This window comes from Suncus etruscus, chromosome 15, assembly GCF_024139225.1.
Source record: "Suncus etruscus isolate mSunEtr1 chromosome 15, mSunEtr1.pri.cur, whole genome shotgun sequence".
Lineage (NCBI taxonomy): Eukaryota > Metazoa > Chordata > Mammalia > Eulipotyphla > Soricidae > Suncus > Suncus etruscus.
The window spans coordinates 86,259,852-86,387,021 of NC_064862.1; the positions used below are offsets into that span (position 1 = coordinate 86,259,852).

General features: G+C 44.5%; 1 protein-coding gene, 1 non-coding gene and 1 pseudogene across 2 annotated transcripts; 2 read left to right on the top strand and 1 right to left on the bottom strand.

The window, feature by feature from the left end:
* The first annotated feature begins 29,452 nt into the window (after positions 1-29,452).
* Positions 29,453-35,128, top strand: LOC126030087 (ceramide synthase 4-like). The gene is made up of 10 exons (XM_049788285.1): positions 29,453-29,625; positions 30,567-30,684; positions 31,416-31,534; positions 31,637-31,694; positions 32,509-32,559; positions 32,944-33,036; positions 33,248-33,376; positions 33,824-33,930; positions 34,487-34,652; positions 34,961-35,128. Exons 1-10 carry the CDS (start codon positions 29,453-29,455, stop codon positions 35,126-35,128), a joined length of 1,182 nt encoding a protein of 393 aa, XP_049644242.1.
* An 804-nt stretch (positions 35,129-35,932) lies between these two features.
* LOC126031586 (U6 spliceosomal RNA) lies at positions 35,933-36,039 on the bottom strand. Its single transcript, XR_007503418.1, has one exon. It is a non-coding gene; the product is annotated as a U6 spliceosomal RNA (small nuclear RNA).
* A 21,518-nt stretch (positions 36,040-57,557) lies between these two features.
* LOC126030089 (ceramide synthase 4-like) lies at positions 57,558-116,146 on the top strand (annotated as a pseudogene).
* Positions 116,147-127,170: the final 11,024 nt, after the last annotated feature.

Genomic DNA, 127,170 nt, shown 5'->3' on the forward strand with positions numbered 1-127,170 from the left:
CACTGTGGTCCCCCAGACTAGACCTTCCCCTTTCTGCTCTTTGTGTTGGAGTATCTGGTGAGTCCAAACTGGGCTCTGGTGCTTAAATGTTGGGTTAGGGGTGTTTGCACACAGGTTCTTGTGGCATTCACAGTGATCTAGCATGTTTGGAGTTCTGGTGCTTTAGGGAGGTCATACATCTGACTGGGAAAGAAAAATAGAAGGAGGAAAGGAAGGAAGGAATGAGGAAAGAAAGAAAGGAAGAAAAAAATAGAGGAAAGAAAGAAGAAATGTAGGAAGGAAGGTAGGAAAGAAGAAAGGGAGAAAGAAAGGTATGAAGGAAGGATAGAATAAAGGAAGGGAGGAAAAGAGGAAAAGGAAAGAAGGAATAAGAACGAAAATAGGGCCCGGAGAGATAGCACAGTGGCGTTTGCTTTGCAAGCAGCCGATCTAGGACCAAAGGTCATTGGTTCGAATCCCGGTGTCCTATATGGTCCCCCGTGCCTGCCAGGAGCTATTTCTGAGCAGACAGCCAGGTGTAACCCCTGAGCACCACCGGGTGTGGCCCAAAAACAAACAAACAAAAAAGAATGAAAATAGGGAATTAAGAGAAGTAGGATGGAAGAAAGAAATAAAAATAGGAAGAAGGAAGGAATGAAGTACAGAAGTAAGAGGGGAAAAGGAAGAAAACAAAAATAAAAAAGAAGAAAGGAATACATTAATAAAGTAAAGGAGGGAGAAAATAAAAGTAGAAAGGAAGGCAAGAAGGAAGAAAGGAGAGAAAATAAAGAAAGAAATGAGGGAGAGAGGAATGCAAGGAAGGAAGAAGAAATAAAAATGGAAGGAAGGAAATAGGGACATAATGGAGAAAGGAAGAATAGAGGAAAAATAAAAAGGAGGAACGAATGAAAGAAGAAAGTGATAAAAAAGAAATAGGAAATTAAGGAATGGAGGAAGGAAGAAATGAAAGTAGAAGGAAGGAAGGAAATAGGGAGGTAAGAAAGAAAGGAAGAAATACATGTAGGAAAGAAGGAAGAAGAAAGGAAGAATATAGGAAAGAAAGAAAAGCCAGAAGGAAGGAAATAGCAAGGGCATAAAGGAAGGTACAAATGAAAAAAGAGAGGAAGAAAACGAGGATGGAAAGAAGAAAGTTTGCTTTATATTTTTGGTCTATACCCAGCAGTGCTCAGAGCTTCCTTCTGATACTATGCTCAAGGATTACTCCTGACAGGGAATTGAATCTAGGTTACCCACATGCAAAGCAAATACCATTTCTGCTGTTTTGTCACTGCACTACACCCACTTTGCTCACACCCATATTCTTCACTCTTTCCACCCATATTTCCCCATCAGGGGAAACAAAACTCTTAGAAGTACAGGTGGGAGCAGAGCTAATGGTCTGTGAGTGCAGAAAGAGGTGGTGCCTGCAGCTTTATTGGAAACAGGTTTGGAGAAGCAAGATATGAGGGCTGGTTGCCCAAGCACTGGGTTGCAAACTGCAAGATAAAAGCCAAAGTCTGGGTTTTGTCATAAATCTGTCTTACATTGTCCATGTCTGAAAAATTTTATAGTGAAACACTGACACAAGACTCTACAGTGCCCATTGCCCAGATCTCAGCACAACTTTCTTCCCCCCCATCTCCCCCACTGCTCCCATGGTCTCCCATAAGCTCCTTGGACACCCTGTTCTCAGTCTTGCCTCTTTGGGGAGCCTGGGAAGGAATACTTCCACTTCTCTTTGCTGTGAATACCCACATTTTCTCAGCATTTTTGATGAGAGGAAAAACAGAAATGCCCTGGACTGACTCCAGGATCTGAGCTCAATGAGTACCTCTGGTGGAGCTTGAGAAAACCTATGGGGTGCCAGGGATCAAACTCAGGTTGGCTAAGTGCAAGACAAGCACTCTGCCTGTTGAAGATGGTGCTTTCTAAGTTTTAGAGGACCTCAACATGTGTTCCCTAAAAAAGACCCTCCCTGACTTTAATTTCAGTACCCCTCTTTATTTGCTATCCCAGCTCCACCCACCTGGGGTTAGCTCATTTGGTTGAGTCCCTGTGCTTGCTGGGTCAGCTTTAGTGTTCCAGAGGGAAATGAAATGTTTTCTATGTCCCCATACCCAGTGCATATTGATAAGTGGAAGAGTGGGTAAAGTGGAATGATGGATGGATGGATAGATAGATGCACAGATAAATGGTGGAAGATGTATGTATGTATAAATGGATGAACAAGTGGGTGGAGAGGTGATGGTTGAATGGATGATGCATCCATGGATAGAATAAAGCAGGGCAAGTTGTTTGATGGATGGTTGTGTGATATGAAGTTGATGGATTGGAGAGCAGGGAGATGGATATGTGAATGTGGGGATGAAAGGGCAGGTGAATTAACAAATGGATAAATGGACAAAGACAAGTAGATTCAGGGGATAAACAGATTCAGAAGATAGACAGATGGGCAAGTAGATAGGTGAATGAGTGGATAGATAGATGGATAAGTAGGTGAATAGATGGGTAGGTGGAAGCATGAATGTGTCGGTGAAAGGATTGATGGACTGATGTATCAGTCAAGGGATATAAAGGTGTGTGTGTGGATGGAAAAACTCCCAGTGGGGAGTGATGTGAGGATCTGAGGATGTGACTTGAGGGGTCAGGAAAGAAGGCAAGGAATGTGGCTCAGTGGTGAAACACTTTTCTCCCATGCATGAGATATGCTTGACCCCTCATGTAAAATAAAAATATAAAAATCCATGAGTTAGGTGAGACCACCCTGGCATGGTGTTTTTAAACCTTCAGATGAACAGGTCTGATCAAGCAGGGTAGTGGAGAAGAAATAATACCAAGCAATCAGAAAAGATATTCACTGGAGTCAGCTCTCTCTGCCAGGGACTGCCTATGAGCCATGTGCTTTCTTTGCTGAGCCCAAATCCAGACTCCTTTCTTTATTTAAACCAACTCCCAATCCCAGGTGGGGGAAGGCAAATTAGATACAAAAGCACCTATCCAGTGGGTTTTTATATCTCAAAGGAAGAGGTCAGGGAAAAAAGGAATTTGGTGAAAACAGTTTTGTTTATGGCTGGGCATTATCTTATACCCTAACATGCCACTCCATGCAGCATAGACACCTCCATTTTAAGGGAACGTTGGCCAGTCAGATGTGTCTATTGACTTTCCTGGAGCAGTGAGCTGATTTTCCCCAAGGAATATTTTAGCCAGGAGGCCCCTTGGTGGATATTAGTTACACCCCCTATGTGGATTACTGGCAGTATTTCTGAAATTCATGACATGATAATGACATTACAATTTCTTATTATTTGGCACATTCTCTCCCTTGTAAAAATTACAGGCTGAAATAGGACCTCTATCGAATTCCTTTTCCCAGAGAAACTTAGGCACCAAGTAAGACAGGCTTGGTCTCTTTCTGTCAGTCTATTTACTTCTAAAGGCCAAGTCAAAACATGGCATCTTCAAGACAATGTCTTCTCTCCTTGTCTTTGAACACCACAGCAGGATGACTTTGCCTCAGAGACTTTCCCTGTCACTTTGAATACCTGCTAACAAATGGGTTTGGCCAGTGTAGAATTAGGCTATTGAATTGACTAGGTATAATTCTGTACCCCTGTTCATATAAGTTTTATCTCTTTCTATAACCAGACCATAGGAACTTGGTCTTAGCCCCTAGCAAGAAAACTATTCCCTTAGGACTTAGGTTAAGAATATTTGGGGCCGGGCGGTGGCGCTAAAGGTAAGGTGCCTGCCTTACCGGCGCTAGCCTAGGACGGACCGCAGTTCGATCCCCCGGCGTCCCATATGGTCCCCCAAGCCAGGAGCGACTTCTGAACGCATAGCCAGGAGTAACCCCTGAGCGTCACCGGGTGTGGCCCAAAAACCAAAAAAAAAAAAAAAAAAAAAGAATATTTGTTATTAGGAAGGAAACCAGGATTCTTGCAATTTCTTAATTTACATCAGTAATGACACCTAGGACCAGGAACTATTTTGATATGTAAGAAATTAGCCTTCCTTTTATCCTCTGGCTCCTAACTGAACTCTATTCTATTCTAAGATTACAAACCACCTAAAGCCATGTTCATTTGTTTTAAAAATCAAACAATGTACATTGATAGTTTCTGTACTTTGGAAATAAACAAATGTGGGCATTCCCTTCATGATATGACTGTCCCTTTACCCTTTATATACTTCCAGCCTGGAGATTTAAGTTGTCTCACATCTATTGAAGACATGGGTCTCATGAAAGATTTTGTCCCCACCAGAGATGCTGAGACGCAAGACTCCTACAGCACTAACACACACTTTCCTCAGAAGAAAGTTGTTTGGGTTCAGCTAGAAAGCAACCCCTCTTTAATCATGTCACCTGGGGATGCTCCCCTATAGCTGCTGCTGAAAAGCACTACCTTCCCTGACAGCTAACTACTGCATTATCTAATCAGATCAGAATGACCAGGGCAGGAACAGTGTCCCCAAATCCTTCTCTAAGCTTGGGTAGAAATAACTTCCTGCCACATATGAACTTAATTATGGTGGGTTGGAGAGATAATGGAAGGGTTAAGGGACTCACCTTAATCTGCATGTAGCCAACCTCAGTCCAGCCCCCAGCATCCCTGAATACTTCCAGACCTGATCTCTGAGCACAGAGCCAGGAGTCAGCCCTGAACACCACCGGGTGTGATCCAAACACCAAAAGTCAAAAAAAAAAAAATGGAATCCATCCCTTGCCTTCAGAACCCTGAGATTTCGGGTCCCAAGAGGATTCTTTGGTTGAGCTCCCCACTCAATGGACCGTTTCCCAGGAAGTGGTCCAGCCTGAATGAATGGTTCTGTTGGGAGAAACTCTGGCTTCTATCTGACATCACATGGGCCGATCTGGAGGACCATGACGGCCAAGTATACCCCCATCCCTGGAAAATGCTGGCAACCTTGTCCATAGCACTTGCCCTGCTGGCCCTTTGCTTTGCTTTAGAGAGATCGGTGTTCGCATTGTGTGGCCCTACGGTTGGTCGCCACACATGTGTGTATGTGTATTTATGTGCATACTTGGTGCGTTAATCATCAACGTGGCTACTTGTGTATGTGTACGTTGTTTATCTGTGTCTGCATGTATGTGTGTGCATGTATGTGCACAGATGCATGCATTTGTGTGTTTATATCTTATAAACTTTGAGCTCTGCTCCATGCCAAGAGTCATCCCTGAGCACAGACAGAGTCAGGAGTAAGCCCATCAAAAAATCTGTCCCTTCTGCTGATCCCAACACCACTGAGTCTGAAATGGGGTTTCATGGAGCACAGTTCTCAAAGAAAGGTGAGGGCCTGGAACCTAGAGGTTCAACTCCCAGGCTGGGGCACCCCCTGGTGTTTATTGTGCTGACTGACCAGGGTCTGGCTGATGTGAGTCTCTGCTCTGGAATGGGGTGAATGTGAGGGGAGCCCCACTCTGCCCCACATTTGTTTCTTTTTAAAGTAAAGAAACTATCAATGGACATTGTTTGATTTTAAAACATATATACATAAGACAGGCAGTGGGGAACCTCTCACTCCAAGGATTGTGCTAAAAGGTACCCCAAGCATTGTATTGGTCTTTTTTTGTTTCTTTGTTTTGGGTCACACAGGTGGTGCTCAGGGGTTACTCCTTGCTCTGCACTCAGAAATCACTCCTGGTATGCTCTGGAGACCATATGGGATGCCGAGATTCAAATCACCATCTTTCCTGGATAGGTTGCTTGCAAGGCAAACGCCCTACTGCTGTGCTATCTCTCCAGCTCCAGGTCTTTTGTTTCTTTGAGGTCACAATGGGTATTACTCAGACTTAGCTCTGCCTCTTTACTCAAAAATTGCTCCAGGTTGAGTTATGTGGGACCCTATGAAATGCCAGGATGGAAATCAAATTGACCAAGGTCAGCACCCACCCCACTGTGCTCTGAATCTTCCCCTGAATAATTTCAATTACATCATTGTCCCCAAACATGAAGCAGCTACTATTCTTCTCAGCTTAGAGCAACCACCAAGTGACTCTCCCAAGATGTAGTTTCTATGGCCCCCCTGTCTGTAGCCTCCTCTCACATACTCCATCTTCGTTGCACCCCCAGATTCATTGCTCTGCCCTTCAGTCCTTGGCTGGGGGTGCAAGATCAACTTTGGCATCCAGTCAAGCCCATCCTCCAACTGAAGTGTTACTTCATCACAGCTGGACCAAAACCCAAGAAGGTATGAGCCAGAGCCTCCCACCCTCCCTGCCTGAGGTCCATCACCCACCCTCAGGAACACCATCATGACCCCAGCATCCAGATGCATATTTAAGGACATGTATGTACATGAAGTGGTACAACCTGTTTCACTCTCTCATTCCCTTCCATACTGTGGATACCCAGTGAGCAATCTAGCACTCCTAGGTTGATACCCAGCAGTGTTTGGGGGGACTAAAATTGGCCAAGTTTGAATCCCCAAACTCTGGATCCCAGAAAATCATCTAGTTTCCTTTTTACCCATCTTAATCTTAGCAAAACAGACCTAAGTCCTTCATAGAACCAGGGTGAGGCCTAATTGTTCTGGGGAGAATACATCCCAAAGCCCCCATCCAATCTCATTTACCTAGGATTGGGGGGTCAGAATGATATTCAAATGGGCAGTGAGCTTGTCTTATATGTGGCCAACCTGGGTTTGAACCTATGCATCCCATAGAGACCATTGAGCATCATCAGGAGAGCAATTCTTAAGTGTAGGCTCAGAGATAGCACAAAATATCACTGGGTTTAAGCAATTCTTCCCACCATTAGAAGCAGACAAACGGAACAAAACAAAAACATGAAAATGGCCAATTTTTTAACCTCTGGACAACCCCATCATAACAAGGAGATCTGGTCACACTACAGGCAGGGTGTGAGTACCTACAGAGCAAAGCAGGGACAGAAGCTTGAGTGTCCTGATCACCCTGGTCTGCCCCTGCATTAATTTCTGGTCCACATGGTACTCCTAGCTGCCCAATGTGGGCTCACAGTGCAGCAAACTCAGCTCTGGTTCTGCAGACGCTGAAACCAGGACCAACCACCAATGAGCAAGAAGTTCTGTGAGGCCAGGTTAGCCTCAGAAGTAGTGGGGAGCTGGGAAATGGTCCTCTGGAGAGACAGCTCAGGGAGCTATTTCTGCATGTGTCCCCTCACGTGCACCTCACTCCTATGTGTGCAGCTGGAGTTTTACCTACTTCCTTTCCTGCTCCCTTGGTAGTTCTTACATCCTCTATCATGTGAGTGTTCTGGTGTTCCTTTGATGGGTGGGAGGTGTCAGGGAAGCAGAAAGTGGCAGGGCAGGTGCAGAGATGCAGGTGTAAAGGCAGGGAGAGAAGTGACAATGAGTGCTGGAGGTACAGCAGGGGGCGCTGGCTTTCTACATACACAGGAACTGTGTTTTCCTCCCAGCTGTGTGCATGGGCTCCCCAGAGCCCTATCAAGAGTGATCCCTGAATATAGAGCCTGAAGTAATTAACTTATGAGCTCCACTAGGGGCGATTCCTGAGCACAAAGCCAGAAGTAACCCCTGACAGCTTCCAGGAATGATCCCTGATGACAGTCATGAGGTGACTGTCATAAGGTGGAAGTAAACCCTGAGCATAACTGACAAAAAAGAAAGAAATGCAACCAGGATCTGACACATTTATAGGAATGGCTGGGCCCAAACTGGAGACCTGAGGTGTGCCTAGAGTCTTCATTGCTGTGCCTTCTTCTCTTTCCCAGGAGTCCTGGTTGTGGAGACCAGTTATGTGCTCAGTTACCCAAAATAGGTGAGCAGGGAAGGTTCTGGAGGTTGGAAGTCAGGGATGGGATCCCATAACAGCCAGTGGAGACATCTCTGGCCTGAGATGTCCAGAGCTGTCATGGGTCCTCATCTCCTTTCTGAGATTCTATTTGGGTCTCCCCTTGCTCCCAGAGCAGACACAGACATCAGCAGACTCGTAGTGGGATCTGCCCTTGGTTTCTGGTGCTCTTGATTTCCTCCAGCGACAGGGGAAGGAGGGGCTCATGACTTCAGGTCTTACTGGGATTCCAGAGTCCTGAGCTCAACACACACACACACACACACACACACACACACACACACACACACACACACACACACACACACAGAAATACATGTGGGTGGGTCCCAGTCCTGGAGCTAACTGGGCCTGCCCCACTGCAGCCCCTGAAGCCTGCCCTGTACTACTGGTACTTCCTGGATCTGAGTTTCTACATGCCATAGCTCATCACATTGTCTTCGGACATCAAGCGGAAGGGGAGGAAAAGTGGAGAGCTCAGCTGGACAGGCACCACTTTGCAATCATCAATGTATAAGTGACCTCCTGTTCCAAGAGAAAATTGTGGCCTCACATCAAAGCTGTAGCGAGTCTGCAAGGTCAGAATGGGCCTCTCCCTCCTGCCACCCATGCATGATCTGGCCGTGACACACCATCTCCTGCAGGACTTCAAGAAGCAGGTGGTGCATTGCTCTGATCATCTTCTCCTACAGCTGCAACCTGCTGTGTATGGGCTCTCTGGTGCTGTTCCTGCATGACTCTTCTGACACCCTGCTGGAGGTAGGCGTGGAGCTGCCAGCCAGCCTCCCTGCTTCTGCCAATGCCTCAAGATGAAGCTCTGACACTCCTGGTTTAATGACTGGAGTTTCCTCCCTTATCATTCTTGAGTGATGAGCCTCCACCCCTCATGATCTAGTAGTTAATTCATCTCCACCCTTGAATTGACTCGTTGATAAGGTCCCACCCCTTTCAAACTATTTGTTGAAACCCTGCCCCTCAGAGGAACTAACGAATAATCCACCACCCATGTCAGTCTAATGACATGAGGCTCCTCCCCTTAGCTTTCCTGGGAGATGAGGCTCCACCCCTCTCAAGCTAACCTGCACATACTAAATTTTATACAATCCTTTTTCTTTTTGTTTGTTTGTTTGTTTTGGGGGGGCTACATCCGGTGGTGCTCAGGGTTACTCCTGGATGTCTGCTCAGAAATAGCTCCTGGCAGGCACAGGGGACCATATGGGACACCAGGATTCAAACCAACCACCTTTGGTCCTGGATCAGCTGCTTGCAAGGCAAACACCTCTGTGCTATCTCTCCAGGCCCTTTATACAATTCTTAGCAGTTCCCAAGGATTAGTTCCTCTTCCCAGCATTCCCCTGGTCCACCCCATGATGCATTTACCTTGGACCAAACCCCACCCATCTCCTCATGGGTTGCCCTGTCCTTCCCCTCTGAGGACATATTTCCTTACTGCCCTCCTCAGGCCTCTAAGATGTTCAACTACACGCAGTATCAGAAACGTGTCCAATGTTCTCTTCATCATCTTCACTTTCCTCTTCTTCTACATGCTCCTGTGGTCTTCCCCACCTAGTGAGTCAGTCCTTTTGGGCAGGTTGAAGGGGTGGTCTTCAGTGCTGCTTCTTTCTCTCTTGGGTCCCTGCCCTAGGGGGTGGAGTATGGCCCCTGGCTGGGAAAGTAGGGTTGGACACTAGCCCAGTTGGTTGTTGAAGCTCCTCACAGCAGAACATTCAGCCCAGACACCTACTATCTTGGTCTCAGTTGGCTAGAAACAAGTCAGGGAGGGCACTTGTTTGCCACTCCTCGGCATTCCCTTGTTCCCTCCACCGAGCCCCATTGGAAATGATTCATGGAGACAGTGTCACAAATGAGCCATGAGCATTGCCAGGTATGACCCCCCCCAAAGAAAGAAACAAGCAGGGAGACCATTTCACAATAGGGGACAGTAGAGAGCCATGAAAATTGGTGTCATGAAGATGACAGCTAGCACTGTAGAAATGCCCAGAAAGAGACCCGAGAGAGGTGGATGGCGATAGGTGAAGCTCGTCTCCCCCACTGACTTAGGATCCTGTACAACACCTACGACAACTCCATGGAGGGCAGAAGCCCCCTTTTTTGGCTACTACTTCTTCAAGGGGCTCCTGATGATGCTTCAGGTCCTGCATGTCTTCTGGTTCTACCTCATTCTGTGCATGCCCTACAGATTCTTATGGCAGGGGAAGATAGGCGAGTATATGGCAGGAGGTGGGGTCCTACCTCCTCAACAGTAAGGGAAAGTGGGAGGAGCCAGGTCAGGAGGCTGAGTTCTACAGGTCCTACAGGAAGGGCCAGGTGGGCAAGGTCATGGCAGGAGGCAGGGCTCTATAGCATCACCAGTATGGGCAGAGTGGGTGGGGCCAGTGCCAAGGAGGAATTTATAGCTTCTCCAGGAGGGCCAGATAGGCGGGGCAAGGGCTCTATAGTTCTACCGGATAGGGCAGATGGGAAGGACCAGGGTATGAGGTGGGTCTGTACAGTTCAAACAGGAAGGGCAAAGTGGGTGAGGCAGACCAGGGGGTGGGATAGATTGCTCTTCCTATGAGTTTTTCATGGTTCCCACAACCTGAATTTAGACCTTCCTGTGTCCCAGAGCATAGATGTTCTCAGGGATATGGAGGAGTCAGATATGAGTGATGGCAAAGTGGTCAATAAAACCCCCTCTATTGCAAAATGGGGTAGCCCAACGGCCAAGGGTGACCACCCCTGATGATCTCAGAGCCAGGCAGCAACACATCAGGAGCCATGAGGTGCACATAACAGCTGAGCAAGGCCTGCACCCTAGACGGAGGCCAGCCCTCCACAAACTGATCTTCTGCACTGGTGACCCCAGGAACCAACTTGGGGCAGATGAGAATCTCCCCTGTGGTGTATGCTGATGATCCTTTGGGATGAAATGAGTGAGGCAGGCCTTGTGGGGTTCTTCTTAGCTATAAAGGTGGGGGGGGAAATAAAACTTGAATAGAGTCAAATTCTCTGCCTGAGACTTGAGTTTCTGTCACACAGTCTCTTATTCCTCCACAGAGACCTCAGGGCTCAGTTTGCAAATCCCTCTCCTTCTGCAGACTGGACAAAATAGCCACTTCTAGGCACAACCTTCATTACCTTCATTTCCAGATTCTGGGCCCATACTGATAAGAACCAAATCCCCCAGTGAAGTAGTTCTTATTGAGACAGGAAATGTTAATTAAGAAATAAAACCAAACTAGGTACCCTCCAGGAATAAGAAAGTAGGGGTTGAGTGATCGTGGAATGTTCTCTCTGATAAGGCTCCCTTGACAGCCAGGGCTTGCATCAGGGCATCCGTAGACAACCAAAGTTGAGCCAGAAAAAGCAGTGATTAAGACATTTATACAATGAAATGATGGCGCTGTTACTGTTTGTGATTCTTATGTAACTGCTTGAAGATTTAACTCAGGGTCCTTGTCAAGACTCCCTAAATTGAATGAGATTTGGACCTCGGCTACCAAATAAACTCCCTTATGCATCTTGCATTATTGGAGGTGGTCTTTGACTCTCAGGGACGACATGGGTGTCAATTAGGACCCTAATTAAAAAAAAAAAAACCAAAAACCTAGCACCCTAACACCCAAAGTTGCATTTTTTTTTCCACCACCAGCTGCACTGAGCCCTCCAGGCCAAAACTCAGAGGGAGAGTTTCATATTGGGTGATGGTGGTGTGGGAGGGGTGAGGTACTTTTTTTTTTTTGGTTTTGGGGCCACACCCAGTGTTGCTCAGGGGTTACTCCTGGCTGTCTGCTCAGAAATAGCTCCTGGCAGGCACGGGGGACCATATGGGACACCGGGATTCGAACCAACCACCTTTGGTCCAGGATTGGCTGCTTGCAAGGCAAACACTGCTGTGCTATCTCTCCGGGCCCAAGGGTGAGGTACTTTTAATGGGAGCTCCCAGCATCCCTTATGGTCCCCTGAGCCTTCCAAGAGTGACTTCTGAGTGCAGAGCCAGGAGTAACCCCTGAGCACTGTCAGGTGTACCCAAAAACAAAAACAAAAACAAAATGAAGGAAAAAAAAGATCAGAAACAAGGAACATAAATTTTCCAAGAGAACCCAAGAGACAGTAAACACTTGGGGTGTGGTGAGACGATCATTTTCTATCAGACTTAAGTTCCACTAGAACAGTGGTCGGCAACCTTTTTTTTCAACTGAGCCAAATCTTGCCAAAACCACAATTGAAATTTATTTTGAGAGAGCCACATGTTTTGTTTTTGGGGGGGGGGTTTGGCAGTGCTCAGGGGTTACTCCTTGCTCCATGCTCAAAAATCGCTCCTGGCAGGCTCAGGGGACCATATGGGATGCATGGATTCAAACCACCGACCTTCTGCATGAGAGGCAAACACGTTACCTCCATGCTATCTCTCTGGCCCCGAGAGCCACATTTTTTAAAACCAAAAATACATAGGATGATACACTGTTTTTAGTCTCAATACGTTTTTATTGAGAATATTCTGTATGCAAGTATCCACATAAGTCGGGAGGATACAAATAACACAACTAATAAAACAAAAACTTTAGAATGATATTATTTATTGATAACGTTAAATTCCATAAAATTTGCCTGACAATGTAGAGAAAATTACATCCTGACAATGACTGACAAAGCCACAAACACTAATGTGAACATTGGCCTTGCATTTCCTTGGATAGTTTGAGTAAGTCAGGTTTGTATGTTGTTGTTTTTAATTTTAGACATGATTCCAGGTTCTCATCGATGAGACAATTTCTCAATTTACTCTTGATAAGATTCATGCTTGAAAATGATTGTTCACATAAATATGTAGACCCAAACAAGGAAAGAACAGCAAATGCTAGCTTTTTTAGTTGATTATATGATTCAGGAATACTATTCCAGGTGTTAAAAATCAACATATCTTCCTTCTCCAGGTTTTTCAAAGCAGACCACTTGTGCTGTGAACTAAGTTCACATTTGTGTTTCTTTAATCTTTCTAAATTAGCACAAAGACATTCAAATTTCGAGCTCCACAGTTCTTTGTTTTTTTTTTTTAAATCCAGAAATTGCACTTCAAAGTTGCCAATGTCAATATTAAAGGAAGAAAATATAATTCCGTTACATTGGCATCCAGAAGTTTTATTTTAACAAAAGCCAATGTCGTTTTGCTGTTTCTGAAATTCTGAAACCTCTTGAGAAAAGCTTCCCTCATATTTAAAAGTGCTGTTTTAAAATAGGTAATGTCAATATCAGAATTATTTTCTTGGCAATGTTTCGACAGGCTTGAAAGGTGAATCAAGATTTTTTGTCAAAATCTTGAGCAAAAACAAATAATTTGTTTTAAATGAAATAACTTCTAACATTGAAAAAAGTGTGTTTTCTTTCTCCTGTAGTTTATGATTAAGCTGATTTAGATGTGAAGTAACATCCACCATGAAATACAGTTTTTGAATCAATCCACTGATCGCTTGTTAATTCTGGGTAGCGAACACCCTTCTCGAGGAAAAATGCTTTGATTTCTGATAATAAGGAAGCAAAATGTTTGAAAACGTTTCCTCTTGATAACCAAAATGTGCTTAAAATTTGAAACCCTACAATATGGAGATGAAACAGATAAAAGAGAAAAAACCTTTTAACAATCTTTAAAAGCAAGGACAGTGTTCCAGAGAAAAGTAGTGATTTTACTGAAAGAAAAAAAATCTATTGACACTTTAGTGTGTGCTGCAAGTAACCAAACTAAAATACACACAAAAACAAAAACAAAAGTGGCACTTTGTTAAAGGCATATGATATCATATCATAAAGGAATTATGATAGAGTTCCTGAAACAGTTTAAAAATAATTTTTATTTAAGCATATTTGTTACAAAATTATTCATACTTGAGTTTCAATCATTGAATGTACACCACCCTTCAGCAGTGCATTTTCCCCACCACCAATGTCCCTGGTTTCCTTCCCCTTTACACTCCTCTGCCTATGGGACAGGCATTTTGCTTTTTTCTATCTATCTCTCTTTACCTTTATGACACTGAGGTTTGCAAATTTTTCTTTATGACACCATGGTTTGCAATATTGTTAATTAAAGGGTACCATGCATGTCACTTATCCATTTTCAGCATCCAGTTCTTGTCCAGAGTGATATGTTCCAACTATCCATGTCATAATGTACCTTTCTCTATTCTAACTGAACTCACCACTTTTTATGGCAAGCTTTCTATCATGGACTAGTCCTCCTGTCCCTCATCCCTATTTTCTCTAGATATTATTACCATATTGCCATTTATTATTCTTATATGTCATAAATGATTATTCTGTGTCTACACCTCTCCTCACTCATTTTACTCAAAATAATAATCTGATGTGTTGATGTATGTACAGATGATGCACTGTGCATGGCTCAGTGTTTTTGTGTAGTCACAAGAAACAGAAGTTGCACACCTGTACATTGTATCCACTCATTGTATGATATACTGGATTCAAAAAAACTCCCTGCTGAACTAAACTTTGCGACAGATGACACAGTAAAGATAATTTGTGAAATTTATAATTGTGATCAAATCCAGGCTATTCACCATCCTGGGTGAGAGTATGGATGTCCACTACTAGCATCTTCTCCATGAAGAAGTGAAGTGGCTATTCAGGGGAAGGGTGCTCTCTCACCTTGTTGGCAAGAGGGAAGAAGTAGTGCAATTCTTGTGAGAGCAGAACTCTGACTTTGTACTGCCCCAGTTGGACAAGGAATGGGTTGCTAAGCTTGTGTATTTGGCAGACATTGTTAATTTTCTCTATGAATCTAATATTTCTCTGCACAGGAGTTTCACAAGTAGTTTTTACAGTGAGACATAAGATGGATTTGTTCAAAAAAGAATATAATTCTGGGATAGCTGTGTCTGAGAAGGAGATATTGAAATGTTTCCACTCTTGCAAAAAGTTTCTGATTGGCACTTATATTATGAAGAAAGTCATAATCAATATGAAAAACAGTATTTAAGGGCATTAGCTCACAACTTTAATCATGAGTACTCTGAATATGAGAATCCACGGAAAAGAAAACTCTGGGTTGAGAATCCCTTCATGGAAGATGCCCACTCTTGTGCAAAATAAAATATGTGTTTTAAGATCACTCCAGGCACTGTATTTCTAAACCCCACCCAACCTGGTCTAAAGAAGCAGGGTAGCAGGAAAGAAATAATAAACCAAGCAAGCCAGGAAAGGATGATCATGGAGTCCATGGCCTTTTACCTTGTACTCTCTGCCTTGAGCCTAAAAAGCTAGAACACCTCTTTCTTTATTAAAACCAATTCCCAATACCAGGAGGTTTCAGGTCAAGAGAGAAAGAGACGAAAGTACATATTCAGTGGACTTTTACATATCAAAGGAAGAGGTTTAAGAAAGGATGACGTTGGGGGAACACCTTTGTTTAGGGTTGATATTGGGTATCATCTTACACTCTTGGAGCTGGCCGCTGGGGCTGCACACAGGGCACACCCTGACAGAGGCTAGGAGCAGAGTCCTGACTTCTGGAGCGGCCGCCCAGCACACAGAAGAGCCAAATTAAAAGTGTAAAGAACCACATGTGGCTCTCGAGCCACAGGTTGCCGTCTACTGCCCTAGAAAGAGGAAGGAGTGATAAATTCAGTTTCATTAAAATTAAAACGTTCTACTTACAAGATGCTATCAGTGGCAGGCAGAAGATAGACACAGCAGGAAAGCAAATATTTGTGAGAGCTGATAATAGAGACATTCGAATACAAGAGGGCTGGTTTTTAGAGAGCCATTCACAGTTGGACAAGACAGATTGCTACTTGACATACTTCACATTTAGCTGTGTTTACCAGGTTTGGCCCTAGAACACAAAAAAAGGAGAAGCTGAGATCAGAGTGGTTAAGATGTATTTCTTTTGGGGAGAATAGGCCACACTGTGTTATTTTTAGGGATTACTCCTAGCTTACCACTCAGGAGTTACCCCTGGCAATGCTTGAGTCATCCTCTGGGGTGCTGGGATTTGAATCCTGGTCTGTGGTGTGCAAGGTAAGCCCTCCCTGATGTCCTATCGCTCTAGCTCCTAATATGTGTTTCAATGCATGCTTCTTGTGGTATGTGTGTTTGATCTGAAAGGTTCGGTAGTCTAGATGATGCTCTAACGCAGAGAAATGAAGAGACAGTCACTCAGGCAAAAACTTAAGTGGGTTCATTATTCTGGCCAGCCAGGGTCCAGTGCCCGTCCAGAACCAAACAGAGGCAAAGGACCACGTGGCTTTCTTTGTTCATCCTTATATACCATAAGAAGGGGAGGGGGAAGAGGGAGTAGAGATGATTTCCTTATAAGGTCATATCATTTGCTAAGACAATCTAAGGTAGCACAAGTTCCTTATAAAGGCATAACATCCGCTGATGTAGTATAAGTTCCCTATAAGGGCAAAAAGGGTTAGATACAACCTGACCTTTAAGTTCCATGAGGTACAGCAGTGGGGGCTGATGTAACTAGTTGTTGACTTCCCTTTTCAATCCCTGCTTCTTGTAGTAAGGCTTCTTCTAATCCTAGAAGCCATTGTGGTATGGGGCCTCTATCTCCTGATATTCCTGGTCAGAATTGCCTTCGTGAGCTAATTCTTGGTACTGTTGGCATAATACCATGAGCTTGACTTCCCCAATCTGAGCCCGAATGAATGTAATGAGGTGATTGATTATGCATGGCCCGATGGCTACCAGGAGTAGGAGGCCCAAAAGGGGCCCCAGAAGGGGTATTAAATAGGGGAGAATCCCACCCCATAAAGACCATAAGGGGCTGTCTAATAGCTCCTTTTTTCTTTTGCCCAGCCCCTCTTGATGGTGTCTGATTCTGTCTCACACTACTCCTAATTTGTTAGTATAGAAACAACATTCTTCTTGCAAGGCCACGCAAAGCCCTCCTTTCTCTGCCAAGATTAAATCTAACCATCGCCTGTTTTGTAATACCACTTCAGCCAAGGGGTCGAGCTGGTCCTGCAGATCACTAATAGATTTAAATACCATCTCCACACCTGAAATTAACTGTTGCGAGAGCCTGTTATACCTGTCTATTGATATTTCTAGCCCTGCTCCCCCAGTGGCCAGGCCCACAACCCCCTTTATCTATAGTCTGGTATGAGGGTGTCATTCTTGCCAGTTGATGTGCAGTCATGGTCACTGCTGTAGAAACACCAGGACTGTCTGCCTTCTGTTCTGGTCCTATGAGCTGACTCAGCTGGATCTTCAGGGCTTTCTTCTTATTCAGACTGTGAATTTCACCACGAAGATAATGAGGTTTCTGCTTTCCTTTCTTCAATCCTGCAACTTAAGGGGCTGTTGGGGTAGAGAGAACAATAGAGCCCTAAACTTCAGTTTCCTTTCCTGCACTGGGTCAGACAGAGATGAAGAAATTATATATCTAGTAATAATTTTCTTACTCTTAACATTACCAAGGGAAGCATAATTTTTGCTCCTTTTCTTATACTACCCATCTTTGTTAAATGTTAGGGTTGGTTTATTCTTGCTACCTGCTCCAACCTTTGGGATAGATAGGCATAATGTTATTTTTAATTGTCAACTTGGCTTATTAATTTCTGTGGCCTTTCTTTTCCCCTTATTTCCCTGGTAGCTTTTTCTGATGATCATTCTGCTTCATATTTTTCCTAGAGATTTCATCACCCTAGAAGTCATTAAAGGAAATGTGGTCAAAGATCAATTTTTGTAGCTACTTCAGGCTGGCAAAGGACTGTAGTTTCAATTTCTAGATAGGGTGAAATCTCATATTTCCCTAAAGGAGCAGTTAACTGGTTTACTTCTGCAGTTTTAACACCTGAAAAGGATTACATTAATTAGATAGGGGAATATTACTTAACCAGTCAGGCCCTGGAGCAGTAATTGGAACAACTTGAATGGCACAGCTGTCCTTATTTTCTGTAATGATAGCACAAATTAAACACCAGTAATTAAAGCATTATAGTATTATTAATAAACACAGCTTTGAGTTACTTTAGTCTGACTAATGCTTGCATTTGCAATTTATGATCTGGTCTAGTACAACTAGTAGAACATTTTCACATAAGTTACTTCAAAGAAGTGAGTTTTAAGTTAGGCCCACTAGAATTTTAATTAGCTACAAAAATAGTTTTTCTCTTTACCTTTACCTTTACCTTATACCTTGACAGATATTTGAATAACTTTTGGCTTTTTCCTTTTGCACAATATACAGCATTGTTGGAGAAATCTCCATCTGGGGCACCTCCACTACTTACAGAGCTTTTCTGAGGATAGGTTGTAGACACAGCAGGTTTATCATGTCACAGTCACTCAGGTTTGGCTGATGAGTTGGTCAGTTCAGCGTGATGATCTTGAGGATGGCTGTGGGCATCTCACCCTCTTGCAGGTACTTCCAGAGGTGGCCTGTCTGTTCCACTTCTCTTCAGATTTGGAAGATACTGGCCTTGAATCCTCTTCTCTTGTGACTGAGGGTGAAGGGTGAGAACAGGGACCACAGGCTGTGGCCAGTTAGTGATGCTTCAAAATCTCCTAGGAAATCTCCAATTTCCTTATTCAGGCCATTCATCTCGGTATCTTTCCGGTCTTTACAGAAAAATGCTTAAGGGTGCCTGCTTGTCATACCACCTCAACTCCAATTATTCCTCTGAAAGAGGGCTTTGGGGTCCCCTCACTAATTTTAAGATTTCCTGTCTGCATGGGGATCACTCCTCATGCAGAGAGGAAAGCTATCTGCTTGTATCTTATGCAAAGCAACATGATGCTGTGACATAAAATGGTACTGAAAGATTCTAGGAAAAGAGAAAAGGCAAATATTACTTAACCATATAGAAAATAGTTTACTTTGTCTTCTGGCCTCGGCTTATAGGCAGAAGGCACCAGCAATTTACGTTACACAAATTAATTCTGAATACCAGGAAGAATGATCACTACTTCTGGCAGATTTAGACTTTTAAAGAATTTAAAATATAACAATCACCAATTTTCAAAAACTTTTAAACTGAACCTTAATAATTATTTTAAATTTTTGACTATTTTTCTCTAAAATAGCCTTTATTGTTGTTATTATTTTTAGTGTTCATAAGATTTCTTATTACCCCATTCTTCACTCAATAGCATGAAAACACTATAACATGCTTAAAAACATTTACACTTTTTTTATGTTAACTTAAAGGCATATCAATAATAATCATTTAGTTTGATTAAACAGATTTTTCCTAGTACAGATTTTTAATTTCTTTTACACATCCTTAAACTTTCTGCATTCAGCCACTTTCCTTTCTGCATGCAAGGCAAACGCCCTACCTTCATGCTATTTTTCCGGCTCCTTCTGTTCTTTTTTTAACTTCTTCTCCACTCATCCTTTGGGAGTGGTTTTGCTACTAAAAACTGCCATGTGCACCCAACTCATAGCAAGCCTTTCCTTAAGGACCAGCTTTTCAAATTTACAGCCTAGAACTCAGCATTAGGGCCCTAGAAACAGAGCTTTAAATTGTCTGCTGCCAATTTGAATTACTTTGCTGAATATTTTTGCACCTAGCGGGACCAGATTTTATTGATTCCTTTTTCTTTAGATATTCACAACCTAGTACAATCAAGATTTTCACATTAAAGCTACCTTAAAACCCACCATTAAGTTTGGTGAGATAAATTCGACATGGAATTGAGATACTGTAACAATAACATGCATTCACAAAATTAACAATATTGTTTAAAAAGGCCAACCACAATAATTTGCAACATTTTTCACCCAATTGTTCATTTTAAGAAACTTCTAAGTCAGAAATTTAAACGCTCAAAATTTTTTTTTCTTTCTGACTTCCAAACCATTAACTAAGTTCTTCTTTGATATGTAAAGGACCCACTGGAATTACTTTGTCTACATCCACATTTCCCAGCCAAGTGAGTCTGGGAGGACAATAGCCATTGCCCTGGGGGCTGGGTGAATTCCTTTTTTCAGATAAACTCTAGGCTGGGGAGTTAAAAAAGCACTTTTTTTTTCCAGCCAAAAAGTGGCCAGTTAGCCTTTTCTCCTTTCTCTAGTCACATGTTCATCTTTTCCTGGCCTTAACTAATACATGGCAGAAAAGTTGGGTGATTGCAAAGTCCAGAAATTCTCCAGGAAAAATTTATCCCCGATGGCCATTGAGAAATCTGGGGTTTACAATCCCCAGCACCCTCTGCCATGTCCCTAGAATGACAAAGCTGGCTTAACACACAATTTTTGGCCTAAGGAGAGGTAGCATTTTTCTAGAGTTTCCCTACATTTTTAAATCAGACAAAGAAAACACGGAACACAGAACCACAGACAAAACAAAACAAAACAAAACAAAAAAAACCAGACAGACTGACGACAGACTGACAATGGCACCACACTGAAACATTCCCAACGAATGCATTTCTTAACACTTTTAACCTTTAGAATCAAGTCATGATGGAATGACCCCCTAGCTGGCCATCTAGCCTTAAAAGTGGGCTACTCTGCTGGACAGGTAGTTTGCCACTTTCCTTTCTTGATGACCAGGGAACAATTTCGTGCGCGAGTCCTTACTTCTGACCAGTGATCCAGAGTAAGGGACAAAGGGGTGGTTTGCTGCTGACCCATAATGGGAGAAATAGAAAATCAAAGGAATAGATGAGGGAAATATGGGAGGAGACAAAGGAAGTGAAGAAAGAAGAGTTCAAGGAAATAAAGCCAACACACATGTACACACTTACACAAAAGGAAAAACAAAAATCTCAAAACAAAGAACTCCAATTAAAGGAAATAGTATTCACCACGGCAGCCCAGGAACATCTTTCTGCTGCGGCAAAATTGAACTCCTGGAGCACCTCCAGGGTCGTGACCTATAGTTTTTGAACCTGTCAGTTCACTACCACCCAGAATCCACGTCGAGTGGGAACTCTCAATACCACCCAGGATCCATGTTGAGTGGGGACTCTCAAGTCCTCAGTCACACTACCATTCCCCTATTTCTATTTCCAACACACATCAAATCATGACCAACAACACAAGACACACTGCTTAGAACCCACTGAGTCATCGGTTCACCACTCTGCTCCAGACAGATCAAGGACTCCTGGCTGTCTCGCCAAATGAAAGGTTCAGTAGTCCAGATGCTGCTCTGATGCAGAGAAATGAAGAGACAGCCACTCAGGCAAAAACTTAAGTGGGTTCTTTATTCTGGCCAGCCAGGGTTCAGTGCCCGTCCAGAACCAAACAGAGGCAAAGGACCACGTGACTTTCTTTGTTCATCCTTATATACCATCAGAAGGTGAGGGGGAAGAGGGAGTAGAGATGATTTTCTTATAAGGTCATATCATTTGCTAAGATATTCTAAGGTAGCACAAGTTCCTTATAAGGGCATAACATCTACTGAGGTAGTATAAGTTCCTTATAAGGGCATAATATCTGCTGAGGTAGTATAAATTCCTTATAAGGGCAAAAAAAGGTTAGATACAACCTGACCTTTAAGTTCCATGAGCTACAGCAGTGGTGGCTGGTGTAACTAGTTGTTGACTTCCCTTTTCAGATCCACCCCTGGCAGTGCTCAGAAATTGTTCCTGGCTGGCATGAGGTACCATATATAAATGCCAGGGATCAAACCTGGGTTGGCTGTATGCAAGCAAAAACCCCTACAATGTGCTATGGCTCTGACCCATATGCATGCATTTTGCATGTGGCCCGTCTCTGGCCTCACATGGTTCATCCATCCTTGGTGGTTGTATTTGTAGGTATGCTGACCATCCTCAGGAGTGACTAAGATAGAAAGAGCCCTGACCATCTCCTAGAGTGATCCCAAAGTTCTAAATAAAGGTTAAAGTAGTTGTATTGTCTTAGATATATGAGAGAAAGAAAAAGAAGTAAAGGCCACTTGATGAAAAGCTAAATGCATAAATACGGGCTATCCCCATTGGACTCTTGCTCCAGTTTCATATACAAAAGGAAATTAAAACTCCAGGAGAGGGGTCAGAGAGTCCAGTGGGAGTTTGATGGCCTTGAACACAGCTGACCTGGGTTCAATTCTCTACCTCCACTAGGGTTCTCTGATCACCACCAGGAATAATTGCTGAGTGCAGAGCTAGGAGTAAGCCATGAGCATTGCTGAGCGTGGCCCAAAAATAAAACATAAAACATAAAACAAAAAAGCTATCAAACCCCAAAGGCCCCAAACCAGGGGTCACCTGGAAATATTAGTGGGATTGGCACTGCCTCAGTGAGAAGGTGACACCTACGGTTCTCTTGCTGCTGCCCCTAGGAGATCCTCCTGCCAGGAGTCATTTCTGAGCTCAGAGTCCAGACAAAACCATGGGAACTGAATGGGATCACTTCTTCCTGTTATCCAGGATTGAAATCCTGGACCACGCACTTGAGCATCAACCTCCCTGCCTCCCTACAGGTCGCTCCTCTGCTTCTGTGTGTTTCCTGGAAGATGAGGTTCCTGGAAGATGCAGTCACTAAGGAGGCCACCCACTCACATAGCCCTGGGCGAGGTGTCTGCCTCTGTTCTGTTTATTCTCACAAGGTCCTCGGTTCCTTGGTTCAAAGGAAGAGCAGGGTACTGAGACAAAGCTGCTGTTGAAAAGATGTTTGTGTTCCCAACCCCCACACACCTCATCATCACCTTTCCCTCTCTCTAAGGACCACATCCCACAGTCCCACCCTGCCCCAAGCTTGCTAGGAATAATTTCTAAGCACAGAGCCAGTAGTAAACCTTTATCATTTCCTGGTATGATCCCCCCCCCCAAGCAAAAAAGTTTTGGGCTGGAGAGGTGACTCCGTGGGTTGGAACCATTCACTTGATTTCTCAGCAGGAGATTTAGGGTTAATCCGAGCACTACTGTGTCCCCTGAACATTATCAGTAATGTCTCCTAAGATATAAGTTATCTCTGAGTATCACCAAGTATAGTCCCCTTTAAAATAGAGGGAGGCCAAAGAGATAGTACTGAAGGTAAGACACTTGCCTTGCACATAGCTGACCCAGATTGGATCTCTGGCTCCCCATAGGGTCCTGTGAGTTTTCAAGGAGCGATTCCTATGTGCAGAGCCAGGCGTATCTTCTGAGTACAACTGTTTTGATTTTTTTTTAATATTTGATGTTTTGGTCCACACTCTGCTATGCTCAGAGGTTACTCCTAGCTCTACATTCAACAATTACTCCTGGCCTTGCTCAAGGACCATAATGGGATTCCGGAAATCAAGCCCAGGTCTGCCAAGTGCAAGGCAAATGCCTCCATATGTACCATCACTCAGACTTCTTCTGTCAAAACCCAGGGGCCTGAGAGATGGCATAGAGGTAGAGTGTTTGCCTTGCATGCAGAAGAATGATGGTTTGAGTCCCAGCATCCTCTATGGTCCCCCAAGCCTGCCAGGAGTAATTTCTGAGTGTAGAGCCAGGAGTAGCCCCTGAGCGCTGCAGGGTAAATCAAAACCCAAAGGCTCCAACCTAGGGAGTCCTGGAAATCCTGGCTGGACTGGCACTGCTATAGTGAGTCGGTGCCACCTAATAGCTATCCACTGCCTCTGCGGAGTGCTGCAAAGCACAGAGGTCACCAGCCTCTTTCTTAAGTGGCTCTTTATGTCCACAGAGGCTTTTGCTTTTTTGTGTAACATCAGCAGCGTCACTGGAGACATTGAAAGCTACACGACAGAAGTCTCCAGTCTGCTTCTGGGCTCCTGCCAGGGAAGAATCCAAGCCACCCTGGCATCTGTAGCAGCATGTTTGAGAAATATATAGAGTGATCATTAAAGTCCCTGTCACCACAGTGGGTGTTTACATGACATCAGCAACTCCCAAGGAGCCTGCCCCAATCACAGCTGCCTCTCGCCCCTGCAAACTCAGCCTATATTCTTTCTTTCCCCTCAACAAGAATCCCTAGCCCCCTTTTGGTTTATTTTTTCAGGCCACATCAGGTTAGAATCCTAAACCACCCAGTCTAGCCTCAACCTCCCCTCTTCCCTACAGTTTGCTCCTATGCTTGTTTGTGTTTCCTGGAAGATGCAGTCACTAAGATGGCCGCTTACTCACAAAACCCCAGGTGAGGTGTTTGTCTTTGTCCTGTTAAGTCTCACAAGATCCTTGATTCTTCGGTTCCAAGGCAGAGCAGGGTGCTGAAGCAGACTTGGGGTTGAAAAGATGGTATTGTTTTCCAACCTCTGTCCTCCCCCAACTTAATCAACCTTTTCCCTCTCTCAGAGCATCCTTCTCCTAGAGCTGCACCTCAGATTTTTGATGACTACAACAGCAGATCTCAGAGCTTGCTCCTGGTTCTGCACTCAGAAGTTACTCCTGGCAGGTTTTGATTCTGGGGGATCGAACCTAGATTGGCCACACGTAATAAAAGCATCTTCCCAGCTGTGCTGTTGCTCTGGCCATAGAAATTTTACCTTTGAAAACATCCAAGGTCCTGCTCCCAGTTTCCTCCTTCAACCAGACCTCTGCTCCCAATCCCCTCTTACTCCCAGCCTTAAGACAGGGCTGATGCTAATCTCTCCCCAAATAAAGATGGATCTAGCATGGGGTGCAAGATAAGCCCATGTGTGGTTTCTGTTGGAACTGAATGTCCTGTCCTTTAGTTTTCATTGCTTTGCTTTGACTGATCCTTCTCTGCACATGATGCTGAGGCTGGCTCTCTTGAAGAAACTATATTTTCAATAAATAAACTTCAGTGGGGTTGGTGAAAAGCAAAATTATATATATGTATATATAATAAAAATATGAAGGTCTTTGGGGGTCACAGAGCTGGCTCAAAGGGTCAGCGCTCAAATTGGCCTGGGTGGATTTCAGTTGATCTCACCAGTCCTGTGTGAACCCCGTTTCCCAAATTTGCCTTTTAAAAAGATTCTTGGTGGGGCCAGAGCAATAGCACAGCAGGAAGGCCTTTCCCCTGATACAAGGTTGACCCAGGTTTGATTCCTGGCATGGCATCCTATATAGTCTTCCAAGCTTGCCAGGATCGATTTCTGAGCACAGAGCCAGGAATAACCCCTGAGCACTGCCTGGAGTGACTCCCTAAATAAAACACATTATTGGGAAGTGTCAAAAGAGACAGAGAGAGACTAAGAGAGAGAGAAAAAGAGAGAGGAGAGGAAAGATCTGAATAAAAGCTGATTTGGAGGGCATTTGCTTTGAACATGGCTGACCTGATTTGATTATGTCCCCAACATTGCCAGGAGTGATTTCTGAATGCAGTCAGTAGTAACACCTGAGCACTTCTGGGTGTGGCCCCAAAACAACAACAACAACAAAAAAAAAAAAAAAAAAAAAAGAAAACAGAAAAGAGAGAGAGGCAGGTTCAATCCCCACAACAAACACTTGACGGGACATAGGTTCAGAGGATACAGGAGCATGAAGGGTGCAGCTGAAGAGACCAAACAGGGGTAATGCATCCAGCACGGTTCAGGCCTGACTCCTGGCTCTGTTCTCAGGGATCACTCCTGTTGAAGCTCAGTTCTGGCCAGAAGCAGCACCCTGCCCCATCTCTGTGGCCTTGGTGTCATTTGGGTCCAAAGGGCAAGAAGGCAAAATGTAGGTCAGAGCAATAGCACAGTAGGGAGGACATTAGCCTTGTGGGCAGCCAACCTATGTTCAATTCCTGACCTCCCATAGTGTCCCTCGAGCACCACTGAATAATAATGGTCGGACTTAAACATGTCTCTTGGATACACCCACTGTAATGATTGTTGAACTTGGACTGGTCCCCTAGACATGCATCTTGGATACACCTCCTGTCATGCTGGGTATAAAAGGAAAAACTTAGACCTTTTCAGGAGGTGGCACAGGATAGGTGACCAGACCAGGGCCTGCTAGTCTGAGGAGGGTGGCAGAGATAAAAACATTGGAGAGATGCTACCTGCTTTGTATCTATTCTCTTTTCTTTTTCTTTTTATTAGGTCACACCCGACAGTGCTCAGGGGTTACTTCTGGCTCTACTCTCAGAAATCACTCCTGGCAGGCTCGGGGGATCATATGGGATGCTGGGATTTGAACCAATGACCTTCTGCATGAAAGGTAAATGCCTTACCTCCATGCTATCTCTCTGGCCCCTTTTCTTTCTTTCTTTCTTTCTTTCTTTCTTTCTTTCTTTCTTTCTTTCTTTCTTTCTTTCTTTCTTTCTTTCTTTCTTTCTTTCTTTCTTTCTTTCTTTCTTTCTTTCTTTCTTTATTTCTTTCTTTCTTTCTTTCTTTCTTCTTTCTTTCTTTCTTTCTTTCTTTCTTTCTTTCTTTCTTTCTTTTCTTTCTTCTTTTCTTTCTTTTTTCTTTCTTTCTTTCTTTCTTTCTTTCTTTCTTTCTTTCAACCAGAGCCCTCTAGGACCACCTCTATCCATCAAAATATATTTGATTTCAATTTCTCTCTTTTTTTCTCTGCCTCTCTCTTTCACCCCCTCTCTCCCTTCCTCTTTCTCTCTCTCCTCCCTTTCTGTCCCTCCCTTTCTCTCTCTCTCTCTCTCTCTCTCTCTCTCTCTCTCTCTCCCCCCCAAGTGGGTGGTCACTACATATTAGCATCCCTGCATGAGCAAGAGGCCCCCACAGGCCTCTCTGAGTCTTGCAACACTGGGCCCTGGCAACCTTGTGCCGCTGCACACTGCCAGAATGGCCCAGCATTCAGGAATTGAACTCTCCCCCCCCCCCCCAAAGAATGCAAAGTCTAGGAAGTTCACTTCTGTTTGATTATGTTGGCACAGCTGGGGGCTCAGAATCTCTCTTCTTACCATGGCTAACGTGCGACCTAGTTTCTCAAGGCACAGGGTGTTGCCAGCACCTTCCTATAAACAGGCAAGCATCATGGGCCACACCTCACCCACTGTATTATTGAGCAATACCTGTTGTCCCTGAAAAGCTAGCAATAGTACCAAGGTGCCCGAACTAGCTGCCCAATACATGCCTGGAGCTGCGGAGAGGTAAAGTTTGGGGAAAGGGGGGTGGGAGCACAATTCGGGGACCCTCAATGTTCCATCCACCTGAGAAAGGTCTGACTATTTTTTGTGTTTTAGTTTGGGGGTACATCCAGTGATGCCCAATGCTGACTCTTGGCTCTGTGCTCAGGGATCACTACTGGCAGGTTTCATGGGATTTTCTGGATCCCAATAATGAAGTCTGGGTCAGTCCTGTGCAAGGCCAGTGCCCTCCCCTCTGTCCTATCATTCCAGTCCCCTCAACTTTGTTAGTCCTTTGCTGTTTTTATTGTTCAGGGTATAGCATATCCCCATGGAGGTGCTGGGAGCCACTCCTAGCACCTTGTTCAAAGACCATCTGTAGAGCTTAGAATTAAACCAAGAGCAATCATAGCAGGGCAAAAGCCTTAACGTGTGTGTGTGTGTGTGTGTGCACGTGTGTGCCTGGCTCTGCACTCAGAAATTGCTCCTGGCTTGGGGGACCATATGGGACGCCGGGGGATCGAACCTTGGTCCATACTAGGCTAGGGTCCACAAGGCAGATGCCTTACTGTTCCGAGCCACCACTTGGGCCCCATCTTAACCTCTTTTTGTCTCTGCAACTCCATAGACATATCTTTTGTGTAATTTTTATTTAGGGGATGCAGAGGACCCCCTAATCAGTACTCAGGGAGCCCACAGGCCACTTCTGGGAATCCTTAGCCCACCTGATCATTTCAATATTTGGGACCAGCTGTGGTGGGTGGAGGGATACAGCAGCAGTATTGGAGGTTCTCAGGGGACACTTGAGAGCGAATTAGAACCCAGACCCTGGCATGTGCCAGACTGTTTGATCCACAATAGTGACCACCCCAGCCTAGTCCCTCCCTTTCTGCTCTTCATGATGGTGTAGCTGGTGAGTTCACACTGGGCTCTGATGCTTAAATGCTGGGTTTGAGATGTTCACACACAGGCTTACGTGGCGTTCATAGTGATCTTGCGTTTTTGGAGTTGTGGTGCTTTATGCGGAGGTCACAAATTCGGCTGGGAAGGAAGGAAGGGAAGAAGGAAAGAAGGGAGGAAGAGAAGGAAGGAAAGGAAGGGAGGAAAGGAGGGAAGAAATAAGGGAGGGAAGGTAGGAAGAAAGGAAGGGAGGGAGGGATGGGGAGAAAGATTAAATTACACTTTTGGTCTACACCCAGTGCTCAGGGCTTCCTCCTGACACTATGTTCAGGGATCCTTTCTGACAGAGGATCAAACCTGAGTCACCGCTTGTAAAGGAAACACCATCCCTGATATCCTACACCCTCTTTGCTCGCACCCATATCTTTCACTCTTTCAACCCGTGTTGAATCAAAACTCCCAGAAGTGCAGACAGGAGTGCAGTTTAATAGTTTCTGTGTGGAAAGGAGGTAGTACCTGTAGATGTACTGGAAACAGGATTGGAGAAGCAAAATATGAGGACAGGTTGCTCAAGCTCTGGGCTGAAAACTGCCAAATGAAATCCAGAGTGTCTGGTTTTCAATATAAATTTGTTCTGCATTGCTCATCTCTGATTTTATTGTAAAATGATGACACAAGACTCCACGGTGCACATTGCCCAGATCCCAGCATAACCTTCTTTTCTACACCTCTTTCGCTGGATGCCTCCACCCCTTTTTCCCACAGAAACCTAATATTTTCTCAGCTTTTTTGGGTGGCAGACACTCCCAGAGATGCCGGGAGCCAGGTATTAAACCCAGGTTGGTAACATGCAAAACAAGCAACTTGCCTGCTGGAGATGGGTAGGGCTTTCTGAGTTTGAGGGGTGACCCTCAAAAGAGTGTCCTCTGGAAGAGACCCTCCCTGCCCTTAATTTCACCGCCCCTTCTTATTTGCTACCCCACCTGCACCCACACAGGGTTAGCTCATTTGGTGAGGAGTCCCTGTGTTTGCTGGTAGGTAGTCATTTTCAGGGGGAAATAAAATGTCTGCTGTGTCCCCAATACCCAGCCAGACGGTTGTATGGGAGGTTGAATAAGTGGATGGACTGATAAATATGGATAGATAAATGGGTGGGTGGGTGGGTAGAAGGATGATGGACTGATGAATCAATAAGTGGATGGGTGGGTTGGTGAGTGGATAGACAAGCATAAACATTCCCAGTGTAGACTGATGTTGGACCAGAGCAAATGACTTGAGGGCTCAACAAAGAAGGTAAGGGATGTGGCTTAGTGGGGAAGCACTTTCCTCCCTTGCTTGAGATGTGCTTGATACCCCCACTACACATATACACACATCTCAGAAGAGAGAATGTTGTTTAGGTTCGGGATAAAGCAACCCCTTCTCTCGTCCCTCATGATTCTGGGGCTATTCCCATATAGCTGCTCCTGAAACACTGCCTCCCCCTGCCAGTTCACTGCTGCATTATCTAACCAGATTGGAATAACTAGGGCTGGAACTGTGTGTCCTAAAATCCTTTCCCTCTAAGCTTGAGTAGAAATAATCTCCTGCCACATTGTAACCTAATAATGGTGGCCTGAGAGATAGTGGAATGGTTAAGAGATTCATGTTTATCTGCATGAGGCCAACCTCAGTCCAGTCCCCAGCATCCCTAAGTACTTCCAGACATGCTCTCTGAGCACAGAGTCAGGAGTCAGTCATGAGCACTGCTGGGTATGACTCAAACATCAAAAACCAAAAATATATTCCAATCCTTGCTTCCAGATCCTTGAGATTTTGGGCCCCAAGATTATCCTTTATGTGAGCTCCCTACTTACTGGTTCCTGTTGCCCAAGATGTGGTCCAGAATGAATGAATGGTTCTGGTCAGAGAAACTCTGGCTTCCAGCCAATGTCACATGGGCCGACCTGGAGGACCGTGATGGTCAGGTATATCCCCATCCCCGAGACCTGCTGGTCGCCTTGCCTATGTCGCTTGCCCTGCTGGCCCTTCGCTTCATCTTTGAAAGGTGAGTGTCCACATTGAGTGTACCTGCAGTTGGTTGCCACACATGTATGTATGTGTATATATGGCGCATTAATTATTAATGGAGTTACTTGTATACATATGTTTTGTATCCGTGTGCATTGTCTTTGCATGCATGTGCACAGATCCACATGTGTGTTTATATTTCATACGTCACATCTGACTTTGAGTTTTGAGCTCTGATCCCTTCCAAGAGTGATGCCTGATCACAGAGTCAGTAGTAAGCCCGGAGCATCGCTGGTGTGGCACCACACCACCCTCCAAAATAATCAGTTCTTTCTCCTGACCCCATAGCCACTGAGTCTAAAATGCGATTTCATGGGGCTCTATACTCAAAGGCTGATGAGGTGCTCGGACCACTGGCCTCAACTTCCAGGCTGGGGCTCACCCTGGTGGATATTGTGTTGATTGACCTGGGTCTCCCTGTTGTGGGTCTCTGCCCTAGAATGGGTGAATGTGACAGGGAGCCCCAGTGAGTGAAAGTGATGCCTAGAACCCCTGAAATAGGTGGTGGGGAAACTCAACCCCTGGATTGTTCTGAAAGGGCACCAAGTATTGTACCAATCTTTGGTTTGTTTGGGGTTACACCGGGCATTGCTCAGGCTTACTTCTGACTTTGTACTCAAAAGTTACTCCAGGTTGAGCTAGGAGGGACTTTATGAGATTCTGGGGATCAAACTTGGGTCAGCAATGTGCAAGGTTAGCATCCTCCCCACTGTGTTCTGAATTTGTCCCTGAATAATGTCAACTGCACCATTGTCTCAAAACAAGAAATACCTACCTTTCTGTTGAGCTTAAGGCAGCCACAAAACAATCTTCCCAGGATGTCACGTGTATATATGTGTGTATATATGGTGCATTAATTATTAATGTGGTCCTGTCTGTAGTCCCTTCTAATCTGTCCCATTTGCCTTGAACCCCCAGATTCATTGCTCTGCCTCTCAGTTGGTGGCTGGGGGTGCGGGATCAGCCTCGGCTGCCAGTCAAGCCCATTCCTGCGCTGGAGAGACACTTTATGACAGCTGGACCAAAATTCAAGGAGGTACAAATTCAGAGCCTTTCACCCGTACTATCTGAAGCTCATAACCTTCCATCTAGGAACCCCATTATTGTTCTTTAGTAGCTCAGGCATTTATTTAAGGACATGTATGGGGGTGAGGAGGATACAGCCCTATTTCATCTCTTCATTCCCATTCATGCCATGGCTGCCTAGAGAACCCCTAGAACCCTCAGATTCATACCCAGCAGTATTTAGGGCCATCAATGGATTTGAACCCCCAAACCTTAGGTCCCAGAACGTCTTTCAGTCTTCCTTTCTTTCCAAACCCTCTCTTCACCAAAACAGCGACAGAGCCTAACTTCTTCTTAGAACTAGGGTGAGACTTAATTGTTCTGGGGAGTCCCTAAGCCCCCATACATCCTCTGATTCCCAGAATTGAGAGGCCAGAAAGATATTCCAATGGGCAATGAGCTTGCTTTCACTTTGCCAACCTGGGCTCCAATCTAGTCATTTCATAGCATCCCTTGAATACCATCAAGAGAGTAATTCTGAGTGCAGAGCCAGGAATCAGCACTGAGTATCTCTGGATATAAGCAACTATCCCCTCCAAAAAACTCACATAAATGGCTATGTTTTTTCCTCATGATGCTCCATCTCCATAAGTAGATCTGGTTGCACCACAGGCATGATGTGAGTGGGGACTGACAGAGCAAAGCATGAACATGGGGCCTGAGTAGTCCCAATACTCTGGTCCACTTCCTGCATTTTCCTAGGCCCAGATGGTGCTCCTAGCCTCCCAATGTGGGCTCACACTGCAGCAGATTCGGTGCTGGTTCTGGAGACGCCGAAACCAGGACCAGCCCTCCCTGAGCAAGAAGTTTTGTGAGGCCAGGTTAGCCCTGGAAGGGGTGGGAAGCTTGGAAGGGTCTTCTGGGGAGACAACTGGGGACGATTTCTCAATGTCCCCTCACATGTACCCACCCCTATTGTGCAGCTGGAGGTTCACCCACTTCTTTTGCTCTTCCCTTGGTGGTTTTTCCATCCTCTACCACGTGAGTGTTCTGGTATTCTGAGATGGAGGAGGGACAGTAAGGTGTGAAGTGGGGGGGTGGTCGCAGAGAAGTTGGTGTAAGGACACAGTGAGATGTGAGGGGTGGAAGACAGAACAGCAGTGGGGGTGCTGGCTTTCTACAGAGCTGACCTGGGTATGCTTCCAAGCACTGCATAGAGTCCCCCTAGCACTAACAAGAATCATCTCTGAGTACAGAACTGGAATAACTAAGTACTGAGCTTCACTAGGAGTGATCCCCGAGCATAGAGCCAGAAGTAACCCCTGAGAACTTCCAGGAGTCATCTCAGGAGTGATCACTGAATGCAGAGCCAGGAATAACCCCTGAGGACTATTGACAAAAAAAAGAAAGAAAGACAGAAAGAAAGACAGAAAGAAAGAAAGAAGAAAGAAAAAAGAAAGAAAAAAGAAAGAAAGAAAGAAGAAAAAAGAAAGAAAAAAAAAAGAAGAAAGAAAGAAAGAAAGAAAGAAAGAAAGAAAAGAAAGAAAGAAAGAAAGAAAGAAGAAAGAAAGAAAGAAAAGAAAGAAAGAAAGAAAGAAGAAAGAAAGAAAAAGAAAGAAAGAAAGAAAGAAAGAAAGAAAGAAAAAGGAACTGCAGTGACTATTCCCTGGTGTGGCATTTTGAAGAGCCTCCTGCAGGTCAGAAACTGGGAATGCTATAGCTGGGAACCAGTAAGAACCCAAGAAACGGGATGCCGTAGGCTGATTAGGAGTCAAACTTACAGAAATGGATGGGTCCAGACTGGATACACAAGGTGGGTCCTGGCTCCATTCTTGTGCCTTATCCCCTTTCCCAGGAATCCTGGCTGTGGAGACCAGTTATGTGCTGGGACAGTTATCCAAACCAGGTGAGCGGTAAAGGTTCCAGAGGCTGGGGGTCGGGGATGGGGCCCATAACAGCCAGTGGAGACATCTCTGGTCTATCCAGTGGTGACATTGGACCTCAGTGGCTCTATTTGAGTCTCTTCTCATTCAAGAGCGAGGCTAGGTGTCAGCAGACTCAGAGCAGAAACTGCCACTCAAGTGCTCTTGATTCCTTCCAGAGATGGTGGCTCACAACTTTATCTCTCACTGGGATTCCAGGGTGCTGAGTCCAACACACACACACACACACACACACACACACACACACACACACACACACACACACACGCACACATGGGAGAAGCCCAGTCCTGGGCTAGCCAGAACTGAGAGGTTAGGCAGGAGCTAACCTGGCTGCCTGACTACAGCCCCTGAAGCCCACCCTCTACTACTGGTATCTCCTGGATCTGAGTTTCTTCATCTCGCTGCTCATCATGATGCCTTTGGACAACAAGCGCAAGGTGAGGCCATATGGAGAACGCAGTTGTGAAGGTGCCACTTCACAGCCAGCTACAAGCCTGGGACATCCCCCCCCCATCCTAAGATAGAAGAGTGGCTGCACCCTGCATTCTCAAAGCTGCTTTGTTAGTCACAGAGAGTCAGCAGGTTTGGAGTGAGCTTCTTCCTCCCACCAGCCATCTAAGGCCTGCTGTGACTCGACATCTCCTGCAGGACTTCAAGGAGCAGGTGCTGCACCACATCGTGACCATTGCCCTGATCGTCTTCTCCTACAGCTCCAACCTGCTGCGTATTGGCTCGGTGGTGCTGCTTCTGCTCAACTGCTCCGACTATCTTTTGCAGGTAGGCGAGAAGGTCTTAGCCTCCATTCCTGCACCTGCCAGTGCTCCAGATAAGGATCCTCCCTTCTCACATTAGTGACATGAGGCTCCTCCCTTTACCTTTCCTGGGAGATGAAGTTCCCCCTTTCCAGGTTAATGACATGAGGCTGCTCCCCTTAGGTTTCCTGGGAGATGAGGTTCTACCCATCTCACGCTAACTAGCTGTTGAGGCCCAGCCTTCTCAAGCAAACTAATTTGTGAGACCCCGACCCTCTCAGATAAATAGTTGACTAACACACATATAATTTTTAAACAATTCTTGGAAGTTCCCAAAGATTAGTTTCTCTCCCTAGCACTCCCCTGATCCAGTCTCATATTGCATTTGCCTTGGACCCTGCCCATTTCCTCATGGGCTTCTCTGCCCTCCCTCTCCTGAACACATATCTCCTTACTTTCCTTTCCTCCTCAGGCTGGTAAGATGTTCAACTACACGCAATATCAGAATGTGTCCAAAGTTCTCTTCTTCATCTTCGCCTTAGTCTTCTTCTGCACGCGAATGGTGATCTTCCCCACCCAGTGAGTCAGTTCTCCTGTGCAGAGTGGGATTTGGGCAGGTCAGTGGGGCGAGCTCCAGTGCTTATTTTTTCTCTCTTGGGTCCCTGGCCCACGGTGTGCAACATGGCACGTGGCCTGAAAGGCAAACCTGGGTACTAGTCTGGTTGATTGGTGAAGCTCCTCACAGCCATGCCACCATTCAGCCAAGTCACCTACTATCTTTGTCTTGGTCAGCTAGAAACAAGGCGGGGAGGGGGGCTGGAGCCATAGCACATCGGGGAGGGTGGTTGCTTTGCTGCTGCTTGGCATCCTTCACTGGTCTCCCCAAGACCCACTGAGAATAATTTCTGAGCATAATGCCAAAAGTAAGGCCTGAGCACTGCCAGGTATGTTCCAACAAAAATGAAAAAAAATGGAGCAGGAAGATCCCTGCAATGCCTGGCTTCAAACTAGGCACAGTAGTGAATCATGGAAATAGGTGGCATCGAGGTGACACTTAGCAAGGTAGAAATACCCAGAAGGAGGCAACAGGAAGAAGGGCTGCACTAGGTGAAGCTCATCCCCCTTCTGACTGTAGGATCCTGTACACCACCTATTATGAGTCCATCAATGGCAGAAGCCCCTTCTTTGGCTATTACTTCTTCAATGGGCTCCTGATGATAATTCAGGTGCTGCACGTCTACTGGTCCTACCTCATTCTGCGCATGCTCTACAACTTCACCTGGAAGGGGAAGGTAAGCCGGGCCATGGCAGGAAGTGGGGCTCTACAGCGTCACCAGTAAGGGCAAAGTAGGCATGGTCAGAGCATTGGTAGGGCTCTACAGATTTTCCAAGAGGTCAGATAGGCGGGCAATGTTGCTACAGTTACACCCAGGGGGTTCAGGTGAGTGGGGTCAGGACAGGGGGCGGGGCTATACAACCAGGAAGGGCCAGGTGGATGGAGCAGGCCAGGGGGCAATTCTGGCCACTCTTTCAAGAGCCCCTCTAATGGTTTTTTCCTAGTCTCATTACCTGATTTCTGTCCTTTTTCATTCCTGTGCTCCAGTTGAAGGACATTTGCAGTAATGTGGAGGAGTCAGAAACAAGTGATGGTGAGGTGGCCAAGAAAAACCCTCAAATGCAAAATGGGATGTCCCACCGGCGAGGGGTGATCACCTCTGATGGGCCTCGAACCCTGGCAGCAATGCATCAGGCTAAAGAACACAATCAGCCCAAATAGCAGCTGAGCAAGGCCTGGCCTGGAGAAGGTGGCCAGCTCCCCACAAACTGGCCAGCTGGATTGGTGGCCCCGGGGACCAACTCGAGGCAGACTGGAAGCCCCCATGTGGCTTGAGGGCTCATGATTCTGCCCTGATGATCCTTCCCACCCTCTCTCCTTTGGAATAAAATGGAGGGATGGCAGAGGGAATAAAACTTGAATACATGACAATGTTAAAGAATGAGAGAAGTAGAATGCCTGTCTTGAATACAGGCAGAGGTGGGGGAGGAAAGAGGCATTGACAGTGGGAATGTTGCATTGGTGAAGGGGTGTATTCTGTTTATGACTGAAATCCAACTACAATCATGCTTGTCATCATGGGGCTTAAATAAAGATTTTATATAGCAAAAATAAAAAATCTTGAATAAAGAAAAATCTTGAATAAATTCTCTTTTTGAGACGTCAGTCCCTGACACATATCCTCTTATTCCTCTGTGGAGACCTCAGAGCTCATTTGCAAAGCCCACTTCCCCAGAATCTGAGTCCTTAAGGAAAGTAATTCCTACAACCTCTAGCCACCACCTATGTTCCCTCCAGTCCCAGACTCAGGGCTTACCAGATTGCAGTTCTTCATTCCACCACCAGGGGCGCAGCTTCTTGGAGCTCTTCAGGACAAAACCCAGAGAGGTTCAGATTGAGGGGTGCCAGGGAAGATTGAGGTAGTCTCAACAGAATCCATTGAAGCATCTCCCATTCCTGTTCAAGACTGGACTGATTCCCACACCAGCCCCCAAAATGTCTGCTTTTTCTTTTTTTTCTTTCTTTAAAAATATGGAATGCTTCATGAATTTGCGTGCCATCCTTGTGCAGGGGCCATGCTAATCATCTCTGTATCGTTCCAATTATAGTATATGTGCTGCCGAAGCGAGCACAAATGTCTGCTTTTCAAGGTTAACATGGGTGAGTGCTGATCCCCTGGATACAGGAGACAACTTGCAGTGTCATGGGTGATGCAGGGTACAGGGTGTTACTGGAAACAGCTTTTAGGGAGAAGAGAAAGACAAAGAGGAAAAATGAAAAGGAAAAGTGGGGCAAAGGAGAGACAGAATGGTGAAAAAAGATGAGAAGGGTCTTAGCCCTCCCCCCCCCCAAGAAACAAACTGAAGGACCAGAAAGATAGGAGAGGGTGCTTCTCTTGCATGTAGCCAACTTGGTTTCTATCTCTGGCATTCCCCAAGCACTGACAAAAGTGATTCCTGAGTGCAGAGCCAGGAGTAAGCCCTGAACATTGCTGGATTTGAGCTCCTCTCAAAAAAAGAAATAAAAGAAAAAGAAAGATAAAAACGATGAATAATGCTCAGGTTTTCATTTTTATATTGTAGTTTCTGAACCATATACAGTGGTGCTCAGGACATACTCTTGGGTGGCTCAGGGGACCCTCTGAGATGCTGGTGATTGAACCCAATTTGACAGTGTGTAAGGCAAACATCCTCCCCCGCTATGCTATCCTCCCAGGCCTTGAGATTCAACTTTTTAAAGTATCAATTCAGGCACCTGACCGGGGGAGGGGGGTTTATCCCCAGCACCCATAGGGTCTCCCAAACCCTGCTAGAAGTAATAACTGAACACATAGGATTTCTAATTGAAATATCAAACTAGGAACTCAGATGTCAGCACCCCTATCTACCTGTCTTCTGTGCTGTGCTCCATTTTCTGCCTGATTTCATCCTGTGTGTGGCTCATCTGCAGACGGCTCACCTTCCCTGGAGCTGAGCTTACATGCCCAGAAAGGGGAAGTCGCTGAACTCTGCTGGAACTCAGATGCCAGCACCCCTATCTGCCTGCTTTCTGTACTGTGCTTCATTTTCTGTCTGATTTCATCTGTGTGTGGCTCATCTGTGGACGGCTCGCTTTCCCTAGAGCCTTCCTGGAGCTGACCTTACAAGCCCAGAAAGGGTGGAGCCAGAGGAGCACGGCTGCTCCGCTTTGCACCATGCACATCATTTAGTCAATGAATACAACCACAACACGTAGAAAAACCCACAATACAAGTGTGACAATGGGGAAACAACGCAGGCCAGCGCCAGACATAGAGAATGATGATGGCAACTCTGATGACTTGAACATGACCAACCAACTAGTCAGTCTCTCAGATAAGGAGTTTAGAGTCACAATATGGAAGATGTTCGAAGAACTCAAAGAAAGTATAAAAACTACCAGAGCTAAAAAATACAAATCCTACATGCCCGAAGAATACCAACAAAAAGAGACTCCAGAAAAAAACACCCCAAGACACATCCTAGTCACAATGACGAATCCCACAGATAGAGACAGAATTCTGAAAGCAGCAAGATCGAAAAGAGAAATTACCATCAAGGGAACATCCTTGAGATTTACTGCAGACCTGTCACCAGAAACACTCAAGGTCAGAAGGCAGTGGTGGGACATAGTGACAAAACTCAATAAAACAAATGCTTTGCCTAGAATACTGCACCCAGCAAAACTCACTTTCAGGTTTGAAGGAACAATACATGGTTTCACAGACAACAACAGCTCAGAAACTTTACAGACTCAAAACCATTCTTAAAAGAAAAACTGTACGGCCTACTTTAAGACAAGACTGACCAACAGATACACCAAACTTCAATATAAAGATGGCACTAACTCCCAGGACAATTCTTTCTCTCAATGTCAATAGACTAAATGCACCAGTTAAGAGACACAGAGTGGCTAAATGGATCAAAAAACTCAATCCAACCTTCTGCTGCCTACAAGAAACGCACCTGAATAGTCAGAACAAACATAGACTCAAAATAAAAGACTGGAGGAAAATCATCCAAGCAAACAACACTAAAAAAAAAAAGCTGGAGTGGCCATACTAATATCAGATGATGCAAACTTTATACTTAGGAAAGTTGTAAGGGACATTTTGTATTAATCAAGGGAGATGTAGAGCAGAAAGGAATCACTCTCCTAAACATATATGCACCGAATGAGGGGCCATCAAAATATTTAATACAATTGTTGACAAATCTGAAAAATAATATCAATAACAACACAATAATCATGGGAGACTTCAACATGGCATTGTCTACACTTGACAGGTGAACCAGACTGAAACCCAACAAGAATATGCTAGACATGACAAGAGAAATGGAAGAAAGAGGCCTAGTAGATATATACAGGACACTCCACCCCCAGAAGCCTGGATACACATTCTTCTCTAATGTACATGGGACATTCTCCAGGATAAACTACATGCTAGCACATAAAACATACCTCCATAATATCAAGAGGATAGAAATTTTGCAGGCTACCTTTGCTGACCACAAGGCCTTGAAATTATATGTGAACTACAAAGGAACACAGAAGAAAAACTTTAATACCTGGAAGTTAAACAGCCTAATACTGAATAACCAGTAGGTCCAAGATGAAATCAAAGAGGAAATCAAAACCTTCCTAGAAACAAATGACAAAGGAGACACAAACTATCAGAACCTGTGGAACACAGCAAAAGCGGTACTGAGGGGAAAATTTATAGCTTTGCAAGCACACATCAGGAAAGAAGAAGGGGCATACCTGAATAGCTTAATGACGCAGCTCATAGAATTAGAAAGTACTCAACAAAAAGACCCAAAAATATGGAGACAGAAAGAAATAACAAAGCTGAGAGCAGAAATCAATGAAGTGGAAACCCGAAAAACAATCCAAAAGATCAATGAAAGCAGAAGTTGGTTCTTTGAAAAAATAAACAAGATTGATAGACCACTGGAAAACCTAACAAAGAAAGAGAGAGAGAAACTTGATAACTCATATTAGGAATAAAAAAGGAGAAATCACTACTGATATGGTAGAGATCCAAAGGGTAATCAGAAACTACTTTGAGAAACTCTATGCCACTAAAAATGAAAACCTGAAAGAAATGGATAAATGTTTGGACTCTTATAATCTTCCACGGCTGAATGAAGAGGATGTAGCATATCTAAACAAACTCATCACTATTGAGGAAATTAAGACAGTAATCAAATATCTTCCCTAAAATAAAAATCCAGGCCCAGATGGATTTACTAATGAATTCTTTCAAACCTTTCAAGAGGAACTTCTACCAATCCTGGCAAGACTCTTTCATGAAATCGAAAAAACAGGAACATTTCCAAATAGCTTTTATGAAGCCAACATCACCTTAATACCTAAACCAGACAGAGATGCTACCAAAAAAAGAGAATTACAGACCAATATCACTGATGAATACAGATGCAAAGATCCTCAACAAAATCCTGGCAAATAGGATTCAATGCCTCATTAAGAAGATCACCCACTACGATCAAGTAGGTTTCATTCCAGAAATTCAAGTCTGGTTTAACATCCGTAAATCTATCAACATAATACACAACATCAACAAGAAAAATAGAAATCACATGATCATATCAATGGATGCAGAGAAAGCATTTGATAAGGTCCAACACCCATTCTTGATCAAAACTCTCAGCAAGATGGAAATGGAAGGAACCTTTCTTAATATAGTTAAGGCCATCTACCACAAGCCAAAGGCAAATTTGTCCTCAATGGAGAAAAACTGAAAGCCTTTTCTCTAAATTCTGATGCAAAACAAGGCTGTCCTCTCTCACCACTCCTATTCAACATAGCACTGGAAGTACTTGCTATAGTGATTAGGCAAGAAAAAGATATCAAGGGAATCCAAATAGGAAAGGAAGAAGTCAAGCTCTCGCTGTTTGCAGATGACACGATACTCTACCTAGAAAACCCTAAAGTCTCTACAAAAAGGCTTCTAGAAACAAAAGACTTACATAGCAAGGTGGCAGGTAACAAAATTGACACACAAAAATCAATGGCCTTTCTATACACCAATAGTAATAAGGAAGAAATGGACATTAAGAAAACAACCCCATTCACAATAGTGCCACACAAACTCAAATATCTTGGAATCAACTTGACTAAAAATGTGAAGGACCTATACAAAGAAAACTATAAAACTCTGCTCCAAGAAATAAGAGAGGACACATGGAAATGGAAGCACATACCCTGCTCATGGATTGGCAGGATTAACATCATTAAAATGGCAATACTCCCCAAAGCATTGTACAGATTTAATGCAATCCCTCTAAAGATACCCATGACATTCTTCAAAGAAGTGGATCAGGCACTTTTGAAATTCGTTTGGAACAATAAACACCCTCGAATAGCTAAAGCAATCATTGGGAAAAAGAATATGGGAGGAATTACTTTCCCCAACTTTAAACTGTACTACAAAGCAATAGTTATCAAAACAGCATGGTATTGGAATAAAGACAGGCCCTCAGATCAGTGGAATAGGCTTGAATACTCAGAGAATGTTCCCCAGACATACAATCACCTAATTTTTGATAAATGAGCAAGAAATCCTAAATGGAGCAAAGAAAGCCTTTTCAACAAGTGGTGTTGGCACAACTGGCTAGCCACTTGCAAAAAATTGAACTTAGACCCCTAGCAAACATCATGTATGAAGGTTAAATCCAAATGAATTAAAGACCTTGATATCAGACCCAAAACCATAAGATATATAGAACAACATGTAGGTAAAACACTCCAGGACATTGAGACTAAAGGCATCTTCAAGGAGGAAACTGCACTCTCCAAGCAAGTGAAAGCAGAGATTAACAGATGGGAATATATTAAACTGAGAAGCTTCTGCATCTCAAAAGAAATAGCGCCCAGGATACAAGAGCCCCCACTGAGTGGGAAAAACTATTCACCCAATACCCATCAGATAAGGGGCTAATCTCCAAAATATACAAGGCACTGACAGAACTTAACAAGAAAAATACATCTCCCCATCAAAAAATGGGAAGAAGAAATGGACAGACACTTTGACAAAGAAGAAATACAAATGGTCAAAAGACACATGAAAAAATGCCCCACATCACTAATCATCAGGGAGATGCAAATCAAAACAACTATGAGGTACCACCTCACACCCCAGAGCTTGGCACACATCACAAAGAATGAGAACAAGCAATGTTGGCGGGGATGTGGAGAGAAAGGAACTCTTATCCACTGCTGGTGGGAATGCCGTCTAGTTCAACCTTTATGGAAAGCGATATGGAGATTCCTCCAAAAACTGGAAATCAAGCTCCCATATGACCCAGCCATACCACTCCTAGGAACACAAAAATACAATACAAAAATCCCTTCCTTACACCTATATTCATTGCAGCACTATTTACCATAGCAAGACTCTGGAAACATCCAAGATACCCTTCAACAGATGAATGGCTAAAGAAACTGTGGTACATATACACAATGAAATATTATGCAGCTGTCAGGAGAGATGAAGTCATAAAATTTTCCTATACATGGATGTACATGGAATCTATTATGCTGAGTGAAATAAGTAAGAGAGAGAGAAAGAAAGACACAGAACGGTCTCACTCATCTATGGATTTTAAGAAAAATGAAAGACATTCTTGCAATAATAACTTTCAGACACGAAAGAGAAAAGAGCTGGAAGTTACAGTTACCTCATGAAGCTCACCACAAACAGGGATGAGTTTAGTTAGAGAAATAACTATGTGTTGAACTATCCTAATAATGAGAATGTAGGAGGGAAATAGAAAGCCTGTCTAGAGTATAGGCGGGGGTTGGGTGGGGAGGAGGGAGATTTGGGACATTGGTGATGGGAATGTTGCACTGGTGATGGGTGGTGTTCTTTACATGACTGAAACCCAAACCCAATCATGTATGTAATAAAGTTGTTTAAATAAAAAAATGAATTTCACAGAATAAAATAAATTTTAAACTAAAAAATTTGGTCAGATGTCAAACACAGATGTCAAACACAGTAGCATAAACCTGTCAAGAGAACTCAGGAGATAATAAACACTTGGAATACAGTGAGTGATCTTTTTCTATCAAATCACAGATCACTTAGAAAGGGAAAGGAATGATAAGCTCAGCTTCATTAAAGTTAAAATGTTCTACTCACAAGATGCTATCACTGGTGGAGGGGAGGAAGTTAGACACAGCAGGGAAGCAAATATTTGCAGAAGCTGATAACAGACAGATAGAACAGAGTTGGTTTCTAAAGAGCTGCTCACTGCTGGAAGACAAAGATTGTTTCTTGACATATTTAACTCTCAGTTTTGTCTGCCAGGTTTGGTCCTAGAATGAAAAGAAAAGGGCCATAGCACAGTGGTATAGGGCATTTGCCTTGCATGCGGTCAAACTGTGACAGACCTGAGTTCAATTCCTGGCATCCTATATGATTGTATGAGCTTGCCAGGAGCTATTTCTGAGTGCAGAGCCTGAAGTAACTCCTGAGAGCTGTTGGGTGTGACCCCCAAAAACAAAGGAAGCAACAACAAAAAGAAGAGGAGGAGAGAGTAGATCTGAGTGATTAAGTTGTGTTTCTTATTTGGGGGGTGGGCCACAGTGTTATGCTCAGGGATACTCCTGGTTTGCACTCAGGATTATCCCTGATAGTGCTTGAGAGACCCTCTGATGTGCTGGGAATTGAACCCAGGTCTGCTTTGTGCAAGGAAAGAGCCCTCCTTGATGTCCTAACACCCTAGCCCCTAATGAGTGTTTCAATGCATGTTTCTCTTTTAGGGTCTTTGTTAGGAGATCACCCTACTGGCACTGAGAGTCAAAGGCCACCCCTGATAATGTAAAATGCATAAGGGAGTTTATTTGGCTAGCCGAGTCTCTGAAAAGATAAGGACCCGGTGTAAAACTAACAGGCATTTTTATATAGAGTTAACAGGCTTTGGCAGGTTAAATATTTCATTGGTTAATACAAACAGTTTAATTTCCACAGTATACATGATTGATTCAATTTTCATTTTTGCTTCCTGAGTCTATACCTCACACAGATGTCCCAACCACTGGCCCCACCCCTTTATCTGGTCTGATGCCATTTGGGCTGAAAAGCAGAACAGCCTTCATAACAAGGAGGCCTTGACCACTCTATAGTACAAGCTGACATCTCACTTACCGTATTTTCCGGTGTATAAGACGACTGGGCGTATAAGAAGACCCCCTAATTTTGCAGTTAAAACATAGGTTTAGGCCTATATTCGCTGTATCAGACAGAACGTTCCTGTGCTGCAACTGTATGTACCACAGTGAGCCAATCACAGCAAGCAAAGGTTCAGAGGTTATACTGTAATAGAATTCCTCTCTGACTCTGGCCAATCTGAGCAGGCTTTTGACAGTGTAGATTCGGGTCCAGAACATTGTCTCATTTGCATGCATAAAAAGCCTGGTTGGATTGGCTGAGTTAGAGAGGCGGTATGAACAGCCTGGCAGTGATTGGTCCCTTATCATAGGCACCTTTTCTGGCAATTCCCTGTGGTCTCAGTTAATCTCCCCCACTACATGAACCAAACAACATCCCATCCTCGGACCCTACCACTGAACCACCAACACGGTTAGCTAGGTCTTGCCAGAAGTGGCCCCCAGATCTCCTGAGTACTGTTTGGGAGCCCCCAAGAAAGAGATTTGGAAACTCTGCGGCCTGATTTTTTTTGTTTCGTTTAGTGGCATATTGAAACTATTTTTTGAGATATACTCGGCGTATAAGACGACCCCCAATTTTCGGTTGACTATTTTTTTGTTTCAAAAGTCATCTTATACGCCGGAAAATACTGTACTTGGAATTTGGCCTAGGAATGCAAGGGGGAGTATTATCTGAGAAGGGAGGGGTATGGGGTGAGTAAGCTTTCAAGCTGCTACAGGTTTATTGCTCATTAAGTTTAATTATAGCTTTAGGGCTTGGGGTCTAACAACTTGTGTGCGTGTTTGATCCACTCCTGGCAGCATTCAGAAATTGCTTCTAGCTGGCACGGAGCACCATATGAATGCCGAGGATCAAACCCACATGGGCTACATGCAAGCCAAAATCCTTGCCCACTGCGCTATGACTTTGGCCCCAATGCATGAATTATGCATATGGCCAACCTCTGGCTTCACATGGTCACTCCCATCCTTGCTGAGTGTATTACTACGAGTGCTGCTCATCCTCAGGAGTGACCCAAGCGAGGAATAGCCCTGACCACCTCCAGAAGTGATTCCAAAAATTTAAATAAAGGCTAAAGTAGTATGTTATCTTAGATATATGAGAAAAAGAAAGAGAGAGAGAAGTAAAGGCTACTTGATGAAAAGTCAAAGGCGTAAATATGGGCTGTCCCTGCTGGACTCTCGATCCAGCCTCATATAGAGACAGAAATTAAAAATCCAGCAGAGGAACCAGAGAGTCCAACGACGGGTCTCTGGACTTAAATGCAGCCAACCTGGGTTTGATTTCCTGCATCCAATAGGGTCCTCTGAGCACTGTCAGTAGTAATTGCTGAGTGCAGAGCTTAGAGTAACCTCTGGGAATCACTGAGTGTGCCCTCTGCCCCAAAATACACACACACACACACACACACACACACACACACACACACACACACACCAATCAAATCCCCAAAGGCCCAAGCCAGGGTTACATGGAAATTCTGGTAGACCAACACTACCTTAGTGAGACAGCGCCACCACCTACTAGGCTCTTGCTGCTGTCCCTATGATCCCACATGGCCCCAGATCTGCACTAGGAGTCATTTCTGAGTTCAGAGTCTGGACTAAACCCTGGGAACTGAAGATCCCACCCGGCAAAGCCTGACCCCCGAATGGGATCACTTTTCCCTATTGCCATAGGGTTGGAATCCTGGACCCCACCATCAATCAGCAGCCTCCCCACCTCCTTATAGTTTGCTTCTGTGTTTGTATGTGTTTCCTGGAAGATAAGGTTCTTGGAAGATGCAGCTGCTAATGATGTCACCCACTCATGAGACTACCCACTCACATAACCCTGGGGAAGGTATTTGTCTCTGTTCTGTTCAGTATCACAATGCCCTCGGTTCCTCAGTTCAAGGGCAGTACGGGGTGCTGAGGCAAAATTGCTGTTGAGAATATGCTGGTGTTTCTAATTTTTCCTCCTTACATCCCATCATAACCCTTTCTCTCTCTCAAGCAAACCTTCTCTAAGAGCCACTGCCACAGCATACATAAACTTTTAGGGAAGCTCAGCCCACCAGATGTATCCTCAGATTTTCCTGGTGGGGAGAACTGAAATAACCCCCATAGGGTTCCTCAAAAGACCCGCTGAAGGTTCCCTTTCCCCCCTGTGTGGCTGGTTGAGGAATTTCCGAAGAGATGCTTGGCATTACATTTTTGGTCATCATTTGGCTTTGTCTCCCTTGCAAAACTACAGACCAAAATTCAGCCTCAGTCAATGTGCAGTCAGAGAAAGTTTAGTACCAAAAGCTGCTAAAGTTCCCTGCTGGCTAAGTATATTTGCAACTCAAAAATGAGTTCAGCCAGCTACCTGCAACCTGTTTTTCTGTTTTCAGCTTTTAGGTAGTAAACAAACAGCTCCTATCTTTCTAGCATTTTACTATTCCAGCAGGCTGCAAAATTGTAGCAAAACCAGTTTCTCTTTCTTTGTTATAAGAAGCTTTCTTGCTAAACCAGAACACCCCCTATGTCACTTCCTTACCTTTTAGCTAGGGTTTCTTTTCACCTGTATGGGCTAGATCTTTGATATGTATATTCTAGGGTTTGGTACCATTGTGTTGTTTCTCCTAAGGTTTTCTGCCTTTTGTTAGAGTGGAAATATTTTGCATACCAGACTTGTATATATTTACCACCATGGAGAGTAAATTTGTCTCACATCTATTGCAGACACGAGTCCTCATATAATGTATTTTGTGTAGTCTCATTATTTCATATTTCATATTCATCCATTCTGCTTTCTTTCATGAAAGAAATTCATCCTCACTAGAGATGCTGAGAAGCAAGACGCCTGCAGCAAGCCACACCTTAGATTATTGGGGAACACAACCAGAGAAGCTTAGAGCTTACTCCTGGCTCTGTGCACAGAAATCTCCCTCCCTGACAGGCTTGGGGACCATATGGGATGTTGGAGATCAAACTCAGGTTGGCCATGTGCAAGGCAAATGCCTAACTGCTGTGCTATTGCTCAGGCTTAGAAGTGATGTCTTTGGAATATCCAAGGCCCTGGCCCCAGTCCCCTCTTACTACCAGTTTAGCAAAAACAAAAACAAACAAACAAACAAACAAAACAAAAAAAAAAAACAACAACCACCAGGGCAAGAACTATATGTCCCAAAGTCCTTTTACTCTAAGCTTGGGTAGAAATTGTTAAAAGACATATTAATTATAGAGTCCTGGATGGAGGTAGATGATGGTGAAGATGGATAGTGAGGCCTTACTATGTTGGCCTGGGCCACGTGCCTGCAACCCCTTTCTTCCAGCTGACAGGTCTTAAGGTGTCAGCAAGGAAATGATCCACAGGCAATCAGGTTTCAGGAGACATGAGACTTTATTAATAAAAGACCCTAGCCACCGAGGCTAACCTTTTAAGTAGCCTATTTCAGCCACCCAGCATCTCTAACCTGTTTCCTATCTCCTGTGCTGCCTACTTCAGTCGAGCCTTCTTGCTGACTCCCCTGAGTCCCCCTTTTATGCCCCTAAGGCAACCCTTTTGTTCTTCCAAAGACCCCCTCCTAGAAATGGGCTGGTCTTACCATCAGGTAAGATTACACCGGAAGTGGGGGATGGTGTGACAGAAATAACTTCCTGCCATATATGAACTTAATCATGGTGGGCCTGAGAGATACTAAAAGGGTTAATCTGCATGCGGCCAACCTCAGTCCAGTCCACAGCAGCATCCCTGAGCACTTCCAGACATGATCTCTGAGCACAGAGCCAGGAGTCAGCCCTGAGCACCACGGGGTGTGATCCAAACAACAAAAGCCAAAAATAGACTTGCCTCCCAATCCCTGAGATTTTGGGTCTCAAGAGGGTCCTTCTGCTGAGCTCCCCACTCACTGGTGTCTGTTTCCCAGGATGTGGTCCAGCCTGAATAAATGGTTCTGGTAGGAAAACTCTGACTTTGGCCCAACGCCACATGGGCTGACCTGGAGGACCATAACCCCAGGTGTATCCTCATCCATGGGACCTGCTGGTTACCTAGTCCATGGCGCTTGCCTTGCTGGCTCTTCATTTTGCTTTTGACAGGTAGTGTCCATGTTGTGTGGCCCTACAGTTGGTTGCCACGCATATGTGTATGTGTATTTATGTGCGTGCCTGGTGCATTAATCATCAACTTGTATATACGTGTGTTGTTTATCTGTGTGTGCATGTATGTGCACAGATGCATGCTTGTGTGTTTATATTTTATAGGTGGCATCTGGCTTTGAGCTTTGATTCATGCCAAGAGTCATCCCTGAGCACAGAGTCAGGAGTAAGATATGAACATCGCTAGATGTGGCACCACAATTTCCTCAACAACAACAACAACAACAACAACAACAACAAAATCAGTCCTTTCTGTAAGAGGAACCTATCTAAAACCCTAAACAAAGGTGTTCCCCTAATTTCCTCTTCCCAGTAACCTCTTCTTTTGATATGTAAAAGCACATATCATAGGGGGTTACTAGGCCTTCCCCCTCCTGGTTTTTGGAATTGGTTTGAATAAAGAAAGGGGTTTTTGGCTTGGGAGAAACAGCACACGGCAGAAAGGCCATGTGAAAAAAAAAATCACTTACTCCTATCCTAACTGTTTGGTGTATTATTTCTTCGTTGCTACCATTTTCTTCAGAACTTTCTGCCCAAGGGGTTGAAACACGGTGCCTGAGATGGTCTCACAACTTGTGAGTATTTTTATTTTACACCATTTCTTAGTCCCATGACCAATGACTCTGGAATGGGGTTTTATGTGGCACTGTTCTCAAAGAATGATAAGGGCTTGAAACCCGGAGACAAAAGTCCCAGTGTGGGCGCCACCTGGTGGATATTATGCTAAGTGATCAGGGTCTGGCTGCTGTGAGTCTCTGCCCTGGAATGGGGTGATTGTGAGGGGGGAGCCCCAGTCTGCTGTGGTGCTGCTCAGGAACCCCTGAGATAGGCAGTGATGGAGCTCTCACCCCCAGGATTGTACTGAAAGGGACCCCAAGTGTTATGTTGATCTTTTGTTTATTTGGGGTCATACTGGGCATTGCATAGGATTACCTCTGGTTCTGCACTCAAAAATCACTCCAGGTTGAGCTAGGGGGACCTTATGGGATGCCAGGGATTGAACCCAGGTTGGAAACATGCAAGACCAGTGATCTCACCACTATGCTCTGAATCTGTCTCTGAATCATGTCAAGTACACCATTGTACCAAATTATGAAACAGTTACGTTTCTGCTCAGCTTTTATAGCAGTCACCAAGTGCCCTTCACAAGATTTCACCTCTATGGCCCCATTTGTTGTCCCACAGTGTCGCTTTACAATTTCCAACCAGGTTCTACCCAAAATGAAGATCATCCCTGGGTTTTGGTATCTGTTTGTTTAAAACTTGGTTTTACCCAAGCAAGATCTTCCTACTTGGTAGGTATCAAGCACACCTGGTGGCTCTCCACTTGACTGGACAGATTGCTACTTGACATATTTTACTCTCAGTTTTGTTTGGATTATTTCCTGCAGTGTCCCTTGCTCCAGATCTGCTTTCCCTGGGTGGAAATATGGCATTTGTGGCCATTACACACAAGGTCCCCTGAGTTTGCCAGGGGGTCCTGACCCTCATGTTTGAGCATCATCAGCTGTGGCCCCCCAAGAAAAGGAAAAAGGTAAAGAAAGAGAGAAAAAGAGAGAGAGGAAAAAAGAATAAAAAAGAAAGAGAGGGGCCCAGAGAGATAGCACAGCGGTGTTTGCCTTGCAAGCAGCCAATCCAGGACCAAAGGTGGTTGGTTCAAATCCCGGTGTCCCATATGGTCCCTGGTGCCTGACAGGAGGTATTTCTGAGCAGACAGCCAGGAGTAGCCCCTGAGCAATGCTGGGTGTGGCCCCAAAACCAAAAAAAAAAAAAAAAAAAAAAGAAAAAAAAAAGAAAGAGAAAGATAGAAAGGAAGGAAGAAAGGAAACAAGCCATTAGGTCAGGAAAGGAGCCAGATATTTTTTTTCAGTATTCAAAGAAATATATCTAAATTAATAATGATCTATATTTACATATCAAATTGAAGACAAAATCTAAAAGTTTCTACAATCATTTGTCAGTGAGTGTTCCATGTTATATTAGTAAAACTGTTATCTAATACAATTTGTGGGAAGAATAATTTGGTAACACATAGAAAACACACACAAATTATAATTTTCCTTCTCTGATTAAAAAAATTTACTTTTGTAGCAAGCAATAAAGAAGACAAGCTTTTTTATAAATTACTAGCTGCTAGAGATAATAATTTGGCTTCTGGGACATCACCTATATTGTGTGCTGTCATTTCTATCCCCAGATATCTTCTAACAATGGATAAAATATTTCTTTTTGGGGGCAGGGGAGTTAGGGAGGAGTTGGATGATACTGCAGTGCTCGGGATTGAACCTAGGTCAGCTGCATATAAGACAACACAAGCACCGTAAACTCTGTCCCCAAATTTTCCCTCTTAGAAAGGAAAGAGGAGCTCCAGAGATAGCTCAAAGGACTAGAGTGAATGCTTTGCTTGCCAGAGGACTGAATTCATCCTGGCACTACATGGTGCAGATATTTTTTTTATAATAATAATTATTGTTGTTATTATTGTTTTTTTTTTTTTTTTTTTTTGGTTTTTGGGCCACACCCGGTGACGCTCAGGGGTTACTCCTGGCTATGCGCTCAGAAGTCGCTCCTGGCTTGGGGGACCATATGGGACTCCGGGGGATCGAACCGCGGTCCGTCTCCTAGGCTAGCGCAGGTAAGGCAGGCACCTTACCTCGAGCGCCACCGCCCGGCCCCTGTTGTTATTATTGTTATTTTACCTTATTTTTACATAGTGGAGGTCGGGGTGATAGAACAGCAGTAGGGTTTGCCTTGCACACAGTTGACCCAGGATGGGCCTGAGTTCTATTCCTGGCATCCATATAGTCCCCCGAGCCAGGAGCAATTTCTGAGCACAGAGCCAGGAGTAGCCCCTGAGCACCACTGGGTGTGCCCAAAACAAAACAAGACAAAAACAAAGCATAGTGGGTTAAAAAGTTACTCAAAATAAAATATAGTGGGCTACAAAGTTGCTCATAGATAGTTTATGGAATCCGGTGTTCAAAAACTAATATAAGCTCCTTCCATCATATCCTCAGTTTCCCACCTACCTCCAAGCCTGCCCCCTTGACTGGCAAGAAATATTTTACTTATTACAATGAAATGGTGATGGAATATTGAAAGAATAAAAATAACTTCAGTAAAAGAAACTTTGGGACAATTTCATAGCTCACTATAGGGTCATCAAGTCATTGTCTGTAGGTGAATTCCTATAGAATAAAAGCCCTTTGGATGGGGCTGGATGGTGATGGATGGTGATGGATAAATGAGAGGCCTTTTTCCTTCAGCCCAGGCCCACGTATCTGCAGCCCCCTCCAGCCAGCAGATCCGCAGCTTCAGGATAGTGGCTGGGAGAAAACTTACAGGCAGTCAGGGTTCAGAAGGTATCAGCTTTATTTAAGGCCCTAGCCACCATGTGTGGCCTATCATAACCTTCTATGCTGGATCCCTATTCAGCACTGCATTGTACCTTGTCTCTCAGCCATCTCTCCTCATGCTTCTCTCTCCATCCATCCTCCAAATCTTCCCCATCATCCTACTTACTGCCCTTCAAGCCAAACCTTTTGTTACCTACCAAAGACCCCTCCCAGAAATGGGCAGGTCTTATTAGCAGGTAAGGTGACAGGAAGAATGGGGGATGGGGTAACAAATTCCTACTGGGGTGTCATGGTTGAAAAATTTGGAAGCATTGCAGACTTACACTTAACTCAGGGGACGCCCACAGCCACCTCAGATGATGGTGCCCAAGCCTTGTGTACAGGAGGCCCGAGTTCCATCTGTGGCACCACATAGTTCCCTGAGCATGGCCAGGTTTGGCTCTAGAACAAAAAGAAAAGAAGGGGCTGGAGAGATAGCATGGAGGTAAGGCGTTTGCCTTTCATGCAGGAGGTCATCGGTTCGAATCCCAGCATCCCATATGGTCCCCCGTGCCTGCCAGGAGCAATTTCTGAGCATGAAGCCAGGGGTAACCCCTGAGCACTGCCGGGTGTAACCCAAAAACTACAAAAAAAAAAAAAAAAAAAAAAAAAAAAGAAAAGAAAAGAAGAGAGTGGGATCAGAGTGGTTAAGGTGTGCTTCTCTTTCAGGAGGTGGGCCACACTGTGTTATGCTCAGGGATTACTGGCTTTGCAGTCAAGAGTGATCCCTGGTAATGCTTAAAGTACCTATGGGGTCCTTGGGATTGAACTGTGGTCTGCTGTGTGCGTTAAGATGTTCTAGTAATCTAGCCCCTGATGTGTTTCAATACGTTTCTTATGTTTGTCTATGTGTATCTGTGTTTGATCCATCCCAGCACCATTCAGAAATTGCTCCTGGCAGGCACGGAGGATCATATGGTTGCCAGGGATCAAACTCAGGTCAGCTGTATGCAAACCGAAAGCCCTATCCACTGTGCTATATCTCTGGTCCCAATGCATGAATCTTGCGTGTGGCTTACCTCTGGCCTTGCATGGTCACCCCATCTTTCCTGGGTGTATTCTGATGTGTGCTGACCATTCTTAGGAGTGACCTCCTAAGTCAGGAATAGTTATGACCACCTCCAAGAGTGACCACAAACTTCTAAATAAAGGTTAAAGTAGTCATGTTGTCTTAGATATATGAGAGAAGGAGAAAGAGAGAAAAGGCTACTTGAGAGAAAAGCCAAATGCATAAATACACGTTATCCTAGCTGGACTCTTGCTCTAGCCTCATATACTGAAGAAATTATAATCCCAGGAGAGGGGCCAGAGTCTAGAGGGGAGGGTGCTGGCCTTGAACGCGGCCTACCTGGATTTGATTCCTGGCATTCCATAGGGTCTCTGAGCATGACCAGGAGTAATTGCTGAGTGTAGAGCTAGGAGTAACCCCTGAGCATCACAGAGTGTGGACCAAAAAATCAAATATTAAAATAAATAAATAAAATCAAAACCCAAAGGCCCCAAGCCAGGAGACCTCTGGAAATCCTGCCTGGACTGGCACTGCCATAGTAAGTTGGCACCACCTACTGGCCACTCTCTGCTTCTGTTAAGAGCTGCGAAAGACAGAGGTCACCACACAGCGGAAGTCTCCAGTCTGCTTCTGGGCTACTGCCAGGGAAGAATGCAAGCCAACTGGGCATCCATAGCAACCTGTTAGAGAAATGCATGGGCTTATAAGAAATATCTTTATCACCCCAGTGGGGTCCACAGGATATCAGTAACTCCCAAGGAGCCTGCCCCAATCACAGCCTCCCCTCCCGGCTGCAAACCCAGCCAGCAGTCTTTCTCTCCCCTCAGTAGGAATCTGTAGCTCCATTTTTTTGGTTTGTTTTTTTCAGATCAGACCTGGTTAGGATCTGAACCACCCAGTCTAGCTGCTACCTCCCCGCCTCCTACACTTTGCTCCTCTGCTTGTGTGTGTTTCTTGGAAGATGAAATTCCTGGAATACGCAGCTGCTAATGAGGCCACTTACTTACACAACCTCGGCGAGGAATCTCTCTCTCTCTCTCTCTCTCTCTCTCTCTCTCTCTCTCTCTCTCTCTCTCTCTCTCTCTCTCTCTCTCATTCAGTCTGACCATATCCTTGATTTTTTCCTTGGTTCAAGGACAGAGTGGGGTACTGAGGCAGAGCTGGTGTTGAAAGATGCTGGATGGGCCCGGAGAGATAGCACAGCGGCGTTTGCCTTGCAAGCAGCCGATCCAGGACCAAAGGTGGTTGGTTCGAATCCCGGTGTCCCATATGGTCCCCCGTGCCTGCCAGGAGCTATTTCTGAGCAGACAGCCAGGAGTAACCCCTGAGCATCGCCGAGTATGGCCCAAAAACAAAAACAAAAACAAAAACAAAAGATGCTGGTGTTCACCAGCCTCCCCCCAAACTCAGTCATCAGCCTTTTCCTCTCTCAGAGCAAGCCTTCTCCAAGAGCTGTAACACAGATTTCTGGAGACTACAACAGGCAGAGCTAAGAACTTACTCCTGGCTTTGCACTCAGAAGTCATTCCTGGCAGGTTTGGGGGACCATGTCGGATGCTGAGGATCAAACTTAGATTGGCCGTGTGCAAGGCAAATGCCCTCCTTGCTGTGCTATTGCTCTGGCCATAGAAGCAATGACTCTGGGACCATCCAAGCTCTTGCTCCCAATCTCCTCCCACTCCCAGACTCGGGCCAAGGTTGGTGCCAGCCTCTCTCCAAACAAGGAAAAATCTGGCATAGGCTGGCTCTGTGTGGTGCCTATTGAAACTGAATGTCCTGTCTTTTTTCCCCCATTACTTTGCTTGGACTGACCCTTATCTGCACATGATGCTGGGGCTGGCTCTCCTGGTACAGGAAGAAATTATATTTGGAATAAATAAACTTCAGTGGAGTTGGTGAAAAGCAAAATAAAATTAAAATAATTTAAAAAATGAAGGCCTTCAGGGGCCACAGAGCTGGCGCAAAGGGCCAGAGCTCAAATTGGCCTGTGTGGGTTTCAGTTGATCTCACCAGTACTGAGTGATCCCTGGAGCACCTCCAAGAGCAGTTCCTCAAATTTGTCTTTCTAATAAGAGTCTTGGTGTGGCCAGAGCAATAACACAGCAGGAAGGGCCTTTTTCTTGACACAAGGTTGACCCAGGTTTGATTTCTTGCATTCCATATGGTCCCCTGAGCTTGCCAGGAGTGTTTTCTGAGCAGAGTCAAGAGTAATCCCTGAGCACTGCCTGATGTGACTCCTTATTAAAAAATTTTCCAAAAAGAGTCTTGGACTGGAGAGATGACTCAGAGGGTTGGAACTACCCACTTGATTTGCCTGCAGAAAGTTCAGAATTAATCCCCAGCACATCTGTGTACTCTGAATACTACCAGCAATGTCCCCCAAACTGGAGATAATCCCTAAGTGCCACCAAATATAGCCCCCTTAAAAGTAGGGGAGGTTAGAGAGATACAATATACAGTGAGTAAAGCACTTGCCCTACACAGAGCTGATCCAGATTACATTTCGGCACCCCATATCATTCCCAGGTGTTTGCCAGGAGCAATTCCTAGCGTAGAGCCAGGTGTAACCTCTGAGTAAAACTGGAAATGGCAAAAGAGATAGAAAGAGAGAGAAAGAGAGAGAGAAGATCTGAGCAAAAACACATTTGGAGGGCATTTTCTTTGCACATGGCTGACCTGGGTATGATTTCTGGCATCCCATTATGTCCCCCAACGTTGCCAGGAGTGATTTCTAAATGCAGAGCCAGCCAGGAGTAACCCCTGGTCACTGCTGAGTTTGGCCCCAAAACAAAACCAAAAAAGAAAAGAAAACTAAACACAAAGAATAGAAAGGGAGAGAGAGAAAGAGAGAGAGAGAGAGAGAGTGCATTAGCTACATGTTAGCATCCCTGGGTGAGCAAGATGCCCCCAAATCCCCTGTGAGTCTTGCAGCACCAAACCCTGGCATCCTTGGGCCACTGCACACTGCCAGGAATGATTCCGCATTCAGGAATTGAGCATTCCCCTGCCCCCAGAAAATGCAATATCTAGGAGGTTCAGTTCTGTTCAGTTCTGTTTGGATAGCTAAGGGCTCAGAATCTCTCTTCTTACCGTGGCCCAATATGTGATCCAGCTTCTAAGGACACTGGGAGTCGCAAGCACCTTCCTATGAATGGGCAAGCATCATGGGCCACACCTCACCACACCCCATCATTGAGCAATGCCCACTGTCCCTGAAAAGCCAGTAACCTGAGCTAGCTGCCCGGTACATGCAAGGAGCTGCAGAGAGGTAAGGTTTGGGGTAAAGGGGCTGGGAGCACAATTTGGGGGCTCTCAATTCTCCATCCACCTGAGAAAAGTCTGACTTTTGCTGTGTTTTGTGTGTGTGTGTGTGTGTGTGTTTTAGTTTGGGGCCACACCGTGTGATATTCAGGGCTGACTCCTGGCTCTGTGCTCCCGAATCACTCCTGACAGTGCTCAGGGGACCCTATGGGATGCCAGCGATCAATCTCCAGTCAGCCATATGTAAAGACAGCACCATCCGTGCTATGCTATGGCTCTAGCCTCCTCTCTGGCCCCATTTAATCTCTTTCCCTTTTTTGTTCTCTCGATAACTTGAGGTACATGTGGAGGGGTAGGGATGTCAGCACTCACCACTGCTCTTGTACATTGCACACCTCTGGGCCTCCCTGTTTTTTCTGAGCTGCAAGATTTTTGTCAGCTGCCTGCACACTGGTGAGCTCTTGCAGATGGTGTTCCCTGTAGCATTGCCCTGTGGCTCATTTTGCCACTAAAATATTGCTCCACATTTTCACCTGAGTTTGTAACAGCACTGCTGGCACTTCTCTGTACATTGTTCTCACCAGGATACCCCCGGTCAGCCCAGTTAAATTCTCAGCTCTCCAGAGCAGTGTCACTTTGCAATGGTTGTTGGAAATTGTACAGATAGACCCACTGCTATAATTCTGCACATTGGAAATCTCTGAGGATCATTTTTTTTTTTGCTTCTTTGTTTTATTTTTGGGGCCATACCACACATGGCTCCTGGCAGACTCCTAGCTCTGTGCTCAGGAACCACTCCTGGCAGGTTTCATGGAACTTTCTGGGGTCCCAGGAATCAAACCTGAGTCAACCACGTCCAAGGCCACTGAACTTCCCTCTGTCCTATCGCTCCAGTCCCTTCACATTTGTTAGTCCTTTGATGTTTTTTTGGTTGTTGTTCAGGGTGTGGGGAACCCCCTGGAGGTGTTAGGAGACAGGGAGTTCACAGACCACTTCCAGGGATCCTCAGCCAACCTATTCAGTTCAATGTTCGGGTGCAGCTGTGGTGGGTGGAGGGATACAGCAACAATGCTGAGGGTTGACAGGAGGCATGTGAGAGCAAGTTGGAACCCAGACCCTGGCATATGCCAGACTGAACCATTAACCAGTAGAGATAGAGTGCCCCCCAAACTATACCCTCCCAATTCTGTTCTTCGGGTTGGGGTAACTGGTGAGTCCACCCTGGGCTGGCTCTCGGCTCTGAGCTCAGGGATCACCTGGTGGGGCTTGCAAAAACTTATCAGGTGCCAGGGATGAAACCCAGGTTGGCTGCATGCAAGACAGGCACTGCACCTGCTGATGATAATGTTTTCTATGTTTGAGAGCCTATCTCAAAGAGTGTCCTCTGAAAGAGACCATCTCTGCTTTTAATTTCATTGCCTCTCCACACACAGGAATAGCTCATTTAGTGAGGAGTTCTTGTGCTTTCTGGGTGGCAGTCAGTGTGTTTCAGTGGGAAAAATATCTTCTGTGACCCCGATACCCAGCCCAGATTGTTGAATGAAAGAGTAGATATGTAAAATGATAGATGGATGGATGGATGAATGGATGGACAAATGAACGTATGTATGTATGTATGTATGTATAGGTGGAAGTGTGGATGGATGGAAGAATGGATTGATGGATGGATGGATGGATATTTGGATGGACAGATAGGTAAGTAGATGGGTAATGAATGGTTGGATGGATGACGCATAAATGGATAAAATAAAGCAAGGCAATTTGGTTGATGGATGGGTGTATGGACTGAAGAATTGATGGATTGGAGGGTGGGGATATGGGTATATGGATAGGGGGATAAAAGGGCAGGTGAATTAACAAATGGACAAAGACAAGTAGATTCAGGAGATAGACAGGTAAGCAAGCAGGTAGGTGGATGAATGGATGGGTAAAAACAAGGATGGATGGGTGGAAAGATGATGGACTGATAAATAAATCAATGAATAGATAGGTGGTGGGTGGATGGACAAAAAGATAAACATTCCCAGTGGGGACTGATGTGGGAATCTGAGAAAGTGACTTCAGGGCTCAGGAAAGAAGGCAAGGGTTGTAACTCATTGGTGAAGCACTTTCATTCTATGCATGCGATGTGCTTGATCCCTCATACACACATGTTTTAGAAAAGGAAAAGTTTTTTTTGTTCAGCAAGAAAGCAAACCCCTTCCATCATGTCAGCTGGGGCTGTTCCCATGAATCTGTTCCTGAAACATTGCCTCCCTCTGCAGTTCACTGCTGCTTTATCCAACCAGATTGAAATGATTAGGGCAGAAACTGTGTGTCCCAAAATTCTTCCACTGTAATCTTGAGTAGAAATAACTTCCTGTTACATAAGAACTTAATCATGGTGTCCTTAGAGATAGTGAAAGGGGTAAGGAATTCACCTTAATGTCCATGCAGTCAACCTCAGTCCAGTCACCAGCATCACTGATACCTTCTAGACATGATCTCTTGAGAACAGAGCCAGGAGTCAGCCCCGAGCACCGCCGGGTGTGACCTAAACATCAAAAGTCAAAAATAGACTCCAACCCTTGTCTCCAGATTCCAAAGATTTTGGGGTTAAAGAGGACCTCAGCTGAGTTCCCCCACTCACTGGAGTCTGTTCCCCAGGATGTGGTCCAGCCTGAACGAATGGTTCTGGTCAGAGAAACTCTGGCTTCGGCCCAATGCCACATGGGCTGACCTAGAGGACCGAGATGGCCAGGTGTATCCCCATCCCCGGGACCTGCTGGCCACCTTGCCCTTGGCAGTTGCCCTGCTGGCCTTTCGCTTCACTTTTGAGAGGTGAGTGTTCAAGTTGTTTGTCCCTGCAGAGGGTCACCATGCATGTGTGTCTGTGTATTTACATGTATACATGTTGCATGAATCATCAATGTGGCTTCTTGTATATCTGTCTGTGTAAGTATTTGTATGTGTATTTCTTGAATCTGTCTGTGTATGTATTTGTGTGCATGTATGTACACAGATGCATGCATGTGTGTGTGTTTGTATTTTATAGGTGGCATCTGGCTTTGAGCTCTGCTCCCTGCCAAGAGTGATACTTGAGCACAGAGTCAGGATAAGCCCTGAAGATCGCTAGGTGTGGCACTGCAACCCCCTCTAAAAAAAATCAGTTTATTCTCCTGTTCCTATCAACACTGAATCTTGAATGAAGTTTTATGGGGCACAATTCTCAAGGGATGATGAAACCTGGGACCTCTGGGCTCAATTCCACCAAGGGCGCTCCTTGGTGGGTTTTGTGCTGACTGTCCAGGGTCTGGCTGTTGTGAGTCTCTGCCCTGGAATGGGGTAAATGTGAGAAGGAGCCCAATTCTGGTGTGGTGCTGCTCAGGAGCCAGGAGACAGGTGATGGGAATCTCTCACCCTCAGGATTGTGCTGAAAGGGACCCCAATCATTGTGTCAATCTTTTGTTTGGGGTTAAACTGGGCAATTTTCAGACTTACCTCTGGCTCTGTCCTCAAAAATCACTCAAGGTTGAGCTAGGGGGGACCTTATCAGATCAAACCTGGGTTGGCCACGGCAAGGCCAGTGCACTCCCCACTGTGCTTTGAGCCCATCCCTGAATAATCTTAATTACACCATTATACCAAATTATGAAACACTACTTTTCTACTCAGTTTAGAGCAATCACCAAGAAACATTCCCAAGATCTCAACTCTGTGATCTCATGTGTCTATAGCCCTGTCTCATGTACCTTTTCACTCCCAGATTCATTGCTCTGCCCCTCAGCCATTGGATGGGAGTGCGGGATCAGCTTCGGCGGCCAGCCAAGCCCAACCCTGTGCTAGAGAGACAATTTATCACAGTTGGACCGAAACCCAACGAGGTACAAGCCAGAGCCTCTCACTCTCAATGCCTGAAGCCCAGCAATCTCCCACAGGAAACCCATCACGGTATCCAAATGGCCAGGTGCTATGTAAGGACATGTATGGTGTGAAGAAGAACAACCTGTTTCACCCCCTCATTTCCATCCATACTGTGGCTACCCTGTGAGCAGCCTAGCACCATAGGTTGGTACCCAGCAGTGTTTGGAGAGCTATCAATGGTCAAGTATGAATTCCCAAACCCTGGGTCCCAGAGAATTTTCTAGTCTCCCTTTCTTTCCCATACATCTCCTCAACAAAGCAGGGCAGACCTAACTTCTTCCTAGAACAAGAGTGAGTCCTGGGGCCAGCGCGGTGGCGCTAGAGGTAAGGTGCCTGCCTTGCCTGCTCTAGCCTAGGACGAACCGTGATTCGATTCCCCGGCGTCCTATATGGTCCCCCAAGCCAGGAGCGATTTCTGAGTGCATAGCCAGGAATAACCCCTGAGTGTCACCAGATGTGGCCCAAAAAACAACAAAACAAAACAAAACAAAACAAAACAAAAAAAGAGTGAGTTTTAATTGTTGTAGGGAGCCTCAAAACTTCCATCTTGCTCAGGATTGCAGTGACAGAATAATATTCAAATAGTCAGTGATCTTGTTTTACTTGTGGCCAACCTGGGTTCAAATCTAGGCATGCCATGAAGTCCTTTTAGCAGTATTTGGAGAATAATTCTTGTGTGTCACAGACAGCAAAAAATATCGCCGGGTTTAAGCAACCCTTCCCATCATTAAAAACAAGCCAAAAACATACATACATACATACATACATACATACATACATACATACATACATACATAAAACAAGGGTCTGAAGTGATAGCACAGTGGTAGGTCATGTGCCTTGCACATGGCTTACTTGCAACAGACCCGAGCTCAATCCCCGGCATCCCATATGGTCTTTTAAGCCTGCCCAGAATGATTTCTGAGTGCAGAGTCAGGAGTAATTCCTGAGCACATACATAAAACATACATAAAATGGCTGGATTTTTTTTTTTTTACCTCTGGACAACCCAATCCTTATAAATTATCTGGTCACACCACAGGCAGGACGTAAGGACCTACAGAAGTCAGGTATGGACAGGGGGCCTGAGTCATCCCATTACCCACCCCCCCCCCATTATCCTGGTCTTCTTTCAGGCCCAGATGGCGCTCCTGGCAGCCCAATGTGGGTTCACAGTGCAGCAGACTCGGCGCTGGTTCTGTAGACGCCGCAACCAGGACCGGCCCCCACTGAGCAAGAAGTTCTGTGAGGCCAGGTTAGCCCCAGAAGGGGTAGGGAGCTGAGAAAAGGTCCTTTGGGGGAGATAGCTGGGAGGTAATTTCTGCAGGCATCATCTCATGTGCACCCCATCCCTATGTGTGCAGCTGGAGGTTCACCTTCTTCCTTTGCTGCTTTCTTGGTGGTTTTGCCATCCTCTACCAAGTGAGTGTTTTGGTGTTCCTGAGATGGGTGGTCAGGGAAGCAGGAAGTGGGAGGGCTGGTGTGCAGATGCAGGCATAAAGGCAGAGAGAGAAGAAGTGGACATTGAGGGGTGGGAACAATACAGCAAGGGAGGTGCTGATTTTCTATATGAAGTACCTAGGTTTGCTTCCCAGCATTGCATGGGGTCCTCGTAGCCCCACCAAAGTGATCCCTGAACATAAAGCCTAGAGTAATTAACCCCTGAGCTCCACTAGGCATGTTCCCTGAGCACAGAACCAAAAGTAACCCCTGAGAGCTTCCACGAGTGAGCCATGAGTGATCTCTGAGTATAGAGCTAAAAGTGAATTTTGAGCCCTACTGACAAAATAGAAAGAACTGCAGTGACTCTCCCCATGCGTGGTATTTTTTAAAATCTTTTTAACTCAAAATACTTTAATGTTATGGCTAAGAAAAATATTATGGGGCCCGGAGAGATAGCACAGCGGTGTTTGCCTTGCAAGCAGCCGATCGAGGACCAGAGGTGGTTGGTTCGAATCCCGGTGTCCCATATGGTTCCCCGTGCCTGCCAGGAGCTGTTTCTGAGCAGACAGCCAGGAGTAACCCCTGAGCACCGCCGGGTGTGACCCAAAAACCAAAAAAAAAAAAAAAAAAAAAAAAAAAGAAAGAAAAGAAAAATATTATGGAATAGTATGCTGAAAGAATTCTTCATAAAATTGGTGGAGGCAAATGAAATTGGCTACAAAATTATTAAATTTAGGAAAGAGATGAGACCACAGATCTTTTCAAGATTTTGGCATTTTAAATGGCCTCCGGCAACCCAGGAACTGAACTGGGGGTGCTAAAGCTAGAAACTAGTAAAAAACCCCAAGAAGCAGATACCACAGGCTGAGTAGGAGCCACATTTACAGGAATGGCTGGGTGCTGTTTGGAGATAGAAGGTGAGTCCTGGGTCTCCATTCTTGTGCTTTCTCCCTTTTCCCAGGAGTCCTGGTTTTGGAAACCGATTATGTGCTGGGAAAATTACCCAAACCAGGTGAGCAGGAAATGTTTCTGAGACGTCCAGAGCTGTCATGGGTACTCAGCTCCCTCTGAGGTTCTATTTGGGTCTCTCCTTGCTCCCAGAGCAGAGGTACACATCTGCAGATTCTTAGCAGGATCTGCCAAGCTAGTTCCCTTGATTTTCTCTAGAAATAGGGGAGGGGCTCAGGCCCTTAGGTCTCACTGGCATTCTGGGTGCTGAGCCCAACACACACACATACACACACAGAGGCATACCTGGATGGGGCCCAACCACTGAACTAACCAGGCTCACCTCACCATAGCCCATGAAGCCCGCACTGTATTGCTGGTACCTCTTGGTGCTGAGTTTCTACATCTCGCTGCTCATCACGCTACCTTTGGTCAGGAAGCGCAAGGTGAGGCCAGGTAGAGAGCCCCCCTGGGCTGGTGCCACTTCACTGCCAGCAAAGTGCATGCCACCCCTGTTCTCAGTAGAGAAGCATGCTGCACTCAGTGCTACTCTGTTGGCCACAGTGAGTCGGTGGGGTCAGAGCGGGCCTCTCCCTCCTGCCGGCCATCCACAGTTCGGCCTTGACCCTCCATCTCTTGCAGGACTTCAAGGAGCTGGTGGCTCACCACTTCGTGAGCATCACATTGATCGCCTTCTCCTACATCTCCAACCTGCTGCGTATTGGCTCTCTGATGCTATTCCTGCACGACTGGTCTCACTACCTGCTGGAGGTGGGCTCAGGGCTGGCAGCCGTCCCTCCTACTCCTGCCCAACCTGAGGCTGCAATGTTCTAGGGCTACTAACAGGTTTTCCCCTTAGATTTCCTAGGAGATGAGACTTCTTCCCTTAGCTATCCTGGGAGATGCGGCTCCACCCCTCTCTGGTTATGACAAGAAGCTCCTTCCCTTAGCTTCCTGGGAGATGAGACTCTCCCCCTCCTAGGTTAATAACTTGAGGCTCCTCCCTTAACTTTCTGGGAGAAAAAGCTATGCCCCTCCTGCCTAAATGACATGAGGCCCCTCCCTTTATCATATCTGAGTGATGAGGCTCCCCTCTCTTAGGCTACTGGTTAATGAGTCTGCGCCCTTGAAATGACTAGTTGATAAGGCCTTGCCCTTCTCAGTATTTGTTGAAGCCCTGCCCCTCAGAGGAACGAAGAAATGATACTCTGTCTCCCTCAGGCTAATCACATGAAGCTCCTCCCTTCAGCATTTCTGGGTGATGAGGCTCCACCCCTCTAATGCTCCTGACATAAGGCTCCTCCCCTTAGTGTTTTTGGGAAATGAAACTCTGCCCCCCCCCCCCCGGGTTTAATGCCTTGGGGCTCTTCCCCTTAGCTTTCCTGGGAGATGTGGCTTAGTCCTACTTGGGCTAACACACACAGACACATACTAATTTTTAAACAATTCTTGGCAGTTCTCAAAAATTGGTACCTCTCCCCAGCACTACCCTGGTTCAGCCCTGTGGTGCATTTGCTTTGGACCTGACCCCACCTATCTCCCCAAAGATTGCCCTGTCCTCCCCCTCTGAGCACATATCTCCTCACTGCTGTCCTCAGGCCTGTAAGCTGTTCAACTATGCACAGTATCAGAAAGTGTCCAACGTTCTCTTCTTCATCTTCGCCTTCGTCTTCTTCTGCACGCGCCTGGTGATCTTACCCACCCAGTGAGTCAGTCCTCCCTTGCAGAGTTGGGTTTGGGCAGTTTGGGGGAGCGGGCTCCAGCGCTGCCTCTTTCTCTTTTGGATTCCTGGCCCAGAGTGTGAAGCATGGCGCCTGGCTGGGGAGGTAGAAGTGGACACTAGCTCGGTTGATTGGTGAAGCTCTTCACAGCAGAACATTCAGCCCAGCCACCTACTATCTTGTTAGAAACAAGGTGGGGTGGGTGTTTGCTTTGCAGCTCCTCGGCATCCCCTTTTTGTCCCCTTCCACCAAGCCCCACATGGAATGATTTGTGAAAACAGTGCCAGGAGTGAGCCCTGAGCATTGCCAGGTATGGTCCCCCCAAAAGTAGCAAGATAGGGAGACCGTTGCAATGCCTGACTTCACTCTAGGGGGCAGTGTTGAGCAGAGAAATGGTCATGGAGGTGACACCTGGCAAGGCAGAAATGCCCAGAAGGTGTCTACAAAGAAGTGGGAAGCACAGGTGAAGCTCATCCCCCACTGATTGTAGGATCCACTACACCTTCTACTTCGATTTCATCGAGGGCAGCAGCCCCTTCTTCATCTACTACTTCTGCAACGGGCTCCTGATGATGCTTCATGTGCTGCATGCCTTATGGTTCTCACTCATTCTGCGCATGCTCTACAGGTTCCTCTCAAAGGGGGAGGTAGGCCCCGCCATGGCGGAAGGTGGGCTCTATAGTGTCAACAGTAAAGGGGAACGTGGGCGGGACTGGGGAAGAGACCAATGGCACTATAGTTTCAAACTGAAGAGTCGGGGGGGGGGTCAGTGTAGAGGTAGGTTTCTATAGTTCCATCTGAAGAGCCAGATGTGCAGGGCCAGAAGAGGGGCTGGGACTGGCAGAGCTCTTCCTATGAGTTTTCTGTGGTTCCCACAACCTGAATTTTGTCCTCTTATCCTCCCTGTGCCCCAGAGAAAAGATGTTTGCAGTGATGTGGAGGAGTCAGATTCTAGCGACGATGAAGTGGTCAAGAAAAACCCTCCATTGCAAAGTGGTCCACCAGCCAAGGGTGACCATCTCTGATGGCTCTTGGATCCGGGCAGCAATGCATCAGGACACACGTGGCCCACAAAGCAGCTGAGCTAGGCTGGCTCAGAGAGGGTGGTCAGTCCCCCACAAACTGGAACTGTGTACTGGTAGTCCTGGGGACCAACTTGGGAGGGTCAGTCCCCACAAACTGAACTGTGTACTGGTAGTCCTGGGGACCAACTTGGGGCAGATGGGAAGCCCCCACGTGGCTGATGATTCTGCCCACACTCTCTACTTTGGGATAAAATGGCGGGAAGAAAGCCCTAGTTGTAAAGGCAGGAATGGGAAATAAAATTGGGGTAGAATCAAACTCTCTACCTGAGACTTTAGTCCCTGTCTCACATCCTCAGGCTCAGTTGTCAAAACCTTCTTCACAGACCAGACAAAATAGTCATTTTTAGGCACACACAGCCTTAGTTCCCTTCAATCCCAGTCTCTGGGTCCATACTGAAAGTTACAGTTCCTCATTCCATCACCAGAAACACAGCTTCTCTGAGCCCTCTAGGTCAAAACCCAGTGGGGAGGTTCAGATTGGGCTGGGATGCGGGAGGGGTGAGGTACTCTTAAAGAGAGCTCCCTTTGAGATGCCTCCCATTCCTGTTCAAGACTGGGCTACTTCCCACCCCCAGCCACCCAGCCCCTCAAAAATGTCTGCTTTTCAAGGTCAGCATGGATGAGGTCTGGTCCTCTGGAAGAGGAGACAGTTTGCAATGTATGGATAATGCAGGGTGCAGGGTGTTACAAGAAACAGGTTGAGAGAGAAAGAGAAAAGGAAAAGTGGAGGGGCAGAAAATGGAAAAAAAGTGATGGGTAGGGTCCTAGCCCCCCAAAAGAAACAAACTGAGTGGCCAGAATAATAGGAGAAGTTGTTTGTCTTGCATGTAGCCAACCTGGCTTCCATCTTCTACATCTCCCAAGCACTGGCAGGAGTGATTCTGGAGTGCAGAGCTAGGAATAACCCCTGAGGGCTGCTGGGTGTTCCCCCCCCCCAAAAGCAAAAGGTGAAAAAAATAGGGAAGGAGAGACAAGCAGGATCACACACTCAGAAAAACACGTTCTTATAAAGTGGCAATGGGATCAGAGGATATAGGAGAGTGCAGGGATGCAGCCTGAGAGACCAAATAGGGGCAAAGCATTCAGCACTACTCACGCCTGACTCCTTGCTTGTGCTTAGAGATCACTCCTGGCAGAATTCAGAGTCTGGATTCTAGCCAGAAGCAGCACATACAACAGTCTTCCTGTTCCATCTCTGCTGTCTTTGGTGTCATTTGAGACAAAAGGGCAATATTGTAAAAGGAGGGTTGGAGCAATAGCATAATACAGCAGGAAGGACATTGGCCTTGCATGTGGCTGATCCATATTTGATTCCTGAAATTTCATAGTGTCCCTCAAGCCCTACCAGAGTGATTCAGCATTCAGTGATTAAGCTTCCCCCCAAAAAATGAATGCAAAGACTGGGAAGTTTGGTTCTATTCGGTTCTGTTTAGACAATTGAGGGGTCAGAATCTTGGTTCTGGCTGTAGCCCACTTGTGCGACTCAGATTCTCTGGGACATGGAATGTCTCCAGCAACTGTCTGCCCACAGGCAAGCATCATAGGCCACCACCTCACCCTCCTCATCATTGAGCAATATCTGTTTTCCCTAAAGAACCAGGAACTGTCAAACGGAGCTCCAGGTAGCTGCCCGGTACATGTGTGGAACTGCAGAGAGATAAAATTTGGGGAAAGGGGTTTGGGAGCACATTTGGGGACCCTTAAATTCCATCTATCTGAGGACGGTCTGAATTTTTATGTGTTTTATAGTTTGGGTCCACACCTGATGATGTACAAGGCTGACTACTCAGTGCTCTCAGAGCAGTGTCAGGCTTGCCTGTGTTCAACTGTTTGGCCATTTTCCATTATAAGTTGGGCTTTGTACAACTTAGGGACACTGCCATGATTCTGCCCATTTGGGAATCTCTGAAGATTTTTCTTCTGTTTATTTTAGTTTGGGGAATACACCCCTCAGTGTTCCTGGATGATTCCTAGCTCTGTGCTCAGGGACAACTCCAGGAAGGTTTATGGGACTCTTGGGGTCCCAGAAAGGTTTCATGGGACTTTTGGGGTCCCAGAAATCAAACTTTGGTCATCCATGTACAAGTCCCTTCCCTCTGTCCTATTGCTCCAGTCCCTTCACCTTCTTAGTTTATTGCAGTTTTTATTGCTTAGGTGTGGGATACCCTCTGGAGATGCTGGAAAAAACTCCTAGCTCTGTGCTCAGGGACCATCTGAAGAACCAAGGTTTAAACCAGTACTGGACCAGTCACATGCAGGGCAAAAACCTTAACCTATTCGATCTACCAAGTCCCATAGACATACCTTTTGTATAATTTTATTTAAAGAGGTGCAGAGGACCATCTAATCAGTGCTTAAAATTTCCACAGACCACTTCTGGAATCTTCAGCCAACCTAGTCAGTTCAATGTTTGGTTCTAGCTGTGGTGGTGGGAGGGATACAGCAGCAGTGCTGGGGTTGGCAGGAGGAGTGTGAGAGCAAGATGGAACCCAGACCCTGGCACATGCCAGACTACCTTTGACCCATTGCTGTGGCCCCCCAGCTCAGTCCCTCTCTTCCTGCTCTTCCTGTTGGGGTAGCCAAAGAGTCCACACTGGGCTCTGGTTCTAAATGCTGGGTTCGGACTGTTTGCATACAGACTCATGTGGCATTCCAGTGATCTTGGGCATTTGAAGTTGTGGTACTTTAGGGAAGGTCACACATTTGGATGGGAAAGAAAAAAAGATAAAAGGAAGGGAGAGAGAGAAAGAGGAAGGGAGAAAACAAGGGATGGTGGAAGGGATAAAGCTAGGAAGGGGAAAAGGGGAAAAGAGAAGAAAGAAAGGAAGAGAGAGGAAGGGATGGAGGAAGCAGAGAGGAAGGAAGAGCAGGTGAAAATGACAGAAAGAAGAAAGGAAGGAAGGGATGAAGGAAGGGAGAAAGAGAAGGATGGAGAAAAGAAGGGAGGGAGGAAGAAAAGAAGGAGGAAGGTTAAAAAGATAAAAGGAGGGGCTGGAGAGATAGCATGGAGGGAAGGCATTTGCCTTGCATGCAGAAGGACAGTGGTTTGAATCCCAGCATCCCATATGGTCCCCCGAGCCTGCCAGGAGCAATTTCTGAGCGTAGACCCAGGAGTAACCCCTGAGCACTGCCAGGTGTGACCCAAAAACCAAAAAGAAAAAAAGAAAGGGAGAAAAAAGGAAGTAAAGGAGGGAGGAAAAACAGATGGGAGAAATGGAGGGATAAATGAAGGAAGGGAGAAAGGTAAGGAGTAAGGTAATGGAGTAAAGGTAAGGTAAGGTAATGGAGAAGGGAGGAAGGAAAGAAGGAAGGAAAAGAGGTACTGTTGAAAAACATATTAATTATTGAGTCCTGGATCGAGGTGGGTGAGGTGGGTGAAGAGGCCTTTCTCCTCCAGCCCAGGCCAGGCGCCTGCAACTCCCTCCAACCAGCAGGTCTGAGGGTTCAGGGTAGCCACGAGGAAATGATCCACATATAGTAGGTTTCAGGAGATATCAATTTTATTAAGGCCTTGGTCAACATGTTTGGCATATAATCTTAAACCTTTTTAAGCATGCTCCCTTCAGCTCCTCTGTCATTTTAATCTCTTTCTGCCATGTCTCCTCCAGCTACTTCTTCCTCCATCTCCCGCAGAATCCCTCTCTTGCCCCTCAGGCAATCCTTTTGTTACCTACCAAAGATTCCTCCCAGATATGGGCTGGTCTTACCATTAGGTAAGGTTTTACAGGAAGATGGGGTAGGGTGACAAGGGACAAAGGAGGGAAGAAGGAAGGAAAGAAGGGTAAATTTTTCATTGGGTGTTGTACATTGCACAAATTAGGGCCACTGCCATGATTCTGTCCATTTGGGAATTTCTGAAGACCATGACAGGTTTTAGTTTTGGAAATACACCCCTCAGTGTTCTTAGTTCTGTGCTCAAGGATCATTCCTGGAAGGTTTCATGGGACTCTTGGGTTCTAGAAATCAAACCTGGGTCATCCATGTATAAGGTTCTCCCCTCTGTCCTATAACTCTAGACCAGGGGTCCTCAAACTTTTTAAACAGGGGGTCAGTTCACTGTCCTTCAGACTGTTGGAGGGCCAGATTGTAGTAAAAACAAAAATTATGAACAAATTTCTATGCACACTGCATATATCTTATTTAGAAGTGAAGAAACAAAATGGGAATAAATACAATATGTGGCCCACAGGCCGTAGTTTGAGGACCATTGCTCTAGACCCTTCACCTTTCTTAGTCTATTGCTGTTTTTATTGCTCAGGTTGTGGGATACCCCCTGGAGATGCTGGCAGAAACTCCTAGCTCTATGCTCAGGGACCATCTGTAGAACCAAGGATTAAACCAGGACCAGTCACATGCAGGACAAAAGCCTTAACCTATTTGATCTACCCAGCCCCATAGATATAACTTGTATAATTTTATTTAGAGAGATACAGAAGACCATCCAAACTGTGCTCAAAATTCCCACAGGCCACTTCTGAGGATCCAAAGCCATCCTGGTCAGTTCAATGTTTGGTTCTAGCTGTGATGAGAGAAGGGATACATCAGTAGTGCTGGGATTGGCAGGAGGTATGTGAGGGCGAATTGGAACTCAGACCCTGGCACATGCCAGACTAACTTTAATCCACTGCTATGCCCCCCCAGCCCAGTTCCTCCCTTCTGCTCTTCCAGTTGGGTAGCAGATGAGTCCACACTGGGCTCTGATGCTTAAATGCTAGGTTTAGAATGTTCACACACAGGCTCATGTGGTATTCCAGTGATTTGTGCTTTTGGAATTGTGGTGCTTTAGGGAAGGTCACACATTTGACCAGAAAAGAAAAAGGAAGGAAGAAAATAGGCAAGGAAGGAAGGGAGGGAGAAAGGAAGAGAGAAGGAGAGAGGGGATGAGAGGACGAAGGAAAGGGAGAAAGGGGAAAGGAGGAAGGGAGAAAGTGAGGGATAGTGAAAGGGGTAAAGCGAGGGAGGGAGAAAAGAAGGGAAAAGAGAAGAAAGGAGGGAGGAAGGAAGCAAGGGATAAAGGAAGCAAAAGGAAGGAAGGATGGATAGAAAGAAGGAAAGAAGGGAATACAGAAAGAAGTAAGGAAGTAAGGGAAAGATAAAGGAGGAAGGGAGAAAGAGAGATGGAGGAAGGCAAGCAGGTATGAAGGAAGAAAAGAAGGAAGGGAGGGTAAAAATAGGAAAGTTGAAAGGAAGTAAAGGAGGGGAGAGGAAGGATGGGGAAAATGGAGGGATGAATGAAGGAAGGGAGAAAGTTAGGGATGAGGAAGAGAGGGAGGAAAGAAGGAAGGAAAAGAGGGACAAGAGAGGGAAGAAGAAAGGAAAGAAGGGGGAAAGGAAGAGAGGAATGATAGAAGGAACAAAGAAAAAAGAAAGGAAAGAAGGAGAGGAGGGAGGAATGAAGGAAGGAACGATGGAAGGGAAGAAGGGAGGGAAGAAGATTGGCTTACATTTTTGGTCTACACCCAGCTGTGCTCAGGGATTCCTCCTGACACTATGCTCAGGGGTCACTCTTGATAGGGGATCAAATCCGAGTCACCCGCATGCAAAGCAAACACCACCCCAGTTATCCTGAAACTGCACTTAACCCCTTTTGCTCTCACCCATATTCTTCACTCTTTCAACACATGTTTCTCCATCAGAGGAATAAAACTCCTAGAAGCACACACGGGAGTGTGGCTATTGGTCTGTGTGTGTAGAATGAAGCTGTGCCCACAGCTATATTGGAAAAGAGGTTGGAGAAGCAAGATATGAGGGCAGGTTACTCAAGCACTGGGACACAAACTGCAAGTTAAAAGCTAGAGTCTGGTTTGGATCATAAATCTGTCTGCATTGCCCAGGTCTGAAAGATTTTATCATGTTGCTGACACAAGATTCATGGTCCCTATTTCCCCAAACCCCAACAAATCTTCCCTCCATTTCCCCCCCACCAATACCACTGTCTTCCACAAGCTCCTTGGACACCCCACTGCTCAGTCCTTCATCTTTTGGGGGGCCTGGGAAGGGATGCCTCCACTCCTCTTTGCTGCAGAAACCCAGACTATTCTCAGCTGTTTTTTGGTGAAGGACACACCCAGCAATGGCCTGGGCTAACTCCAGGCTCTGAGTTCAGGGATCATCTCTGGTAGGGCTTGTGAGAACCTATGAAGTACCAGACATAAAACCCAGGCTGTCCACATGCAAGACAAGCACCCTGTCTGCTAGAGATGCTGCTCTCTAAGTTTGAAGGGTGACCTCAAAGAGTGACCCCTGGAAGAGAACCATTCTGCCTTTAATTTCACCACCCCTCCTTATTTGCTATTCCACCTCCACTCACATGGACGTAGCTCATTTGGTGATGATTCCTTGTGCTTGGGGGATGAGGGTCATTGTGTTCCAGGGGTAAATGAAATGTCTGCTCTGTCCCCAATATTTAGCCATTCTGATGTATGGGAGGGTGGTTAAGTGAATAGACAGATGGGTGGATGAATGAAAGAATAGATGGATGGATGGGTGCATAGATGGATGGAGGTAAAGAACAATGAATGGAGGAACAGAGAGATGGATGGGTGGATGGGGGATGAATGGTGTATGCACACACAGATGGATGGACAGACAGATGGACAGATGAATGGATTGACGGATAGATGGATGGACAAACGCATGTACGAGTGGACAGATATATGAGTGAAGGAATGGACAGACAAATGGATGGATGGATGAATTGATGGATAGATCTATGGAATAAAACAGGGCAAGTTGGTTGATGGATGGACATGTGGAATGAATAATTGATGGACTGAAGAGTAGTGGAGATCGGTATGTAGATTTAGGGATGAAAGGGCAGATGAATTAACAAATGAATAATTGAACAAAGACAAGTAGATTTAGAAGATAGATTCAGGAGATAGATTCAGGTGGGCAAAAAGATAGGTGGATTAGTTTGGATGTATGTATGTATGTATGTATGTATGAATGGATAGATGGATGGATGGGTGAGTGGGTGGGTGGTTTGTGGGTGAATCAATGGGTGGATGGATGGGTGAATGAATGATGGATGGGTGAGCCCAACACACACAGAGCCATTGTGGTTGGGACCCAGTATTGGAGCTAACCTAACCGGGCCTCACCACAGCTCCTTATACCTGCCCTGTACTACTAGAACCTCCTGGAGCTGGTATCTACATATAGCTAGAAATCACACTGCCTTTTTACATCAAGCACAAAATGAGGCAAAGTGGACAGCCTTGCTGGGCAGACACCACTTCTCTGCCAGGAACATGTGTGCAACCTTCTGTCCCAGGAGAAATGCGTGGCAGCACCCCACACCCTCAAACACACTCCATCGACCACAGTGAGTTGGTGGTTGGAGCGGGACTCTCCCCCTGTGGCTATCTAGGGTCAGGCTGTAATCCACAATCTCCCGGAGGACTTCAAAGAGCAGGTAGTGCACCACTTGATTGTCTTGATTGTCTTCTCCTATAGCTCCAACCTGCTGCATATCGTCTTTCTGGTGTTGCTTCTACTAGACTGCTCTAATTACCCTTGAGAGATGGGTACAAGGCTGCCAGTAGCTCTCCCTGCCCCTGCCAGTGACTCGAGATGAGTCTCTACCCCATTAGAGCAACTACAAGAGGCTGTCCTGAGATATGAAGCTCCACCCCTCTCACGTTAATGACTTGAGGCTCCTCCCCTTAGAATTTATGTGTGATAAAGCTAGACCCTTTTAGGCTACTGGTTATGAATCTGTGCCCTTCAAATAATTAGGTGATAAGGCCCCACCCCTCTCAGACTATTTGTTGAGGCCCTTTCCTCATAATACCCTACCACTTTCAGGCTAATAACTTTAGACTCCTCTTCCTTAGGTTTCCTGGGAGATATGTCATTGCCCCACAAGCAAGTCGGGTCCCACCTTTTGATGAGGCTCTGTCCCAACAGGCTAATATACACATACTAATTATAAGCTATTCTTGGCAATTCCCAAAAATTAGTTCTCCCAGGACTCCCCTCTGGTCCAGCCCTGTGATGCATTTGCCTTATACTGGAACCCACATATCTCCCAGGGGTTACTCTGTCCTCCCCTCTGAGCACATGTCTTCTTACTGTCCTTCTCAGGCCTACACAATGTTCATCTACATCAGGGGTCTCAAACTTGCGGCCCACAGGCTATTTGCGGCCCTCTGTACAACATTTTGTGGCCCTGCCCTACAGGAATTATTTTTTGATTTATTTTGTTTTAGTTGTTTGGGTCACACTCCCCAATGTTCAAGGCTTACTACTGACTTTGCACTCAAGGATCACCCCGACTTTGCCTCCTGTGGTACCCAGGTAAATTGAGTTTGAGACCCCTGATCTACATGCAGTATCAGAATGCGTCCAATGTTCTCTTCTTTATCTTCTATCTTCCTCTTCTGAATGCGCATGATGCTTTTCCCCATCTAGTGAGTTAGTCCTCCCAGGCAGAGTTAGACTTGGGAGGATGAGGGGGGGGGCAGGGTCCATTACCAGGGGGAAGTTATGCTGAATAGGACAGTAGGAGAAGTAATTTAGAGCTGTGTTTTAATTGCTGTTACTAACTTTAGTGAGGTCTTGGGGCTCCTCTCCAGGCAACATCTGTAACAGAGAGTCTATCCCAAAGAAGACTGGCAGCATGACCTCACACAGATACCAAAAATACTCAGGAAACAGTTATAATGCTAGGATGCTTTGGTTCTATTGCATAACTTCTGTGTCATCATGGCAGAATGAGCGTCTTCTACTGCTCTGTCCTCCCAAGGATAGAGAAGACCATTTGCAGTTTTAGGTCCTGATCGGTTTAGGTAATATTTCCCTGTCTAATTGATCTAATCTTTTTCAGATGTTGTTACGGCAGAACCAAATGAGTCAATTGCCCTTTTACGAGCTAAGGTAGCATTAGACTTATAGAGCAAGTTTAGATTCCTTTGAAAGACTGAAGAGGTTATAAAAGATAGTCTCCCAAACTCCCCTTTAATGTCTTCTAAGGTGATCAAATCTCTAGGGAAATGTAAGACAGGAAGGTTAGCAGGAAAGTTTCCAGGGGGATAAGGGCATAAAGGGCTGTGGGAACTCAACTAGCTAAAGCCATTAACATCAATTGGAAATTACATTAGGCCTATCTACCCTGGAGGTCTAGGCAAGTAGAAAGAATTAACCAGACACAAACATTTAACGAGGATGGGTGGTGTAAGGAAAGAAGGAGCAAAGTTTGTAGCTTTACCTGGTAATATTAAGGGTAAAAGAATTAGCATGAAGTATGGGAGACATTTCTGTCTGACCCAGTGCAGGAAAGGCAAAAAAGCACTCAGTTGTTTCTCTAGTCAACTGGATTTTAGGGCCTGGTATTTTTCTGCTCCATCCCAATAACTGTTAAGTTGCAGGATTGAAGAAGACACAGAAACCTCCTTTCTCTTTTTGGTGGAGAGTCACAGCCTGAATGAGAAGGACCCCTGCAAATCCAACTGACTCAGCTCCCAGGACCAGGACAGAATGAAGATAATTCTGGTGCTCCTGCTAATGGCAGCAATTGGTGACTTCAGGAAGACCAGCAAGAATGAACATCTTACCCAGATTGTGGATGGGCATTTGTGGGTCAAACTGTCACCCTGGGGATCCCTCCCCTAAACTCTGACTTATGTGATTTGTTTGGGGTTTATCTCCTGCTATTGAGGTTTATGTGTTAAAAATAAAGATGTGGATATCAAACCATGGGTTTGGGTTGCCCTGAGAGCATTCTCATTTTTTTATACTTTTTTTTTTTTTTTTTTTGGGCCACACCTGTTTGATGCTCAGGGGTTACTCCTGGCTATGCATTCAGAAGTCGCTCCTGGCTTGGGGGGACCATATGGGACGCCGGGGGATCGAACCGCAGTCCATCCTATAGCTAGCACTTGCAAGGCAGACACCTTACCTCTAGCGCCACCTTCCCGGCCCCCTTTTTTTATACTTTGTAATATTTTTATTGTATGACAGACATTTATAATGTTCTGTTCAGATACCTAAAATAGAAAAATAGACCTTTCAGCTTATAAGAGTTATATGAGAACTTTTGACATAGACACATCATGACATTATGTTCAAGAGACAATGGCACCCTCTCTGCACCAGCCTGTCCTGCATTTTCACATGAACCTTGTTGCACTGGGGTTGGGAATTTGAGTCATCAGAGCCTCAGCTTCAATTTTTCTATTCAGGTCCAATCAAGCTGGAGATATTCAGGGTACAAAAGGAATAGAAATTATTCTAAAGCTCTTTTTTGGTTATAAAAATTAGCAAAAATTTAATAAAACTTTTAAAAGATTAATCTCAGGGGTCGGAGCAGTGGCAAGGGTGGTAAGGCACCTGCCTTGCCAATGCTAGCCTAGAATGGACAGCGGGTTTGATCCCCCGGTATAACCATATGGTCCCCCAAGCCAGGAGTGATTTCTGATGGCATAGCCAGGAGTAACCCCTGAGCGTCACCGGGTGTGGCCCAAACAAAACAAAAGAAGATTAATCTCAAATCCCTGGAAACGATAAAGAAGGAGGGTACAGGATGAAAAGCAGATCAAGCAAACAGGAGCCCCAAAGCATGATGTTCTGAACTCTCTATTGTCAAGAAATATAAAGTCGGGCCTGGAGAGATAGCACAGCGGCGTTTGCCTTGCAAGCAGCTGACCCAGGACCAAAGGTGGTTGGTTCGAATCTCGGTGTCCCATATGGTCTCTCATGCCTGCCAGGAGCTATTTCTGAGCAGACAGCCCAGGAGTAACCCCTGAGCACCCCCGGGTGTGGCCCCCCCCCCAAAAAAAACAAACAAACAAAAAGAAATATAAAGTCATAATCAAGTTTTATAAAATGTAATTCCTAAAGCTACTGTAAAATTCAGGTATATCAAACACCAAATAGATCACCACCCCCAAAAGAAAAATTTCATATCATTTAAACCATTCTTAGGAATGATGAGGGAAGAAAGAATTCAACATAAGGCATGTGTTAAATAGATTGTTTTGTTGGTTATGAGGTTTGGCTCTGCACTGTCAGGTTTAGGGGAAGTAATCTCTGAGAGAAAGATTCCACTTAGTTGGGGGGTGGGGAAATCAATGATCACCATAGTAACCCAATGTGGAGTCTCCCTCCCCCACCAAGTGCAACAGTGCCCATTATGGTGTCATGTTTTTTTTTTTGTTTTGTTTTGTTTTTTTTTTTTTGGTTTTTGGGCCACACCCAGTAACGCTCAGGAGTTACTCCTGGCTATGTGCTCAGAAGTTGCTCCTGGCTTGGGGGACAATATGGGACACCGGGGGATCGAACCGCGGTCCGTCCAAGGCTAGCGCAGACAAGGCAGGCACCTTACCTTTAGCGTCACCGCCCGGCCCATGGTGTCATGTTTAATCCCACCAAACTCCCATCTCAAATGGATATTCAAACATTAACAAAACAGAAATCATAATCAAAAACAGCAAACAGAACAAATCAACAACAAGAAAAACAACAACTGAAAAACCACATCTGCTTTCTGGGGGAAAACAAAACAAAACAAAAATCTCTCCTAAGTATGAGCATCAAACTGGCCTTTCGTATGTAAATATAAAATCACCATGCCCCTCTCATTCTCTCTGTAAAAGGTAAAAGCTTCGCTTTATTAGATTCATTTATGCTAACACTGTAAAATGCTCATCTGTGTGTGAGAACGTTCTCATTTTATGCATGTCCAGAATGGAACCCCTGGAATGTGGGGGGAATGTGGGAGAGAGGGGGACTTTCTCTGCAGGGTATAGGAATGTGTCTGGGAGGCCACCTGGCAGCCTATACTCAAATTACAGAGGGAGCCAGGCCCTGAGGCTAAGGCTGGAAGTCTCAGACAGCATTTTGGAAGTTCTGATAACTAGTAGGACCTCCAAAAGAATGTGCCCAGATTAACTTTCTATTAAGGAAGCATCAGTTAAAGCAAATAAGGAGCACAGAGTCAGCAATTCAACACTACCTTTTTTTTAAAACTTTATTTATATAATGATTAATTGATTGATTAGTTGTTGGGCCACATCCAGCAGTGCTCAGAAGACACTCTGTACTCAGAAATAACCCCTGGCTTGCTTGGGGACCATATGGGTGCAGGAAATTGAACCCGGTCCTTGCCAGGTCAGCCTCATGCAAGGCAAATGCCCTACCGCTGTGCCTTACGGTGTCAGTGTAAACCTCACCATCAAGCATGAAGTAGAGGAGAGTCAAGGCTCAGACTTACCCAGAAATTGGCAGCATACTTTTAGAGCACTCACTGGACTTCTTAAAAGAAGTGGTCCTGCAGAACAGAAAGAGTTTGGGCTTCAGGTACATAAAATAAGGTGAACTGTGTATGGCCCCAAGAGAACAGATCTGGGGTCATCCAGGGGATGCTATAATAAATGAAGGCCAGTTTGCAAGAAAGGAAAGATTCTGCCCCCAGATATAAACAGTGTGTAACTCCATCACCCTGGATAACTGCCCTGGCTAGGCCACTGTTTGCTTATTCTTTTTGTAATGCTTTCAATAGGTCATTGAATAACTAATTTCCTCACCCACTATTCTGACACACATAGGTGTGATTAAGATGCTTGTGCTAAGGTCCCAATAGTGCCCATAAGCAGGGATGGGGACAAGGAACCTCAAGGAGAGTCCAGAATATGACTCAGGTCCATAAGAAGAAGGAGAAATGTCAGGTCCTGGGTTCTGAACAAGGAGAGATGCCATTTCATTTTTTTTTTAAGGTCCACATGTTGTAAGCCACATGTTAAGCTTACTCAAGCCTGTTTTTATCAACACTGCCCCAAGTTACCTGGCCATACCAGGTAGCCTACCAGATGCCCTAGACAACAGGCAATCATTTTTTTTTAATTTTTTATTTTTAATTATGAGAACAAGGATGCAAAGAAAGAGGACAAGGTAAAGTTACAGTGAAAGCACAATCACCCATAACATAATTCTCAGAAGTCCCCTTGCTGATATCTTAACTTTGAAATTTCAGCCAAAGAACCAAAGAACATTAAGATAAATAAGACAGAATCCATGTACAATTACATTGTCCCTCAAGTCCCCAGATTGTAACACATTATAATATTTCTTAACAGCATACAAGGCAATCTAAAGCCATAAAACTTACATAACTCCTTAAACATTACAGGCATAGTATTTTTTTAATTTCCATATACATGCATATTAGCTTAAGTTAACCTCAAATTTTAAGTGGGTTCTTTTTAAGGATTAGAGTCAAAGAAGCACAGTAAAAATGGTGTTAGAGTGGCAATTGTTGTTTGCATAGGCCCATCAAAATATGAGGGACATGGAAAGAAATAACCTTGGCCTAAATACAAAGAGACCCGACCCCTGAAGTTTCCTGGCACAAGACCAACTCTCTAAGCTCCAGGCAAGCTAGATCGTCCAATCCAAGACATTGTCTGTAGTGCCAACACACTTTTATTTTTCACACAGACTCTGTTGTTGGTATCATGTTTCTGTATTAAAGATCCTGGAATCTGCATATCCTACATTGAAGTCAGGATGTGGAGCGTCCTCTCGTTTCACCTCACAATCAAAGGGCATTGCAGGGAGCCCTGTCCTGTAAGCAGGTCGTTGTGGTTGTTAAGTCTTCTCAGTGTTAAGGGAAGTCTCTTTTGAGCAGGTCGATGTCTGAGCAGTGTAGGGTCTTCCGTGGTAGAGGATTGCTTCCAGGTGATGCTATAGACCAGCCTGGATGTTTCGTGGATGGCTTCCCTGGTTCAGGGGTGAATGGAAAATGCGCTTTCTTCTGAGGTCTGTGCCAGGTCAATGTTCAGGGTGTAAGGACCCCTTGCACTACAAGATTTGTGTTCCAATCTCTATTAGATAGGATCTTATTTGTATGTATAGTATTTTCCCATTTTAATGTGCCTATGCAAAAAAGGAGCAATGCCACGTGGTGTTATTGGCGCATATGGGGGCCATAGGAACAATTCCAACAATTCCCATGATATGGTTCAATCATAAGCATTAAACTGGGAGACTCTTTCACCAAAATTCCTTGTTAAACAGCTCAAAAAGAGAAGATAAAAAGTGGTTAGAATCGTCATTGTATAAGACAACATTTAGTAAGAATTATAGCTGTCGGAAAAGAAACACAAAATATTCTAAAGAAATACGTGTCTATTTTATGTGTCTTGAAACAGTTTGGGGTTGTTACACACAATGCAAAGGTTTGGTGCCTTTGACTGGTATGTTGGGGGCTCTGGGCAGGACAGCTAGCCATAGGCCCCCTGGGCTGACCACTTAGTCCAGGGGAACAAGATCCCCCCCACACCAGGCGGGTCTCAGGGCCACGCCTGGTTAATCGAGCCCTGGGGGGAGGGGGTGAGAAATTCCTCCCTATGCATCCAAAAACTACAGAACCTCGCGGGGGCTCATGCCCCCGCGCGTACTTCATTCATTGAGAGTATGTTTTGCATATCTAGAATGTTCATTTTTTTATTCTGCCCTTTCACACACCCTACAAAAGCTCTTTTTTACTCCTTAACTCTCTAACCCCCTCAAACGTCACTAACCTACATTACTCTTTTTAACTTCAGTAGTGTACAATCCTAATCATAGAACAGGCAATCATTTTAAAGATCATCAGAAGCTAGAATTTTCCTCAATCTTATCTCTATATAATCTCATTCATGACATTGGGGGTAGTCGTCTTCTCTGGGAGACAGCCCTGAATCTGGGCTTCTGGCAGACGGAATAAAGTTTTTATGCTTTACAAAAAATAAGGGTGAGGCCAGAGAGATAATACAGCAGGTAAGGCACTTGCCTTGCACATAGCTGACCCAGATTTGATCTCTGGCACCCCACAGTGTCCCCCAAGTTTGCCAGGAGCAATGCCTATGTGCAGAGTCAGGTCCTGAATACAACTAGGAGTGACAAAAGAGGCAGAGAGAGAAAGATAAAGAGAGGGGAGATCTGAACAACAGCACATATGAATTTGCTTTGCCTTGCACATGGCTGACATATGTTCAATCCCTGGCATCCCATATGGTCCAAAGACCTGCCCCGAATCATTTCTGAGTGCAGAGCTAGGTGTAAATTTTGAGTACTGCTGAGTGTGGCCAAAAACCAAACCCAAAAATAAAAGAAAGAACAGGGACAATGAAAAGGGAAGTCCTCTCTACCCTGCTCCCACCAACCTTGGCGGATGTCCCCCCCTTAAGGAAGTCATCACTACCTCGCCCCCACCAATAACTCGTATTACCTTGGCAGATGTCCCGCCCTTAAGGAAGTCGTCACTACCCCTTCCCCTTCTTATGGTATATAACAGGGGTCTTCAAACTTTTTAAAGTGGGGGCCGGATTACGGTCCCTTAGAGAGCTGGAGGGCCAAACTATATGAACTACTAATTCCTACTCACACTGCACATATCTTATATAAATAAAATGAAAACCATTTATAAATAAACAGATCACGCACCAGTATTTCAATGGGACTGTGGGCCTGCTTTTGGCTAAAGAGATGGTCAATGTCCGGTTCCATATTTGTCACTGCCAGTCATAACAAGTGATGCAAGTGGGCATCAGTTAATCTTGATCTGGTTGGAGATTTCAGATGTTTCATTCTTGAAAAAGTCTGTTCACAGGCATAAGTGCTACCAAAGATGGTTACCCTTTTGAGTGCATGGTTCCTGATATTTGGATATACACTGAGTGTATATGCTGGCAGGTATCTTGGCAACCAAACAGCGCTCACTGTTGGCGGCCGTACAGACTCCTCTGCGGGCGCATGTGGCCCGCTGGCCGTAGTTTGAAGACCCCTGGTATATAAGAAGGAACGTAGAACGCCACGTGGTCCTTTGCTCCTGTTACGTTCTGAACAAGGCAATGAACCCTGGCTGGCCAGAATAAAGAACCACACTTGAGCTTTTGCCCGAGTAACTGTCTCTTCATTTCTCTGCGTCAGAGTAGTATCTGGACTGCCGGACCTTTCAACAAGAAAGGAAGGATCACACACCCACAACACTCTTATTTGGGGGAGATGGAATCATGGGATACAGAAGCATGCTGGGGTGTAATTGGAGAGACAAAATTGTAATTTTGTAATTTTTTAATTTGTAAAATTGTAATTGGAGGCCAAAACATCCAACACTGCTTAGGCCTGTTTCCTGGCTCTGTGCTCAGGAATCATTCCTGGTGAATTCAGGGGATTCTATGAGATTCTATGAGATTCCAGCCAGAGGCAGCACAGACATTTCCTCCTGGTCCTGTCTCTGAGATCCTTGGTGTCATATGGGACCTAAGTGCAAGAATGCAAAAGGAGGGCTAGAGTGATACCACAGTAGGGAAGACATTGCCCTTGCAAGCGGCCTACCCAGGTTCAATTTCTGAAATCACATAATGTCCCTTAAGCACTGCCAGAAATGTTCAGTGTCCAGGGATTGAGCATTTCCCCACACACAAACACAAAACGAATGTAAAGGCTGGGAGTTTTGGTTCTGTTTGCACAGCTGAGGGCTCACAATCTTGCTTCTGCCATAGCCCACTGTGTCACTCAGTTTCCTGGGGCACGAGGTGTTGATAGTACCTTCTTGTGCAGGGCAAGTGTCATGGGTCACAACTCAACTGCCTTGTCATTGAGCAATGCTCACTGTCTCTGAAAATTAGTAATAGTCCTACAGAGCCAGAACTAGCTACCAATACATGCCAGGAATTAAGAGAGGTAAAGATTGGGGAAATGGGGCTGGGAGAACAATTTGGGGGCCCAGAAGATTCCATCCACCTGAGAAAGGTCTGATATTTTTTGTTTTTTAGTTCGTGGCTACACCCAATGATGCCCAGGGCTGACTCAGCTCTGTGCTCTGGAATCTCTCCTGGTGTTGCTCAGGGGACCCTACGTGATGCAGGAGACTGATTCCTCATCAGCCACATCCAACGCCAGTGCCCTACACCTTATGCTGTGTCTCCAGCCCCCTCTGTGGCCCTGTTAAAACTCTTTCCCTTTTATGTTCTCTTGGTAACATAAGGTACATGAGGAGGGAAAGAGATCTCACCACCCCCCACTTTCCCTGTACATTGCACATCTCTGGGCCTCCCTGTTTGTCTTGAGCTGTGATATTTTCTGTCACTGGTGGGCTGTTGTTTCACTGTCTTGTTGCTTGGTTCTGCCTCTAAAATATTACCCTATGACTGCATCTGAGTTTGTAACAGCAGTGCTGTCCCTGCTCTGCACATCCCTTCTGACCAGGCAATTCCTGAGTCAGTCCCCTTTGATTCTCTGCTCTCTAGGGCAGCGTCATACTTGCCTGTGTTCAACTGTCAGGTCATTTTCCATTGGATATTGGACATTATACAAATTAGAACCACTGCAGCTATTCTGCCCATTGGGAATCTCTGAAGACCATTAGGGCTTTTCTTTGGTTTCTTTGTTTTAGTTTGGGGCCATACTCCCCCAGTGCTGCTATCAAACTCCTAGGTTTGTACTCAGGGATATCTCCTGGCAAGTTTCATGGGACTCTCTGGGGACCCAGGAATCAAACCTGGGTCAGTCACATACAAAGCCAGTACCCTCCCCTTTGACCTATTGCTCTAGTCCCTTCATCTTTGTTACTCCTTTGCTGTTTCTCACCTCTGTCCTATAGCTCCAGTTCCTTACCTTTGTTATCTTTTGATGTTTTTATTGTTCAGGATTTGGGGCACCTACTGAAGGTGCTGGGAGCCAGTCCTAATTCTGTGTTCAAGGTCAATCTGTAGAACTGAGTATTAAAATAGGACCATGGGGCCGGATAGGTGGCGCTGGAGGTAAGGTGTCTGCCTTGCAAGCGCTAGCCAAGGAAGGACCGCGGTTCGATCCCCCGGCGTCCCATATGGTCCCCCCAAGCCAGGGGCGATTTCTGAGCGCATAGCCAGGAGTAACCCCTGAGCGTCAAACGGGTGTGGCCCAAAAACAAAAAAAATAAAAATAAAAATAAAATAAAATAAAATAGGACCAGTCACATGAAGGGCAAAAGCCTTAACCTCTTTTCGTCTCTGCAGTCCAGAGGTATATCTTTTGTAAATTTTTAATTAGGAGGGTACAGAGGACCCCCCAATTAATACTCATGGAGCCCACAGGCCACCTCTAGGATCCTTAGACAACATGGTCAGTTCAATATTTGGGTCAAGCTGAGGTGGGGGAGGGATACATCAACAGTGCTGCAGATGGGCAAGAGGCAGATGAGAGCAAGTTGTGGCACATGCCAGACTACCTTTGACCCACAGTTGTGGCCTCCCCAGCCCAGTCACTCCCATTTCTGCTCTCCATGTTGAGGTAGCTTGTGAGTCCACACTGGGCTCTGGTGTTTAAATGTTGGGTTTGGGGCTTTCACACACAGGATCATATGACATTCACAGTGATATTGTTTATTTGGAGTGGTGATCTGGGAGGAGGTCAACATTTGGCAGGGAAGTAAGGAAAGAAGAAGAAAAAGGGGGAGGAAGAAAGAAGAAAGAAAGAAAATGAGGAAGTAAGAAGGAAGGATGAAAGGAAGTAAGAAATAGGAAGAAGGAAGGGAGAATGGAAGGAAGAAAGGAAGATAGGAAGGAAGAAAGAAAAGAAGGAAGGAAGGAAGAAAAGAAGGAAGGAAGGAAGGAAGGAAGGAAGGAAGGAAGGAAGGAAGGAAGGAAGGAAGGAAGGAAGGAAGGAAGGAAGGAAGGAAGGAAGGAAGCTCCACGGCAGGAACGAACTCTATGTTCTAGTATCTTTCCACTTCAAGCCTGGTTAGAAATAACTGCCTGCCACATAAAAACTTAATTATGGTGGCCTGAGAGATAGTGGAAGTGTTAAGGGATTCACCTTATCTGCATGCAGTGAACCTCAGTCCAGTCCCCAGCATCCCTGAGAATGTCCAGGCATGATCTCTGAGCACAGAGCCAGGAGTCAACCCTGAGCACCAAGGGTATGATTCAAACACCAAAAGCCAAAAAGTAGACTCCAAACCTTGTTTCCAGATGGCAGAGATGTTGGGTTCCAAAGGATCATTTTGCTGAACTCCCCATTCACTGGTACCTGTTCCCCAGCATGTGGTCTAGCTTGAATAAATGGTTCTGGTCAGAGAAACTCTGGCTTTGGCCTGCCACATGAGCTGACCTGAAAGATCATGATGGCCAGGTGTATCTTCATCCCCAGGACCTGCTGCCCACCGTGCCATGGCACTTTCCCTGCTGGCCCTTTGCTTTGCTTTTGAGAGGTGAGTGTCCAAGTTTTGTATCCTTACGTTTGGTTGCAAGCATGTGTGTATACATGGTGCATTAATCATCAATGTGGCTGCTTGTATACCTGTGTGTGATGCACATTCACAGATGCATGTGTGTGTTTATATTTCATAGATGGCACTTGGCTTTGAGTTCTGAGCTCTCCTCCAACCAAGAGTGTTCTCTGAGCACAGAGTCAGGAGTAAGTCCTGAGCATTGCTGGGTGTAAAATCACACACGCCCTTCAAAAAAAAAAATAGTCCCTTCTCCTGACCCCTCCACCACTGACAATGAAATAGGGTTTCATGGGGTTTCATTGTTCTTAAAGGATCATGAGCCTAGAACCCCTGAGCTCAACTCCCAGGATGAGGTGCACACTAGTCCTTATTGTGACCAGGGTCTGGCTGCTGTGAGTCTCTGCCCTGGAATGGGGTGAATTTTAAGGAAGCCCAGTTGGAAACAGTGCTATCCAGGACTCATGATTCAGGCAGTGGGGAACTTCTCACCCCCAGAATTGTGTTGAAAGGGATCCCAAATGTCATGTCAATCTTTTCTTTTGGGACACACTACATTTTGCTCAGGCATACCCCTGTTTCTGCACTCAGGAATCACTCCTGATGGACCTTATAAAATGCTGGGGATCAAACTCGGGTCATCCACATGCAAGTTCAACTCCCTCCCTGCTGTTCTCTGGCTCCATCCTGAAATAATGTGAAAGACAACATTGTCTCAAAACCTGAAACAGCTATTTTTCTTCTAAGCTTAGAGCAACCACCAAACAACCAGCCCAAGATGTCAACTCTGTAACCCTGTCTGTAGGACCTTCTCACCTGCTCCATCTCTCCTGCACCCCCAGATTCATTGTTTTGCCTTTCAGCTGGTGACTGAAGTTACAGAATCATCTTTGATGGCCAGCCAAGCCCACCCCCATGGTGGAGAGACACTTCATCATAGCTGAACTGAAACCCAAGGAGGTATGAGCCAGAGCCTCCCACTCTTACTGCCTGAAGCCCATCACCCTCCCACAAAAACCCCATCATGTTATCCAAGCAGCCAGGTGTTGTCTAAGGACATGTATGGGTCTGAAGAGGAACAACCTGTTTCACTTCCTCATTCCTATTCATACGGCAGTTGCCCAGTCTAGTATACGGCAGTCTAGCACCATAAATTGGTACCCAGCAGAGTTTGGCTAGCCAGCAACGACCAAGTGTGTATCTCCAAGCCCTGGGTCCCACTGAATCTTCTAGTCTCCCTTTCTTTCCCACCCCTCTCCTCAGCAAAGCAAGAATAGAATATAATTGCTTCCAAGAACTAGTGTGAGACCTGATTGTTCTGGGGAGTCCCCAAACCCCCATCTGATCTCATTTGCTAAGGATGGGAAGTCAATAAGATATTCTAATGGGCAGTGCACTTGCCGTACACGTGGCCAAACTGGATTCAAATCTAGATATTCTATAGCATCCCTTGAACACCATCAGGAGAGTAACTCTGAGTGCAGAGCCAGGAGTCAGTACTGAGTATCACTGGATTAAGCAATACTCCTCCCCCCCAAAAATAAAACACAATATTGGCTGAGTTCTTCTCTCCTGATGCCTTATCTCTGTAAGTAGATCTGGCCACACCATAGGCAGGTTGTGGGGACCTACAAAGAAAGTCAGTGACAGGGGGCCTGAGTTACCTCATGACCCTGCTTGCCTCCCTGCACCCCTTTCAGGTCCAGATGGTGCTCCTGACCGCCCAATGTGGGCTCAAACTACAGCAGACTCGGTGCTGGTTCTGCAGAGCTGCATCCAGGACTGGCCACCACTCAGCAAGAAGTTCAGTGAGGCCAGGTTAGCCCTGGAAGGGGTGAGAAGCTGGGAATGGGTTTTCTGGGGAAATAGCTGGGGGACAATTTCTGTTGGCATCCCCTCAGATGCACCCCTCCCCTGTGTGCGCAGTTGAAAGTTCACCTACTACCTTTGCTGCTCCCTTGGTGGATTTTCCATTCTCTGCCACATCAGTGTTCTGGTTTTCTGAGATGGAGAGAAGGGAAAAAGGGATTCACGGTCTGGGGGTCAGATGTGGAAGGTGGAAGGTATGAAGGCATAGAGAGGAGAAGTGGAAAGAGAGGGGTGGAACAATACTGCACGAGGACTTTAGATTTCTACACGGAGGACCTTGGTTTGCTTCTAGCACTGCATGGGTTCCTGAGCCACACCAATAGTGATTTCTGAGCATAGAGCCAGGAGTAACCTTTGAGCACCACCACATTTGATCCCTGAGCACAGAGCTGTAGTAACACCTGAGAACTTTCAGTAGTGTTTCCTTAGTGCAGAACTGGGAGTAACCCCAGAGCACTACTGAAAAAAAAGAAAGAAGTGCAGTGATGATTTCATTTTAAAAGATCTCCCACAGACCAGGAACTAGGAATGATGTAGCTGGGAACTAGAGAAAACCCCAAGAAGCAGGACACCATAGGTTGAGTAGAAGCTGCACTTAGAGGAATGGCAGGCCCAGACTAGAGTCAGAAGTTGGGTCCTGGGTTTCCAAGCTTATGGATTCTACCCTTTCTCAGGAGTCCTGGTTGTGGAGACCAGTTATGTGCTAGGACAGTTACCCAAACCAGGTGAGCAGTGAAGGTTCCAGAGACTGGGGATGGGGCCCTGCAACCACCAGTGAAGACATTTCCAGTCTACTATCCAACACTGTTAAAGGACCTTTGTGCCTTCAGTTGATCTATTTGTGCCAGGAGTGAACCTTGAGCATCGCCAGGTATGACACCCCAAAAGTAAACAACGGGCAGGGAGAAACCTGCAATGCCTTGCTTCACTTTAGGGGGCAGTAGCAAGCCATGGAAATTGGTGGCACAGAAGTGACACCTGGCAAGGTAGAAATGCCCTGAAGAGGCAACAGCAAGGTGGGCAGTGCTAAGTGAAGCTGGTGCCCCCCCACTGACTGTAGGATCCTGTACACCACCTGCTTCAAGTCCATCATGGGTAGAAGCCCCTTCTTCCCCTACTACTTCTTCAATGGGCTCCTGATTATGCTTCAGCTGCTGCAAGTCTTCTGGTTCTTCCTCATTCTGTACATGCTCTACAGCTTCCCTGAAAAATGGGAGGTAAGTGGGGCCAGGGCAAGGGGCGGGGCTCTACAGCTTCTCCAGGAGAGCCAGATAGGCAGGGCTATCTAGAGTTCCATCCTCAAGGGGCAGGTGGGTGGGGCCAGGGTAGGGGGTGGAACTGGCCACTCTTCCTAGAGCCTCTCCTTTGGGTTTTCCATGGTCCCCACAACCTGATTTCTGTCTTCTATGTCACCTGTGCCCCAGATGAAGGACTTCCAGATGAGGAGTCAAATTCGAGTGAAGGTGAGGTGCTTAAGAATAAACTTCCATTGCATGACAGGGTGGCCCACCAGCCTAATGACCACCTTTCATACTTTTCAGAGTTGGGTAGCAACACATCAGGAGAAGGACATACGTGGGACACATAGCAGCTAAGTAAGGCCTGACCCAGAGAGGGTGACCAGCACTTCACAAATGGGTCCTCTGCTCTGTGGCCCTGGGGATTGACTTGGGGAAGAGAGGAAGACCCCAATGTGGCTTGGGCTGATGATCCTACCAATCCTCTCTCCTTTGGGATAAAATAGAGGAAGGGAAGAAGATGGGGGGGGGTTCCCCCTGAATGTAAAGAGCAGGGGTGTTGATAAAATTTGATTCGAGTCTAATTGGATTCCTGGCATCCCATAGGTACTCCAAATACCGCCAGGAGTGATTGCTAAGTGCAGAGAGCTAGACGTTGAGCATTGATGGGTGTGGCCAAAATATCAAAAAAAAAATTAAACCTACCGTATTTTCCAGCGTATAAAACTACTTTTGAAACAAAAAAGTGTCATCTGAAAATCGGGGTCGTCTTATATGCCGAGTATATCCCGAAAAATGTTTCAATATGCCGCTAAACGAAAATAGTCTGAATATTGCCACAAAACGAATTTTCGAACTCGATGCTGCACCAATAACTGCAAGGCTGCTCGGACCTCCTCTCTAACTCAGCCAATCCAAGTAGGCTTTTTATACATGCAAATTAGACAATGTTCTGGACCCGAATCTACACTGTCAAAAGCGTGCTCAGATTGGCCAGAGTCAGAGAGGAAGTCTATTATAGCATAACCTTTGAACCTTTGCTTGTTGTGATTGGCTCACTGTGGTACATGAGCACAGGAACACATGCAGCACACGAAGCACAGGAATGTTCTGTCTGATAGAGCGAATATAGGCCTAAACCTATGTTTTAACTGTAAAATTAGGGGGTCGTCTTATACGCCGGAAAATACGGTAAAAGCTCCTAACCTGGGGATACCTGGAAATCTTAGTGGGACTGGCACTGTTGAGGTGAGAGGCGCCATCTGCTGGTCGCTCACTGCCTCTGCGAAGAATGCAAAGAGCCTCTCCCCTGAGTGTCTCTTTGTGTTCACCAAGGCTTCTCTGTCTTTGTGGCATCAATGGCACCCCTAGGGACATTGAAATCTACCCGGGAAGGTATCCAGGCCACCCTGTTAACTGTAGCAGCATGTTAGAGAAATGCATGGAGTGATACGAAATGTCTTTATTAAGGCTACCAGCATTAGCCTCCATTGTGGGCACTTGGATACTGTGGCACGGAGGGCAACCCTGCTCCTCCTAGCAGGTATAGGGAGGGAGGAGACCTGAGGGCAGGACCAAACCCCGGAGACCATCCCCCATTCCAGAGAAAGGACCCAGCCCCATGACACAGGTGACAAAGGAGGTCTGAGGGCATAACACTCTAAGCCACCAAATGTAAATAAATATGGGTAAACTAAGGAAGACACTAGCAGTCAGGGATATAGAGAGAAATCCTAGCAAGTTCCCAAGTCCACCAAAACACATGAGCCCAATAGATGAGGACATAAAATTGATAATGAAAGCCATGGTAATAGAAATCAAGGAAACCCTAGTCAGCAAGGTCAAGAAATTCATAGATGAACAATTCAACCAACTCATAGAACTTTTACAGAAGATGAGAGAATCCATACAAATGGAATTAAAGGAAATAAAAAACATCTTAGTAAGCCATAATAGCAGAATTACACAGTTGGAGAATCATATAAAAGAAGTTGAGGAAAACTAAAAACAAAAATGACAAAGGAGCCAATAAAGAAATAAGAGGTAAAGCATTGGAGGAAGATGTTAGGTATTGAATGAATAAAGACAAAAGAAAGAATCTACAAATTGTAGGAATACCAGAAGGGAAGAAAATAGGGAAAGGGGAAGAAAAAGAGGTGAAGGAAATAATAGCAGAAAACTTTTTCACCCTCTGGAAAGAGGCTCTGGTACAAATTCAAGAGACAAAAAGAGTTCCTAATAAAATAGATCTTAATTAACCAACACCAAGACATATAGTAATCCAAATGGCAAAAAAAAAGGGGGGGGGAGAAAAAAGAAAAAAAGAAAGATGAAAGGGAGAAAAGAAACCTCAAGTACAAAAGAAGGAACCTAAGAATCAAACTAGATCTACCATTGAAACAATTCAAGCAAGAAGACAGTGGAATGACATTTAAACTACTGGATAAAAGAAAATTCCAACCTGGACTCCGCAACGTGGCAAAACTCTCGTTCATATGGGAGGGAAGACTAAAAACATTCTCAGACCAAAAAAAAAAAAAAACTCGCACTATTTGTGCTAATCAAACTGAATATGAATGAACTACTCAGAGATGAATTACATAATCCAAACACCCAATTGTAACAACAACCACACTACTCAATAAAATTGCACAACAGCCCTCTCTGTCAATAATTTCCTTAAATGTCAATGGACTAAACATTCCAATTAAAAGATACTTAGTAGAGGGTTGGATCAGAAAACAAAAACCAGATTTCTGCTGCCTGCAAGAAACACACCTAACACACCTAAAAGTTCAGGATAGACACAGGCTTAGAATAAAAGAATGGAAATTAATTATTCAAGCCAATGAAAAACAAAAAAAAGCTGGGACAGTCATTCTTATATTAGACAGAATCACATTTAACCTCAAGAAAGTGCTCAGAGACAAAGAGAGTCACTACTTACTGATAAAGGGAACAATAGACCAAGAAGTACTAACTCTGGTCAACCTCTGGTCAACAAATGCAGAGCCAGCAAAATATGTAAGGCAGTTGCTCGCAAAGCTGGAGAAATATATGGAAGGAAATGTGATAGTAGTAGAAAACTTCAACACACCATTATCACCACTAGACAGATCCACTAGGCAGAAAACTAGCAAAGAAATAAGAGCCCTAAATAAGAAACTAGAAGAACTAGGGCTAATAAATTTATACAGGGACCTACACCCCCAGAAAGTAGAATACATATTCTTCTCAAGTGCACATGGAACCTTCTCTACAATAAACCATGCCTTCGAATATAAATCTAAGTTGCACAAAGTCACAAATATAAGAATTATTAGAAGCAGATCACTATGCAACAGAGATCAAGATTGACTGTAAAAGGAAGCTATGGGGAAAAGCCAACACTTGGAGACTAAACAACATGCTGCTCAACAACAGCTGGGTCAAAGAGGAAATCAAGGAAAGAAATAAAAAGATTCCTTGAGACAAATGATAATGAAGAGACAAATTTCAAAATCTGTGGACACAGAAAAATCAGTAATTAGGGTGAAACTCATAACAATACAGGCCTATGTCCAAAAAAAGAAAAATGACAAAATAAACAGTTTAAAGAGATACCTTAAGGATCGGCAAAAACAGCAGCAAAGAAACCCAAACACAGCCAGAAGAAAAGAAATAATAAAAACCAGAGCAGAAATAAACAACATAGAACCTAAGAAAACAATACAAAAAAATCAATGAGACCAGGAGTTAGTTTTTCAAAAGAATAAAGATAGACAAACCCCTGGTAAGATTCACCAAAAAGGAACACCCAAATAAATAGGTTCACAAATGAAAGGGAAGAGATTACAACAAAACCTTAAAAAATTCAAGACATCATGAGAACTTATTATGAACAACTGTAGATTGTTAGGTTAGAGGGGGAAATAGGGGGAAAACACCCAAATAAATAGAATTACAAATGAAAGGGGAGAGACTATGACAGAACCTCAAGAAATCCAAGACATCATGAGGACTTAATATGAACAAATGTAGGTTGCTAGGTAAGAGAAAGAAAATGGGAAACACCCAAATAAAAAGGATCACAAATAAAAGGGGAGAGACTGCAACAGAACCTCAAGAAATCCAAGACATCATGAGGACTTATTATGAACAACTGTAGGTAGTTAGTTTAAAGGACCCAGAAGAAACTGACAGATTTCTGGAAAAAAAATATCATCTTCTGAGATTTGATAAGGAGGATCTAGAAAACCTAAACAGGCCAATCACAAATAAGAAAATTGAAACAGTAGTTAAGAATCTCCCCAATAACAAAAGTTCGGGTACAGATGATTTTACAGGTAAATACTACCAAACATTCCCAGAAGAATTGCTATTGTTGACCCTCAAGCTCTTCCAAAACATTGAAAAGAGAGGAATTTTTCCTAACTCCTTTTATGAGGTTAAAATCACACTTATTCCCAAAGATGGTAAAGACTCCTTAATCTCTTTCTCCTCTATTTAAGTATTTGTGTAGAGGAACATTACTGTCTTTTGTGTATTGACTTTGTAGCCGGCCACTTTGCTGTACTGGTTAATTGTTTCTAGGAGTTTGACTGTTGACTCTTCAGTATATATGCACTCCACTATTTATCACAGCCGTAGTGATCAAAACAGCTTGGTACTGAAAGAAAGGCAGAGTCTTGAAATATCCAGGGATATACTCCCAAATATACGGTCTACTAATATTTACAAAAAAAAGCCAAGAACTTGAGATTAAAGACAGTCTCTTCAACAGGTGGTGTTGGAACAACTGGATAACCACTGGTAAAAAGTTAAAGATTGATCCATACCTCACACCGTACACAGTCAACTCAACATGGATTAAAGACCTTGAAATCAGACCTGAAACTATAAGTTTCATTGAGGAAAATATAGACAGAAAACTTCAAGACCTATATATCAAAAAGTCTTTGATGACAGAATGCCAATGGCAAGAACTTTAGCATCAAACCTAAATAAATGGAACTACATCAAACTAAAAAGTTTCTGCATGATGAAAGAAACCCTGGTTAAAACAAGAAGACAGCTAATGGAATGGGGAAAATGTTTGCACTCAACACATCAGATAAAGGATTGATGTCTAGGATATAAAAAGCACTTGGAAAGGTGAGCTCCAAAAAATTAAATAAATCCATAGAAAAGTGGAGAGAAGAAATGAATCAACACTTCTCCCAGGAAGACCGAAAGATGGCCAATAGACACATGAAACCATGCTCATCACCACTCATTATTAGGAAAATCCAAATCAAGATAACAATGTGGTACCACCATATACCAGTGAGGATGGCACACATCAAAATTAATGGGACAGGGGCCGAAGAGATAGCATGGAGGTACAGTATTTGCCTTGCATGCAGAAGGATGGTGATTCAAATCTTGGCATCCCATATGGTTGCCCAAACCTGCCAGGAGCGATTTCTGAACATAGAGCCAGGAGCGGCTGCTGGGCCCTGCTGGGTGTGAAACAAAAACAAAAAAACAAAAAAACAAAACAAAAAATGGAACCAATCTCTGTTGGTGGGGATGTGGTAAGAAAGGAACTCTCACCCACGGCTGGTGGGAATGCTACCTGGTCCAACCCCTATGGAAAACAGTATAGAGTGCTCAGTAAACTCAAAATTGAGCTGCAATATGACCCAGCAATCGCACTCCTGGTCATCTATCCCCAAGACAGAAGGACATTTATCCCAAAGTATATATGTACTCCACTATTTATCACAGCACTCAGTACAATAGCCAAGATTTGGAACCAACCCTGATGCCCAACAACAGATGAGTGGATCACAAAGATGTGGTACTTATACACAATGGAATACTACATAGAAGTTAGAAATAATAAATCATGGATTTTGTAGCAACATTATGTTATGTGAAGTAAGCCAGAAGAATAAATACAAAAAAGCACTTCTCTGAGGTATTTAGAATATATACCATATATATATATAAAATACTCCAAGAACAAAAACAATGGTCTAATAGGGTAGAAACTCCAAGCACTGTAGTTGTCAGCATTTAGCAAGGAGAAGTGCTAGAATCAAGTGGAAGAGGGGCAACACAAAGCCTCTACTATCTGTTATACCATAACAAACCAGCAACAACAAAACAATGGTTTAAAGTGAACAGGTATGCAATCAGCCTCTAGCTACAAAAGCTTATAATAATGTCTTAAGGTAGTTATCCACAGAACCAGGTGAAGAATATGATTGGAATCTAGAAACGCCAGCTGCAGTAATTACTAACAATATAGTTTTTTGTTTGGTTGGTTGGTTTTGGTTTTTGAGTCACACCTGGCAGCACTCAGGGGTTACTCCTGGCTCTATGCTCAGAAATCACTCCTGGCAGGCTCAGGGGACCATATGGGATGGCGGGATTCGAACCACCGACCTTATGCATGTGAGACAAATACCTTACCTCCATGCTATCTCTCCAGCCCTGATTACTAACAATATGTTTTAATGCCTTAATATTACCAGGTATAAAATAACCCTTCAGCTTCTTTGTCCACAATGGTTCTTGAATACAAAAGGTGGACACCCTAATTTTATACCTTGGTGCTTAGTCATACTAGATACCATATACACGTTGCATTATGATAATGTCTTGATAAAATACTCCAGTTTACCCAGGGAGAAAGGGAGGGGGAGGGAGGGAGGGAGGAAGGAAGAAAATGGAAGGAGGAAGGAAGGAAGGAAGGAAGGAAGGAAGGAAGGAAGGAAGGAAGGAAGGAAGGAAGGAAGGAAGGAAGGAAGGAAGGAAGGAAGGAAGGAAGGAAGGAAGGAAGGAAGGAAGGAAGGAAGGAAGGAAGGAAGGAAGGGCAAGGAGAAAAGCTGAAAGATGTTAGATTTTTTTTGTTTTTAATTTTAGTTTCTGAGCACCTTACTGTGGTGCTCAGGGCTTACTTCTGGTGGGCTCCTATTTATGGCAGTGGTGACTGCAGGATGACCAGGAAGAATGAACAGCCTCTACCCAGACTGTGAATGGGGCATTTGTGGGTCAAACTATCACTCAAGTGATCCCTTCGTTAAACTTCAACTTATGCAATTTGTTTGGGGTTTATCTCCTGCTATTGAGGTGTAAATTTTAAAAAACAAAAGTGGGTATCAACCCAGGAGTTTGGGTCTCAGGATAGGGAAGTTTCCCTGAGAAATTTTCATTTTATGTGTGCATAATGAAGTCCCCCGAAATGTGGGGGAAATGTGAGGGAGAGAAGGACTTTCTCTGCAGGGTATAGGAATTTGTCAAGGAGTTCACCTGGCAGCACATACTCAAATTACAGAGGGAACCAGACCCTGAGGCACAGGCTAGATATCTCAGGCAGAGTTTTGGAGTGCTGTTCGCCAGTGTTGTCTGGCTCAAATATCAGTAGGGCCTTTAAAAAATGTTCCCAGACTTACTTCCTAGAAAGGAAGCATCATTAAGGCAAATAAGGAGTTTGTACCCAGCGGTTCAACACTGCCTTAAGGTGCCTTAAGTATAATCCCCACTTCAAGCATAGAGTTTATGAGCGCCTAGGATCAGATTTCCCCCAAAATTGCCAGCATACATCTAGAGCACTTACTGGACTACTTAAAAAAAAGTGGCCCTGCAGAACAGGAAGAGTTTGAACTTATGGTTCTTAAAATAAGGTGGGCTGTGTATGTATGTATCCTGAGGACCAAGGGGAACAGATCAGAGGTCCTCTGGGAATGCTGCAACAGGTGAAGGCCATTTTGCAGGAATGGTAAGATTCCTTCAGGTATGAACAGTAAGTGTTTCACTCAATCGCCCTGGATAATTATCCTGACTAGGCCACTGTTTACTGTTTTTGTGATGCTCTTAATAAGTTCCTCACCTTCTTTATTCGGGCATGTGTTGGTGCAGTTAAGATGCTTCAACTAAGGTCTCAGTTGTGCCCTTCAGCAGAGATGTAATGTGACATTCTCTGGGATATGGATTGGGGTTTGATTATCCCACAGTTTCCAGAATAAAAGGGAATTCCCATTTTCCTTACCAGAAGGACAGCGGAAACAGTTCCAATCATATAGATCCACAACAAATAATCCACAGACAAGAGTGTAAACTGAGGCAAGAAGGTCAGACACAAAACACTTTACCAACTAGCCAGCTGCTCCAAATCAAGAGCTAGCTCACCTGCAGCAAAAAGGCCTTCTCCTCTCAGCATTGCCTCCTATTTATTTGATCCAAACACAGCCCTCCTTCCTAAAAGGGGAAAAGAGGAAAGCAGGCAGAGAGAACAGATACAAACGAGAAATATTTAAAAGGCCTCTGTATACCTCACACTTCCCCTTTTTTAGTATTTAAAATATAAAACAATTTGGAAAATAAGTAATAGACCCTAAAAGGACAAGGGAAAAATGAAGCTAACAAAAGGCAGCAGTTTGCATAGGCACATCAAAAGGAAAAATGTAAAGATAAAGTATTATAAGACAAGGTGTCCATATTCAGAAACATGAGTCAAGGAATCAACTACAAGCTCCAAAGATGATATTTTCATAATCCCCAAAGTACATTCTGAAGGGTTCTTATAATGTCATCCTTTGTAGATCAGGTGACAGAGCCAGAATTCAATGATCATATATGTGGTAGGTTATGGAGATCTTTAAAAGCAATTGGAAGGGCCAGAATGATAGCACAGTAGTAAGGCATTTGCCTTGCATGCAGCTGACCTAGGTCAGACCCAAGTTCAATTCATTGCATCCCATATGAACCCCTGAGCCTGCCAGGAGCAACTTCTGAGCACAAAGCCAGGTACTCCTGAGTGCTGCAGGTGTGGCCCAAAAACCAAAAAGAAAAAATAAATAATTGGAAAGTCCCACTGCAATCCAAAGTCAAAGATCCTCTGAAGAGATGCCAGAAAGTCCGTCCAGCAGGCAAGGTGAAGTTTACTTTCAAGTCATACCCAAGATGGCAGGAAAGCCCATTTTGGAGGGCACAGATTTGATTCCCTTCCTGGTTAATGGTAGGCACGCCTCAAAGGTCACTGAAGAGAAACCTGCAATGCAATACTGATGGATACCTGGTCTTTTCTCAAGTTCTTCTTCCTTAGGTAGAGTCCATGTAGAAGTCTACAAAATATCCAAAAGTAATGTACGAAGCACAGGGAAGTTCATCCGATATCTTAGTGATGGGAACTTAAGTCAAAAATCCAAGACAGGATTGGTTTTAGGATGAGGACCTCTCTGTGTAACTAAATAAATTGAGGTTCCATCCATAATGGATAAAAACTCCTTTTTGAGCTACAACTTTTCTGATACAAAGCGCCCAAGCAAAAACCCTACCACAACATATAAAGAATAGCATTTGTAATAATTTTAACAGGTCAACAAAATGACTAACCTAAAATGACTATAAGAAACAAACCAGGAAATGTTAGGCAATGTAAATTCCTATAAGTAATAAATAAAATAAGGAAGTTTTATAATTACAACAGACAAAAGGAAACTAGCAGCATATACAAATCAAAGAAATACACCCATAAGAAATACACAAAAGGATGAATGTCCTTCAGAATCCAATACAGAAGATCTGAAACAATGAAGCATCTGGGAATCCAAGAAATCCATTCATGGAGACTTGAGGAGTCTGGATAAAATGGTTCATAACTGTTACAGGTAAGCAAAACTCTGAAAGCCATGGATCTTTTCAGAAGTCTAAACCAGGAAGCTTGTAGCTGACTATGGAGGAGAGAAAGAGGTTTCTGAAAAAAAGAAGGTTAAGAACTAGGAAAGGGGGTTAGATTTGGCAGAAAGTATACATCAGAGTAGAGAAAAGTGAAGAAGAAAGGACTTATACAATAACTACAAAATGGATAGACAAGGAACAAGACAGACACACAAAGAACATACATAAAGGTGGCCACCACACACATAAACACTCACACAAAAGGTTAACCAATATATCAGATGAAATAGACCCAAATGTAGCAAAAGAAAAGTCAGCTGGAACAGAAAAAAAGGTGCTTTAAAATATAATAGCCAGGGCCCAGAGAGATAGCACAGTGGTGTTTGCCTTGCAAGCAGCCGATCCAGGTCCAAAGGTGGTTGGTTCAAATCCCGGTATCCCATATGGTCCCCCGGTGTCCCATATGGTCCCCCGTGCCTGCCAGGAGCTATTTCTGAGCAGACAGCCAGGAGTAATCCCTGAGCATCGCCGGGTGTGGCCCAAAAACCAAAAAAAAATAATAATAATAATAATAATAATAATAGCCAGCAGACTAGGTAGAATTACTTCAAAATTACAAAAAAAAATTCTTTCAAAAGTCAAGTAGAGAAGATCTAAAAGAGACTTTTATGTACAAAACAAGCATAGGGAACACTATTAAAATACTGAACAGTAAAGCTATAATACTTTGAGCATTGATGAGGAGCACTCAAACATCAAAAAGTATAATTTTGCCAAAACTACATGACCAGATTACATCCAGAAAACCAAGACAAAGATAAATAAAACAGGAATATTAGTAGATTATAAAATTAAAACTCAATAGATAAATACACCCTTATAAAATGATATGGAACAACATTAATAAAATGCAGAAGTCTTTTTAGGGAAATCTCTGTGTAGAAAGTAATATGATTATATAGAAGTCATAAGCAGATGCAATCATGAATAATAAGAAAAGCATGACCAGGAGAAAAGCATTCACCAGAAGGATCACTGAAGTGATATGTTTTTTTAAGTTCATCCAAGAACCGCTCCAATTCTTTCTGGGCAGCAGGGTTCAAGTGCCTTGGACTATTTAAGTTGGGGTCTCCTTCCAGTGATGAAAGAGATTAATCATCTCAGAGATAGGAATTCCAGATACTGGGTGGACCCAATTCAAGTCACCCAAGAGTTTTTGAAAGTCATTAAGCATTCTGAGGTTTTTCAGGTTTATAGAGATCTTTTGAGGTCATACAGAAGTTTGACCTATTATAAAACCCAAGTATGGTAAAGGTGGCATAGTCTGAATTTTTTCCGTAACTAATTTTAGTCCTGATACTTGTAAATAGTCAGTAACAAATGAATACAATTTCTAAAAATCTCTTTCATTAGACATTGTTAAAAGATGTCATCTATATAGTGAATAAACAGCATCTGAGGGAACGTTTCAAGAGCAAGGGTCAAGATCTTATCCTAAAAAAAACTAGCACATTGTTGGGTAATTGGTCATCCCCTGAGGTAGAGCTTTCCATTGAAAATGGCTACTTGGTGCGTGATTAGTGTAGACAGGAACAAAAAATACAAAATGTTTTTTATCATCCATGTGTACTGGGATATAGTAAAAATCTATTATCAAGAGCCAGTCCTTTGGAATAACTAGAGGTGATGGTAAACCAGTCTGTGGTTTGGCTATACAGATCATAAATAAATTCGAAGCTCTAAGAACCATCAAAAGTCTTCATTTGGGGCCAGAGCAGTAGTGCAAGCTGTAGGGCATTTGCCTTGCACACACTAACCTAGGACAGACCAAGGTTCAATCCCCCAGGGTCCCATATGGTCCCCCAAGTGAGGAGCAATTTATGAGCACATAGCCAGGAATAACTACTGAGCATCACCAGATGTGCCCCCCAAAACACACGCACACACACAATAAAATAAAAGTCTCCATTTCCTGCATTTTTAATAGTAAATATGGGTGAGTTCTACTGAGAAAAGGAAGTTTCAATATGTCCCAGTTTTAACTGTTCATCCACTAATTCCTTCAGCACCTTTAATTTATCAGCCTTAAGGGGCCACCAACCTGTCCATAATGGTTTGTTGGATATCCAGTTTATTTTTATGGATGCTGTTTCTTTACTAGCAGAGCCCCTAGTAAAAATTTGAATCTCTGAATCAGAGGATAATTCAAGTTCTTCTGGAGCCAGGGGAATATGAAATACTGCTTTCCACTGCTTGTGAAGGTTGCGACCACACAAAGATGGTGACATGAAGCCCGCATGTGGTCCAAAATCACTCTAAAAAGATAGGGAGTGTAGAACTCCCAAAAGTTCGACCAAAGACATTTGGTGAATCAGGGAAGATGAGTTGTAACTTGATACAGGATACAGCACTGGAACAGTTAACTATGTATTCCTCAGTCCGAGATCAAGAAGCTTGTAATTGTGGGTGAAGGAGGCGATCCGCACATGTGAAGGGATTCCTACAAATAAAGTGTTAAGGACTAGGAAGAAAGAGGGAATGATGAGGAATAATAAATTGGGGGAGAAAATGTCAGGAAAAGGAGCCATATACAAAGCATGCAAGACAGACAGACACTCAGTAAGACATGCACATACATACTATACAAAATATGAAAATATCACTCACTCATAATTGCCAAAAATATCTATTTGGAAGGAATTAAAATAAAGTCATAGAAAAAATTCAGCTAAATCAACAAAAAAAACACTTTAAAAATACAATAGTGGAGAAACTGTTTAGATGGATATCTTCAAATTCACAACAACAAAAAATATTTTTTAAAGCAGAGTCAAGTACATCTGAAAAAGAATTTCATGCACAATATGACTGTGGAGTCCCATAATGCAAATATAAAACAGTAAATCTATCATAATCAGTCATCGATGATGAGCACTATGAAAAGAGTCCACCTAAAAAGTATGGTTATATCAAGATTATGATTATACCTTCATCTTAAAATCTACGTTGAGGGCAATAAAACAATGATGTTATAATGAAAAGTTAAAAGTTGTTAAGTGAATATATCTCAATACATAATCATAAAGCAACATTAATATGAGTAAGAATCTTTCTCTCATATAGGCCTTGAGTAACATCAATATATTGCAAAATTTTCTAATTAATAATGACCTAAAACAATACTGTAATTAAGGCATAAATACATCATGCAAGCAACCACAATGGGGATTCATCGTATTCACTCCTATTAAGCAATCATACCTAAAAAATGACCCATAAAACATTAATGACAATTGACAAATAAAGTAAATAATTATTAGGTATTCATAGTAGATCTCTGAGAAGTATAAAACAGGATATATACTGCTGTGGATTTTACTAATGTAATAGGGATTTTCTTGATCTTCTTGTCATCAAAATTGATTCAGTATTGTTCTGTAGCAATTTTACAGTATGAAGTACAATGTCCATAGTAAACTTCACCAAAATGATTTGATACTGATGATAAGTTGAATTTTTCAGTCTTGTTATTATCTTCCTGAGTGAATTCTGCTAAATTGAGGTCTTCTAAAGGAAAATCCACATAAGTGTGTAGTTTTTCTAATTTGTTTTCCATCAAAAGCAAAACGTTTCAAATGAATTATCAATACTAGGGATAATTTCCATAGTATGTGTTCTTTAAAATATCCCTTTTAGTGTTGCAGTTAGTACAGTGAATTCTATTGTTATCTCTTAAATATACTTTAAAAAATTCAATGAGGTATTCCTGTAAGGTACATTTATCTGTAGACGTAACAGCCAGGGACAACTGAACAAATGTTTCATAAACCTCAGACTTTTGGTAACATGTAAGACACTGTAGTATAAATTTAAACTGTCCTTGAAAGATATCATAGATAATAGATTCGTGAGCCCTAAATTGTTCATATTTTTCACTGTCTATAAGGTGTATAGTTTCTTCTGTTATTAAATTTTTAAGCAAATCCTGATGTAGTCCTTTTATAAGAAATATTAATAATTCATGAGGATTCTGTTGGTTGTGTCCAGCAAATTGGTCATTGAGTAAACCAATTGTCATTTTGAAATTTTCAGGATTGATATGCCTATTGCATCCATTTCCCATGATTTTGATGAGATGACCAAATTCATGTGCTAATTTACCTTAATGTCCCCTTGTATTTTCTCTGTTAATATCTTTTTATAATGATCTTGGTAAAATACTGAGTCAAGTCTGTAATACTATACAGGCATTGTAATATTGAGTTCATGTAACATGAGTTACCTAAATTTTGTAATCCAGTAAAAACAGGTTTCTGTTTTTCTATTTGTGTTCTGGACTGTAAGTTTTCACTGTTGTCAGACTCACTGAGGATATGGGATATGAAAGTTAATCCCTTATTTACTTTCCCAGACACCTCAGCAGTATTACAATTGTTGGTGTTTTTGAGCATTTTGTATTTGATGTAGGGGGGAGTTTATAGTCTCAGTAACCTGATTTTGATCATTTGTGCTAGTCCGATTTCTAACGAGGCATAAAGGGACCCAAAATTTCTTGGGAGGGTTGTCATTTGTAGAAACATAAGCATAACCCCTCCCTCTTAAGAGGAGATAACAAGCAATCCATTTTTCATCCTCTTTTATCCAAATTGGAATATTTGTTGTTTCTTGTCTCTGAATATCTTCCTTAAAATGTCTTTCCCTTCTGTGTAGCTCTCTCCTTGGGGTAAATTTAGGTAATTTAGTGTGATAACAGTCAAATATAGGGCCCGGAGAGATAGCACAGCGGTGTTTGCCTTGCAAGCAGCTGATTCAGGACCAAAGGTGGTTGGTTCAAATCCCGGTGTCCCACATGGTCCCCCATGCCTGCCAGGAGCTATTTCTGAGCAGACAGCCAGGAGTAACCCCTGAGCACCGCCAGGTGTGGCCCAAAAACAACAACAAAAAAAAAGAGTCAAAGATAACAGCTCAGTTGTCATTAAACCTCTTTTTCTATTCTTTTGTAATTGAGTTTTTAGCGTTCTGTGGGCTCTTTCCATATGGCCTGTCCTTGACAATTGTGGGGAATTCCTTTAAGATGTTTTATCTGCCATTCTTAAAAATAAGTCAAAAGTTTTGCTTATATAGTCAGGCCCATTATCAGTTGTTTTTTTGTTTTTGTTTTGTTTTGGTTTTTTGTTTTGTTTTATTTTTTGGGCCACACCCATTTGATACTCAGGGTTACTCCTGGCTAAGGGCTCAGAAATTGCCCCTGGATTGGAGGAACCATATGGGACGCCAGGGGATTGAACCGCGGTCCTTCCTTGGCTAGCACTTGCAAGGCAGACACCTTACCTCTAGCGCCACCTCGCTGGTCCCCCATTATCAGTTTTAATGAAATACGGAATACCCATAACAGAAAAACATTGTAAAAGAAAACTGCAAACCGCCTTAGATTTTTGGGAAGACATAGGGATTGCCCAAATAAACCGAGAATAGGTATCCACCACCACATGAAGATAAGGTTTTATTTGGAAATAAGTCTATTTGAGTTACATCCATTTGGCACAATTCATTAGACTGCAAGCCTCTTGGGTTTGCTCCTGCTATGTGAGTCTTTTTTTTGCTAATGGGCACATATGTTGAATCTTTCTATAATTTCTCTAGCTTGCCTCCATGGGATTTGGTAATTTACATGTAAACGGTGGGCATTCATGTGTAGTGCTGTATGTTCCTCTACAGGTGATTTAAATATAGGCATTGCCAACAAGTCAGCAGTTTTATTTCCTTGAGCCATTGGTCCTGGAAGACCTGAGTGGGCTCTAATATGTGTGATGAAGAAGGGTTCAGTTCATTTTTGAATAAGTTGTAATTTTTTCAGTAAGTCTGTATAATTGGACTATGAGAATTGAGGGAGGCAGTGGCTATCACCGGGCATAAATTTACAACATATAAAGAATCAGAAACAACATTCATGGCTTCAGATACATTTTTAATAGGCAAATTAACGTTGCTAATTCAACTTCCTGTGCAGACTTATACTTGGTATCTATCGTTATATTCATATTTTCTGTGGTTATTCCTCCCTGCCCTCTGCTGGATCCATCTACATAAAAAAACTTTGCATTGAGAATAGGAGAATCCCATAAAATCAAAGAAATAACAAACTGAGTCTTTTCAAAAAGTCCCAGGTTTTTTCTGCTGGATAATGAAAAGAAATCTCTCCTGTGAAATCTGAGAGGGCCCTGTGTAAAGATTCATTAAGAGGCGATATTAACTCAATTTCCTTTTTTGGTATTGGCAGTACTATTATATCTGGATCAAAACCTAATAAAGATATTGATCTGAGTCTTGCTTTGATAATCAATTCTGAGATTAGTTGCAGGTAAGGTATCACAGACCGAGGCTGTTTTTTATGTAAATACACCCATTCCAAAAGAACAGTCTGTTGCATCAAAGCCGCCATAGGTGTTTCTTTTGTAGGGAAGATTAATAAAAATACCTTCTCTCCTGGGATGAATCTTAAGAGAAATGATTTTTGCAGTCTGTTCAAGAAAATGTCCAACTCATTTTTGGCAGCTTTTGTTAAATTTCTGGGGCTATCTAACGCAGGATTACCTTCCAAAGTTTTAAACAGATTAAACAGCTCTGCATTCGAGATTCCTAGCACCGGGTGGAGACAATTTACATCACCTAAAAGTTTCTGAAAGTCATTAAGTGTTTTAAGGTTCTCTTTTTTGATGGAAAATTTTTGTGGATATATTGATGTTTGGTCCAAAATAAAATCCAAGTATTGATATGGTGGCATGGTCTGTATTAAAGCTATTTTTAGTCCTGACATTTGCCAACAATCACATAAGTGTATACTTTCTGTAAATCTGTTTCATTATTCATTGTAATTAAAATATCATTGGTGTAATGATAAATTATGGCTTGGGGAAATCTTTCACGAGCAAGGCTCAAAATCTTGTCAACAAAAATTGACACATAGTTGGTGAATTTAGCATGCCCTGGGGGAGAACAGTCCATTGAAAACACCTGCAGGGATGGGTATTATTGATAGAAGGAACTGAGAATGCAAAACGATGTTTATCATCTGGGTGAATATGAATATGGTAGAAGCAGTCTTTCAAATCAATTATAATTAGTGGCCATTCCTTAGGGATTACTATAGGTGATGGTAAACCTGTCTGTAATTTTCCCATAGATAAATTCACAGTTCTAAGATCCATCAGCAGTCTTCATTCTCCTGATTTCTTTTTTATAGTAAATATAGGCAAATTCCATTGGGAAAAATGAAGGTTCAATATGTCCTAATTTTAGTTGCTCTTGCACTAATTCTGTTAGCATCTTTAATTTCTCAGTTTTAAGGGACCACTGACCTATCCATATTGGTTCATTAGATTTCCATTTTATTTTTATCGGTGCTGGGTTGTTATTTTTTTTTTTTGGCAGTGGCCCCTACCACAATTTTTTGGTTTTTAATTCAGGAGAAAGTTCAGGCTCACCTTGAGCTAATGGAATATGGAATTCTGCCTTCCATTGTTTATGCAGGTCACGGCCCCACAGGGATGGTGAGAATGGGCCCATGTGAGGTCTGGTTATAGCTTTTTTTTTATGGGCCATAAAATACCATAGTTCTTGTGCTTAACAAACAAGAACTCAGGTCTCCCACTCCTTTTAGCGAATATGGAATTTCTTGAAGAGGCCAATTTTCTGGCCATTCTTTATTAGAAATTACAGTAACTTGAGCACCTGTGTCAATCATGCCATTGAAGGATTGCCCTTCTAAATTAAGTTTAATGTTGGAGGCTGTCAGAGCTAGAGAGCAAAATGGAGTCTCTGATGCCTGAAACATAAGGCCTGTGTACATGACAGGCGGCCACTGTGGCATATACCCCCTGGACCTAAAAGAAATGTTAACCAAACAAGTCAGATGTTCCAGTAAACTGCCCGAGTTGCTAAGATAAGATCATACATCCTTTTAAGCTACCATTGTGAAAGAATGTCTGTGTGATATAAGGGTATGCAATATAAGGGTATGTTGTAAAACTGTAAAGTCCCTCCTGCTTCAACCCCCCTACTTTTCTATAGACACCATGAAAAAGTACTGAAAGCTACTTCCTTATGCTGTAGAACTATATAAGCTTGTCTTGCTTTAATAAATTCGGCTCTTGATCAGCAAGCTTGATTTGAGTTCATTTCTTTCCCAGCCTCTTTCCTCCTTTTTAGGTCGGATCCTGCTCGTGACCCACAAATTACTTCACGATCCTCAGTCCACCCTGTGGGCAGGGTCCCGGGGGTCGCAGTTTAATCATTGGATTTTCATCTTTAAATTTAGTAATCAGGGTTTTTGGCAGCCCCTGGATCTGTGCTTCCAAAATCTCCAATTCTTGTCTTGTCTGAAGTCCCAAATTTAACATGAGGTACTATTACTATCTGGGCAATTGTCTCCCCCTTTTTAAAAGTCCAAGTAGCTGGCACGTTAATGACTACAATAATGTCTCCCTTTGAATCTGAATCAATGACACCTGTGGTTACTGATATACCTTTTATGTTGAGGGAACTTCTGCCCAGAATCAAACCCATTGTATCTGGAGGTGGTGGTTCCACTATGCCTGTGTGTAACTTATAAGGGCATTCTCCTGGGTAAATTGTAATGTCCTCTTGGCAAGCTATGTCAAGCCCAACACTGTCCATCGTGGCATGTGTTAATTCGTTAATTGAGATAAATCTTCTTGGGCTGGGCCGGGAAGAATTACGGTTTGATGACTTTGTCCCTGATTTGAAAGGGCCTGGGGATTGGCCCTGTAGACATTTCCCTGTTTCGTGAATGTAGGTCCCGGAAGAGCTGAATTTAAAAAAATGGCAATTCCTTTCAATATGCCCCTGTTTTCCACAATGGTAATAGGCAAATTGTCTCCTAGGGTTTGTGTTAAAACCTCTCCTATGTTATTATTAGGGAGATTTCCAGATCTACATTCTTTCGCCCAATGGTGACCTTTTTTACATTTTGGGCAGAGACCTGGCTTTCAGGCGACTTTTTGTCCCCAGAGGTAAAGAGGTATTGTTCCTTTAGTAATTGCAAAGGTTTGTACCAGATCCAAGTTTGCTAATGAATGGGGCATATCATAAACATTCCTCCATGCATATAAAAATTCATTTAAATCAGCGTTTTCCTGCAATGGAGTCAATACCAATTTGCAAGCCGAATTTACATTATGATAAGCCAAACATTTTTCTAGAAATTTCCTCACCTCCTCATTTTTTTTTGTTTTTGGGCCACACCCGGTGGTGCTCAGGGGTTGCTCCTGACTGTCTGCTCAGAAATATCTCCTGGCAGGCATGGGGGACCATATGGGACACCAGGATTCGAACCAACCATCTTTGGTCCTGGATCGGCTGCTTGCAAGGCAAACGCCGCTGTGCTATCTCTTTGGGCCCATACCTCCTTGTTTTTAATTTGTATTTTCGAAGCATCTTTGAGCTTAGCCACAAATTCTACATAAGGCTCATGGGGACCTTTGATAATTCTTAAAAACGTTCCCTCACAAGTACTGTTAGCATCAATTTTTCCCATGAAGACAATGCAATGTTTTTAATTATTTTTGAGATTTCCTTAGGTAAAGCCACTTGTGTCTCAACATCTGCATATTGATTTTCTCCCATTAATAATTCATACAAGAGACTAACCCCTGCCACTCGTTTTTTTGTTCCATCGGGTTATATAGTTTGGATTTCACACCTTCTGCATATAACATTTCACATTCAGTTAGCTGTTTAGATGGCAGGCATATTTCAGCAAGTTTTTTAAAGTCACACAGAGTCCAAATTGTTTTCTGACACCAAATTCTTAGTATCTCCAGACAGTATGGAGAGGTCATCCCAAAATCTTTACATGCTTTTTTAAACCGTTCCCATCCTCCATTTCGAGAGGTTGATAAGTTGAAATATATACTGTCTGCAATGGAGTTGAGGCCAGATTAGCAGAAGTACCCTGCATAGGGCTCTGAGGCCTGATGTGTGGAGTACTAGAATGTGGTTCATTGTCTGAGTTGGCACTATCATGCGAGCCCATAATGTGAACAGAATCAGGATTCCCTTGTGAACTTAGTACTAGAGGTGGTCATCAGTGTCAAGATTTTGATTTGGATCGTGAGTGTCTAAATTACATGTCTGGGTTGATTTTTTGCCAGCAAAAATGCCTATATTCTTGATGTTAGTGCTAGATTTATCAGCCTGTACCTTAGTCTGGATTTTCATAGGATAATTTTTTTTATTGTCCATACTGGTCATCACTTTACAATTTCCACACTATTTCCTAACTACTAGCCAATGCCTATGCACACCATAGCCATATTAGCCAACACAGAAATTCCACAAATTATAACTAATGGAGACCACACAAGTGATGCAAATATTGGAGTAGAAAATTTCGATTGAAATATAAATAGCAACTATCCAACGACAATGATATTTGCTAGTGCCAAACCAAGTGGTTTACATCCAAACAGAATAATGCACTTGAATAATGCCAAACCGATGTGTTTAATAACAGATGGCATAATGAGCGTGAGTATCCATAGAAACCAACCAAGGACCTCCACAGGCAATTTCCAATAAAACATGTCACTTACAGTTACAGAGGATCCAGATTCACCTGTTTTGGGTGCCAATTGTTGGTAGAAACTGAACCCCTTATTGATTGTTTCTGAGTCCACAAATAGCTCCCAGAAAGATAAATTAATTCCCATTCTTCTATCCCCCCCTTTGGGGAAGACCTTGGTAATAATATCCGGAGTAAATAATCTACACAGACAAAAGATTAGGGGACAAAAGGTTCAGTGAAGAGAGTCCTTTGTCAGTCTGAAGCCAGCTCCCAAAAGCCACCTGAACCAGCCATCAGCTCTGACAAAAAAGCTCCTTATGCCTCCCCACAAGCTATTTATTTCCTCCTTTATCACCCCCACATGGAAGGTCCAGGTGGGATGACAGGCAAAAAACATTCCTATAGCATACACTACAATTAGCATACAAGTGGCATACACTACAGACAAAAAACAATCCTATAGCATATACTGCAATTGGCATACAAGTGGCATACACTACAATCCATCAGTCTTTTTTTTTTTTTTTTTTTTGGGTCCCACCGGGCAGAGCTCAGGAGCTACTCCTGGCTCCACTCCCAGAAATTGCTATACTGGCAAGCTCAGAAAACCATATGGGATGCCAGGATTTGAACCAATGACCTTCTGCATGAAAGGCAAATGCCTTACCTCCATGCTATCTCTATGGCCCAATCCACCAGTCTTAACTTGGGTACAATTTTGCTTAGGATAAAGGCCTTTATTTTCTGTAGTGGGAGGATTCACTATTTCTAATCCTTTTGTCCCTCAATACCCAACAATTCATAAACTCAACAGGACTGCATTTAGCAGTACTGAAACTCCAGCAATGATTAAGGATATATACAGGACAGGAGAGGTAGCAATGTAATTATATAATTTTATCAGCTATGCGACCACAGCCAACCTAAAGCCAAAAATTCACACAACACCGAACCAACCACATCAGCCATCCAAGAATCACTGAGGGAAATTTCCAAGAAAATATTTCACTCACTGTTAATGTGGGTTGAGTTGTAGACTGTTCAAGCACCAGTTATAATGTGAAGTTCTCTAGGACATGGGTTGAGGTTTGGTTATCTCATAGTTCCCATGAGAAAAAGGGAATTTCCATTCCCCTAACCAGCAAGAACAGCAGAAGCAGGTCCAGTTGTATTGATCCACAGCAAATAATCCACACAAACAAGAGGGTAAAAAGAGGCAAGAAGACAGATACAAAACCCTTTACCAACTAGCCAGTTGCGCCAAATCAAGAGCTAGATCACCTGCAGTAAAGGTCCGCCTCCTCTCAACATTGCCCCCTATTTATCTAAACAGCCTCCTATTTAATCAGATCCTTACTAAAAAGGAAAGCAGGCAGATAGAACAGATACAACAGAGAAATATTAAAAAGGCCTCTATATACGTCACACAGGGATAGGGACAAGGAACCTCAAAGAGAATCAAGGATTTGGTGCAGGTCCATAAGAAGAAAAATGAATGTTGGGTCTTGGATCACTATAATAGAAGGGATGTTTTTAATGACCATATATTGTAAGAAATACCTCAAGCTACCTCAAGTCTGATTCTATTAACACTTCCCCTAGCTACTTGGCCATACCAGGTAGCATGCCTGGAAAATATCCTGGACAACAGCTTATCATTTTAAAGATTGTCAGAAACTAGAATCTCCATGCATCTCCTTCCTGTGTAAACTCATTTATGATCTTGAAGGTGGTCACCTTCTCTGGAAGATAGCACTGATAGGTCAGTGTGGAGCTTCTGGCTGATGAATAACATTTTGGTAAGCTTAAAAACATAAGAAGGTATAGGGGCTGGAGAGGTGGTGCAAGTGGTAAGATGTCTGCCTTGCACACGTACTAGCTTAGGAGGGACCACTGTTCAATTCTCTGGCATCCCATATGGTTCCCCAAGCCAGGAGCAATTTCTGAGTGCATAGCCAGGAGTAACTCTTGAGCGTCACAGGGTGTGACTGAAAAACCAATAAATAAATAAATATGGAGGGACAGAGATATAGTACAGCAGGTAAGGCACTTGCCCTGCACATAGCATACACAGATTGGATCTGTGGCACCCCACCATGAGTTTGACAGGAGAGATTTCTATGTGCAGAGAGCCGAGTGTAACCTCTGAGTACAATTGGAAGTGGACCAAGAGACAGAGGAGTGGGTTGATCAACTGCATATGTAATGGGCATTTGCCTTCCACGTGGCTAATCTGTTTTTGATCTTGGGTATCTTATATAGTCCCCAACACTGTCAGGAGTAAGATTTCTGAGTGCAGAGCCAGAGTAACCCCTAAACACTGATGGGTGTGGCTCAAAAACAAACAAAAAAGAAAACAGAAAATTAAAATAGGAAGGGAGATAAAGAATCACACAACTATAACAACAAACTTGTATGAGGGGGAGATGGGATCAGAGAATAGAGGAGCATGCAGAGGTGCAAGCAGAGAGTCTAAACAGGGGCAATACGTCAAGCACTGCTCTGTTGTGTATGTAAACACTTTTATGGGATTATTATGTTACTGATCCTACCCTGATCTGTGATTGTGCCCTACCCTAGGGTGTGACCTGGCATTCTGCTCCCACTCTAGGGTAGTACCTGATTCTGCTCCCACCATTGGGTGGTATTTGATCCCACCATTAGGTGGTACCTGATTCTGGAGCATAAAAGCAGGGGTCTGTGGAAGGTGAGGGGCTTTTTTCCTGGGACCTATTCTTAGGCCTTTTGGCTTCGGCCTCTTCACGGAATAAAGAGCTGTTTTCTTCGGAAGCCTGACTGCCTGTTGGCTTTCTTCCCGCGGCATTCACCTCAGAACCGCTGGCTGAACAGGGTAACAGATGCGTGGTCCGAGCTGGAGGAGAAAGCCCTCATCCTCCATCCCTCCATCAGTCAACCTCATCAGGGGCTGATTTGCAACACTGCTCAAACATATCTCCTGTGTCTATGCTCAGGAATCACTCCTGGCAGGAACCAGGGGACTCTATGTGGTTTCAGCAAGAGGCAGCGCAGAGTTTCCTCCAAGTCTTGTCTCTGCTGCCCTTGGTGTCATTTGGGACCAAAGGGCAAGAATGCAAAAGGTGGCCCAAAGCAATAGCATAGCAGGAAGGACAATGGCCTTGTGCCTGAAAAACCCAGGTTAGATCCTTGATACCCATAATGTCCTTTGAACACCACCAAGAGTGAAACAGCAATCAGAGATCAGGCATTGAAAGGCTGGAAGATTTGGTTCTGCTCAGTTCTGTTTGAACAGATGAGAGCTCAGAATCTCGCTTCTGGCTGCAGCCCACTTGTGTGACTGGGTACCTTCATGACACGGGGTTTCACCAGCTCCTTCCTCCACATGGGCAAGGGTCATGGGCCACAGCTAACCTGTCTCATTGTTGAGCAATTCCCGCTGTCCCTGAAAAGCCAGTAATTATCCAACGGAGCCCAAACTTCCAGGCTGGTACATGCCAGGAGCTGCAGAGAAGTAAGGTTTGAAGAAAGGGGGCTGGGATCAAAGTTTGGGGGCCCACAACACTTCATCCAAATATTGACTTTTTGGTTTTTCAGTTTGAGGGCCACACCCTGTGAGGCTCAGGGCTCTGTGCTCTGGAATTTCTCCTGATTGTTCTTAGTAGATCCTATGGGATGAAGGGGAAAGATCCCAGGTCAGCCATATACTAGGCCAGCATGCTCTCACTGTGCTATATCTCCTGCCCCCTCTCTGGTCCTGTTTAACCTCTTTCCCTTGTCTGTTCCCATGTTAACATGGGTACATGAGGGCAGAGATCTCAGCACCTCCCACATTTCTTGTACATTGTTTTGTACATACTTTTCTTGCACACATCTGGGCCTATCTGTTCTTGTGAATTGCCAGCTGTTCTGTCAGCTGCCTGCATACTAGTGAACTCTTCTTGCAGATGTTCTTCCCTGTAGCTTTGTCCTATGGCTCGGTTCTGCCTCTAAAATATTGCCCCCACGTCCACACCTGAGTTTGTAACAGCAGTGGTGACATTTCTCTTGACATTCCTTTACAGTCCTCTGACAAGGGCATGCTCGGGCCAGTCCCCTTTAATGTATGCAAAGCAAACACCATACTTCTGTCCTGTCATTCCACTGCACCCAATTTGTGCACATCTATATTCTTCACACTTTCAAACCATGTTTACCCATCAGAGAAATCAAAACTTCCAGAAGCACAGATGGGAGCACAGTTAACGGTCTGTGTGTGCAGAACAAGGAGGTGCCCACGGCTGTATTGGAAAAGGCATTGGAGAAGCAATATATGAGGGTGGGTTGCTCAAGCACTACAAGATAAAAGCCAAGCGGCTTTTATGGTCTCACCATAAATCTGTCCTGCATGCTCATGTATGAAAGATTTATCGGGAAACACAAGAGTGCCCAGATCCCAGCACAACCTTCTCCCCTTCATTTCCTCCACCACTCCCACTGTCTCCCACAAGCTTCTTGGACACCTCACTACTCAGTCCTACCTCTTTTGCAGGGCCTGGAAGTGATGTCCAAGCAAATCTTTGTTGCAGAATTTCAGAATTTTATTAGTTTTTTTGTTGGAGGACACACCCAGCAATGCCCTTGGCTGACTACAGAATATTATCTCAGGGATCACCTCTGGTGAGACTTATGAGAACATATGGGGTGCCAATGATCAAACTCATGTTGGCAGCATGCAAGACAAACATCCTACCTGCTAAAGATGGTGCTTTCTAAGTTTGAAGGGTGACCTTAAAGAGTGTCCCCTGGAAAAGACCTTCACTGTCCCTTCTTATTTGTTACCCCACCTTCACCCACACTGGGTTAGCTCATTTGGTGATGAATTTCTGTGCTTGTTGGGTCAGGGATGTGTTCCAGGGAGAAAGGGAATGTCTTCTGCTGTGACCTAATACCCAGCACAGATTGTTGAATGGAGGGCGAGTAAGTGGATGGATGGATTAACAGACAGACAGATGAGGGGTGGATGGATGCACAGATGAATGGACTGATGAATGGATGGATGGATGGACGGATGGATGGATAGATGGATGGGCAGATGGGTAAAAGCATGAATGTGTGTGGAAGGATGGTGGACTGATAAATCGAACAATGAATAAATTGGTGGGTGGGTGGATGGACAAACAAACTTTCCCAGAGGGAACTGATTTGTGGATCTGGGCATATGGTTCTGGTGGGAGAAACTCTGGCTTCCACCCAACGTCACATGGGCTGACCTGAAGGACCATGATGGCCAAGTATATCCCCATCCCCGGGACCCACTTTCTGCCTTCCCCATGGTGCATGCCCTGCTGCGACACCTTTGAGAGGTGAGTATCTGCATTGTGTGTCTCTGTGGTCAGTCACCATGACTGTGTGTATGTGTATTTATGTATATACATGGTGCATTTATTATCTATGTGGCTTCTTGTATACAAGTGCACTGTGTATGTGTGTGCATGTATGTGCACAGATGCACACATGTGTGTATATATTTCATAGGGGACACCTGGCTCTGAGCTTTGAGCTCTGCTCCCAGTCAAAAGTGATCCCTGAGCAGAGTCAGGAGTAAGCCTTGAGCATTGCTGGATACAACACCACACCCCCTCCAAAAAAAATTAGTCCCTTCTCCATCACCAGACTCCCCATCACCAGACTCCAGAATGGAGTTTCATGGGACATGTTCTCAAAGGAGTAAAGGTCCTGGAAACTCAGGGATAACCTCCCAAGCTGTGGCACTCCCTGTTGTGTGTTGTTTTAACTGATCAGGGTCTGGCTGATGTGAGTCAGCCCTGAAATAGCATAAATGTAACAGGGATCCAATGTCTGCTGCGGTTCTTCCCAAGAACCCTGAAATAGGCAGTGGGGAAATTCTAACCTCCATGATTGTTCTGAAAGGGACCCCAAGCATTATTCCAATCTTTTGTTTGTTTGGGGTCACACTGGTCATTGCTCAGGCTTACTTCTGGCTCTGCACTCAAAGGTCACTTCAGATTGAGCTGGGGGGGAGGACCTTATAGGATGCTTGGATTAAATCCAGGTCAGTGACATGCAAGAACAACATCCTCCCCACTGTCTTCTGAATCCATCCCTGATTAATATCAATTACACCATTATCCAAAAATATGAAACAGTTACTTTTCTGCTGAGCTTAGAGAAGCCACCATGTGACCCACCCAAGATGTCGCCTCTGTTGTCCCATATGTAGCTCCCTCTCACCTGATTCATCTCTTTTTCACTCTCAAATTCATTGCTCTGCCTCTCAGCCATTGGCTGGGGGGTGTGAGATCAGCTTCAGCAGCCAGTCAAGCCCATCCCCGCACTGGAGAGACACTTTATCAAAGTGGGACCGAAACCCAAGGAGATATGAGCCTAGAACCTCATATACTAAACTACATAAAAACAAAAAGAACCCATCCCATATTTTCAGGAACCTCATCATGGTCCCCAAGCATCCCAGGTGCTTATCTAAGGATATGTAAGGGGATAGGGGAGGATCCAGCCCTATTTTATTCACTTGTTCCCATCCATGGTGTGACTGCTCAATGAGCAGTCTAGCATCCCTAGGTTGGTAATCAGCAGTGTTTGGGGAGCCACCAATGGCCAATTTTGAATCCCCAAACCCTAGATCCCAGAGAATCTTCTAATCTCTTTTTCCCATCCCTCTCTTCAGCAAAGCAAGAACAGAACCTAACTGCTTCCTAGAACCAGAGTGAGACCTGATTGTTCTGGGGAGATACAAAGACCTCCATTCAGCCTCTATTTCCCAGGATTGAGGAGCCAGAAAGATATCACAAAGGGCATAGAGCTTGCCTTCTAATGGCCAACCTGGGCTCCAATCTAGTCATCCCATAGGGTCCCTTGAGCACCATCAGAAGAGTAATTTTGAGTGTAGAGCCACAAGGCATTACTGAGTATCACTGGATGTAAGCAATGCTACTATCTTACCCAAATTAAAAACACATATATGGCTACTTTTTTTTTAATCTCCTTATGCCTCATCCATATAAGTAGATCTGGCCACTCTACAGGCAGTATGTGGAAACCTACAGAGCAAAGCAGTGACAAGAGGCTTGATTCACTCAATATGCTGTATTGATTAAAAATATAAAATATAAACTAAAGGTCCACGTATTTTATGAGGCCACCCTAGGCACATATTTCTAAACCTTCAGGCAGATGGTTCTGATGAAGAAATGTAGCATAAAGGAGAAATAATTCACAAGCAGTCAGTTAGTTTCATCAGAGTCAGCTTGCTTTTATTCCCTCAGGGATTTTCTCTGTCATGAGTCTCCCTCTGCCTAACTCATGTCTTTCTCCCTCGAGCTCTGTTTGTTTCTATTACTGCTTCTCCTCACCTCTCCCTAGCCACCACTTTTATTCTTTATTTAAAACAGCTGTCCCCATCTCAGGTATTGGTGGGTCTGATCATCCAGGTGGGATTAATATCTCAAAAGGGGAAAGTGTTGCCTTACAACCTTGGTCAAACCCCTGCATATTTTCAGGCTCAGATGGTGCTCCTATATAACCAATAAATGCCACAACAAGGATAACCCCCACTGCGCAGAAAATTCTCTAAGGCAAGGTTAGACCTGGAAGGGATGGGAAGCTGAGAAAGGGTCTTTGAGAGCAGCTGGGGGTCGATTTCTGCAAGTGTTCCATCACATGCACCACACTCTTATTGTACAGCTGGAGTTTAATCTAGTTACTTTGCTGCTCCCTTGGTGTTTTTTCTATCCACTACCATGATAATTTTCTGGTTTTCTGAGATGGAGGGACAGAGAGGTGAGAAATTGGGAGGTAGGCATGGAGAAGCAGGGTTGAAGACAGAGATAGAAGTGGACAGTGAGGAATGGATAATAACACAGCAGCAGAACACTGACTTTCTACAGGTCAGACCTGGTGTGCTTCCCAGCACTTCATGGTGTCACTCAAACCCCACCAAAAGTGGTCCCTGAGCACAGAGACTGGAGTAATTAATTTCTGAGCTCCACTAGGAGAGATCCCTGAGTGCAGAGCCAGAAGTAATCCCTGAGAATTTCCAGTAGTTATTCCTGAGCACAGAACCATGAGTGATCCCTGAGTGCAGAGCTGAGAATAAAGGAGTGGCTGGGCCCAGGATGTAGTCAGAAGGTGGATTCAGAGTTATGCCTTTTCCCCTTTTCTAGGAGTCCTGGTTGTAGAGACCAGTTATATGCTGGAACAGTTACCCAAACCAGGTGAGTGGTAAAAGTTCTGGAGGCTGGAGGTCAGATATAGGGCCCATAACATTCAATGGAGACATGTCTGGTCTACCCAGCACTGTTATTTGACCTCAGTGCCCTCTTGTCACTTGATTTGGGTCTCTAGTAATTCAGTAATGGGGACAGGTATCAGCAGACTCAGAGCAGAAGCTGCCACTAGTGTGCTTTTTTATTACCTGCAAAGATGGGAGGGCACTTATAACTTCAGCTCTCACTCGGATTTCAGGGTGCTGATGCCAACATACACACACAGAGGCTTGCATGGTTGGGATCCAGCATTAGAGCTAACTTGGCCCACCTCACCACAGCCCTTGAAACCTGCCCTGTACTACTGGTACCTCTGGGAGCTGAGTTTCTTCATCTGCAAATCACACTGCCTTTGGACATCAAGCACGAGGTGAGGCAAGATGTAGAGCCTGGCTAGGCAGGCACCACTTCACCGCCAGGAATGGGTATACAATCTCCTGTTCTAGAAGAAAAGCATGGCCACATCCTGCAACCCCAAAGCTGATCAGACAGCCATAACAAGTTGGTGGGGTTGGAGCGAGACACCCCCCCCCCCCGTGGCCATCCAGGGTCAGGCTATGACCTGACATCTGCCATAGGATTTCAAGGAGCAGGTGCTGTACCACTTCGTAATCATCACTTAGATTGTCTTATATCGCTCTAACCTGCTGCGTATAGGCTCACTGGTGATGCTTTTGCTCGACTGCTCCCGCTACCCTCTGAAAGTGAGTGTGGTGTTACACGTGGCCCTCCAAGTCCATGCCAGTGGCCCAAGATGAGGCTCCACCCCTTTAAAGCTACTGACATGAGGCTCCTCCCCTTAGCTGTGTTGGGAGATGAAGCTCCACCCTTCTCGCGTTAATGACATGAGGCTCCTACCCTTAGAATTTTTGTGTGATGAGGCTCTGTCCCTCTTAGGCTACTGGTTATGAGTCTGCACCCTCCAAATAACTAGGTGATAAGGCCCTGCCCATCTCAAACTATTTGTTGAGGCCCTGCTCCTCAGAGGAGCTAAGAAATAATACCCCACCCTACTCAGGCTAATAACGTGAGGCTCCTCCCCTTATATCTTTTGGGAGATATGGCCCTGCCCCGACAAGCAAAGAGAACCTCGTCCTTCTTAGGTATCTGTTTGATGAGGTAATGCACCAACAGGCTAACATACGCATACTAGTTTATAAGCACTTCTTAGAAGTTCACAAATATGTGTTCCTCTCCCCAGGACTCCCCTGGTCTACCCCCATGATGCATTTGCCTTAGACCGGACTCCATCTTTCTCCCCAAGGATTACTCTGTCCTCCCCCTCTGAGCACATGTCTCCTTGCTGTGTTCCTCAGGCCTGCAAGATGTTCATCTACACGTAGTATCGGAATGTGTCCAATGTTCTATTCTTCATCTTTGCCTTCCTCTTCTTTTGCATGTGCATGGTGCTCTTCCCCACCCAGTGAGTTAGTCCTCCATGTAGATTTGGGCAGGTCAAGGAAAACAGGATCCAGTAGTGCCTTTCTCTCTTGGGTTATTGGCCCAGGGCTTTGAGCATGGCTCCTAGTCATGGAGGATAGGCTGGGGACTATTCCAGTTGATTGGTGAAGCTACTCACAGCAGATCATTGAGCTCAGCCACCTACTATCTTGGTCTTGGTTGGCTAAAAACAAGGCAGGGAGGGGCTGGAACTATAGAACATCAGGGAAGGTGCTTGCATTGCTGCTCCTGGAATACCCCTCTAATCTCCCCCAGCCCCACAGGGAATAATTCCTGAGCACAGTGTCAGGAGTGAGCACTGAGCATTGCCAGCTATGGCACTGAAAAACGAAAGCAAAGGGGCTGGGAGACTCCTGCAATGCCTGAATTCACTCTAGGGGGCAGTGGCGAGCCATGGAAATAGATGGCGTGGAGGTGACACCTGGCAAGTTAGAAATACCAAGAGGAGGGTACAGGAAGGTGGGAGACGCTAGGTGAAGCTTGTCCTCTCACAGATTGCAGGATCCTGTACACCACCTACTTTGTCCATCGTAGACAGAAGGCCTTCTTCGGCTACTACTTTTTTAATGGGCTCCTGATGGTGCTTCTTGTACTCCACGTCTTCTGATTCAACCTCATTCTGCACACGCTCTACAGATTCATCTGGAATCTGTGGGGATAGGTGGGATCAAGGCAAGATATAGGGATATACAACACCACCAGAAGGCCCAGATAGGCAGAGCATGGTTATGAGAGGGGCCAGGGCAGGGGCAGAGTTCTACAGTTCCACCAGGAAGGACCAGGTGGACAGAGACATGACAGGAGGTAGAGCTACACAGCACCATTAGTAAAAGCAAAATGGGTAGGGCCAGGGCATGGGCGGGCTTCATAGCTTCTCTAAGAGAAACGAATATGTGGGAAAGGGCGATACAGTTCTACCACAAAAGATAAGGTGGGTGGCACCCGGATAGTGTCTGGCTGTACAGTTCAATCAGGAAGGGCCAAGTTGGCAGGGGCTGTCGAGGGGGTGTGGCCAGCTACCCTTCTCAGAACCCCTCCTACAGGATTTCGCTGGTGCCCACAACCTAAGTTCTATCTTCTCTCCTTCCTGTACCCCAGATAAATGAAGAACATTTGCAGCGATGTGGATGAGTCCAATTCCAGAGACTGTGAAGTGGTCAAGAAAAATCCTCCATTGCAGGACAAGTGTGGCCCACTAGCCAGGGGTGACCACATCTGATAGGCCTCAGAGTCAGGCAGCAACAAATTAGGACATAAGCAGTCCGCATAGCAGTTGAGCAAGGCCTGACCAGAGAGGGTAACCAACCTTGCACAAACTGGCTCTCTGAATATCTGGTTGCTGTTAGAGACCTTTAGATTGGTCCTCATATTGCCTCATATTGCCTTAGATGTCTCTTGAACGGTTCTTTTGGTTTACATGTTAAGAATATGGTTTCCTATTGCCGCCTCTTTGACTTTTCCCCCTCACCTTGGGGGTAGGCTTTGTTTTTCCCAATAAAGAATGCTTTGGAGGCCTGGAGGAGGAGCTGTCATCTTGGCTCGTGGTTCCACATAGTGGAATGACTGTCTTATGGGTGAACACCTTGCACTGTGAGTTTCTGGCCTACTATTCTTTCCCAACTGTAATTTCCTGTAATGGAATTGGTGCTGGACCCATGTCTCTTATCCTACATGGACTTGGGGCATGGGAATCCCTCTCCCTCTCTGGGGATTTTTGGAACAAAAAAAACCACCATTTCACAGCAATGGATCTAGGGACCAATGGCTCTGGGGGAGACTATATTCCTTTGTGGAGACATAAGGACTCAAATTGCAAATCCACCTCCTCCATCGACTACAGAAAATAGCCACTTCTAGGCATCTCTTATTTCCCTCCAGTCCCAGAATCTGAGCCAATGCCAAAGGTGCAGCTTCTCCATCCACCACCAGGACAAAACTTAGGGGGTGAGGTTCAGATTGGGGGTACCATGGGAGGGGTGAGGTACTTTTGAGATGCCTCCCATTCCTGTTCAAGACTGGCCTGCTTCCTGCCCTATTATTGTTAAGGTAACTCAATTCTATGTCAACTTTGTTAAACTAAATGGTGGGTTTAAGATAGCTTGAAGTTTAAAAATACCAATGGTTTATGGTAAACTTAGTAAAGGTTTCTTTCTAAATGGCACGATGCTCAATTGTGAATATAAAAAATGGATAATCTATAGAACTGGTTTAAAGATCTTTAATAAGTACAATAAGGAACAATTTGATTTGTGTAAGAATGTAGCTATTTGGTTCCAAATTGACAGTGAGCAGTTTGAAGTTTTCCTCCTAGAGCCTTAATGCTGGGTTCTCGGCTGCTAACGTGGGAAGCTGGTGTACCCTGTGGGAGTAAAGGATTAAGGGGAAGGAAAAGTTTAGAAATAGGAGTGTAGATATGTGTTCTAAGAAAGATAATGAATGGAGTTACAAAAAAATGAAGGGAATTCTGTGAGAGTATAAACGATTGAACACAACATGGGATGGAGTAAAGTTAAAAACAGAATAAAGTAATGTGAAGAAGTCTATGACAAAGGAACTTAGATGCTTTCTAGACTCATACACAGTGATCTTAGAAAACTGGACCTTTAGATGACTCTAAATTAGAAATGACCTAGAATTACAGGAAATCAAGATTTTCCAAAAGTATGTGCAAATGGTTGTTTTGTGTGTTATGTAAATTGAGAAACATTGGGATTTCTCTTTTCTTGGCACCTTCAGTATTTTTGATGTTTCATGACATTATACTTATTTGCATAATTAGAGGCTTGAAGTTTTCCTCTCTGTAGTGGGCCTTACTCTTCATGAAGACAAAAAATATCTTAGGACCGGTGAGGTGGTGCTAGAGGTAAGACGTCTGCCTTGCATGCGCTAGCCAAGGAAGGACCCGGGTTCGATCCCCCGGCATCCCATATGAAGCCCCCAAGCCAGGGGCAATTTCTGAGCGCTTAGCCAGGAGTAATCCCTGAGCATCAAACGGGTGTGGTCAGATAAGCCAAAAAAAATCTTTAAAGCCACCTAGGGGATTCTAGAGGCCTTCTGGGAACACTATAAAATGCTATAAAACTTGGTCCCCCATGCCTGCCAGGAGCTATTTCTGAGCAGATAGCCAGGAATCCCTGAGCACTGCCAGGTGTGGCCCAAAACCAAAAAAAAAAAAAAAAAAAAAAAGCTATAAAACTTTTCTTTAAAAAAATCATTTGAGGGGCCGGAGCAGTGGTGTAGCAGTAGGGCATTTGCTTCGCACGTGGCTGACCCAGGACGGACCACAGTCAATCCCCCGGCATCCCATATGGTTCCCCCAAGTCAGGAGTGATTTCTGAAACATAGCCAGGAGTAATTCCTGAGCATCACTGGGTGTGGCCCAAAAACAAAAACAAAAAATAATCATTTAAAAGAGATTTGTAATGTATGACTCCCTAATTGGAAATCTGTTCCAAACATTATAAATTTTTAACAAGTTTAGGCACAGGGGAAAAAAGAATTCAACATAAAATATGTCTTTGAAGAGGTTGTTTTCTTGGTTAAGAGGGTTGACTCTGGACTGTTAGGGATAGGGGAAATAATCTATGAATGAGAGATTCAACTTAGTTTGGGGGGTGGGAAAAACAATGGTCATCATGATAAACCCATAAGGAGTCTCCCTTCCCCACCAAGTGTAAGAGACACACAGTGCCCATTGGGGTATCATGTTTAATCCAACCAAACTTCCACCTCAAATAGATATTCAAACATTAAAGAAAACAGAAGTCATAATCAAAACAGCAAACAGAACAAAACAACAAGAAAAACAACAAATGAAAAACCACAACTGCGGGGCCGGGCGGTGGCGCTGGATGTAAGGTGCCTGCCTTGCCTGCGCTAGCCTAGGACGGACCGCGGTTCGATCCCCCGGCATCCCATATGGTCCCCCAAGAAGCCAGGAGCAACTTCTGAGTGCATAGCCAGGAGTAACCCCTGAGCGTCACAGGGTGTGGCCCAAAAACCAAAAAAAAAAAAAACCCACAACTGCTTTCTTAGGAAAACAAAAGTCTTTCCTAAGCATGAGCATCATATTGGCCTTTTCTTTTGTAAATATAAAATCATCATGCCTCCCTCACTCTCTCTGTAAAAGGTAAAACTTCACTTTATTAGACTCAGGTGACTCTAACACTGTAAAATGCTCATCTGTGTGTGAGAACATTCTCATTTTATGCATGTCCAGAATGGAACCCCTGGAAGGTAGGGGACATGTGGGGGGAGAGGGAGAATTTCTTTGCAAGATATAGGAATGTCTCAGGGAGGCCACCTGACAGCATATACTCAAATTAGACAGGGGACTAGACCTTGAGGCTGAGACTGGAGGTCTCAGGCAGTTTTGGAAGTGCTGATAACCAGAGAGCTATTTGGCTCATATATCAGTAGGGCCTCCAAGAGAATGTGCCCAGACTAACTTTCTGTTAAGGATACATCAGTTAAGGCAAATAAGGAGGACAGAGCCAGTAGTTCAACACTGCATTAAGGTGCCAATGTAACCCTACCATCAAACATGGAGTAGAAGAGAGCCAAGGATCAGACATACCCATAAATTGTCAGCATACTTCTAGAGCATTCACTGGATTCTTTAGAAGAAGTGGCCGTGCAGAACAGGAGGAGTTTGACTTCAGGTACTTAAAATAAGGTGGATTGTGTATGGCCCAATGGAAATCAATCAGGGGTCATCCAGGAGATGCTGCAACAGATGAAGACCAGATTGCAGGAAAGGAAAGATTCTGCCTCCAGGTATGAACAGTGTTTAACTCAATCACCCTGGATAATCGCCTTGGCTAGGCCACTGTCTGCTTATTTTGTGTGTGTGATACTTTCAATAGGTCATTGCATAGCTAATTTCCTCACCCACTATTCTGGCACACATAGGTGAAATTAAAGTGCTTGTGCTAAGGTCCCAGTATGTGTGTATAAGCAGGAACAGGGACAAGAAACCTCAAGGAGAGTCAAGACTATAACTCAGTTTATAAGAAGAGGAGGAAATGTCAGGATCTGGTTTCTGATAAAGGAAAGATGACATTTCATTTTCTTAAGGTCCACATGTTGTGAGCTACAAGCCTGTTTTTGTTAACACTGCCTCATTATCTGGCTAGATCTGGTAGCCTGTCTGGAAAGTACCCTAACAACAGGCAATCATTTTAAAGATCATCAGAAGCTAGAACCTTTCTCTATCCAATCTCTATATAATCTTATTCATGACATTGGAATTGTCATCTTCTCTGGGAGACAGCTCTGAATTGGGGCTTGTGGCTGATGAAATACCTTTTTAAGCTTTAAAAATAGGGGGAGAGGCCAGAGAGGTAGTATGTCAGGTAAGGCACTGGCATTACACATAGCTGACCCAGATTAGATCTCTGGCACCCAAGAGGGTCCTTCAAATTTGCCAGAAGCAATGCCAATGTGTAACCCTGAGTACAACTGGGAGTGGCAAGAGAGGCAGAGAGAGAAAGATAAAGAGACGGGAGGTCTGAGCAACAGCACATGTGGAGGGCATTTTCCTTGCATATGGCTGACCTAGGTTCAATCCCTGATATCCCTTATGGTCCCCGACCCTTCCAGGAATCATTTCTGATTTTAGAGCCAGAAAGAACCTTTGAGCACTGCTGGATGTGGCCCAAAACCAAACACAAAATGAAAAGGAAAAAAGAGAGGGACAGAGAGAGAAAGGACCACACAGTCACAACACTCTCATAGGGGGAGATGGGACCAGAAGATACAGGAACATTCAGGGGTGTAGCTGGAGAGACCAAACAGGGCCAAAGCATTCAGCACTGGTCTGGCCTTACTCCTGGCTCTGTGCTCAGGGATCCTTCTTGGTGAGGCTCAGGGGACCCTATGATATTCCAACCACAGGCAGCACATACACCTCCTACCTGTCCCATCTCTGAGGCCCTTGGTGTCATTTGGGACCAAAAGGACTATATGAAGCTCACCACAAAGAGTGATGAGTGTTGTTAGAGAAATAACTACAATGAGAACTATCATAACAATGTGAATGATCGAGAGAAGTAGAAGCCTGTTTAGAATACAGATGTGGGTGTGGTGGGGAGGAGGGAGATTTGGGACATTGGTGGTGGGAATGTTGCATTGGTGAAGGGGGGTGTTCTTTACATGACTAAAATCATACAACTACAATCATATATGTAATCATGGTGTTTAAATAAAGATGATTAAAAAAATGTTGGGACCTGAATTCTGAATAAGGAGGGATGCCATTTTGTAAAAGCCACATGGCATGTTTCTTAGGTTCTGAGCAGAAAGAAACACTATTTTGTAAGGACCATATGTTGTGGGCTACATGCTGGGGCTTCAGAAGCCTATTTCCATAGACCCTGCCTCAGTCTGGCTATACCAGGAAGCCTATCAGGGATGGACAAGGGAGCAGGAGGAAGTTACCCCTAGTCAAGAGCCAATTATTTTAAGGATCATCAGAAAGCTGGATCCTCCCTATATCCTTTCCCTATATAATCTTCATTGTGACCTTGGGCGGGGCTCATCTTTTTCAGGGGCTGGCCCCTGGCTGGCCAGGCTGGGGAGTCTGGTTGGCAGAAGGATTAAAGTGTTAAACATTATTCCAGTTGTGTGGTCTCATCCTCCTACTCTGGAACCCTACACAAAGGACAAGTATGCAAAAGGAGGGTTGGTGTGATAGCTCAGCAGAAAGAACATTGGCCTTGCAGGTGGCCATCCCAAGTTCGATCCCTGGAATCCCATAGTGTTCCTCTTGCATTGCCAGAAGTGATTCAGTGTCCAGGGATTGAACATCACTCCCCGCCCCCCCCCCCGCACGCACGCACACACGCACACACACACACACACACACATACACACACTCAGAATGTAAAGCCTGGGAGGTTGGGGTTCTGCTCGGTTCTGTTTGGACAGCTGAGGGCTCAAAATTTTACTTCTCCAAAGCCCACTTGTGACTCAGTTTCTCTGGGACACGGGTATCATCAGCACCTTCCTGTGCATGGGCAAGTGTCATGTCCCACCCCCCACCCCATCATGAAGCAATGCCCACTATCCCTGAAAACTAGTAACAGTCCTACACAGCCAGAGCTAACTACCTGATACATGTCAGGAGCTAAAGAGAGGTAAAGCACCCTCCAAGCCACTCAGTTGGCCACAGCAAATTGGCGGGTTCAGGGAAGGCTGACATCCATGACCTGCTGGCATCCATGACCTAAGTCCTGCAGGACTTCAAGATCAAGTGGCACACCACTTCATGACCATTACCCTGATCATCTTATCCTATCGCTACAACCTGCTGTGTATAGGCTTGCTGATGCTGCTTGTGCACTGATGCACTGACTACCTGCTAAAGGTAGGTGCAGGGCTGCCAGCCACCCTCCCTGCTTCTGCCAGTATTCAAGATGAGCTTTGCCCGCCCTCCAGTGCGACTGACAAGAGTCTCCTCCCCTAGATGTTCTGGGACAGTGGTCGGCAAGCCTCGGCTCTCGAGCCACATGTGGCTCTTTACACTTTTAATGCGGCTCTTTTGTGTGCCTCTCCAGGAGTCAGGGCTCTGCTCCTAGCCTCCGTCAGTGCGTGATCTGTGTGCAGCCCTGTCGGCTGGCCCCACACAGCTCCAGTCGGATCATGGGGTATGGGGGGCGTGACTTTCTGTGTGGCACCGTGGCGTTGAGGCAGCATCCTCCCTCTAAAGTTTTTGTTTTATTAGTTGTGTTATTTGTATCCTCCCGACCTATGTGGATACTTGCATGCAGAATATTCTCAATAAAAACTCATTGAAACTAAAAAACAGTGTATCATCCTATGTATTTTCGGTTTTAAAAATGTGGCTCTCAAAATAGATGTCAAACGTGGTTTTGGCGAGATTGGGCTCAGTTGAAAAAAAAAAGGTTGCTCACCACTGTTCTGGGAGATAAAGCTCCAACCTCACGGGTTAATGACATGAAGCTCCTCCCCTTAGCTTTCCTGGGAGATGAGGCCCTGCCCTTTTTAGCAAATTTGTTAATGAGGTCGTCCCCCCTTGAGCAAAGTCGTTAATGAGTCTAAACCCCCTTAGGTTACTAGTTGATGAATTTCCAGTCTCAGGCTAACACACACAGGTTCTAATTTTTAAACCATTGTAGTCAGTCATAAAGATTAGTTCCTCTATCCAAGACTCCCCAGCCCCATGATGTGTTTGCATTGAACTGGACCCCACCCATCTCCCCATGGGCTGCCCAGTCCTCCCCCTCTGAGTGCATGTCTCCCCACTGTTCTCCTCAGGCTGTAAAATGTTCATCTACACACAGTATCAAAAAGTGTCCAATGTTCTCTTCATCATCTTAGCCTTCCTCTTCTTCTGCACATGCCTGGTACTCTTTCCCACCCAGTGAGTCAGTCCTTTCCTGCAGAGTGAGTTGTGGAAAGATTGAGGAGGATGGACTCCAGTGGTACCTCTTTCTCTCTTGGGTTACTTATCCAGGGTGTGGAACATGATGCCTGATGGGGGAGTCAAAGCTGAGCACTAGGCCAGTTGCTTGGTGAAGCTTCTCAGAGCAGAACATTCAGCCCAGTCACCTATTATCTTGGTTTCCGTTTGCTAGAAACAAGGCAGGGAAGGGCTGGAGCCACAGCACAGCAGAGAGGGTGCTTGCTTTGCCACGCCTCGGCATCTCCCTCTGGTCTCCCTGAAGAGTCCTGTTGTATTAAATATTAATTATATAGTCCTAGTGATGCATGGAATGGATGGAATATAAATGGGGCCTTTCCCTGCCTGACCTGGCACCTACAGCCCTTATGGCCTTGTGGGTCTATAGGTATCAGTGTGACGGAGAAGAAATAATCCACAGCTAATCAGATGAAGTTTCAGGAGACATAAAGTTTTATTACTAGATACCGTCATGTGCATATCTCACATGGCCTCTAAGCTAACCAGCCTCTTTGCACCCAACCTGTGTCTCTTCTCTACCTCCTGCATCTTCCTTCCTCAGGCTTCTCCCTCACCCTTCAGGCAACCCCTTTGTTACCAACCACAGACCCCTCCCAGATGTGGGAGGGTCTGACCATCCAGGTAAGATAGGCAAGAAGTTGGGGGAAGGGTAACAGAGCTCCACTGGGAATGATTCCTGAGCACAGTGAACCATGAGTATCGCCAGGTATGGCCCCCAAAAATAAAGCAATGGGGCAAGGAGACCCCTGAAATGCCTGGCTTCACTCTAGGAGGCTGTAGCGAGCCATGGAAGTTGGTGGCATCAAGATGACACCTGGCAAGTTAGAAATGCCCAGAAGGAGGCAACATGGAGGTAGGTGGTGCTAAGTAAAGCTCATCTCCTCCACTGACTATAGAATCCTGTACACCTTCTCCTTTGAGTTCACCAAGAGCAACAGTTCCTTCTTGGCTACTTCTTCAACATTCTCCTGATGATGTTTCAGATGCTGCAAGTCTTCTGGTTCTACCTCATTCTGTGTATGCCCTATAGCTTCACCAGGAAAGGGAAAGTAGGAAGGGCCAGGGCAAAGGGTAGGCTTCTACAACTTCTCCAGGGGTTCCAGATAGGCGTGTGAGGGCTCTACCCTGAAGGGACAGATTGGTAGGACCAGTGTCAGGCAGGACTGTACAGTTCTACCAGGAAGAGCCAGGTGGGCAGGACAGGATAGGGAGCAAGCCTGCTGCTCATTCCAGAGCCCCTCCTATGGGTTTTCCATGGTCCTCACAACATGAGTTCTGTACTCTCCTCTCTATGCTCTAGATGAAGGATGTTCGCAGTGATGAGGAGGAGTCATATCCGAGTGATGGCGATGAAGTTAAGAAAAAAACCCGGGCCCAGAGAGATAGCACAGCGGCATTTGCCTTGCAAGCAGCTGATCCAGGACCAAAGGTGGTTGGTTTGAATCCCGGTGTCCCATATGGTCCCCCGTGCCTGCCAGGAGCTATTTCTGAGCAGACAGCCAGGAGTAACCCCTGAGCACCACCGGGTGTGGCCCAAAAACCAAAAAAAAAAGAAAAGAAAAAAACCTTTGTTGCAGGATGAGGTGGCTCACTGGTCAGGGATGACCACCTTTGAAATGCCTCAGAGCCAGGCAGCAAAGCATCAGAACACAGAAACATGCGGGCCATGGAACAGTTGAACAATGCGTGTCCCAGAGAGAGTGGCCAACCCCCCAAAATTGGCCCCCTGCACTAGTGGCACTGGGGACCAACCAGGAGCAGATGGGAAGCCCTCACAGGATGTAGGCTTATCATCCTGCCCACCCTCTCTCCTTTGAGATGAAATGGAGAGAGTGGGGTAGGTTGGGGTTTCCTCCTGAATGTAAAGGGAGGAGGGACAACATTTGAGTAGAGGCAAATTTGATTTCTGGAATCCCACAGGTTCTCCAAATACTGTCACGTGTGATTGCTAAGTGCAGAGCTAGAAGTAACCCCTGAATCTCTGGGGATAGCCCAAAATATCAAAAACTAAAAGAAAAAAAAATTTAAACCCAAAGGCCCCAAACCAGAGAACACCTGGAAATCCTGCCTGGACTGGCACTGCCGATGTTAGGGTTCAAGTTGACACCCGGCACTGAAAGTCAAAGACCACCTCCAATAATGCAAAATTCAAAAGGGAGTTTAATTGGTTAAACTGAGATCCAAGCTTCATCCAAATAGGAAGTCTTGGCAAGAACCCCAAGTCAAATCTTCAAGCAGTTTATATAGAAATCACAAGCAGTAACAGTACAATCATTTCATTGTATAGAAGTAGTCTTAATTAATCACTGATTTTTTTTTTCTGGCTCAACTTTGGTTGTCTACAGATACTCTGATATGAACCTTGGTTGTCTAGGGATATTCTGATTCAAGCCCTGGTTGTCGGGGATACTCTGATTCAAACATTAGTTGTCTGGGGATACTGTGATTCGCACCCTGGCTATC

Coding starts and splice junctions, on each gene's coding strand:
- LOC126030087 (XM_049788285.1), top strand. CDS start 29,453: ATGTGGTCCAGAATGAATGAATGGTTCTGGTCAGAGAAACTCTGGCTT. Junction 30,685..31,415: donor CTGGACCAAAATTCAAGGAG/GTACAAATTCAG, acceptor GCATTTTCCTAG/GCCCAGATGGTGCTCCTAGC. Junction 33,931..34,486: donor ATGGTGATCTTCCCCACCCA/GTGAGTCAGTTC, acceptor TTCTGACTGTAG/GATCCTGTACACCACCTATT.